General features: G+C 42.1%; 6 protein-coding genes across 17 annotated transcripts; 3 read left to right on the top strand and 3 right to left on the bottom strand.

Annotated features, from left to right (window-relative positions):
• Positions 1-3,796: 3,796 nt before the first annotated feature.
• LOC100552578 (zinc finger protein 11) lies at positions 3,797-16,916 on the top strand. Its single transcript, XM_062969619.1, has 6 exons — positions 3,797-4,061; positions 7,264-7,407; positions 7,722-7,783; positions 7,939-8,020; positions 11,881-12,129; positions 12,612-16,916. Exons 3-6 carry the CDS (start codon positions 7,760-7,762, stop codon positions 15,770-15,772), a joined length of 3,516 nt encoding a protein of 1,171 aa, XP_062825689.1. The 5' UTR covers positions 3,797-4,061; positions 7,264-7,407; positions 7,722-7,759; the 3' UTR covers positions 15,773-16,916.
• Positions 16,917-26,466: 9,550 nt separating this feature from the next.
• LOC103278006 (zinc finger protein 420) lies at positions 26,467-55,550 on the top strand. Of its 5 annotated transcripts, none has more exons than XM_008105523.3 (5): positions 26,467-28,196; positions 30,429-30,523; positions 47,326-47,452; positions 47,777-47,992; positions 51,366-55,550. In XM_008105523.3, the coding sequence occupies exons 2-5, from the start codon at positions 30,500-30,502 to the stop codon at positions 54,671-54,673; spliced, it is 3,675 nt and encodes a 1,224-aa protein (XP_008103730.2). In that variant the 5' UTR covers positions 26,467-28,196; positions 30,429-30,499; the 3' UTR covers positions 54,674-55,550. The 5 variants fall into 5 exon arrangements, with proteins under 5 accessions (XP_008103730.2, XP_016847192.2, XP_062825687.1 ...); XM_016991703.2 differs by having other exon boundaries at positions 26,467-28,391; XM_062969617.1 differs by lacking the exons at positions 26,467-28,196; positions 30,429-30,523 and adding an exon at positions 37,153-37,297.
• A 7,853-nt stretch (positions 55,551-63,403) lies between these two features.
• On the top strand, positions 63,404-76,974 carry LOC100552381 (zinc finger protein 567). 2 transcript variants are annotated; one of them, XM_016991701.2, is made up of 10 exons: positions 63,404-63,899; positions 67,114-67,197; positions 68,038-68,262; positions 68,828-68,850; positions 68,941-69,053; positions 70,255-70,287; positions 71,318-71,403; positions 72,418-72,465; positions 73,129-73,243; positions 75,122-76,974. In XM_016991701.2, exons 1-10 carry the CDS (start codon positions 63,576-63,578, stop codon positions 75,715-75,717), a joined length of 1,647 nt encoding a protein of 548 aa, XP_016847190.2. In that variant the 5' UTR covers positions 63,404-63,575; the 3' UTR covers positions 75,718-76,974. The 2 variants fall into 2 exon arrangements, with proteins under 2 accessions (XP_016847190.2, XP_008103727.2); XM_008105520.3 differs by having other exon boundaries at positions 63,405-63,899; positions 71,312-71,403.
• A 2,081-nt stretch (positions 76,975-79,055) lies between these two features.
• LOC103278005 (E3 ubiquitin-protein ligase TRIM39) lies at positions 79,056-99,493 on the bottom strand. The gene is made up of 6 exons (XM_062969616.1): positions 96,682-99,493; positions 85,955-86,050; positions 83,256-83,486; positions 81,908-81,930; positions 80,984-81,090; positions 79,056-79,914 (listed from the first exon to the last, which is right to left on the bottom strand). The coding sequence occupies exons 1-6, from the start codon at positions 97,069-97,071 to the stop codon at positions 79,325-79,327; spliced, it is 1,437 nt and encodes a 478-aa protein (XP_062825686.1). The 5' UTR covers positions 97,072-99,493; the 3' UTR covers positions 79,056-79,324.
• Positions 99,494-101,056: 1,563 nt separating this feature from the next.
• LOC103278004 (zinc finger protein 629) lies at positions 101,057-110,239 on the bottom strand. 5 transcript variants are annotated; one of them, XM_062969612.1, is made up of 3 exons: positions 109,861-110,003; positions 108,243-108,306; positions 101,057-103,323 (listed from the first exon to the last, which is right to left on the bottom strand). In XM_062969612.1, the coding sequence occupies exon 3, from the start codon at positions 103,307-103,309 to the stop codon at positions 101,732-101,734; it is 1,578 nt and encodes a 525-aa protein (XP_062825682.1). In that variant the 5' UTR covers positions 103,310-103,323; positions 108,243-108,306; positions 109,861-110,003; the 3' UTR covers positions 101,057-101,731. The 5 variants fall into 5 exon arrangements, with proteins under 5 accessions (XP_062825682.1, XP_062825684.1, XP_062825681.1 ...); XM_062969614.1 differs by having other exon boundaries at positions 101,057-103,320; XM_062969611.1 differs by having other exon boundaries at positions 108,243-108,327; positions 109,861-110,000.
• A 2,769-nt stretch (positions 110,240-113,008) lies between these two features.
• LOC103278003 (zinc finger protein 629-like) lies at positions 113,009-120,328 on the bottom strand. 3 transcript variants are annotated; one of them, XR_010002497.1, is made up of 3 exons: positions 119,133-120,328; positions 115,018-115,108; positions 113,009-114,458 (listed from the first exon to the last, which is right to left on the bottom strand). XR_010002497.1 is itself a non-coding variant. In XM_062969615.1 (2 exons), the coding sequence occupies exon 1, from the start codon at positions 120,190-120,192 to the stop codon at positions 119,146-119,148; it is 1,047 nt and encodes a 348-aa protein (XP_062825685.1). In that variant the 5' UTR covers positions 120,193-120,317; the 3' UTR covers positions 113,009-114,458; positions 119,133-119,145. The 3 variants fall into 3 exon arrangements, 1 of the variants encoding a protein (XP_062825685.1); XR_010002498.1 differs by having other exon boundaries at positions 115,018-115,089; XM_062969615.1 differs by lacking the exon at positions 115,018-115,108 and having other exon boundaries at positions 119,133-120,317.
• Positions 120,329-143,522: the final 23,194 nt, after the last annotated feature.

Here is a 143,522-nt window from a genome sequence, read left to right as displayed (position 1 = left end):
GCAAGGCTGGAGAGCAAACTAGATTCTTTGCAAACAAGGCTTGATTCAAGGCAACAAGAAGCGAGGAACAAGAACAGGGTCCGTGGTGAAATCCGTGGCGAGGTCCAGGGAACTAGGCAGGGCTGGAACGAGAGTAAGGTCCTGGAAACTGGAGTAGCGTAGTCCACACACAATCTACTCCCGAAGCTGACGAATTGACTCCGCAAGGATTCCTTTGCGGGCAAACACCTAAATAGGATCTTGTTTTCCCGCCAAAGAACACTTTCTCTGGGGAACAAGAAACGAAACCTATACTGTGTCCAGATGCATGACTCCTTAAAGTTTCCCAAGGGAAGCAGACTTAATCAGCTAATTGTCTGGCAGCTATCCTGGCGCTCCGGCGAGTCGCCTCTCGAGCGCTTCTATCTTGATTATAATAAACCCGGCGAGAAAATGGGGGAGATTTCTGCTCAAGGCTTGTTTGGCTGTCTTCTTGTGGGCAAACATCTTGCAGGTGCAAGGGCTCCAAATCTGGCAGAAACGGTGGGAAACCCAAGTTTTCCTCTTCATCTGCCACAATAGTACTTGGAACGGGACTACATGGCCCATGAATCATCACAGTTGGACTAAATGGCCCAAGGGGTCTCTTCCAACCCTCTTTTATTATTATTATTATTATTATTATTATTATTATTATTATTATTAACATTGAGGCTGGGTGGCCATTTGTCAGGGATGCTTTGCTTGTGCTTTTGGTGCACAGAGGCAGAAGGGGGTTGGACTAAATGGCCCAAAGGGTCTCTGCCAACCCTCTTTTTTATTATTATTGTTATTATTATTATTATTATTATTATTATTATTATTTATTATTGCTTGGTGGCCAGCCATAGTCCGGCCCTCCAACGGTCTGAAGGATTGTGAACTGGCCCCCTGTTTAAAAAGTTTGGGGACCCCTGCTCTAGACCAATCGCAGTCTGGTTTCAGGCCCGGGTTCAGTACCAAGACGGCTTTGGTCGCCTTGGTCAATGACCTCTGCAGAGAACTAGACAGGGGGAGTGTGACCCTGCTGTTTCTCTTGGACATCTCAGTGGCTTTCGATACCATCGACCATAGTATCCTTCTGGGTCGGCTCTCCGGGTTGGGTCTTGGGGGCACAGCATTGCTGTGGCTCCAGTCCTTCTTGGAGGGCCATTCCCAGTCGGTGAAGCTGGGGGACACCTTCTCGGACCCCTGGCCATTGACCTGTGGGGTCCTGCAAGGTTCCATTCTGTCCCCCATGCTGTTTAACATCTACATGAAACCGCTGGGAGAGGTCATCAGGAGTTTTGGGGTTTGGTGCCATCTCTACGCAGATGACACTTAACTCTACTACTCTTTTCCACCAAATTCCAAGGAAGCGCCGCTGAATACTAGACCAGTGCCTGGCCACTGTGATGGGCTGGATGAGGGCGAACAAACTGAAGCTCAATCCCGACAAAACAGAAGTCCTCCAAGTCAGTTGCACGGCGGATCGGGGTATAGGGTGGCAACTTGTGCTCGACGGGGTCGCACTCTCCTTGAAGACACAGGTCCGCAGTCTGGGGGTCCTTCTGGACTCAGTGCTGACACTTGATGCTCAGGTGTCGGTGGTGGCTGGGAGGGCCTTTGTACAATTAAAACTTCTGTGCCAGCTGTGACCGTATTTCGTGAAGTCTGACTTGGCCAGGGTGGTCCATGCCTTAGTTACCTCTAGATTGGACTATTGCAACACGCTCTACGTGGGGCTTCACTTGAAGATTGCCCAGAAACTTCAACTGGTCCAACTATTGGCTGCCAGATTACTAACTGGAGAGATTTACAGAGAGCGGTCAACTCTCCTGTTTAAGGAACTCCATTGACTACCGATAATTTTCCGGTCCCAATTCAAGGTGCAGGTTATCACCTACAAAGCCCTAAACAGTTTGGGACCCACCTACCTTTGTGATCATGTTTCTCCCTACGAACGTGTGCGGTCTCTCAGATCGCTGGGTGGGGCCCTCCTCTCACTCCCACCCCCATCGCAAGTGCGGCTTGTGGGGATGAGCAAGGGGGCCTTCTCCGTGGTGGCCCTGGTGCTTTCAACAACTGAACACAAGAATAACCTCCTCAGTATGGACTATTACTGGGCCTATTACTAATGTATTGTTTTCTTGCCCTTATTTTGTAATTACTCTTCTCGTTTATCCTACCCCGCATTCCCTTCTTATACTACAGAACTTTATCTACCTCATCAGGTTTTATTCATGCAGTCCTAGTACCACTGCCCAGCTTTCTACTATTTTAACCGTGGTATTGTTTTTATTTGGCGGTTTTATTTGCCATTATATTATTGTTTAAAATTGTGGTTTAATTTGTGTTAAATGTCAATGATGTTTGTTTTTATTGTGAATTGTATTTTGTCTTGTTTAATGTGGAAATTTGGGTATGGCCCCATATTAGCCGCCCCGAGTCCCTGCGGGAAGATGGAGGCGGGGTACAAAAATAACATTATTATTATTATTACTTCCATAATTCTATGCAGAATTATGGAGAAAAAATTATCCAAGATGAAGAGGAAGCATTGGTAAGCACCCTCTGGGTTCGTTCACTTAACCCATTACAGATCCACCTAACTGTAGTTTTGCCTAGCACACATTTGACTAGTTTGTTTGCCAGAAGGTTATGGGGGATCTTGTCCAAGACGTTACTGAAATCCAGATACGCTACATCAGGGGTCCCCAAACTAAGGCCCGGGGGCCACATGCGGCCCATCGAAGCCATTTATCCGCCCCCCGTGATGGCGGCTCCCTCCTCCACCTTTCCCGCCTCCTCCCTCACCTGTTGTGTGCCTTCTAAAGATTTGCTTGTTTATAATGGTATTTTAATTATTATTTAATTAATAATTTACTAAGGGGTGCTTTGCCAGTGCTTTTGGTGCACAAAGGCAAAAGGGGGTTGGACTAAATGGCCCTTTTCCAATTCTTCTTCTTATTATTATTATTATTATTGGCACAAAGACACAGCATAACACAGCAAACGATATCTGCTGGATTTCGTATCACATAATCACAAGTTGAACACTTCCCCGGCATTTAGGACTGTGTGATGTATGATGATGATGATGATGATGATAACAACATTGAGGCTGGGTGGCCATCTGTCAGGGGTGCTTTGCTTGTGCTTTTGGTGCACAAAGGTAGAAGAGGGTTGGACAAGATGGTCCAAGGTGTCACTTCCAACCCTCTTTATTATTTTTATTATGATTATGATTATTATTAACATTGAGGCTGTATTTCTTCCCGTTTGGTTTTTTTTATTTACTTCAAAATAAAAGATGTACAGTGTGCATAGGAATTTGTTTATAGAGTTTTTTTTTCAACTATAGTCCGGCCCTCCAACGGTCTGAGGGACCGTGAACTGGCCCCCGGTTTAAAAAGTTTGGGGACCCCTGCGCTACATGCACAGTGATCCCTGCAATGGCTGCATCCCTATTATAGAACAAATACAGTTTGGAACATTACCTGTCATGGGTCAATGCTATGCAATCACGGGAGCTGCAGTTTTCCAATGTCTTTAGCCTTCCTTGGCAAAGAGTGTTGGTACCTCTCCAAGCTACAAATCCTGATTCCACAGTATTAGACCATGGCAGTAAAAGTGGTGTCAACTAGCTGCATTTTTGAGTGCTGCCTCTTCCTCTACCGCCAGAGGGCGCTGCTGCCACCCGTTTCCCTGCGAGGGAGGGGCGCCTGGCTGGCTTGGCTAGCTGCCTGTCGCTGGCCTTGTCTTCCTCGGCGCCCCATTTTTGCAAAGGTGGGGGGTGAGCCTTTTTTGAGCCCAGATGCTGGGGACTCCATTGTGAGCTGGGATCCGCCTCCTCCTTTTGCAATCTCTATTTTTGTGTGAAATCATTGTTATTATTTTTGTTATATTTTTAAAAACAGGAGCAGCAAGAGAAGGAAGGAGAGAGAGAGAGAGAGAGAGAGCTGCTTTCTTTTGTCTGCTGCAGAAGTTGGAACCGTGCGGGTCTGACTCCGGTTCGAACCGGACTCTGGTGCTGCCATTGATTTTGGAACTCGAGATCGGAGGTAAAAGAAATCAAATAAAATATGCATCAGGGGAGGGAGGAAAGAAAGCGGTCTTTCTTTGCCATATGAAGGGATGGGGGTCTGTGAGGAAGGCTGGGAGGCAAGCAAAGATGGGGAAAAGAGAAAAAGAAAGGGGAGGGACAGCTTCCATTTAAAAAGGGAGTCGTGCAAAGGGGGGCAAGCCATTAAAAAGAGGTCTCATGAAGGAGGACAGTTCATGAAAAAGAGGCCTTGTTAAAGGGGGGTATTCTATATACACGAGATCTTTAAAGGGGTACAATGCATTAAAAAGAAATCTTGTAAAGGGGGCAAACCTGCATTTCCCTTTCTCTGGTAAGAGTACCCTTCTTTTTTCCTTAATTCCCTTCCCTTAGGATACATTAGCAATTCCTTTCATATTTTTTAAATTAATTTATATAAAATGTTCAAAAATGCTACTTAAATCCAAATATTAAAAATGAAAAACACATTTGAAGGTGAAACATAACGGGGTTTTACATGGCAGGAGGCTGGGATTGGATGGCCCTGGTAGTCTATTCCAACCTTGAGATTCTTTTAGGATTGCTCCCTTAAAAAAGGACATGCAACCCTCCTCCTCCATAGATAATCTCTTCTCTGTGATATATATTATTTTTGAGATAGAATGGCTTCCTTTATTTAAATGGGTTTCCACTGCATATTCCAAAAATACATTGACGTAGGCCTTGTGCTCTCATTTGGAAATATTGTCCCACCTTCCCCAAAAGCCACATCTGTGGGGATAAGCCATGGCTACCAAGAGAAGAGAGAGAGAAATTAGCACATGCTCAGAGAAAACATTTGCCTGTATCAATACAGATAGAGGTTATTAAAGCTTGCTCAGTGTGGGAGATAATGGATCCATGGTGCCCATGATGATTAAACATGTGTTGTTACTGATTGCAGACGTCTCTCCATATCCATGGATTCTACATCCATAGATTCAGTCATCATTGGCTTGAAATATTTTTAAGGAAACCTTGATTTTGCTATTTTATATAAGGGGCACCATTTTACTATGCCATTGTCTATGATGGAATCTGAGTGTCCATGGATTTTGGTATCCACAGGGGTGCTGGAACAAAACTGCAGCAGATACCAAGGTCTCAGTTTCATTAACACTACTATACACATATTTTACAAGTCACCTAAATAAAAGGCAGGTTTCTCTCCCAAAAACCAACTGAAATTTAGACAGGAGGATGGGAAAGCCCAGGGTAGTAGCCTGCATCCATTGTAGGACAATGCTTCCGCTGCTATTGTTGCAAAATAATGTATTTGTTTATTTGTCATATTTATACCCAGCCCTTCTCACTCCGAAGGGGACTCAGAGCAGCTCATATGTATATCAGCCACAATTTGATACCATACAAACATACATCAGCAAATAACTCTATACATTAAAAGCAAGTGTTCAATTTTTTTTCAGAATTCATCATCAGGGTAGAAATTAAGCAAAAATAAAAATGCTGGAATGGGGGAAGTTGGTTCCTCTGTGCATTTAAGTCACAAAATGTAGAATGAGATATGAGACATAATGAGATTAGGTTCTGCATGAGGTACCTATGAGTATTGAGGCCAAAATTCCATCTACACTGTAGAATCAATGTAGTTTGATACCACTTTAACTGCCTTTACTCAATGCTAAGGAATCCTGGGATTTGTAGTTTGGTAGGACACCTGATTTTGTGGCAGAGAAGTGAAAGACTTGGTAAAAACGCAACTTCCAGAATTCCAGATGCTTTAGCCGAGGGAGTTAAATTAATTCTATAGTGTAGAAGTACCCTAAGAAAGAAAAAAAATGGCAAATTTTAAAAACATGAAATCAGAGTATTTAAAATGTCCAATCTTATGTTCAATATGGTGGCACAACACCTAGTAAACCAGAGTCTGATTTATTAATTCATGATATTTACTTTCCCCTTTTTGAAAAAGTAGCACATATCTATTTCCACTCCTTTTCATCCTCACAACATCCCTGCAAGGCACCTGTTTCAGTTCTATCCTGTGCTGAAGGGCTAAGATGACAGTTAAGTTAAGAAACCGTGATCCATGGAGCTTCATGGATGATTGGTAGGGCATGAAATTGGGTTTCCTTGTCTTTTGTTGAATACTCTGACCAAAGAGTGGAAAAATATAACCTTGCTGCACCCCCCAGCTGTATTTTGGACCCAAATCACTAGTTAACACCAAAATAACGACAATTTATTTTCAAAATCATTAGCTTTTAGCTACTTGTAGTTTGTCCTCTTATTGATTAGCATTTTGAGGAATCTCGTCCCCTTTGAAGAAAACTGATATCCAGATCCATTAAATTTGCTCAGTTCCAGTCTAATACCTACATCAAAGTGGGTTCCCAGTTCAGGTTGCAGTCTTACATACCCTTCGATATAGTTCACCTAAACATAGAAAGGGTGTACCAAAGCTGGAGAATGAATGCAGTTTGACACCATTTTCATTATCATGGCTCAAATCTATGGAATCATGGGAGTTGTAGTTTGGTGAAGCATCAGCATTCTGTGGTAGAGAAGGGGAAATATTTTGTAAAGCAACAACTCCCATGACCCCATAATATTGAGTCATGGCAATTAAAGTGATGCCAAGCTGCATTAATTCTACAGTTTAGATGCATCTAAAGCTGACTTTGAATTGCAATAACACTTTTTCATCTTTTCCAGCACACCATCCCAAGAATGTAACCAAAATACATTTTTTTCACATTTTTTCTCTCTCTCCCAATTCCACCCACCATTGTCAGATTGGTTTAGGATCTGTTTTGATAAAGAATTCTAGAGAACCTGAAAACTTGCTCATGATTTTGCATCTCAATCAAGAGAAAAGGGGATATAAATAAATAAATATTATAGTAACCATAGGAATGAAAATGATGATGATGATTTTGTGACATTTTGATTGGATCTCAAAAGAGTATTTGCTGCTTGACTGGAATTACAGCCTTTCCCCATTGGATCGTCACAGTCTGCTTTACTTTTTTATTTATGCGTTTAGGGAAGCATGATAATCAAAATGATAAACTAAAATTTCATAAAAAACATATTTGGAAAGAGGAAACAGAGCAGGGAGCGAGCCGTAGTCTATGGACAGGAGAAATGGGGTGATCTAGAGGTTGTATCCATGCTTTGATAGTGCTTCTAACTGCCATGCCTCCATCTTAACAATCCAGGGATTTGTAGCTTGCCCAGGTGCTTGGAATTCAATGCTAGGACGCTTTCCCCGAACGACAAGACTAGAGTTTTCTGTCAGAGAATGTCTTCTGCTCCTCACCAAACTACAAATTCCAGGACTCCATAGGATGGAACCGTCACAGGTAAAATGGGATGGAAATGCTACAATGGTGTATTTTGGGTGCTGTTAGACTGCCACTGCCATTACCCCTCACCACTGGCTATGCTGGGAGTTGCAATCCAACATATGAAGGGCCACGTGTTCTCTGAGCCTTTCAGAAAAAGAAGGTGATCGGATGATCCCTCTGAGGGCAAGCCGCGGTGGTATATAGTGAATTTCAGCATCTTCAGTGGGTTGGAGTGCCAACCGATAGAAAAGAGGTAAATGCTTAACCCCCCAAAGCCTTTTCTGAAATCTTTTGCTCTGTTCCTTCTCAACCACCACTCTTACATACAGAGACTTTCCATGCGAAGACACGCTGTTTGTGACAGAAAATGGCCAAAACAGTGTCAGCTCAGGTAAATAAGTCTCATCCTTCTCCATGCCCTGCCCTGTGGGGTTGTGTTGAAGGGCTAGAATGGTGGTGGGTGGGTCGGCATTCCTTGATACTATTCCTTTTAGGCCTAAGGCTTTTGTCAGTGAACTGGGTGGGCTTTTTTTTTTCTTCTTTCAGATAGAGCAGGATCTTCTGGCCTCTGATCAAGGAAGCCTCTACAGGGAAGTAATGCAAGAGAGCTACAACACCATCTTTATGGGTGAGATGGCTCCCACCCATTTTGTTCTTTTTCTTCCCCCTTTTTATTAAAAATATATATATATTTCTTTAGCACTGTGAGTTTTAATGGGTTGTGAGTTTATCTACACTGTAGAAATAATGCAGCTTGATACCACTTTACCTGCCATGGCTCAATGCTGTAGAATCATGGGAGTTGGAGTTTTACAAAGTCTTCAGCCTTCTCTGTCAAAAACTACTGGTGTCTCACCAACACCCAGAATTCCACAGCATTGAGCCATGGCAGTTGAAGTTATGTCAAACTGCATTATTTCTACACTGTAGATGCACCCTATGACATGTGTGGGATTCTTACACACTACAACAATTACAGGAAGGACCCCTGTAACCACAGGGGGAAATGGTCTCTAGAAATTTACTAGGTTCTCTAGGCCATTCTATGGTTCATGGGGTTGTTTTGGATGATGTAGCAAATTCCTAGAAAGAATACCTCTTTAGTGATGCATCTGCACTGTGGAATTAATGCCACTATAACTGCTGTGGCTCAATGCTATAGCATCCTCGGATTTGTTATTTGATGATACACCATCACTCTGACATAAAGGGCTTGGAAAACGACATTCATGATTCCACTGCATTAAGCCATAATTGTTAAAGTGGTGTCAGACTGCATTAATTCTACAGTATAAACACCCCTAGGTCCTCTAATGCAGCTCTTTGGTATGCTGGGACTGGAAGAAAAATAATTTAATGGCCTTGGATCATATTCCCAGTTTCAGATATCCACAGTCTGGCCAGGGATATATCCCTGTGGATACAGGGATCTCACTATGTAGTGCAGTACTCCTACTTTAATGCCATGGTTACAGGGTTTGTAGTTTGCTGAACTGCTAGAGCTCCCTGGCTGAGAATTCTCAATGCCTCTTCCCTAACCTGCAAACCCCAAAATTATTTAGGATTGAAGCACAGAAGTTAAAATGGAATCATATGTATAATTGTGTAGTGTGGAATGATCCCTAGTTTCATTTGAAACTTTCCCCAGGAAAGCCAATTAGGTTGCTTCTGAGAATGGGAGAGCTAAACCAGGGGTAGGAATGAGATAGCCTTCCAGATGTTGTGGAACTGCAGCTCCCACCGGCCACAGCCAGCACAGCCAGTGGTGAACAAGATTGGCAGCTGTAGTTTGACAACATCTGGGGAAGGAAGCATATGGCCCCCTCTCTGGTTCTTTTCCAGAGATCAAGATAGACATTTTGCAAATATTTTGGATTTCATCTTCCTTCTAGTTAGGAATTATGGGACCTGTCATTTAAAAGTCTCGAGGCATTAGATTGCCTGCCTTACATACTATTTGTTTAGATTTAAACCCCCTTTGGGTTCAGCCAGCCATATTCCTAGATATGTGTATATACAGTAGAGTCTCACATATCCAACATTCACTTATCAAACGTTCTGGATTATCCAATGCATTTTTGTAGTCAATGTTTTCAATACATCGTGATATTTTGGTGCTAAATTCGTAAATATAGTAATTACTACGTAGCATTACTGCGTATTGAACTACTTTTTCTGTCAAATTTGTTGTATAACATGATGTTTTGGTGCTTAATTTGTAAAATCATAACCTAATTTGGTGTTTAATAGGCTTCTCCTTAATCTCTCCTTATTATCCAACATATTCGCTTATCCAACGTTCTGCCGGCCCGTTTGTGTTGGATAAGTGAGACTACTGTAGTAGCTTTCGTCAATCCATTACCCTTCATTTGGATTACAATTTCTGCCACTCCCAGATATCCTACAAGATTTCATCCAACATGTTTGGAAAGTACCAGGATATGTTAATTTGGCGAATTATATTTCTCCGGGGTATTTGAGTAGAGATAGGGTCATTTTCAGCACCTCGTTATATTACAGTTTCCTAAAATATCAAGTGATTTCAAAAATATACTAGGCAATATATACCTCTTCTCTGAAAGAGGGAAAGGAATGCTGCTTCTTGTGTTTTATTAATGTCAGTTGCTTTGACAATATTTTTTATAGTTAAAGGCAACAGGCCTATTTGGTCATTATAAATACATGTTGAGCATTCCTTATCTGGAATTCCACAATCTGAAATACAAAATGGTTCACATGGGTGGCTGAGATAACAACACATTTACCTTCTGATGGTTCAATGCACACAAACTTTGTTTCACACACAATACTATTAACAATGTATTTAATTATCTTCAGGTTAGATATACAGTGCATATGAAGTGCAAATGAATTTCACATTTTGATTTGACTCCTATCTTCATATCTTAATGATGTGTATATAAACAAATATAGGCATTCCAAAATTGGGGAGAAAATCCAAAACACTTCTGGTCCCAAACATTTCATATAACAAATATTTCACCTATATTTTGTATCATAAGTTTCAAAAGCCACGGTCCTGTTGGTGACAATGCCAATACAGTCATCCCTCCTCGTTAGCAGTTTTGACTTTTTCAGATTTGATTATTCATAGATTTGATTTAAAAACTTCCAGCAGAAGTTGACTATAGAGTCATGCTGGAAGCCTAGAAGTTCCCAAGAGCCGTTCTCTTAGGTTAATAAAGTAGCATTTATTTTGTGATTTTTCACTTTCATGGTGGTCCTCTGCCCCCAATCCCTGTTAATGTGGAGAGCAGGCTATATAAGTCTGTTATAAGAGGTCGTGATTTTTACAAGCTTGCACAAGGAGGTATTCAATATCTAATTATGAAGTTCCCTTTTCACCTGCACCACAACAGAGCAGCTTACTGACTTGCCATTGCTGACATAGCTATGCCCCACTCCTATGATTAATTTGACTTTGGGGTGTACTGGGGAGCCATGGCCCAAACTGTCTGAACTACTCTGGGATTAATATAACTTCATCATTTGCATATAAGTTTTTTGATGGAGCTTTTATGCTCTGCCAGCCTTAAACAGGGTCGTGCTGAAAATACATAAAGTGGTTGATATAAAAAAATCTGGTGCCAAATCCAGGAGAAAGGTAACACACCTAACCAAAACAAACTGAGCTATATTAAGGTGAGATGGGTGGAACATTCTCTCTTTAAAAGGGGTAGGTAGGTTCCAGGAATGGTGAGGACATTTTATTCTCTTAGATGCCACCAGCCCTCCAGATATTTTGGACTTCAGCTCCCAGAGTTCCTGACCATTGAACAAGCTGGTTAGTGCTTCTGGGAATGTGAGGCTCTAACACCTGGAGGGTTGCAGCTTTTAGCGGCCTGCTCTCGAGCAGTGGTTCTCAACCTATGGGTCCCCAGATGTTTTGGCCTTCAACTCCCAGAAATCCTAACAGCTCGTAAATTTGCTGGGATTTCTGGGAGTTGTAGGCCAAAATGCCTGGGGACCCACAGGTTGAAAACCACTGCTCTAGAGGAAAGTTGCTGTTCCCAAACTTCCTGGTTTCAGTACTTCTCATTTTTTTCTCTTCTGTTTCTGGGCAGGTGGGTAATTTGAAAGGGCCCAAGTTTGTAAAACTAGTCTTAGATGCCATGTGATTTCCATCCCTGGGGTGCATCTTCACTGTAAAATTAATATGGGCGGACACCGCTGTGGCTCAATGCTATGGAGCCCTGATATTGGTAATTTAGTGAGGCACTAGCATTCTTTAGCACGGAAGAAGTTAAAAGATCTTGTAAAACTACAACTTCTATGATTTTATAGCCTTCAGTCACAGCAGTTGAAGAGATGTCAAACTGCATTAATTCTACAATGTGGCTAGAACATACATAAACTGAATCGAGAAAGGGCAATCTTTTTTATTTTCTCTGGTTAAACATGGAAATATATCCATAACTCATCCTCTCCATTCTCCTTCCTCTCTTTCTCTTTATTTCTTTGTCTCAGCCTCTCCACTTCAAACCTCTGAACTGCTAGCTCATCTGGAACGAAGGCAAGAATCCTGGGACCCAGATCTTCAGAGCCCTGAAAGTGCCACTGCTGCCGCTGAAGCTGATGCCGCTGCCACCACCACTGAAGCTACTCCTGAACAAGGGCTGGATAAACAAGTTCTAACAAAATGGCAAGAGAGTGGAAATTGGTGGAATTCTTACCGGAGTCCTGTGAGCGTGCCCAGTTCAGATTCATCTAGTTCAGGTAAGAGTTGTCACTTGAGGATCTCTACACATCCGGTTTTTCTATGCCCGTTTTAGTTTGTTGCTCTATTGGCAACAATCCATAAGTTAACTATGCGTTTGTAAGGAAATAAATTCGTAATCCAACGACAATCTATATTGTTGGATCTTCATTTCTATCATTATGAAAAAGGGGAGAAAACATGTCAGTGGCATATTTCCCCCTTGGCCCACTGCATGCCACATGAAGTCAGTGAACTTTGTGCCTTCCCAAAGCATCATTGAGACCTTGGCCAAAATGTCAGAGCTGCTTCCCTTCTTCTATCAAGGGGGATTTTTCACACATGACTAATTTTATAAACCTTGATCATGTTCCCCATTCTTTCCTAAACTAAAAAGCCCCAAACCTTTCCTTGAAAAGAAGATGCATCAACCCCTGGTCGTTGTGTTAACCTTTACCTAGCCAGTTCCCAGAATGATTCCCAGTTTTCTCTATTCCAACAGATGACGATTCAACAAGTGAAAAAGAAGAGGAAGGCAGTGTTCAGCGGGAGGGCCCCAGGGTCACAAAGCCACGAGCTCCTTTGTTGGGGAAATGTGACTCTGGCTGCCGGAAAGAAGAAGTCTACAAGAGTTGGCATGGTCCACTACAGGGCAGTATCCATAGAGCTGATAAAAATGACAGGGACTATCTTCGGAAGCAAAATGGTCAGCAAGGAATAGATGCAGAAGAGGGCCAGAACGAATGCTCTGAATGTGGGAAGTGCTTCAGTAGGAGATCATCCCTGAAGAGGCACATCAAAATCCACAGTGGAGTGAAGCCCTTTAAATGTTCCATCTGTGGCAAATGCTTCCTTGAGAAATCAAGGCTCTCTATACATATAAGAAAAGTGCATAAAAGAAAGTCCCATTCAGAAATAGAACTCTGTGAATGCCCTGAGTGTGGAGAGAGTTTTGTTACAAGAGCCATTCTCACTGAACATCAGAAATCGCATACTAGTCAAGCAACCTATCCGTGTCCTGCCTGTGAGAAAACCTATACAGAAGAGAGATACCTTATTAGGCATCTGATGGCGGTCCACTCAGGAGCACATCTCTTTAAATGCTCTAACTGTGGAAGAGGTTTCATAAAACAGAAAGATCTCATTAGCCACCAAATGACAATCCATATGGAGAACAACTGCTATGTGTGTCCTGACAGTGGGACAAGCGACGGGGAGAAATTGTCTGAAATCAAACATGAGAGACTACACACAGGAGAATGTTCTTGTAAGAACCTAAAATGCACAAATAGTTTTGAAGACAACAGATTATTTGCCAGTCATTGTAGGATGGATGAAAAAGAACAGCCACTTCAACACTTGAATCATCAAATGAATTTTCTGGAGAGTTTGTCCCACTCTACAGATAAGAGCAGTAACCCAGAAGGATATGTCGGGATGTGCCCTGAATGTGGAAAATGTTTCAAGAATGAAAGATGTTTTATTAATCATCAGAGAAGCCACATGCAAGAGCAACCATATAAGCAAACAGGTGAAGGAGACATCTTCAAGCAAGAAGAGCAATTCCCTGCAAATCAGACAAACCAGCTAAATTTGAAACAAGACATGTGCTTTGATTGTGGAAAACCAGCCTGTGCCAATTTAATACTGGCTCAACAGCCCAATACTGAAATGGAACAGAACCTCCACACATGTCCTGATTGTGGGAAAACTTTCAGGGACAGCCGATGTTTTGCTAACCATCAGAGAACCCATGGAAAAGAACAATATAAAAATGAAGCCTCCAGGGAAGAAGTGCTGCCTGCTGGTGAAAAGGGTTATCAATGCCCTAACTGCAAGAGAACATATGCAACCCACTATAATCTCAGGAGGCACCAGCAAGTCCACCCAGAATGCAGAACGAACAAAAGCTCCAGCCAGGGAAAAGCATCTTCCTATAAATGGTCCTTCAGTGACGCACAACATGTCCAAGTCAAAGGAGAACATCAGCACAAATGCTCTTACTGTGGAAAAGCCTTTAAAGCAAAAAGTGTTCTCTACAGACATCAGCAAATCCACATAAAAGGCAAGCCCTATAAATGTAATGTCTGTGGTAAAGCCTTTGCCTACAGATATACTCTTGCCCATCATCAGGAATCTCATATTGAAGAACAGATGTATCAGCATAAATGCTCTTACTGTGGGAAAGCCTTCAGGACGCAGTCGTCCCTCCGTCGACACCACCAGCTACACATGGGGAGCAAACCTTATTCCTGTGGCATTTGTGGGAAAGCCTTTGCTTACAGGTATGCCCTCACTCATCATCAGGAAATACATGTGGAAGGACCATCCCATAAATGCTCTTTCTGCTGGAAAGTCTTCCGAACCAACTATTCTCTCAGTAGGCATAAGCGCATCCACATGGACACAAGATCATATCAGTGCTCTGTTTGTGGGAAAGTTTTTGGAACAAAATATTCCCTCTTTCGGCACCAGGACATGCATGAAAAAGGAAAGCCTGATAACGTGTCCACTGCTGGGAAGGATCCTGGTAACAGTTTGAACGTAATTAAAGAAGAAGCCTGTACCATGGAAAACATTTCTAACAACTGGTCAGACAGTTCAACCTCCGCTGCATGTCAGGGTGTCCAAATGGATGGGAAAATCCCTGAATGCCCTGGGGGCATTGGTAGTTCTGAAAACCAGAGCACCTATTTGGAAGAAAAACATTCTCAAGGATTTTTATCTGATAGACTATCCAGAGATAACTCGGTCCTTCCTAAAAATCCAGTTAGCCATGCCAATGACAATGTTAATAAATGGTTTGAATATTCAATCTCCTCTAGGTATCAGGCTATCTGTGTGAAAGAAGACACTCCTGAATCTTCTGGGAACGTGAACAGCTCGCAGCTCACTCAGAGTACCCACAGTGAAGAAAATTGTATGAAAGGATTGGAAAGTGAAAATAAAATGAGGGATGGATCAATGTTCACTCAAGAACAAGATAGTCACAGAGAAGAAAATGTCAGTAAATGGACCGATAATTCATTCTACTCAGGATATCAGGATGTCCCTGTAGAAGAAAATCGTCCCGAGTGCTCTAAGGATGGAGATACCTTCATGGCTAGCTTAACCCTTACTAAACATCAAGGCAACTCAGAAGAAAATACCTTTAAAAGGTTAGAAGGCAAGAAATCCTTGAAGAGCAGCTCAAGTCATCAGAGAACAACTAAGGACAAAAAAAGACACATCTGTTCTACTTGTGGAAGAACTTGCCGAGACAAATATTCTCTCACTAGACATCAGAGAGTTCATACATCAGAGAGACCATACCATTGCCAAACCTGCAGCAAAAGCTTCTGCCACTCCAAAGACCTTGCAAGGCACCAGGCAACCCACTCAGATATCAGACCATATCTGTGCACTGAGTGTGGGAAACGCTTCAAAACAAAATCGGCCATTGCCAAACACCAGAATGCCCACAAAGGTCTGAAGCCTTATTGTTGCTCCTACTGTGGCAAAAGAGTCACAACAAGTTCGATTCTTCGTTGTCACGTGAGAATTCACACCGGAGAGAGGCCATACAAGTGTACAGTGTGTGAGAAAGGTTATATGACAAAGTCATCGCTTAAAAAACATTTGGAGACACATTTAAAAAATGAACTCCTCAAAGGTTCCCTGTGATGGAAACCAGACTCATCCAATTTTTAATACGTTTTCCTGTGATTATTGGGTGAGGAATTGGGACAATCCTAGATGGTCTAAGAGCAATGTTGTCGGATTCTGCTTAGGATCTGTGGAACTGAAATACATATTATATCTGCAGAAGGCCCAGGTCCTTTATGTAAGCAATGGTGATAAACTACCTCAGAAAAAAAAACTTGAAGCCTCAAAACATTCAGATGTCTTAGGTCAAATAATGGACATCCAAGCAACCTGTGATACAGGGGTTGTTTTGGACCAGTCTGTTTTGAATTATTGAACCTGACTGGAGAGGCAGGGGTGCTGGATGGTAAAGAAGAAAAATGTTGATGGAAACTATGAAATGATTGGTTGACTTTGCAGCAACTACGAGAGTGGGATGGAGGTACTAGGCCAATGGACATCCATAATTCCTCCTAAACTTCGCCTCAAGTTTTAAAAAAAAGTACAAAATACTGTTAAATTAGACAAGCTTGGTTTCATGGTGCAATGGTCTGAGTTCTATTGTAGAGCTCTGCTTTCATCCTCTGGTCACCATCTTAAGTAGTTACTTTCTGTTCTTGTAAATTAAGGGATTGGGAACATTTGCCTTCTAGAAGTTACATCCTACAGCTCCCACATCCTTTAACTTGGGCCTTGCTAGGTAGAAGTGATTAAATTTGTAGGCCAAAACATCTACAGAGCCAGAATTTTCCCATACATACTGTATGTAAAGAGTATTTTTTGTTGTTCTTGTTACTATTCCTCTTCTAATCTTTTTGTGTGGTTAATCATTCAGTAGTATGCCTGATTGGACCTACTTAGATAGGCTTCACAAAAATATCAAAGGCATATTTTGTTATTTATTCAGTCACAATAGGATCATTGCCAACCTTCCTTGATTGGCGTGACTATCATTTCCAGGTGAAGCCTCCAAGAAATAAATAGAAAACAAGTGATTTCCTCATTACTGATAGAAACTTCTAGTACCCTGTCATCAAGCCCAAATGTCTTGTGTGTATTTTAGAACCTACAAACGGTTGCTGTGAAAAGCAGAAGCTGAACAAGAAGTTATTTTTAAGTGCATAATCTTTTACCTACCTATAATGAACATCTTGAAATAAACACCTTGTGCAGAAAATAAAAATGAACTATAGAGTCAGTGTATGCAGGCTCAGTGAAGTCAAAAGAAAGCAAATTTGTAAAGACCTTGAGCTAAATGAAGGGGAGCATTAGCAGCTTCAAAATATTGCATAAACTTAAGCCATTTGCCACTTATTCACTGTGCTCCATCCAAAAAGGAAAATACAAACTATGAACAATACTCTGTCCATAATTTCCCCGAACTTCTCATCCACCTTGCAAAAAAACAAAAACAACTATACTACTGCTGACACTGCAGGAGGTAAACCGTGCCTTCAATTTTATAGAATGTTTAAGAATTCAAAAACATCTTACTGTATCAGACTACAGAACGATTATGTCCAGCATCCTGTTTCCCATGCTGGCCATCCAAATGCCTCAAATAAGAGAATAAGATCTTACCATGCCCTATTGGTTCCCAGCAACTGGTATTAAGTGACATATTATTAAGAGATACGGTAAGCAGAAGCGTCAGACTCTTTCATTAAGGGCCATATCAGGCTTATGGTTGTCTTCAAAGGGCCATAGAATCCAGGGATGGAGAACCCGTAAATAGGGAGCGCCAACTATGAATGTTTATTTAGTGGTTGGTGCTCCTTAGTTTTGCCCAATTTGTGTCCCCAGTTCTAAGAACTAAGCTCACATCACTTATCTGTCATGCAGGCTGGGGATAATGGGAATTGCAACCCAACAGCACTTGTGACTTTGAGGTTGGGGAAAGGTTAATTGACATTTTAAAATCTGAGACATCGTAGTCACAAGCCTTGTATCTAACTTCAAACCCCACTATCTTGACTAAATAACAAACTGCAACCTTCCAGATGTTTCTGTATCCTAATTCCCATTAGCTCTAGTCATGTCTAATGATGAGGAATATCGCAGTTGTAGTTCAGCATCTGGAGGGCCACCTAAAATGACACGTCCTAAGGCAAGTCTGGCATGATTTAATCAGATTGGCTAGATTTAATCACAGGGGGGTTGCCTTTGCCTGGATACCAGAGGGAACATGTATTCACTTTGATAGCCATCTCATTTATTTAGTTGTCTGTTTTTAACAATACTCTGGTTGGTAACCATCGCTGCATTTTGCTGCAAATAAGAGCTATGTTAAAAACTTACTTCTTTTTAACAGTAAAGTATCTCCCATTTATTTTCAGTAGATAATCTCCAGTTGTAATATGAGCCAGGATGAGGAAAGCACTTGATCCATATTATAAGGAATTACATTTACTTCTGTAATATGTCTTCTTACCATGTATCTAAGGCTTCAAACTTCACAGGTGTTTATTTGTAATCTTTATTATTTCGATTGTCCTCTTCTGTGCTGTTCTAGCTCTATGGGGGATTGGATTGGATTACCCTTGTGGTCTCTTCAAACTATATCCTTTCAGAGATGCAACAGACAAAACTTTACAGAACTTGAAGTGTTTTCACAGATTTGGGATATGCTTTCATTCAGGCATTAGCATTCTGCCATCTTCTCTATGCAGTTGGCCTGACATTTCTGTGTTATTTTTGTTTGTTAGTTTTGGGGATAATTTTTAAAGCCTCTTGTTGTTTTAATGTATCTAGCAAGCCCGAGCTCATTCTATACTTTGGCTTTTCTGATTTACCCCCTACACATGATGGTTGATTTCTGCCTGGGGGAATCCTGTTGGGAGGTGTTAGCCAGTCCTGATCGTTTCATATCTGAAATTCCCCTGTTTTCAGAGTGTTTTCCCCAGGCAGGAATCAGCCAGACTTTGAAGTTGCAAGGCTTTTCAATGCTAATCAAGGTGATTAATTGAAACAGTCACACTTGCCTCCATCATACAAGAGTCCTTTCTCCCACCCTGGACCTTCCACAGGTATATAAACCTCACTTACCTAGTTTCCAACAGACCTCAACAACATCTGAGGATACCTGCCATAGATGTGGGCATAATGTCAGGAGAGAATGCTTCTGAAACATGGCCATACAGTCTGGAGAACTCACAGAATTCAGTGCTTTTAGAAAACAAAAGGAGAGAATGGAATCTCAAGCAAGGAAATATACTGTGCCAATGTCATAAGTGACACAAGCCGGAGACAACCAGTCCTTGCTTTAAGAAGTACAGAATTTTTTTTTATTTCTTCTGTTTTATTGCTGAATAATTCAGCTCTCCAGAAATAACACAGATATGGGAAAATTGCTTCAATTAATGCACAAAACACCATAAATGAGTATAACATCTGAAAGGTTTATGCACTGTGTAATACAAAAACAACAAGGTGTTTTGGTCCTACCTTTTTAACAGCAGCAGTGATAGATTAATGTTCTCTGTCCTGAGATTTTGAATTTCCGGACAATCAACTCGGCCAATTTATCCAAAGTTCTTTCAATTCTATCTGCAATAAGTCATTAATTGATTAAAATAAATCAATCTTTTTAATAACGTAAAGTTAATATTATTTGACAACTGTAATCTGACAAGGCATAACTTCACATAGCAGTAATGTTCAAGTTATTGTTAGTTATGCAGATACGGATTTCTGCCACGTCTCACTCTGCTGAATGAGAAAGAGTCTGGTTTCCCACTTCCCCCACAAAAGTAACTTTTAACTACCTTTATGAAAAACGAATGTAAATAATTATTCTACGAAGTGTAAATACCTTTTGGCAGTATTGGAACAATAACTACTTTGTATAAGTAATTTTTGGAGCTCTGATTAAGATGGAGGTGGGAAACCTGGTTCTTCAGATGCTGTTGGAGTGCAGCTCCCATTATCCTTCACCAATTATTACACCCAACAGTATGTGGAGGGCCATGCGGTCTATTAAGATATATCAGAAGACGCTTCCAGTTATACTTGAACCAATTGTAGACTGTTTCAGTTATTTGAAACCAATTGTAGAATATACTCTCCATCAGGGATGTTTGGATAATAGGTAAAGGTTTTCCCCTGGTGTTAGGTTTAGTTCTGTCCAACTCTGGGGGGTTGGTGCTCATCTCCATTTCTAAGCCGAAGAGCCGGCGTTGTCCATAGACACCTCCTAGGTTATGTGGCTGGCATGACGACCGCCATTACCTTTATGCTGGAGCTGTACCTATTGATCTGCTCACATTTGCATGTTTTCAAATTGCTAGGTTGGCAGAAGCTGGGGCTAACAGCAGGAGCTCACCCTGTTCCCCGGATTTGAACCGCCAACCTTTCGGTCCGCAAGTCAGCGGTTTAATCCGCTGTGCCACCGGGAGCTCCTGGTTTGGATTATATCAACTTATTATTTTTTTTAGTATTGATTGAAAACATTTCTGTTCTGGCCTTTTAATAGAACTTCATTTTTTTTTTGCTGAGTGTTGCTTTTATCTGATTCAATTCTGCTAGTACAGTAGAGTCTCACTTATCCAACATAAACGGACCAGCAGAACGTTGGATAAGCAAAAAATGTTGGGTAATAAGGAGGGATTAAAGAAATGCCTATTACATGTCAAATTACATTATGAATTTACAAATTAAGCACCAAAACATGTATTACAACAAATCGACAGAAAAAGCAGTTCAGTACATGGTAATATTTTGTAATAATTACTGTATTTACGAATTTAACACCAAAACATTGCAATGTATTGAAAACCTTGACTACAAAAACATTGGCTAGCTACTAATAACTACAAATAAATATAGAATTACAGAAAATGAACTTACAGTAACATCATTTTTGGAAATTAATCAATAAAAAGTTCAGTCCTTGCTGCCTAGAGCAACTGCTGTGGATATGAATGGGAGGCAGACTGCGTTGGATAATCTAGAATGTTGGATAAGCAAATGTTGGATAAGTGAGATTCTACTGCTGTAATTGGATGTATTCATGCTACGACAGATTGGTTTGTTTTGATGCTTATGAATAGGACCTTTCAAAACCTATCTAGGTGATGGCTCAGATGTTGACAAGCTGGAATGTGTCCAAGGGAGGGTGACTAAAATGATCAAGGGTCTGGAGAATCTCCTACGAGGATTGACTTAAAGAGCAGAGCATGTTTAGCCTGCAGAAGTGAAGGCTGAGAGGAGACATAGTATAAATATGTGAGGGGAAGTCATAGGGAGGAGGGAGCAGGCTTGTTTTCTGATGCCCTGAAGACTAGGACGTGGAACGATGGCTTCAAATACAGGAAAGGAGATTCCACCTGAACATAAGGAAGACCTTCCTCACTGTGAGAGCTGTTCAGCAGTGGAACTCTGCCCCAAAGAGTGGTGGAGGCTCTTTCTTTGGAGGCTTTTAAGCAGAGGCTGGATGACCATCTGTCAGGTGGTTTGGATACATCTTTCCTGCTTCTTGGCAGGGGGTTGGACTGGATGGCCCACGAGGTCTCGTCCAACTCTAGGATTCTATGATTCTTTAAACTGAAATTACTTAACACGTTTAATCAGAAAAACGTCCACTTAGAACTATGGGAACCTTTTGCCCTGCACTAGTGGTTTCCAATATTTGGTCCTCCAGATGTTTTAGATTTCAGCTTCCAACTTTGGGGCAAGTTGGCTGGGGCTTGAAGTCCAAAACACCTGGAGCATCAGAGTATGGGAGCCACTGGTGCATCCACATGGTAGAAATAATGCAGTTTTATACCACTTTAACTGCCATTGCTCAGTGCTGTGGGATCCTGGGAGGTGTAGTTGTGTGAGGCAGTCTTATGAAACTACAATTCCCACAATTCCATCGCATTAATCCATGGCAGTTAAAGTGTTGTCAAACTGGATTAATTCTACTGTGTAGATGCATCCTAGAGCAGTTGGATCGTGTTATAATTCTGTCACGTGAAAGGACCCATTTTCCAAAGCATATGTGCACACTGTTGAAGCAAAATAATTAAAAATAGTGATTTACAGTAGAGTCTCACTTATCCAAGCTAAACAGGCCGGCAGAAGCTTGGATAAGCAAATATCTTGGATAATAAGGAGGGATTAAGGAAAAGTCTATTAAACATCAAATTAGGTTATGATTTTACAAATTAAGCACCAAAACATCATGTTATACAACAAATTTGACAGAAAAAGTAGTTCAATACGCAGTAATGTTATGTTGTAATTACTGTATTTACGAATTTAGCACCAAAATATCACGATATATTGAAAACATTAACTACAAAAATGGCTTGGATAATCCAGAGGCTTGGATAAGTGATGCTTGTATAAGTGAGACTCTACTGTATTAGTATTAGTATTGTTTCACCCTGGTATGGGGACTCAACAAGAAATACAATGCAAATAACAGCAAGGCACCAAAATATAAAAATATAAAAAAACCATCCACCCACATCATTAAACCATCAAACACCAATGCATGAATGTAGCATTTGAAACTCCTTCCATGTTTGTATATCACCCATAAAGGCACATTCTGTGGGTTGCAGGGAGCAGTGGTGGCGCAATGGGTTAAACCCTTGTACCAGCTGAACTGCTGATCTGACGGTTGCCATTTTGAATCTGAGACATGGTGAGCTTCTGTCCGTCAGCTCTAGCTTGTGGCGACATGAGAGAAGCTTCCCAGCAGGATGGTAACACATCCCCTGGGCAACGTTTCTGTAGATGGCCAATTTTCTCACACCAGAAGCGACTTGCAGTATGTTCTCAAGTTGCTTCTGACACAATAAATCTGTGGGTTTTCATACCACAATTTCTGCTACATACAAATTCCATCATACATAATCCTTTCTTTGATATCAAATATTCTTGGCCTCTCTTTTCTCTGCAAATTCTCTGAGAAAGCAATCGAAAATCTCATTCTATATCCCTGGATGCCTGTAGATCTGATTTCAAGCAGTTGCAGATAATATTAAGAGAGCTCACAAAATGGAGGCTTCGAAGCAATGCCTCAAAATGGCTGCCGCATGAAGGAACAGTCAGGCCCCTTCCACACAGCTGTATAAAATCCACATTGAACTGGATTATATGGCAGTGTGGACTCAGATAATCCAGTTCAAAGCAGATACTGTCGATTATCTGGCTTGATATTCTGGGTTATATGGCTGTGTGAAAGGGCCCGCAAACAAAAATAGAAAATGCAAGCGTTGCTTCCACCATTTTACACAAGGGACACCATTTTATATCATGGAACTTTTGGTATCCATGATACCAAACCTTGGTGGATAAATATCCCTGTACTTTGAATAAGCCAAATGCCAGGTTTTGTGTTTCATTTTGGCCCCTTCCACACAGCTGAATAAAATCCCACATTATCTGCTTTGAACTGGGATATATGGGCAGTGTGGCCTCAGATAACCCAGTTCAAAGCAGATATTGCGGGATTTTCTGCCTTGATATTCTGGGTTATATGGCTGTGTGGAAGGGCCCTTATTTTCTCCCTTCAGCTTTGGGTACAAGAAGGAAAGATTGTTCTTACTGAAAGATTTATTGCTTGTTTCAAAGTAGCCCGTTTTATTTTCTTCTGCAGAATGGTGGTACAAAATCACCTCAAGGCCTTTCCGCACAACCCTATAACCCGGAATATCAAGGCAGAAAATCCCACAATATCTGCTTTGAACTGGCTTATCTGACTCCACACTGCCATATACATATTCCAGTTCAAAGCAGAAAATGTGGGATTTTATTCAGCTGTGTGGGAGGGGCCTAAGATTGCCAAAGTTGAAATCAGAGGGTCACTTTAAGGGCTGTGTAAAGACATGGGATTTCTGCAGGTGTTGCTTATTACCTGGGGAAAACATTTCAGAGATCCCTTCTCTGAAATGTTTTCCCCAATAAAGGAATATCTGTGACAAAAATGAGGTGGCATTCATAGTGAGGAGAGATGACACAAAAGCAGTCTAAGGGCCCTTCCACACAGCCATATAACCCAGATTATCAAGGCAGAATAACCCGCAATATCTGCTTTGAACTGGGATATCTGAGTCCACACTGCCATATATCCCAGGTCAAAGCATATAATGTGGGATTTTATTCAGCTGTGTCGAAGGGGCCTAAGAGTATCATGCAAAGTCTGATTGGATACTATTGATAAGATGTCAAATGTAACCATAACGTAAGTCTTATACTCCAACTTGAACTTGATCTTAGGCGATCGATCCCTCGTAGCCCGAGGATGATGGCTCTCCAAGTGTAGTGTCTTGGTGGTGGGTACATAGGTGGTCCCGGTCAGGGTTGCCTTAATTTATTTATTTATTTATTTATTTACAGCATTTATATTCCGCCCTTCTCACCCCGAAGGGGACTCAGGGCAGATCACATTACACATATAGGCAAACATTCAATGCCTTTTAACATAGAACAAAGACAAACAAACATAGGCTCCGAGCGGGCCTCGAACTCATGACCTCCTGGTCAAAGTGATTCATTGCAGTTAATTGCAGCTGGCTTGCTCTCCCACCTGCGCCACAGTCCAGGCCTTCCTCTTGGCATGTTTCTCCCTTTCGCCCTCCATTCGTGCCTCTTCAAATTCTGCAGCACTGCTGGTCACAGCTGACCTCCAGTTAGAGCACTCAAGGGCCAGGGTTTCCCAGTTCTCGATGTCTGCCACAGTTTTTAAGGTTGGCTTTAAGCCCATCTTTAAATCTCTTTTCCTGTCCACTAACATTATGTTGGAACCCCAGTGGCACAGCAGGTTAAACCACTGAGCTGCTGAACTTGCTGACCAAAAGGTCGCTGGGGAAGCAGGGTGAGCTCCCTCTGTTAGCCCCAGCTTCTACCAACCTAGCAGTTCGAAAACATGCAAATATGAATAGATCAATAGGTACCGCTCCGGCTGGAAGGTAACATGTCCCCAGAGTCACGAATAGACTTAATGTCCGGTGAAAATCTTTACCTTTACCTAACATTACATTTCCCTTCTTGATTTGGGAGTATAGCAACTGCTTTGGGAGATGGTGATGTGGATGATCCAGCAGAGTTGATGGCGAATGAGCATCGCTTCAATGCTGGTGGTCTTTGCTTCTTCCAGCACGCTGACATTTGTCCGCCCGTCTTCCCAAGAGATTTGCAAGATTTTTCGGTGGCAATGCTGATGGAATCTTTCTAGGAGTTGAGCGTGATGTCTGTAGACAGTCCATGTTTCATAGGCATATAACAGGGATGGGAGGCCAATAGCTTTACAAGGAAACATCTTGGTATCCCTATGGATGTCCTCAGACACTCTCTGCTTCATTTGGAAGAATGCTGCACTCGCAGAGCTCAGGCGGTGTTGCATTTCAGTGTCTATGTTGACTTTTGTGGAGAGGTGGTTGCTAAAGTAGCGGAAATGGTCAACATTTTCTAATGTTACACCATTAAGCTGAATTCCTGGCTTTGCAGAGGGATTGGCTGGTGATTGCTGGAAGAGCACTTTGGTTTTCTCCATGTTCAATGAGAGGCCAAGCTTCTCGTATGCTTCTGTAAAGGTGTTTAGAGTGGCTTGTAGGGTTTCTTCTGAATGCGCACAGATTCTAACTACAGAGGCAGAAGAAGAAATTGAAAGATCTTATGTTGGAGTTTAGGAAGAAGCTGATTGCACATCAAAATAAGGCTTGTAATTACTGTAATTGTAGGTGATAGGAATGTAGTGGTTATCCCTGGCTGTTTAAGGCCCATCTACACTGCTGTATAATGCAGTTTGAAACTGCATTATATGGTCATTATAGACTCATACAGTGCAGTTTAACTGCTGTCAATGAATCTATCCTGACCACACATAATGCAACGTGGAGTTTAGTGCAATAACACTATGTAACAAAATTTTAAACATTTTCTGTTCCTGGTTTTAAAGTGTTATTTCCTGTTTGACTGTGCAATACTTACTTTGAAAACAGTTGTTATACTCCAGGAACTTCGTTTTTGTGGCTGTTACAAATTTTGTTGAATTGGTGTAGACTCTTATGAGATATTAATTGAAAAGCTATAGCAAGATGTGCTGCAGGATATCCCACAGAAATAAAGTTTTTGCAGTTTAATAAACCTTTCCCCATGTTTTTATGATAGAACCAATTAGGAAATGACATTTATAACCCAGGAACAAAAATCGTGTTACACAGTGTAATTCAGTGATAGGGGGAGCATTCAAAAGCTGAGAATCCCAAATACCTTTCCCGAAATCAAATAGCCATAGATATTCATAGGATTGGAAGAAGCCCCATAGAGACACCCCCCTATGCAATACAGGAAATCCAGCTAAGCATTCCTTATTTTTCAGCAACTAAGTAGGCAAAAACTGAGACATTTTACTGTTACTTACCACTTTCTCTTACTTACGCTATTGAGAGCTGATGTCATGTAGTACTTTGTCAGAATGTGCTCCGAAAACCAGGATTCAAAACCCCACTTGGCCATTAAACCCACTCGGTGACCTTCGCCAAGTCATGGTCTTTCAGCCTCAGGGTCATTATAAGTTTCTAATTATGAGTTATTAGTAATTAGAATTCTAATTTTTGTACATATGCATATATATATGTAGAGAGAGAAAGAAGGGTAGCATGGTGTAGTGTAGGCATGGGCCAACTTTGGCCTTCCAGGTGTTTTGGACTTCAACTCCCACAATGCCTAACAGTCACCAGGCTGTTAGGAACTGTGGGAGTTAAAATCCAAAACACCTAGAGAGCCAAAGTTGGCCCATGCCCGGTACAGTGGCTTGGGTATTGTACTATGACATTGGAGATCAGGGTTCAAATCCCTGCTTGATTATGGAAATCCACTGGGTGAACTTGGGCAAGTCACACTATCTCAGCCTCAGAGGAGGGCAAAGATAATCCTCTTTTGAATATATCTCGTCACAACAACCAGGGCTACCATTAATTGGAACTGACTTGATGGCAGAGAACAATAATATATTTGTGTATATAGATCTACCTCTTTTTTCTTCCAGAACCTCCATGTAAGTATTATATTGTCCTCCTTCTCTACTCCTCTAAACACCTTTGTGGAGTTGTTTATGTCGGGATAGATATAAAATAGCTCACAATCAACAATTGATCTCTCATGGGAAACAGTTGAGTATCTTTAGAAAACAACAGAACAAAATAGTTTGGGAGTGCCTAGAATTACTTCTGCAGTCAAGCATTGCATCCTCCTAGAATCAAAGAGTTAGAAGAGACCTCGTGGGCAATCCAGTCCAACCTCCTGCCAAGAAGCAGGAAAATCGCATTCAAAGCACCCCTTACAGATGGCTATCCAGCCTCTGTTTAAAAGCCTTCAAAGAAGGAGCCTCCACCACACTCCTAGGCAGAGAGTTCCACTGCTGAACAGCTTTCACAATTGGGAAGTTCTTCCTAATGTTCAGGTGGAATTTCCTTTCCTGTAGTTTGAAGCCATTGGTCTGCATCCTAATCTCCAGGGCAGCAGAAAACGAGCTTGCTCCCTCCTCTCTATGACTTCCCCTCACATCTTTATTCATGTCTCCTCTCAGCCTTCTCTTCTGCAGGCTAAACATGCCCAGCTCATTAAGCCACTCCTCAAAGAACTTGTTCTCTAAAGTTTTGCACAGATTTACGGATGCCTTTTTTTTTTGCAGTTTGCAAATGCTCAGATAAAAAAATAGCAAAAAAATACCCTGGATTTTGTCATTTAGTAGCAAGGGCAGAAGAGACTGATCATCTCTGAATTTTCATTCTTAAATTACATTGATTGAAAGGAAAGGGGCGCATCTATACTTGGAATGGCTATAGCTCAATGCTTTGGAACCATGCGAGTTTTAGTTCTGCAAGGCCTTTAGCCTTTGCTGACAAAAAGTGTCTCATCAAACTGTATCCCCCAAGATTCCACAGCATTGAGCCCTGGCTGTTAAAGTGATATCAAACTGCATTAAATATACAATGTAGATGCACTGACGGTGTATTGAGTTGCCAGGTCTCTCTCTATGGAAGGCATGGGCAAACCTTGGCCCTCCAGGTGTTTTGGATTTCAACTCCCACAATTCCTAACAGCCTGCAGGCTGTCCAAAACACCTGGAGGGCCCAGGTTTGCCCATGCCTGCTCTATAGTCTCCTGGGGGCGAAAAATTAAGGGAAAAAACACCACTTTTGAAAGGTGGGTCCCTTTCCCCCCCTGCATTATTCTTTTCCTCCTGATTGGATTCCTAGAGCAAGTGTATAAGCGAGAGAAACCCTTCTCTTGTTGATTTCCCGCCCACTGGAAAGCACAGGAGCCTTTCAGGTAGAAAAGATGGCCCTATAAGGTGGCCACCAGGGGAGCTCAGGTGGTAAGGAAGACGATTTTTGGCCTCCGGGGTCAGATGCTGCTCTTTGCAAAGCCTGGCTGGTGAGTGGAGAGGTGGACTTGGAAGCAAAGCGCCTTCTCTGTAGCTCTGTCTGATTAGAAACGAAAGTGGAAGCCCATCCCTCTCTCTCAGGTAAGGAAAAAATTCAGGAGTAGGAAAGGCTAACAGTCCTTCTTCCCACAGTTGAAAATACTGAAGGCAGAGCTCGTTCCCAAATCCATCCAATTCCCCTTTGGGTGTAAGGAAGGAAATGTCTCTGAAGAACCTTTGGAAGAACTTCGATCTCTCTTGAAGCGGGCATTTGTGGGATATAGAAGTCCTCCCAGGGTATGTCTTTGGTTTGATTAAGTACTACAGTAGAGTCTCACTTATCCAAGACTCGCTTATCCAACGTTCTGGATTATCCAATGCATTTTTGTAAATGTAGATTGGCTCCCTCTCTACCTTCCTTTATGTGTTTTAAATGCAATTTTTTATCCTGTATTTTTGTTTTAATTGATATATTGTATTACTGTTTTATCTTTTTATAGTGTGATTTGTATTATGTTGCCTATATTTTGTCCTATGGTCTTTGGGCCTCTGCCCCATGTAAGCCGCCCCGAGTCCCCGCGGGGAGATGGTGGTGGGGTATAAATAAAGGTTTTTTAATTATTATTATTATTATTATTATTAATGTTTTCAATATATCGTGATATTTTGGTGCTAAATTCGTAAATACAGCAATTACAACATAACATTACTGTGTATTGAACTACTTTTTCTGTCAAATTTGTTGTATAACATGTTTTGGTGCTTAGTTTGTAAAATCATAACCTAATTTGATGTTTAATAGGCTTTTCCTTAATCCCTACTTATTATCCAAGATATTCACTTATCTAAGGTTCTGCCGGCCCGTTCAGCTTGGATAAGTGAGACTCTTATTATTATTACTGTATTTGTAAGGTGGAGAAGCATGGTTTTAATAATTAAATATAATGGTACAACTAATAATAATTGTATGTGTTACTTGCTTCTTCTTCACAAGGCCCCTTCCACAGAGCTGAATGGAATCCCACATTATCTGCTTTGAACTAGAATATATGGCAGTGTGGACTCCGATAACCCAGTTAAAAGCAGATATTGTGAGATTTTCTGCTTTGATACTCTGGGTTATATGACTGTAGAAGAACCCTAAATTCTATTATATACAATGGTGTAGTGAAATAGCAAAATCAAGATGTTTAAAAAAAAAAGAGAGCAAGAAACCTCATGCTGGGCCAGGAAATGCTGGGTAAAAACCACCTATGTAACGGAGGCCTAGGGGTTAAACATGAGTCAAGGAAATACCAATGATAAGGGGGAACTCAAAATTATGACTTATATGAGATAAGACAAAATGAATTAAATTATAAATCTCAGACTTTATAGGATCCTGATTTGCCATTGTGCCTTAAGACTGTGATAAGCTAACAAAGCAACTTCTGCTGGAAGACACACCTTGGTCCCTTCCACAGATCTGAAAAAAAAATCCACATCTGAAAAAAAAAATCCCACATCTGCTTTGAACTGAGATATATGGCAGTGTGGACTCAGATAACTCAGGACCCTTCCACACAGCCATATAACCCAGAATATCAAGGCAGAAAATCCCACAATATCTGCTTTGAACTGGATTATCGGAGTCCACACTGCCATATATTCCAGTTCAAAGCAGAACATGTTAGATTTTATTCAACTGTGTGGAAAGGGCCCAAGTTCAAAGCAGATATTGTGAGATTTTCTGCCTTGATATTCTGGGTTATATGGCTGTGTGGAAGGGCAACTAGTTGTCCAATTGTGCCAGGTGTGAGCCTGCAGGCCTAGCCACAAGGTATAACACATTTTTAAATACATATTTTCAAACCATTGATAGTTGAATCTGGATAAACAGGACTGGCTGTATGTCAGTTTGTCAGCGACCTTACATGATGTTTGTTGCCCATGAAATAAATACATCGATATACGGTAAATTTTGTTACCTGCCTCTTCTCAGTAGTCGAGGCAGGGTACAACATCATTAGAATACATAGAGAAAATAAAAGATGATAAAATACATATATTCCAAAACATAAAAATACTAATACTGTGAGAAAACCAGGTTTTTACCAGGAGAGGTTCTTGTTGAACTAGAAAAAAAGGAGGGGATTCTGAGTGTTGTCCAAAAGAGTACTTTTTCCAAGCTAGATACCCTTCGGAAACTATGATGTGAATCTGCTTCAAGGCTTGTGATTATGATAGCGATAGTTGAATGTGAGTGATAGATAATAAACATGAATAAACTTTAATTGCTTGGAAGGAAGTCTGAAGCCTAAATTCTGAAATGTTGCCTTTCTTGCTCCTCAACAGGTTGCAGAACACGTATCCTCTACGTCTTGTTTGACTCGGAATCTTCCTAAATTACTTCTGGAAGATGGGAGATGGCTGTTGTAGATCTGGCTCAAGTAAGGGTGGTGTAGGGAGGGTGGCTGGGAGTGATTTCCTATGGTGGTAGGTGTGATGTAGGACAAAAAAAAGAGATAGAGTTCAGAAAGGTTACTTTTTGGGCAAGAACTCTTAGAATTGCCTGTTGGCTGGAGATCTCTGCGAATAGTAGTCCAGGAAAGTAACAAACTCAAGGAAATGTAGAGGGAAAATTACCAGCTGCCCTCACCACTTTTAATTGCAGTGTGTGGTGGTCTTCTTGTGAAAGGCACATATTTCTTAGCGTGGTCCAAATACAGTAGACTCTCAGGGCCCTTCCACACAGACATATAACCCAGAATATCAAGGCTGAAAATCAGTATCTGCTTTGAACTGTGTTATCTGAGTCCATATTTCCATATATTCCAGTTCAAAGCAGAAAATGTAGGATTTTATTCAGCTGTGTGGAAGGGGCCTCAATAGACCAGAATCAAGCAACCAAAACTCTCAAGCAACCAGCAGAAAAGCAAAGAAATGATACTTTTACATTCAAATTAAAATAAAATCTATTTTAATAATACAAGAAAATTAGTTTTTATACAGTAAAACTGTTACATTAAATTTGTCCTTATTTGACTTAATTTGCTTTTAATTACTGTATTTCAGTAATGCTGTCAAGTCAGTACAGAGTTTATAGTCAGTTCGGCCTATTTTAATAGTAACTCTCAAGCAACCAGCAATCTAGCATCTGCAAATACTCATGGTACTGGTTAACGGAGAGTCTACAATACATAAAAAAGTTTGATCCCCATATCTGCAGGAATGGTGCAGAGACATTTTCATTTATCCACTTCTGACAAAATATGGCTTTTCTAGGTTCTACTGCACAACATTATCGTATACTTGGGCCAGAGGTCCTTCAGTTCAATAGGGTTCACTATCACTGTAACCACATGATATCTAGGGACACATAGGTCATATTGTATGTCCATCATTTTGGGGGCATAAAATAAAAGTAGCAGTTGTATAAAGTAATGTTCTCAAGGTATCATTGGATCTTTGCCTTTGTTGTAGCTGCCTAATGAATTTATTTTATTATCACATTTTAATTAACCCAGGAACAGGAATCATATTGCCCTTTGTAAGTTGTTGGGCTGTACATCCCAGGGGCCTTCAAGCCAAGCAGCTTCTAGAGAACCCGGAGATTCCCAACCTACTTTTTAAGGAGGTCTGCCTCCTCCTAGCCATTCTGTTTTCATAATAAATCCATACTGGCACAACTAAGCTTTCTGGGTTTTGTAGCTGCATCTTGCAGCTCAGGTGGCATTTGAAAATGGGGATTTCCTAGCACTAGTGAAATGTTTCCCAAACTTTAGTCTTCCAGGTGTTTTTGACTCCCAATGCCTAATTATTGACAAATGCCGCTGAGGCCTCTGGAAATTGAAATCAAAAATATCTGGAGGACTAGAGTTTGGGAATCACTGCTTAATGTGTAAAGTATATTCATCACATCTATATGCCATTATTGGATTCCTGCGAACTTGGGGACACAGCATAGGTCTATTTCTGTTCCTGCAAGACCCTGAAAATGTGTAAATTTCCTATTAACAGGCCATCAGTGGGCTGTTATGGAGTCTGTCACATTCCAGGGATTGCAAATTATCTGGACTTGCTTTTTCAGACCTTTGGCTAGGCATATTTATGGGGTATTGTTTGGGAGCCACTACTGCAATCTTCCTTTCCCTCCCCCAAAACCACTGTTCTCAGCTTCATATAAGACATCCACTTTTGGACATCAGATGAGTGCAGAAAAGGGATAAGAAATTAGCTTGGAGAAGTGTGTTTATGGCACATTCATAATTTTTGAATCTTTAACTATCAAGCATCTCATAATGAAAATCAAAAATTCGAACATAATACAATGAATAAATTGTAATTTTCTCCTATATTTTTGCAAGCAGCCTAAAGTACCTCTCACAACCCACTATGTGACCCTGGATCCAGTCACACACTCTCAGCCTGACCTACTACATGGGGTTGTTGTGAGGATAAAGCAAGGAACAACAGTTGTCTTGTAAATACTACCTTGGGATCATTGGGTGAAAGATTGGGTGTAGTAAATGCAAGAAATGAATTTCTGGCGGTTCACCCTCCTGTAGCCATTTGCCTCATCACCCAGCACACTGGCCTTGAGCTGTCTCTTTGGTAAGCTAGAGAATTTGGTAATATCCCTGCCTTTATTAGCTGATTGTTGACAAACCACAACCTTGAAATTAGGCAGTTGTTTCTCTTGGCATGCCCCACGCTTTGTTTTTAATAGTAGTTTAGTGATGTCCTTGAGAAACGTTCTAGAAAATGTGCAAGGATCTAGTCAAGCTAATATCTTTTCTGTCTGCTAACTGGCAACTTAAAATGGTCTTGTACATTTTATATTACCACACAATTTGTTATCCAACTCCCCACCCCAATTTTTCCAAGGGAGAGGAGAACAAAACCATTCTGGGAAATAGTTTATAAAATGTGATTGAGGTAAAATAGTGATCAGTCCTGGAGAGTCTGCAGGCAATTGCAGTATATTGGCAAGTATTTCTTGGATGTCTAGCTAGTTGTGGAAGGAATGTGCAGTTTACCAAATGATTTTGGACTGCGATTCCTAATATTCCTCATAATTGCAGGAGCTGTGGCTTCTGGAATTTGCAGTTAAACATCTGGATGACTACATTATTGCTGTCCCTAATTTATAGCAGCAACAGGCTGACGGACCCTCCTCATTACTACTGAAATGAACACAATTGAGAGGTGATAGGTAAACAGAAATGCATTTTTGTGACAAGACTATGACTGTGCAGGACAGGAGTTTGGATTAGATGGCTCATGTGGTCTCTTTCAACTGTGATTCTATGGTTTTGCTTAATTTTTGGCACTTTACAAATGAAACAAATGCTTTAATGCTACAGGTATGTCTTTTTTCTAAACGCTGACGGATGGATTTTAAGGTTCTTGTTTTAAAAAACCCAAATGGAAGTAGACCCTGCAAGCTCCAAGCATGTTGAGAGTTTTAAATGTTACTTTGGGGAATTACACCTCCCAAAATCCCCATCTTGTATGGCATGTATTGGCTTGAGGATTCTACAACTTGTATGCTTAAAAGTAACTTTCCCATTTTCCGATTTTTGCCTTCCCCATACAAAGAATATCCATCTGCTGAATAATTCTAATAATCTAATTTTAATCTGAAGCAATTAGCATAAATGTAAATGTAAATAGCATGAAAAAAATATCATATGAATTCTGAAGATCCAATATCAGTTGATGCTTATTAGTTAAAAGGATCTAGTCAAGCTCCTCTTTGCCTGCCTACTAACAGGTAACCTACAAATGGGCTTGCAAATTTTATGTTACCACAATATTTGTTATCTAGAATTCTGAAATTCCTTGAGACAGAACCAAACCTAAAATAAGACAATCATGTTGAGTTATTATATGGAGAGTTATCTCTCTCTCTCACACACACACACACACACACACACACACACACACACACACGCATACTCACTTGAATTACTCATTTTGTCTTTGTGGCATGGATGTGTGTGCACACACAAATAACTCAAACAGAATAAACAGAATAAAAGAGAATTCCTTTTGCAGTAGAACCTCCATTTTTGTGGCAATTAGGGGCACAGGATTCCCATAAAATGGGAAAATGTGAATAAAACAGTATTTTTTAATCTGAGAAAACACCTCTCAGAATGTCTGGATCCTCTGGTGCAAATCTATAGTCAACTTCCAGTAGAATTTAATGATAGACTCGTGTTAGATATCATCAATGAAATCTTTCAATTGGGAAATGTACAGCCTGACCTCTGCATCTCGCTTTCCCCTTGTGAAGCAAAGTTAATAGAAAAGAAGAGTCTTGGAGATGCAGAAGATCGCAAATCACCAAGTGTCTCAGAACCTCTCCAGAATCCAAGGTTGCTGGACTGAAGCAATATAGCCAATGATGAAAAAATGTGATGGGGCTGCTACCCACAAATATTTGAAGAACTACAAATTCCATTTCCCTGGTCTTATACATGGAAGATAGGGTGAATTTCTTGCCTCACCAGGGGGTTGGATTACATTATCTCTGTTATCCAGGAATTCAATCATCCATAGGTTGAAAAATGTTTTGTTTAAATCCCAAAAGTGTGCCTTGATTTTGTATATAATGGAACTTGAGCATCCATGGATTTTGGTATCCACAAGAGTCCTGGAACCAAACTTCAACAAATACCAAGGGTCCAATTCCCCCCATCCTTTCCCAAAAAAATTTCTAGTTTCCTTGAGAAGCACAGAGCGGTTAGCATAATCTCCACATATTAATACATCTTTAATGCTACTCCTTCATTATGTCTTGAGAGCTGGGATTTTAAAGTAGGTGTGAAGTTTTAGGTAGAGTTCCTGCATGTTGTGGGTACTATTGAAACCTCAGCAGCAGTGTCTCGAAAATTGGCAAGTCTGCAGGTGAGTATTGTGCCAGATAGGAAAGAAAAATACAGATCACAAGTGGGATTTGCTACTTTGCCACTGAAGGTTTTTCATTGTACATCAAAGAATAGATGATGTCTAGGCAGTTATTATTATTTACATATTAAGCATAAGATTAGAGGGAAGTCATAGTCCCACTTTATTGTGCCTTTGTCAGACCTCACCTGGAATGCTTTGTCCAGTTCCGGGCACTCCAATTCAAGATGGATTCGGAGAAGCTGGAACATGTCCAAAAAAGGACAACCAAAATTATAAAAAACTTTGAAGCCAAGCTCTATGAGAAGCAATTTGGGAAGCTAGATATGTTTATGAAAGCTGGAAAAAAGCAGGCTGAGAGGTGACAAGTGTCAACCTAGAAGCTTTTCGGAATTAAGCCACACAATAAAGTTCACTGGAAACAAAGTCTTTATTTTCCCTTCTCGCCAGAGTCCAAAAGTCAGTTCTAACTAACTTCCCCCTCCCCTCCCCTGGTCAGAATGTGCTCCTACAGTTTCTACTTTCAATTCCCAAAATTCAGACTACATTTTCAATTCTCAAAACACCACCAGATGCTCTTACTTAGGTAACATCCCCCATCTCTCCCAAGCTCCCCCCTTTTGCCAACATGGCCTTCATGGCAGGATGAACGGAGCCCAAGGCTCCGTGACAACGAGAGAGCAGTGTTTTAAATATTTGAAAGGATGTAACATTGAGGAGGGGGCTAGCTTGTTTTCTGCTGCTGTAGATACCAGGTCATGGAGCAATGGATTCAAATTGCAGGCAAAGAGATTCCACCTAAACATTAGGAAGAGTTTTCTGACAGTAAAAGCTGTTCGGCACTTGAATATGCTTCCTTGGGGTGCTGTGGAGTGTTTTTCTCTAGAGGTTTTTAAGCAGAAGCTAGATGGCTACCTGTCAGGAGTGCTTTGATTATGTGTTCTTGCATGGTAGAAGGGATGGACTGTATGGTCTTTGTGGTCTCTTCCAGCTCTATGATTCTATAATACACAAAGTACTTTGAAACCAGAACCCCAGTGGCGCAGCAGGTTAAACCGCTGAGCTGCTGCACTTGCTGAGCAGAAGGTTGGCGGTTCGAATCCAGGAAGTGGAATGAACTCCCTCTATTAGCCCCAGCTTCTGCTAACCTAGCAGTTTGAAAACATTCAAATGTGAGTAGATCAATAGGTACCGCTTCTGTGAGAAGGTAACGGTGCTCCATGCAGTCATGCCGGCCACATGATCTAGGAGGTGTCTACAGACAGTGCCGGCTCTTCGGCTTAGAAATGGAGATGAGCATCAACCCCCAGAGTTGGCACAACTAGACTTAATGTCAGGTGAAACCTTTACCTAATTTTGAAACAACTTTGAACGCTTCAGAAATTAAAGGGAGAAAGGATATATAAACATCTTTCTTATATCAATTTTAATACTGTATATGTCTTGAGACAGAAGTTGTAATTAGTCCTGTTTTATAGATTCATTGATCTAATTTCAGTCCTCTTAAATCAACTGACACCTGGTAAAGCAGTACTCATGTAAGTTGAATGGATACAAAAGTTGTGACAGTGGTTCTCAACCGGGGGTCCCCAGATGTTTTTGGCCTTCAACTCCCAGAAATCCTAACAGCTCTTAAAGTGGCTGGAATTTCTGGGAGTTGTAGGCCAAAAACATCTGGGGACCTCAGGTTGAGAACCACTGTTGTAGGACTTTAAATTTATATTTAGACCATAACTGTAGTATTGAAGACATTAAGGTTGGATCCTTAGATCTGCAACTTAGTTCACTAGCCATGATGTATTAGTTTGAGCATTGGTCTATGATTTTGAAGATGAGGATTTCATTCCCTGTGGAATCCCACTGGCTTACCTTGGGCAAGCACATGCTCAGCAAGAAAAACCTGTGAAAGGTTTGTTTTAGGGTCACCTTAAGTTGGAAACTGACCTGAAATTCAAAAGAATTCCTAGCAGTAAGAGATTGTAGGTGTGAATCCCCTTTAGCTGTGTGCTATTATGCAGCAATTAGGATGCAGTGACTAAAGACATGGAGCCACTTATCTGTAAAGAAAGGGAGACATCTCTCAAGCATATAGATTCTACTTGGGCAATTTCCTGTTGTTTTCTTTTCTTTTTGCCTCAAGGTATACTGTTACACCTGTTTTTATTGAAAACCACCCCCCACTTGGAGCTTTTTAACACATTTCTTTTTTGTAGATCTTTGAAGATAAGGCCACATTTGGGCTCTTTGGCTTACAGAACATGGGATGAGTTTAATTTCTCTGAAGAAAGGAGGAAAATTGGTATTTCTAAGTATGTTTACTCATTAATGTTCATATCCAGTGTGTGGCTTCCTTAGTAAGGGACAGAGGTTTATATACTTGGCTACATACTGATACTCCTCCAATTTCTCATTGTGTTCTATAAAGATAGAACACAATAGTGCATGCACTGTTATAATAGTGAGCATTATTGGGTTTATTACTTATTGCCAAATGCGAAATATTGAACTGAAGGTTATTTGTCTTGCAAACCAAAAGACCAACAGATGTGTACACATGAACACCGTGTTACTCATTTATTACATTACTGAATTGTTGATTCCCACCTCTGTCGTGTATGTTTGAGTACTAGCAATGTAGTTTCCATAACCCAATGTTCAGGAAGAGGAGGAACTGATATTCTAGAGAAAAAAAATGAATATATAATATTAATTAGAAAACTCGCATTTATCTCTTGAACAACCATGGTTTATATTGTAGCATATGAAATTGTACTGTTTGAGATATTTACTAACTTTTCCACAAATCATGGCAATACCCATTCCCCTTGAGTGGACCTAGCCTCAGATGATGTGCAGGAAAAAAATGATAAGGAAGTCAATACTGTAGTTGATACCATATATTAAAGACTTGTAGCATATTTGGATTTCCAGTTAAGGGTTTATAGCAACATTGAATCTAATTGAAAAGTTCATTTTAGTAATAAAGCTTTTAATACCAAGAGTTCCAGTGTAGATTAAAAAGTAACTTTTCAAAATCTCTGAACTGAATTCTAGGTGTATATATAATCTGTAATAGAGTGCTTGTATTACTGCAATTGACAGAAAAAATGTCAAGCACAATGTGAATTACCAGTAATTACTTTAAAAAAAATCAGGAATGTCCATGGGTACCATAAAGCAAAATCTTTATAAAGCCAAGCAGAAATTAAAAAAAAATTGCACTGGCTTTAGAAAGTTGCAGGCTTCTTCATCATTTTAAAAGACATAGAGGCAACAAAAGAAATGCTGTTGGGATCACAGAAAGCATCTGATTTGCCTCTTATAGCTTTGTCTTTTACAATAAGAGAATCATCATTCAGTCAGAAAGCTGAGGTAACTAACAAAGCTAGTTAAGTTATAAGCAACTAAAGATGCATCTGCACTGTGGAATTAATTCACTTTGTTGTAACTTTACCTGCCATTGCTCAATGCTGTGGAATCATGGGAGTTCTAGTTTGGTGAGGCACCAGCACTCTGGCAGTCAAGGCTAAAGACTTGATAAAACTGCATGCCAATAATTCTGTAGCATTGAGCTAGGGCAAAGTGGTGTCAAGCTGCATTCATTCAGTTCTAGGAAGCTCAAGAGCGGTGGCTTCCTTGACTGAATCCATTCAGCTGTGGTGCAGTGTTCTCTTTTCATATTTCTTCCCTTTTAGTTAGCACTAGCTGTGCCCGGCCACGCGTTGCTGTGGCGAAGTCTGGTGGTATGGGAGATAAAGTATTGAGGAATTGGTGGTAGTTAAGGTCAAGGGTAAAGGTTTCCCTGACATTAAGCCCAGTCATGTCTGACTCTGGCTGTTGGTGCTCATCTCCATTTCTAAGCCGAAGAGCCGGTGTTGTCCATAGACTCCTCCAAGGTCATGTGGGATGACTGCATGGAGGGGCGTTACCCTCCCGCCGGAGCAGTACCTATTGATGCACTCACATTTGCATGTTTTTGAACTTCTGGGTTGGCAGAAGCTGGGGCTAACAGTGGGGGCTCTCTCCGCTCCCCCAATTCAAACCTGCGGCCTTTCGGTCCAGAAGTTCAGCAGCTCAGCACTTTAACACGCTGCGCCATCAGGGGATATTGTTTCCTAAAGGTTGTGAATATACAATATTTCTGATTGGTTTTTTTTTGTCTGTTGGAGGCAAGTATGAATGCTGCAATTAGGCAAAATGATTAGGATGTAATGGCCTTGCAGCTTTAAAACCTTGCTGTTTCCTCCCTGAGTGAAGTTTTTGTTGGGAGGTGTTAGCTGGCCCTGATTGTTTCTTGTCTGGAATTCCCTTGTTTTCAGAGTGGCGTTGTTTGCGATATTTTATGTGCTTCTACTGTCTGTGGCCCTGAGAAAACAGAGGATTTTCAAGACTTTGATGATGGGAATCCTTTGTTGGGAGGTGTTAGCTGGCCCTGATTGTTTCCTGTGTGGAATTCCCCTGTTTATTTACTGTCCTGGTTTTAGAGATTATATTGTTTTGCATTATTCTATCCCAGTAATTATTTCATATTAAAGTAGAATCTCACTTATCCAAGATTCGCTTATACAATGTTCTGGATTATCCAACGCAGTCTGCCTTTTCATAATAAATGTTTTTGTAGTCAGTGTTTTAAATTCATTGTGATATTTTAGTGGTAAATTTGTAAATACAGTACAGTAGAGTCTCACTTATCCAACATAAACGGGCCGGCAGAACGTTGGATAAGCGAATATGTTGGATAATAAGGAGGGATTAAGGATAACCCTATTAAACATCAAATTAAGTTATGATTTTACAAATTAAGCACAAAACATCATGTTAGACAACAAATTTGGCAGAAAAAGTAGTTCAATACACAGTAATGCTATGTAGTAATTGCTGTATTTATGAATTTAGCACCAAAATATCAATGAAAGCATTGACTACAAAAATGCGTTGGATAATCCAGATCGTTGGATAAGCGAGTGTTGGATAAGTGAGACTCTACTGTAATGACTACATAGCATTACTGCGCATGGAACTACTTTTTCTGTCAAATTTGTTGTATAATATGATGTTTTGGTGCTTAATTTGTTTAATCGGCTTTTCCTGAATCCCTTCTTTTTATCCAACATATTCACTTATCCTGCCGGCCTGTTTATGTTGGATAAGTGAGAGTCTACTGTATATTGATAATCTTATATTATCTGTTTAAAAGTGGATTATATGAGGCTCCTTCTTCACAGCTGTATAAAATGCACACTGAAGTGGATTACATGGCAGTGTGGAGTCAGGATAATCCAGTGCAAAGCAGATAATATAAGATTCTAAATGGGTAATATAGCTGTGTGGAAGGGCCTTGAGTCTACACTGCCATATAATCCAGTGCAAATTAGATAATCTGTGGAAGAAGCCTAAATTAGGCCTAAATCTGCCTGTCCCCTAACTGAACCCTGGCTGTCCCTTTGCTGACAGGCTGGTTGCTAGGCGACCAAGTGGGCAGAGATTAGCCCTCTAAACTGGCAGCAATTGGATAAAAAACAATTATTGCTCTCCCTCTAATTAGGACTTTATTTTTCTTTTCTTTTTGTTGTATCAACCTTGAGGCATGGATGATGGGTTGTGTTGTCAAATTTTGAGGTTGGGGGGCCTGTACTTTTGTTGTTTTGTGAATTGCCGTGATGCCATCACTCTTTTATATATATAGATTGTTTTTTCCAATGAATCATGTCATAACTTGATACACCTGAAATATAACTCTGTTTAGTCACCTTTGGCTTTTAGGAACAGTTTATGCTTGATTTGCTTTAGGATTCATTTTTTTTTTTAAATTGGACAGTCCCCAGTATCTATAGAACTCTTCCAGCAAAGTTTTTGAAATTAGTTGATCTTCCTATCAGCTTTCTTCACTGTTCTACTTTCACAACTATCCAAAGAAAGTCGAAATATTGGGTATTATAATCTTCATAATGTATAAACTATGCTGGAGTTGGCTGTTTGTTTCTTCTAAGGTGGTTTGTCCATGTCCCTGTGTTTGAGAAGCACACTCCTAATTATAAGTAGGAGTTAACTTGTTTAATCAGGAACCCATCCAGGTACCAATTATATTTCTGTGCCTTTTTTCAAATACCACCACCTTGGACTTGTCCTTATTAATAGCTAGAGAGTTGAGGGAACATTAAGCAGTTGAGTTCTGTAATAACTGCCTCAGGCTCACCTGTGAGTGAGCAATCAGCACCATGTCATTAGCATAGAGAAGGACATTGAGAAATCTATCTTTGGCACATGGGCTGTTGGTGAGAAGAGGAAACCTGGGATGTCCTTAACATATTTATTAAATAAGGTGGGGGCCAAGACACATCCCTGACTCCTTTATGCACATTGACTTTCTTGGACAGAGCACCGTTGGCTCCAGTGTATACTTTAAGGCAGGTATCTTTATAGAGAACCTTAAGCAGATAAAGGAGTCTTGGTAATGAGCTTATCTAAGTTCTCCGACCAATTCTTATACACTTGCCACTCTACTCCCCTTGCTTTCAATTTATAACTTAATCCCATTTTACCAAACCTATTATTTAATCCAAGTCTTATAGTGTTTTAATTTATTTTAGTAAACTATTACAGGAGCTTTAGGATAGTGATTTGTGTTTATTTGTTTGTGTATCCTTGTCTTTTGTCATTTATTGTTGATTATGGTCAGTAGACTTATCAATATGCAAATTTATCTACCTATCTTTATAATTGATAATCCTATCAGGTTCCTTCACAGCCATCTTTCCAGATCACAATTTACTTTCTTCATTATGTTCTTTTTTGTTAAAGACTGAACCAAGGTATAAGAAATCTTTTAATTTCCGTAGCTCAGTGTCTTTGTTACGCACTTTAAAGTTATGTAATCCATAAGCTGCTTTTTTCAAAGACGATGAGAAAGGAGCCATATTAGTGCGACTGGGATGTTTCAAAGGACTACCACAGTATAGAAGACTAAAAAAATAAAGTGTTTGAAACAACTGGACCTTAGAAAAATGGGTAAAAATTTAAAGGCAGATTGAAATTTATACTTAGTTTCTGCTAATTGATGGACCGATGGTACTGAACCTATCTGAACTAACAAAAATATATAAAGGATGCAGTAATGTATGCTGAAAATGTAAAAAAACAAGAAGGCTAATTCTATCATCTCTGGGAGACATGTGGCAAAGCATAAGTATTGGAAACAAATATGGGATATGGTGAAGAAAATATTTTAAATCTATATATATAAAATGATAAAGTTGTTTGCGCAGTGACTATAACAACAAAACTAAACATCCCAGAAATACGAAATTTGGCAACACAATGCAAAAGGCTTGCCTCCAGGTTACAACAACACAACCACACCACAAAACCACAATCCAGACCCACAAAACTCACAACAACGCATCATGCGATAACAACACAACTAAACGCCCCAGAAATACAAAACTTGGCAACACAATGCAAAAGCCTTGCCTCCCAGTTGTAACAACACAACCACACCACAAAACCACACAGGGCCCACAAAACTCACAACAACGCATCGTGACTATAACAATGCAACTAAACGCCCCAGAAATACGAAACTTGGCAACACAACGCAAAAGCCTTCCCTCCAGGTTGTAACAACACAACCACACCACAAAACCACAATCCGGACCCATAAAACTCACAACAACTCATCGTGACTATAACAACACAACTAAACGCCCCAGAAATACGAAACTTGGCACACAACTAAACGCCCCAGAAATATAAAACTTGACAACACAACGCAAAAGCCTTGCCTCCCGGTTGTAACAACACAACCACACCACAAAACTACAATCCGGACCCACAAAACTCACAACAATGCATTGTGACTATAACACAACTAAACGCCCCAGAAATACAAAATTTGACAACACAATGCAAAAGCCTTGCCTCCCAGTTGTAAGAACACAACAACACAAAACCACAATCCGGACCCACAAAACTCACAACAACGCATCATGACTATAACAACACAACTAAACGCCCCAGAAATACAAAACTTGGCAAAACAATGCAAAAGCCTTGCCTCTCAGTTGTAACAATACAACCACACCACAAAACCACAATCCGGACCCACAAAACTGACAACGCATTGTGACTATAACAAATACAAAATTTGACAACACAACTCATCCACCTCCCCAATCCCTACATTCACACTTGACCTCCAAAAAAACAATTACAATAATAACTATGACAACAACAACAACAAGAATCAACACCATCACAGGCAAGAAACAGCCAGGCACTGAGGCTGAGAGGCCAGTCAGTGCTACACTGGGCCTCCAAAAAACAATACAGTAGCATCTAACTTATCCAACCTTCATGACCACTACAACAATAATAATAAACACCTACACAGGCAAAACAAAAAAAGACTATTGTACCACAATAAAAATATAAACCGCACTCAGCAGAATCAGACATTACAACTAACAACAAACCTAAGACAACAGGGATCTCAAGCAATTATCAATCAACACAAAAATTGAAGAAGGTAACAGACTTCAAATACTATTACTAATGTGAGTATAAAGAAGGTGGAGGTCACAGCATAAATACAACCTAATGTAGACTGACCAACACCACCAGACTAAGCCACAGCAACGCATGGCCGGGCACAGCTAGTACTGTATAAAATACCTCTCAGCCCAGAACTCTTCATGAGAAATGTCTGACAAGTCAACACAAAAGATGTCAATGGCAGCAAGACTTACTATGAGAAAAGGAGGAAATTCTAAGAATGGAAAATGGGATAGCTAAAATGTACAAGATGGTAGAAAGAAATGGGTAAGCTAACTATGTTGCTGCAGGAAATAACAATCATTGACTTTAAAAGAGTAGGAAGTTTTCATTAAATTTGTGTCTGAGAATGGGGAAAATACAGCATTTGCAGTCTAATACATGGGAATATGTAACTATAGCAAGTTATCACATTCATAATAGGTAGGAGTGGGGATTTAGCTTATACAAGCATATATCCTTCTAGTAAGAAAGGATAGTAAGAAGTCACCTATTCCTTTTTTAAAAATTATGTTTAAGTTAACATGTTAGTTTTTGTGTTACTTCGTTAAATGTGCATTTGTATATATTTTGTAAATTGCCTCTATATTCCAAGGAATGTTTTATGTTTGCCATGTAAACAAAATAAAAATAATGTAAAAATATTGGTAAATAAGATATTCAAATCTTGCAAAACTGATAGTCAAATTCCTAGCAAGCAGAGCAAGCACCTAAAGGCTAAGAGAGTTAAAATTCTATTCTCCAGCTCTGCTGAGAAAACACAGAAATAATAAGATCTTTGGGAAAATGTAAACTTAAAACAATACAGTATAGTGTATTTTTATTCTGTTTAAACAGCTCCACTGGCTGCCACTAAGTTTCCGGTCCCAATTCAAAGTGCAGGTGCTTACCTATAAAGCCCTAAACGGTTTGGGACCGGCCTATCTTCACGACCACTCTCACGATCTCTCTCTACAAACCTGTGTCATCTCTTAAATCTTCTGGGGAGGCCCTTCTCTTCGCTTCCTCCCCCTTCGCAAAAGCAATTGGTGGGGACGCGGGAGAGAGCCTTCTCTATGATTGCACCCCGGCTCTGGAACTCCCTCCCCAGGGAGATTAGGTTAGCACCTGTCAGAGTTTTATATCATGTCTTAAGTGAAAATTGGTAATTGATTGTAAGGATCATGACCAATTACTGTATGGCCAGCAACAATCAAGCCACCTGCTAGAGATGGAGTACTACTAATGGAGACTAAGTAGATTATGTTACTCAAGGTTGGAGGTTGGTGCTCAAGGTTGGAGGTTGGTGCTCAAGGTTGGAGGTTGGTGCTTGAGGTTGGAGATTGGAACCTGAGGTTGAATGCTGAGCTGGAGTTGCTGAAGCTGATTTGTCCAAGTTGGAGTTGCCAGAGGTGTATTGCTGCAATGTCTGAAGAACAAGACCGTAGCATCTTGCTGAAGATAAGGACTTTATTGTTTACTATTCATCGCGTGGAAGCAGCTGAAAAATCCAAGGACTCTGCTGTATTTGTAATTACCTATATATATATATATATTTGTTAAAGAGACAGTTTGTGTTGGGTATTCTCCTTAACCAGAGGGCAAAGCTTCCGAAGAAAGGGGGTTGCAAATTTAGAACCCCAATTGACAGGCGCGACAGCACCAACCCTCGCTATCTTTCAGAAACAGTTAAAGACATGGCTGTGTTGTCGAAGGCTTTCATGGCCGGGATCTCAGGGTTGTTGTACGTCTTTCGGGCTGTGTGGCCATGTTCCAGAAGTATTCTCTCCTGACGTTTCGTCCACATCTATGGCAGGCATCCTCAGAGGTTGTGAGGATGCCTGCCATAGATGTGGGCGAAACGTCAGGAGAGAATACTTCTGGAGCATGACCACACAGCCCGAAAGACATACAACAACCCAAAGACATGGATGTTTGGATGTGCATTCAACTAGACAACTCCGATATACCTGGCCCTTACGAATATGGAAACCTTCTGATTATTTATATCTGATTTCCACCTCAGTATCGCCTACCCTTTCTGTATGCTTTTTATGTATGTTCTATTTCAATTTAGTCACTTTTTATCAGTTTTTGTTTGCTGCCCATTCATGTCCTATATTGGACTTTTACTGGCATACTATGATTGTTACTGTTTTGTGCTTTGATGATATTGATTTAATTTTATGCTTGTTTAAATTGTTTTTATTATGATGGTTGTTGTTTAATTGATGATTTTATGATGTTTTAAATGTGATTACTAGGGCTTGGTTCCCATGTGAGCTGCTCCTAGTCCCCGTTGCTCTAAGTAAAGAGCAAATAAAATGCATGCAGTGGACAATGATCAGTGTATATGTTAACAGTGAAGGTTTAAAAAAAAAAGATGGTGTAAAAACATTTTTATCCTCCCAGTAACTCTGTAAGGTGAATTAGGTGCCAAGAAAATGAATGGCCAATGTGCTTCACAGATAGATGCCAATTTGAAACCACTTTTCCCTGATTGCAGTCTAACACTGTAAGCTTTATACAGTATTAGCTGTGCCTGGCCATGCGTTGCTGTGGCTTATGGGAATCATTTGTTGGCCAGGTGGAATAGCAGTGAATAGCCTTGCAGCCTCAAAGCCTAGCCATTTTCTTCTTATGCAAATCATTGTTTGGTGAGCTGGAATACAATGGAAAAGGCTTGCTGCTTGGAAGGCTGGGTACTTGCATTCTAGGGGAATGGTTTTTTGGCCAAATTGAATTGCACTGAATAGCCTCGCTGCTTCAAAGCCTGGCCGCTTTCTACATAGGGGCATCCTTCCTTGGGCAGGTTGAATGGGACAGAGTAGCCTCGTGGCTTCCTGGGGGGTTTTCTACCTAGGGGAAATCTTGGTTGGCCAGGTTGAACAGCACTGAATGGCCTTGCTGTTTGCAAGCCTGGCCGCTTTCTACCTTGCGGAATCCTTGGTTGGCCAGGTTGAATGGCAATGAATAGTCTCAGTGCGGCAAGTATGAATGCTGAAATTAATCACCTTGATTAACATTTAATGGCTTTACAGCTTCAAAGCCTGGCTGCTTCCTGCCTGGGGGAATCCTTTTCTGGGAGGTGTTAGCTGGCCCTGGTTGTTTCCTGTCTGGAATTTCCCTGTTTTCAGAGTGTTGCTCTTTATTTACTGTCCTTATTTTAGAGATTATGTTGTTCTGTATTATACCACAGTAATTATTATATATTATATTTATAATCTTATATCATCTGCTTAGAACTGGATTATATGAGGCTCCTTCTACACAACTGTATAAAATCCACACTGAACTGGATTTTATGGCAGTGTGGACTCAAGATAATCCAGTTCAAAGCAGATACTGTGGATTATCCTGCCTTGGCATTCTGGGTTATATAGGTGTGTGCCATATAATCCAGTTCAAATCAGATAATCTGTATTTTATAGGCAGTGTGGAAGAGGCCTGAGTGAGGAGACCCTGAGCGCCATAGTGGCTGAGTGGGTTGCTAGGAGACAAAGTGGTTGGAGCCTGTCCTTCTAACTCGCAGCTGGCGGCGGGGTGGGGGTGGGGGTGGCGGCTCTTTCTCATCCTCTAATTTGGACTTTATTTTTCTAGGGTTTTTTTTGTTTGAAAGACATAGATTGGATGACTATGTCTTTTGTGGCCAAATTTGGTGTGATTTGGTTCAGTGGTTTTGTTGTTTACTCCATAGTAAAACACACATTACATTTATATATATAAGATTGCCTCCTACACCATTGAATGAGTAGCACTGAAAAATCCAAGTAATAGGGCTTCTTTTTTGTTGTTGTTGCTCTTCTAGGTTCCTGAAGCTTTTGTGGAGGTGACTGTACGTTCAAATGAGTTGCACTGTTCACTGGTTGGCCGTTGTCGGAGAGCATTGTGCAAGAAAGCCATGCAAGAGAAATACAGGAACATGACCTCTTTTGGTAAAGTTTCCCTAATAATTAATATTTGTTGCCACTCCCGGGAAGGTCTAGACTAACTTAAGAGGAATTCACCATGATGTGATTGCTGTGTTTGGCGCTAATAGATCATCAACAAAATCTGAATCCAGAAAACATGGGACAAATAAGGTTGCTGTTTTTTCTATGTGTAAACAGATATGAAAGACACGCTTGTCTAAGAAGATGTCAAAGTGAATTCATGGCAGAAGTAAATGCAACCCAGAAACTTTCTGATTATAGCAGAGTTTCCGATTACTATACCATACCATGTTCCTTCCATAGCTCTCCTTTCCTCTCCCACTTTAGGAGGGTTTCCTGTTCACACCTCTGACCTGCTGAGCCGCCTAAAGCGCCTAAACCGAGGGGAAGAGGCCTGGGTCCCAGATCTCCAAAGCTCTGATGAGAGTGCAGATGAAGGGCCAGTGAAGCCAACACTGAAACGATGGCCAAAGGGAGGAGTGTGGTGGGATCGGTACAGAAGTCCTACAGCGTACCCTAGTAGTTCAGAGTCTACACTCACAGGTGGGAATTGTTTTCAGAGGGTTTATATGAAAACAGTGATGAATGGGTGATTTCTTGGGGTGATGTAGATACTATACACAAATACTATAAAAATTTTACAAACACACATATTAAAATGCAGTTTCATAAAATATACATATCAAACCATTTCTATAAAATATCCATTAATCACACAGGATAGAGACCAAAACAAGGACGTGAGTTTAAAATTCATGCTTTCAACTGACTTGCCAATTTTTTGTGACCCCAACATTGAGATCCCATTTGGAATCAGGACCAACAGTTTAAGAAGCACTGGTTAGAGTGCATGGGGGGTGGTGGTTTAGTATGCTATCATGTTACTGAATGCTTAAAAAGAAAACAACGAATTGTGTAAAGGGCACAGTCCTTGATCTTCAGCTGGCTTACACTTTTTTAAAGCTCTTGCAAGTGCAGTTTGGTTGGGGAACATAGTTGGAAATTTCTGTGAGAGGTTTGGGTCTTCCTGCCACTACACTGTAGAAATGTGTGGTATACAGGCAGATTTGCTCTAAATCACTGGGCTACAAAGATCTGTAGATTAAATCACTGGCTGGCAAAGTGCTGCCAGCTGCATGTGTCCTCTAAACCCTCCCAGAGCTTTTCAATGCCAGAATGTTCCCCAATGCACTCCAGAGGATATAGAGGGCTCTTTCCCGATATTTGTAGCCCCTCCCCCAGGGTGAAAAACAATTTTTTTGTAGAACTTTATTGAACAAAGTTTTGCACTGACACTCTAAACTTTCTTCTAGATAACTTTGGTACGTTCCCACCACATTTTCTGGGCCACTTGGACCAATTTAGACTCAGGAGAGGCCTTTTTTGTGGGGGCAGTTGCAATCCTCCCAAGTCTCCTAGTAGGTTAATGTGGCTCTGGGCTCCTATGATTAAATGTTTCCATGGAACACTTTGTCCTTGCTGAAAATCCCACCTGGTTTGTCAGAATCCTAGTCCAGGACTCTAACCAGTACACAGCATTGGATCATTAATTCAGATACTGCATAGTGAACCAAAAAAAGTTTCACATCATGGAAATATCTTTCTGGCTGAATGTTATTTTATGTATACCTCTGGTCCAATTGAATATGCAGTGATTGGGTTCTGTTTTGAAGTGTAGTGTAAGAAAGAGAAAGAGAAATTTGGCTGGATCAGACTATCCATTTCTCATAGCAGTCTTCATAGTTCTCAGTTATTATAATTATATAGTTGATGATGTTGTTGCAATCTTTGTTTATATATCTCCTTTTCCACAAGGTTGAGACTCATGGTGGCGTACAAATTAAAATTATTTCTAGATTTAAAAAAAAAATATTGTAGAATTAAACCACAGTCATTATTCGGTATTTACAGATTCAATCATCTATAGCTTGAAAATATTACACACACACACACACACCCAGAAAGCAAAGTTTGATTTTGCTGTTTTATACAAGGGCATAGATGTTGGACAAGAATCCATAGATTTTGGTATCAAATCCTTGAACCAGACTCCAGCAGATACCAAGGGCCCACTGTATTAATAACATTAAATCAATTTAAAAATGATAAAAAGCAATAATGAAATAATTCAATTGTAAACAATATAGCAACATTTTTAAAGCATTTTCTTTCACAATTACAGATGCAGTCAGCCTCCCACGCTTGCAGGTTTCGCTTTTACAGATTTGATTATTTGAAGATTTGATTAAAATGGTTTCTCTAGGAATCTCCCAAGTCCTCCAGCAGGACTCTGTAGTCAACTTTTGGTGGAAGTTAAGCATAGAATTGAACTGAAGGACCTAGATATTAGTAGCAAGGTGTTTTCTCAGGTTAAAAAAAAGAATTTTTAATTTGCATTTTCCCCATTTTTGTGGGGTCCTTCACCCCTTATCCTATCAAATGTGGAGAGCCAATTCTGCTTCCCAGAGTAATTTCTCATAATAATATTTTCTTACTAGATTGTGCTTTATATGTTGTGGATGGACAGTGGCATCAGGACTCATAGGTGGGAAGTACCCAAGCCCAGATGAATGGCTGAAAGAGTGACATCTTTGCTTTGTGATGCTTTAATGTCCACAAACTTTCATGCCAAAAATATTTAAAATACTGTATAGAACAGGGGTCCCCAAACTAAGGCCCGGGGGCCGGATGCGGCCCTCCAAGGTCATTTACCTGGCCCCCGCCCTCATTTATAATATAATATTTTTATATCAGTTTTAATAATATAATATATTGTATATACATATGATATTGATAATATTATCATTTTATACAATATAATACTAATAATAATACCATATAATAATATTTATATGTTATATATTACATATAATATTACAGTATAGTGGTATTGTTCAGTATAGTAATATATAATGCTAATATTGTGCTATGCTAATAATATATATTGTATGTACATACAGCTGCTCTGAGTTCCCTTCGGAGTGAGAAGGGTGGGATATAAATGTAGTAAATAAATGTAGTAAATGAATAAATAAATAAATAATTTTGGACTTAGGCTCACCCAAAGTCTGAATTGACTTGAAGACACACAACAACAACAACAATCCTAATTAACCTGACTATCTCATTGGCCAGAAGCAGGCCCACACTTCCTATTGAAATCCTGATAGGTTTATGTTGGTTAAAATTATTTTCATTTTTAAATATTGTATTGGTCTTTCATTGTTGTTGTCGTTGTTTTGCACTACAAATAAGATATGTGCAGTGTGCATAGGAATTTGTTCGGTTTTTTTTTCCAAATGATAATTTGGCCCCTCAACAGTCTGAAGGATTGTGGACCGGCCCTCTGCTTTAAAAGTTTGAGGACCCCTGGTATAGAATAACCTTTAGGCTACATGTTTATATCTGGGTTTCATCTCCAAGATTTCTCATTGTATTCATACATGCAAATACAAGTATTTCAAAATCTGAAAAATTCAAAACACTTCTGATCCCTTACATTTTAGATAAGTCATACCATAATATGATGGTAGCAATAGCACTGTTAGACTTCTACTAATGGGCATTAATGTGATCATTTGGGGTTTTTTCCTCTGTAACTCCCTGTTTCCATTTAATATATTTTATTGAGGTCTATTTTCTGGTTTTTGCCCCTTGTATGTGTGTCTGTGTATGTATACGCGCGTGAGCACACACCTATCCAGTGAGGATATATATCTTGTTATTGTGTTTTGATTTGTTGATTCTTGGGCATGGTCCCCATGTGAACCTCTCCAAATCCTCTTAGGGAGATAGAGGCGGGTTATAAATAAAGCATTATTATTATTATTAATCTAGGTTGTCTCCTCTTACTATTTTCTTTTACTACTCTAATAATTACCTACCTTTGAATATTTTCCTCTTCTGTCTCCTTTAGGCGACGAACAGGGAAGTGAGGCTGAAGATGAGAAACTTCAGCATGCAAGTTACAGACAGGCAATACTTTGTGGAAATTTAGTGGACATTTCTAAGGAGAACAGGTCAAATAGTCTCAAGGAAAAAGAGGCCTGTAGGAATGGGTCTCAGTTGAAGAAACCTCCTCAAAGCCATCTAGGAAAGTTAATGGTAAATTTAGCAGATGCCAGTGACAAGGAGAAGGCTGTGGGAGAAGAGCCGCAAAATACTTGCCTTAGCTGTAACACGGCCTTCAAATCAAAACTATCCCTTTCCAATCATCTGAGAATACATGCTAACGAGAATCCCTACGAATGTTCTTCCTGTGGAGAAACATTCACCGCAAAAAAGAAGCTTGTTAAACATTTAAGAAGCCATGAAGAAAAAAAAAGTTCTAAATCTCCAAGCAGCTCTACGAAGCATCAGAATAATCCCTCAGAAAAAATGCCTTATAAATGCCTGGAGTGCAGTATGCGTTTTATGACAAAGGACCAGCTTTTGGTACACCAAAAGAAACATGGGGCAAAACGGCCCCATATCTGTCCTGAGTGTGGGACAGCTTTCATTCAAAAGCCACATCTTAACAGGCATCTAAAAACCCATCAACGTCAAAAAATGGATAACCCTCCCGAGGATGAGAAAGAAGCAAAAGGAGAAGATTCTCCTGAAACACCTGAAAAGGAATCCTCAGCAGACCCAGTTTGTGAGCCAACAGTTTCACCAGAGAGCCCCACCAAAGACCAGGAAGATCAGACTGATCTCTATAAATGCCAGATTTGTGGGAGATGTCTAAGGTCCAAAAGTTTGCTGGTTGATCATGAGAGAATCCACAGCGAAAAGAAACCTTATCCGTGTTCCTACTGTAACAAAAGCTTCCATTTGAAACATGTATGGTTGCAGCACGAAACAATCCACAAAAGACCAACAAATGGCTACAAGAAGGGAAGACGACGTCCTTCCTCTGGTTCCAAAATGCTCCAGAAGGAGTCAGAAGACCCCATTGGTGGGAAAATAGCTGCTCATAGCAGTGAGGTGGTCCCGCACTCAAGGAGAAACGTGCCCAGGTTGCTCTATCAGTGCCAGTATTGTGGCAAATCCTTGAGCACAATTGTTACACTTGCTGATCATGAGAAACTTCACATAGAAGAGAAACCCTATAAATGCCATGAGTGTGCAGAAAGTTTTGTTCGAAAGTGCAACCTTATTCAGCATCAAAAGATTCACTCACAACAAGGGCCTTTAAATCCTAGCAAGTATTTGACAAGATGGAGGCTGAAGAGTCATCATACAGAACAGAAACATTATACAAGTCTTGGACATGGCATCACTCACAACATGTGCCATTTTAGGGACCCCAAAACCTTTATGGAGGGCAAGTACTACAAGTGTCAGCATTGTAAGAAATATTTAAAAACGAAAAGCTCACTTGTAAACCATAAAATAATCCATAAGAGAAAAACATATCAGTGTGTAGAGTGCAAGAAAAGCTCTCAGAAGCAGCATCTTTTTTCCCACCATAAAAAACACAAAAGGAAGAAATTGTCCGTGTGCTCAGTTTCTAAGCAAAAACTTAGCAAAAAATGTTTGCCTACATCCCTCAAACATGGGAAGTGGTGCAGAAGAAAGCTGACATGCTGTTGTCATCATTGTGAGAGGAGTTTTAATTGTAACTATACCCTCTGTAGGCATAAAAGTGGCCACTCAGGCCACAGATTTGTTGCCTGTCGGAAAGGCTTTTTCCAGACCTCGCATCAGAAGAAACATGAAATGATTCACCTGAAAAAAGAGACCTCATCTATAACAGGAGAAAACAATGTTTTGCAGGACTCTGGGGAGGAAAAAATAAAGCCACAGGAAGTATTAAGAGCAAGATCCAAGGTGGGAACTTTGGAGGATTCTGAACGGGGGAAAAGACATGTTCAGGTGCAAGCAAAATTATCTAGAACACCAACCAACAATGTTCTCCACAGCCACGGGGAAGCAGAGGTTCTTGTCAAGAAGGTTGTGAAACCAGAAAGGAATCTAAGAAGACAAAACATTGCCATTCTACATTATAGACAGAACAAATGCTACACCCACCAGCAGCTTCAGCCAAAAAAACATTCCAAAAAGAAACATCTCCAAACTTGCAAGAAAGAAAAAATCTGTTCTGATTTGCAGTTGAGGTCACAGGCACCACCACAAAGAAAATCAAAGAGGGAGAAACATTTGCCTAGCTGGTGGGCCAGATTTGGCTTCTGTCAGCAGGAGGAGATAACGCCAAGAACGAAATCCCCAAAGGCCAAGGTCTGTAATGATGTAAAAGACTGCAGTAGTCCCCAAAAGAGCCCAAGTGCAACAGTTCCCTTCGGGTTATTGAAAAATACCACCAAAAGCTGCAGGCCAGAAAATCTCTGTTTCAGTTTATCACCCTACAGAACATTTTCTAGAGAATCAAAAATGGAGACTAGTGAAAGAATTGTTCAAGGGAGTTCAGTCTATCTTGAACAGCAAAAAGGTCTACAGAAAGTTCTGGAGAGGAAACGAGGAGATCCTCAGAGATGTAACTCAGATGTATATGAGCCATTGCTCTCCAAAAGCAATGCTCCTCAAAACTGTGAAGGAATCAACCCCACAGAGGCAGTCCAAAATACAGTTTCTCAAAAGCAGGAGAAATTGTCCAGGCAGCAACCAGAAGTTCAGTTAATGCCATCAGAAGCAGTTGGAAACCCCACTCCACAAAGTCACAGGGAAGGAAGAAGTTGCTCTGAACCAGTAAGAACAACATTGTGTGAAGTGCAGAGTAGAGCTCCTGCGAAGGAAATGGTTACTCAGCATCAGCCCGAAGAAACACCAACTAAACATGTGTGTACTCAGTGTATGAAATCATTTTGGAGTGAAAAAAACCTTCTCCTACATGAGGCAATCCACAAAGGAAACAACAGGCCCTTTGGTTGTACTCGGTGTGATAAAAGTTTCTATGCTATACACAGTCTTTATGTTCACATGCGTGTCCACACAGTAGAAAAGCCATTCAAGTGCTCCAAGTGTGACTTTCGCTGCAATGTGAGTTCCAACCTCAGGAGGCACAAGAAAACCCACGTCCTAGAGAAACCCTTTCCTTGCCTGCAGTGTGAGGAGAGCTTCTGGTTCAGCCACAGCCTTTTTGCCCATTTGAAAATCCATAGTGTGAAGGAACCTTACAAATGCCCTGAATGCGAGCAGATGTTTTCAAGGAAAAGCTTACTCAAACAGCATAGGAAATCCAAACACCATTCAGGAGCCATATCTGCCTGTTCAGATACAAGATAGTGCCTCTCTTCTGTTATGGTGCATGTATTGTGTGCATGTATTCTTCTGCCATGTATTTGTTGTGGCAGAGAAGCATTATATCCCACCTCACTATGCTGAAGCTGAGACTTTTTACAGGAGAGCCAGGACTTTCTTCCACACTAATGGAGCATCAAGGGGCAAAGGAGGCCTCCTTAACATTGTGCAATTGGTTATTCATATGCCTTGCTCTCAAGCAAACTCTTGTTGCATCCACAGAGCAATGCCTGTTCCCTTCCTGTGAACTGCATGGGGAGAACCCTTTAGAACAGTGGTTCTCAACCTGGAGTCCCCAGATGTTTTGGCCTTCCAATTCCCAGAAATCCTAACAGCTGGCAAATTGGCTGGGATTCTGGGAGTTATAGGCCAAGAAGCAGGTTGAGAACCACTACTTTAGAAAGTGAAAGAGTTGAAGTACAAGATAAGGTTAACAAAATGTCAGGTTCTGTAAGTTGTGTGATGACAATAGGATTTTGAATGCTGTCTGGATCTCATTCTGGGAAAGGCTTCCTTTATTCTTTTAACCTTGTATCTTTTGGGGTTGATCAATAGCTTTGACAAAAATATATGAACCGACTCAGTGTTAGCCATTATAATGAAGCTGTGGTTTGTTGCAGATTTCTTAGGCATTCGAGCCCTACTGTGGTCTGTTTATTATAGAAAGATATATATATATATATATATATATATATATATATATATATATATATATATATATATATATATCCTCTTGAAAATTGTCTGCCTTTTACTAGATAGTTCATAGGATTCTCCCCTCTTAACTAAATACCATTTTCTGTATTATAAATATCCGTGTGTGTAATAAAAATTCAGTTAGACTCAATTTACTGTCTTAATTCAAATTTCTCTCTTGCTTCTACCATACAGAATTACGTATTATCAGTTTGTATCGTTGGTTGACTGTCTGGCATTCCATTTACTGTACTGTCAATGAGCGGCTAAATTTCTTAGAAGTGTTCATTGTCCATTACAAAGGAACCCTTTTCTTCCAGCACAGAAGATTTTAATGGCCAAAGGTAAGCAAACTGTCAACATGAAGAATGTTCTGCTAGCATTTTAAATTCAGAGAGATTTGAAGCCACAAATCCCACAAAGATAGCAACTGAATAAGAGGGAAGAACGCTTTCTTCATAGAGGCCAGTTCTGTGTTTCTTACACTTTTATGAGATGAGTAGAAAACGTGTTGTCGAAGGCTTTCATGGCCGGGATCACAGGGTTGTTGTATGTTTTCCGGGCTGTATGGCCGTGTTCTAGAAGTATTCTCTCCTGACGTTTCGCCCACATCTATGGCAAGCATCCTCAGAGGTTGTGAGGCATGGAGAAACTCAGAAAGGAAGGTTTAGATATATCTGTGGGAAATCCAGGGTGAGGCAAGAACTCTTGTCAATTGGAGGCCAGCGTAAATGGTGCAGTTAATCACCCTGATTTGCATTGAATGACTTATTCTACTGGTTACTTTCTGCCTGGGGGCATCCTTTGTTAGCTGCCCCTAGTTCCCATGTCTCAGACTGTTTCTTCTTATTTACAGTTCTGATTTTTGAGTTTTTTAATACTGGTAGCCAGATTTTGTTCATTTTCATGGTTTCCTCCTTTCTGTTAAAGTTGTCCACATGCTTGTGAATTTCAATGGCTCCTGTGTAGTCTGACATGATAGTTATTGGAGTGGTCAAGCATTTCTGTGTTCTCTAATATACTGTGTCCAGGTTGGTTCATCAGGTGCTCTGTTATGGCTGATTTCTCTGGTTGATTTCCTTGCTGAGTTTCTCCATACCTCACAACCTCTGAGGATGCCTGCCATAGATGTGGGCGAAACGTCAGGAGAGAATACTTCTAGAACATGGCCATACAGCCCGGAAAACATACAACAACCCAGAGTAGAAAACCTTTGGCTTTCCTGAGGTTTTGGATCATGGTTCACCAAATTGTGAGAGGCGAAGAGTATGTAACTTCATCTTCACTAGCAGAAATTAAAGGTTTAGATTTTAAAGATTCACACATACCAAATGTTGATTTGAATATGTAAATTGGGTTTTTATGTTTTTGAGTACAAAATCTATTTCGGCGATTGTTGAATCCTGCCTTCTGGGCACTAAATTATAATGATTCAGATAAAACCATAATAAAAACCAAACAAAAATGATTACATTATTACCTAACACTTGATCAAACAGGAACAATCCAATACAATTTCAAAAAATGTATTAAGACCCATTAAAACCGCAGTGGGAAAGGAGTTTAAAATGGCAAAGAAGAGCAATGAGCCGATGTAGTGTAATGGTTTGGGTGTTGGTCTACTCTCTGGGCACTAGGGTTCAGATTCCTGCTGACCTATAGATATCCATTGATAGGGTCACCTTAGGGTCCCCGTTAGCTGGAAAATATTTGAAGGCCAACAACAGTCTCATCTTCATATGTTTTTGTAGAAAGGCACAAATCATAACTATGTACCAAACTAGCATCCCTGGGCAGTGAGTTATAAAACAGGCCCCAGTAGTTATAGGTGGCACTCTAAGGATCAGAAATTTGGAGCAGATACAGACCCCTTATAGTATAATGGTTTGGGTGTTGGACTAGGACTCTGGCAAATCATAGATCACATCTCTATTCAGCCACAGAAACCTGCTGGGTGAACATGAGTGAGTAACAATCTCTCCGCCTCAGAGGAAAGCAAGGGCAAACCCTCTCTGAATAAATCTTACCAGGAAACGCCTGCAATAGGCTCGCTGAGGGTTGCCATTTGTCAGAAATGACTTGAAGGCACACTACAACTATAGAAACTAGGCGCCATCTTGATTGACAAAGGTTTACGTCCACCTTGTGTCCCTTCAAGTTTCTTTATTACAGTAACCCTAAGGTGAACATACGGGTTTTTCTTCACAAAATTTGTTCAGAAGACATTTGCCATCGTCTTTCTCTGAGACTGAGAGAATGTGACATGCCCAAGCTTACCCAATGGATTTGGTATCTGCGCGGGGCTACAAATCCTGGTCTCCAGAGTCATAAACACTCAAATCATTATATCACACTGGTATGTTATTTCTGCGTCCCTCTGTAAATCACTTTTTGGTTAAGGTGAGAATTCTTTATTGATTGCAAAGGTAAAGCTCCCCACCTTTTAAAGTTGGTGCAGTTCCTCCAGTGCATCTGGTGCAGTTCCTCCAGGTGTAGAGTGCGTAGCAGTGGGCAAAGCAGTATTATGTGCCATAATTTGCATTTCTGGAATCGTATTAGCAGTTAGTGTAATGGTCTGAGTTATTAGTCTGATTTCATAGTAATTAATTTGAAGCTGTATGTACAGCATAGCCATTGCAGAGAATTAAGTTCTTTGCCCATTACTGTCAAAAGCTGCATATGATTGTGTTGTGTAATATACATGCTTGTATATTTTCTATAATATTAATAGTTCAGTATGAACTTCAGTACTTTTATTAAGGAGTGCAGTGCTTACAATAACAGCCATGGTGTAGTAGCATAGTCATTGCACAATAGTAGAAACTCACTGAGTGTCACTGAGTGACACTCTCAATCCTACAAAACCTATGATAGGTTCACTTTAAGGTTTCCATAAGTTGGAAATGACTTGATGGGTCACAAGAACAAAAATGTTAACAATCTGCTGATGAGTGTTCAAACTCCTTAGGAAGAGGATTTGAGTTTCCAGAAACAAATCTGAACAAAATTTTGAATGCATCTCCCAAATGAAAACTTGAGGCATGTATATTTACCACCAAGAGGGAAAAGAGTAAAATTTATCTTTGATACATAAGGGACCACTGGACCAAACAGGCACCCATACTTGCTTCCAGAACTTGAATATTTCCTGTAGATACCAAAAGGAGCCTTCACAGTAAAATAAACTAGGTGCAAAATAATGTGTTTTCAAATGCATATAATTGTTATCCCTGAGACTGGATTTTTTTTTAAATTAAACCAAACAGTAGAGGAAACACTGTTCCTTTATGCCTTCCTGGCTTCAATTGTGTTTCTGAGCTGCCATTCAGCCACCCTTTTGTTATTTAAGTAATCCCTAAAACCTGGATAGTTAGTTCATAACTACTTTCCAGGGGTCTGCAATGGTTTGAAGGTCTGGGATTTTCACTTCCCCCAATTCATAGCCATGGGTTTTAGCCATAGATAGATTCAGAACAATAAATGTTGAAATAGGCTTCTAAATACATGGAGACACCCCTGCTGGGAGACAGGACTCTGGTACTGAAACATTTATTTCCACACTTAATTATTTCACAATAGAGATAACCTGTAAGGAAAAAGAAATGGCGGTAAGGCCACCTGATTTCAGAGATAAGAGAATGCCTAGAAAGTGTCACATTGAGGAAGGGGCAAACTTTTTTTCTGCTGCTCTAGAGACTAGGGCACGGAGCAGTGGATTCAAATGGCAGGAAAAGATATTCCAGCTAAACTTTAGAACTTGCGTATGAACTACTTGGCAGTGGAATATGCTATCTGGGGACTGGAGGAGTCTCCTCTGGGGTTTATAAAACAGGCTTGGATGACCAGCTGTGGAGGTTGTTTTTATGATGTCTTTCTGCCTGGCAGAATGGGGTTGGATTGGATGGCCAACTTCATGGTTTGATGACGTTTATGTGCATTTTGCAGACTAGGATTTTGAAAGTCCTCTATAAAACCTGTGAAGAAAATGTGAAAGAAAACACCTTCTGGAAAAACAAGTCTACATAAAGAAATCTTGGCTAGATGAGATCAATGTTGTCTATAGCCCAGCCTTCTGTTCTCACATAGGCCAACTAGATGCCTCTGAGAAACACAGTGAAATAATAAGGTGCCCCCGGTGGTGCAGTGGATTAAAACGCTGAGCTGCTGAACTTGCTGACCGAAAGGTCGCCAATTTGAATCCGGGGAACAGGGTGAGCTCCCCCTATTAGCCTGAGCTTCTGCCAACCTAGCAGTTAGAAAACACAAAATATGAGTAGATCAATAGGTACAGCTCCAGCGGGAATGTAACTGCTCCATGCAGTCATGCCGGCCACATGACCTTGGAGGTGTCTACGGACAATGGCGGCTCTTCAGATTAGAAATGGAGATGAGCACCAACCCCCAGAGTTGGACTCAACTGGACTTAATGTCAGGGAAAAACCTTTACCTTACCTTCTGGCTTTCAAAGTTCCCTAGCATTCAGAAACATATTGCTTCTAACCCTAAAAAGTGTATTTAGCTATTAGAGCTGTAGATAGCCTTATTTTCCATTAAAGGAGTGAACCTTAAGTGGGCAATAACATTGCAGGAGAGAGAGAGTACGTTACTTTTGATATCCTTCCCAAGTCTTTGACTTGGCACCCAAGGCAAGCAAATAGGGCATCTAAGGTTTGCCTATGAGTGACTCACTGAAGCAGCAGAACGCAAGCTTGCTCAACCTTCAACATAACATCCTTTCAAATATTTAAACATTGCTATCCTGTCCCCTCTTAACCTTCTCTTCTCTTCTCCTTTATCACATGTCCAGGAAATATTTGGAGGACTATTCTTGAGGCCTAAATACTCTAAAGCAGACATGGGCAAACTCTGGCCCTTGGGTATTTTGAACTTCAACTCCCACAATTCTTAACAGCCAGTAGGATGTTAAGAATTGTGGTAGTTGAAGTCCAAAACACCCGGAGGGCCAAAGTTTGCCCATGCCTGCTCTAAAGAAATGATCCTTCATCTGATCTGGAAAGCCAAGGAGGATCAGCCTGGATTGGTACTTGAATGGGAGACTGCTAAGGAATACGAAATGCTGTTGGCTAGATGTCAGAAATCACTGGGAAAAATCACTGAATGTGAAATGCTGAAAGCTATGGATCTGTCACTCCTAAGTTTATTGGGTGTCAAACGCATTGCAGAAATAAGTATAAATCTGATAAAATAGAGGGAGCACAAGGAGGTAAATAATTTTAGACCAAAAACGAGCAACAGTGACTGCATTGTCAGTGCCTTTAAACAATTCTTCCTCTGTGCATGAGACAAGGCATTGTGGGCAAGCATACAGATGCTGAGTTGTTTGTTCTGTGCCTCAACCACACAAGGTGGAGGATTCTTCTAGGTAGTGCCATTTTGCCAGGTTGTCTTTTGATCTGTCAACTCCTCTTCTGAGTGTTCAGGGGCTTCCAAGTTGCCCATTCTTGGTTTGCCTCTGGAGGAAGACCCTTGTGGGGGGCCATCCAGTTGGAATTGATTTTGTTGCCCACAGGAATATTCATGCTGTTGCTGGAGGAACCTTTAGAGAAGCGGTGGTTGTCGAGAAGCTTTTCCTTGATTTCAGTCTACTGGGAGTAAGCTGGTAGCCAAGCAGTGGATGGCTTTCACAGTGATCAATCTTACTTCTCTCGAAATTGGCCATAACTACCCATCACACATCGGGGGTGGGGAATGCCAGCTAGCTTATAGAATCTATCAACAGGTGTAGGTTTAAGACATCCTATGATTATCCTACATGTTTTATTCAGTGCTATATTCACCAAGATTTATGCCAGATGGAGCAGGCATATTCAGCAGTTGAGTAAGCCAAAAGCATTACCATTCCTAAGTGGCCTTTGCTTACAGCCTCTTCCTGACTTGTTTGGACCACAGGACTGTTCCTTTCAATGAGGGACATCCACAGTCCTCTAGATCACTGCCATTTAATCTGTGGGTTCTGACTTGAAAAATTTGGCAGCAGAAAAGGGTTTCTGAATGCCATCTAGTGGCTATTTTTCACATTTATACAAATCTGTTGTGCAGTGTTTACAGCGGACTCTGCAGAAAATGCCTCAGCTGTACTTTATAAAAAGGAAAATCAGCCTATTTTGCAAATGTTGGTTTATTATCAGTAAATATTTGGTTTTTATACCTATTTTATATATCGGGTCACGTAAAAAAAAATCTCAGGCTAAAGGGGATCTTGAGTGGAAAGGTTTAATAAGCCCTATTATAAATATTATTTTGGCAATAGTATCTTCCACTCTTTCCTGACCTAGCCAGCAGAGCAAATAGCGAGGAATTATGCTATCTTTAGGCATCAAATCCTAATTGATCTTGGAAACTAAGCAGCAGGTTGATTGGTAATTGGATGAAAGATCAATAGATGCCATATTTCAGAAGAGCTATTTCAGTATAAACTGCCCAACTTTTGTGTATTCCTTGGCTAAGAAAACCATATGAACTGCTCTGAGTTGCAATAAGTAAATAATCTGAACTACACACACAAGGCACCAGATCTATAAGATGTTGGAAGTTGAGCAGGATCATCTTTGGTTGAAAACTGGATGGGAGACCACCAATGAATGCCATATTTAATATATTTCAAAGGAAGAAATGGGCAAAAGTCCCTCTGAGGATTCTTTGGCTAAGAAAATGTTAGGATTTTCATTGGGTGGCCATACATCAGCTGGACTTGAAGACACAGGCACCAGGGTCTCTCATCCTGCCTGAACTTGGAAACTAAGCAGGGCCACCTTTGATTAGTCTTTGAATGGGAGACTGCCAACAAATCTGGGGTGCTTTCAGTTATACTGCAGAGGAAGGAAGTGGCAAAACGTAACTTGCCTAAGGATGAACCTATATTGCAGAATTAGTGCAGTTTGACACCACATTTATTGTTGTGGCTCAACGATATGGAATCCTGGGTTACAGTTTTAAAAGGTCTCGGGAGTGTCTACAACTCCCATGTTTCCCTAGCATTGAGCCATGGCAGATATGATCCGTTAATGACCCATATAATAAGCCCCGCCCCTCTGCCCTAAGCCCGCCCATTCCCTGGATCTATTTGTGTTCCACATAAACTCCGCCCCTCCTCCCTAGGTTCCGCCTTAAGCCCCGCCCTCTCCAGCGGATGAATCCTTGTAGACCAGAAGCCGCTGTGGTCATGGAGGTGGGCGCTTCGTAGATGCTCAGTTCAAGCCACGCCCACCGCATTTTGCCACGCCCCTTATTCGGATAAATCCTTGCGGACAAATGCCGCAGGACTCCTGCCTAATAAGCCACGCCCATCACTACAAGCCCCGCCCTCTTTTTTAGGCTAGATTCTTTTGTACTCCGCTTGCTGCCCGCTGGAACAGAAGCCACGAAGGATTAGGGTGCTCCACATAAACTCCGCCTCAAGCCACGCCCCTTCTATCGGATTGACCTCTTTCTGCTTGTGCGGATCAAAACCTACGGGAGCCCTGCCTGGTAAGCCCCGCCCACTGCTCCAGGCCCCGCCCTTCATTCTAAACCCCGCCTACTAGCCGAAGCCACGCCCCCTTCCTTCGGATTGATCTTTTCTGCTCTTGCGTCTGCCTGCGGGAGAAGAAGCTTTGCCTGACAGGCCCCGCCCACCGCCCTCTCCCTAAGCCACGCCCTCTTAGGATTGATCCGTTTGTACTCCGCTCGCTGCCCGCTGGACCAGAAGTCATGAAGGATGAGGGTGTCTCACATAAGCTCCGCCTCCAGCCACACCCACCATCCTTAGCCACGCCCCTTAAGAATGATCCTTTTCTGTCCTGCCTGATAAGCCACGCCCACCGCGCTAGGCCCCGCCTTCTTTAGATGGATCCTTTGTGCTCTTCTTGCTGACAGGCCCCGCCCACCGCTCCTGCACCATAAGCCCCGCCCCCTCCGAATTGTTCTTAAAGCCATGAAAGATGCGGGAGCGCCATATAAGCTCCGCCTCAAGCCACACCCACCGCCTTTGCCACGCCTTTCCTTAGGATTGATCCTGATAGGCCCCGCCTACCGGTCCAGGCCCCGCCTTCTTTGGATGATCCTTTTGTGCTCTGCTGCCAGCTTTGCCTGAAAGGCTCCGCCCACCGCTCCAGGCCCTGCCCTCTCCCTAAGCCCCGCCCTCTCTTGGGCTTTTGTGCTCCGCTGGACCAGGAGCCGCGGCGGCGGTGCCATGGAGGAGGCGGAGGCGGGTCTCCTGCGGGAGTCGCTGCGCTGCCCGCTGTGCCGGGACCTCTTCCGCGACCCGGTGCTGCTCTCGGGCTGCGGGCACAGCCTGTGCCGGGCCTGCGTGGCCCAGTGCTGGGCTCCCTTCGCCAGGCGCCTGCGCTGCCCGCACTGCCGGGAGCCCCTCCCGCTCCAAGGGCTGCTCCAGCCCAACCCGCTCCTGGGCAGCCTCGCCCAGCGCCTCCGGGGGATGCGAGCAGGAGGACCCGCCCCCACCATGGCCCCCAAGAGCGCAGCAGCAGCGGCCACGGGGGTCTTTGGGGGAAAGTCTGTGAGCAAGAGAATGGGGAAATATATGTATATCTAAAGGGGGGCTGGGAGGAGGAGGTGGGTTGGCTGTAGGCTGGGGATGATGGGAGTTGTCCACCACATTTGGGGCGTGGCTTCCTATGACAGTTGCTCCTCCCTCTCTCTCTTAAGTATGTTTTGTAGAATGGCGCTCAGGAGGTCCTTCCTTCAGTCCAACTCCTGTTCTCAATCCCAATGTTATTGTTCTTTCATCCTCTCCCTCTTCTCATTCTTCTTCTTTCTCTCCTCATCCTCTCCTTATATAATAATAATAACGAATGGGACCCTGAAGAAGGAGACAGAAGGCCTGATCCTTGCAGCCCAGGAGCAAGCCATCAGAACAAATGCAATTAAGGCCAAGATCGAAAAATCAGCTGATGACCCAAAATGCAGACTGTGCAAGGAAACCGACGAAACCATTGATCATATCCTCAGCTGCTGTAAGAAAATCGCAGACAGACTACAAACAGAGGCACAACTATGTGGCCCAAATGATTCATTGGAACGTATGCCTCAAGTACCACCTGCCAGCAGCAAAGAACTGGTGGGATCACAAACCTGCAAAAGTATTGGAAAATGAGCACGCAAAGATACTGTGAGACTTCCGAATCCAGACTGACAAAGTTCTGGAACACAACACACCAGACATCACAGTTATGGAAAAGAAAAGGGTTTGGATCATTGATGTTGCCATCCCAGGTGACAGTCGCATAGAAGAAAAACAACAGGAAAAACTCAGCCGCTATCAGGACCTCAAAATTGAACTTCAAAGACTCTGGCAGAAACCAGTGCAGGTGGTCCCAGTTGTGATGGGCACATTGGGTGCCGTGCCAAAAGATCTCAGCCGGCATTTGGAAACAATGGGCATTGACAAAATCACGATCTGCCAACTGCAAAAGGCCACCCTACTGGGATCTGCGCGCATCATCCGAAAATTCATCACACAGTCCTAGACACTTGGGAAGTGTTCGACTTGTGATTTTGTGCTATGAAATCCAGCATATTTATCTTGTTTGCTGTGTCATAAAATAAATAATAATAGAGCTGGATGATCTGGACAGAAAAACAAAAAAACTGATGACAATACACTACTCATTACACCCGCGTAGTGATGTCGACAGACTACCTGCCCAGAAAATCTGGAAGCAGAGGGCTTCTGCAAGTGAAACAAACGGTAGAAGAAGAGAAACATGCCCTGGCAGACTATGTGAAAGGCAGTCTTCTTCTGTCACTTTCTCCACTCCTTTCCATCTTCTCCTTTGCATGTCCTCCACCTCTTTTTCTCCTTCTTCTCTTATCCTTTTCTCATCCTCTCCTTCTCCACTTCCTCCTCACTCTCTCCTCTATTTATACCCAGTTTTCACTTTTTCTCTAAATTGAGACCCAAAGCCGCCCACAATATTAAAAGCAATGCAACTTAAAACCTACCAAATAAAGTTCAAGAAGTAAACACAGCTTCTCCTATACATAAAAAAACAAGTATATTGTATATCTTTAGTGAATGTATTCAATTTAATTTACCCTTCTGGGGTTGAGAATGACAGGATATAAATATGGTAAATAAATTAATATTATTAAAAGCATGTTTAAATAGTTAAAATGTTGTAAACATATTTTAAGACTGGGTTGCTGTGAGTTTTCCAGGCTGTATGTATCTGTGGTATGTTCAGGGTGGGAGAAATATATATTAACCTCAAGTACCTAGTTTCCAACAGACCTCACAACCTCTGAGGATGCCTGCCATAGATGTGGGTGAAACATCAGGAGTGAATGCTTCTGGAACATGGCCATACAGCCCGGAAAACTCACAGCAACCCAGTGATTTTGGCCATGAAAGTCTTTGACAACACATTTTTTAAGGCAGTAAGATCAAAACATTAAAAACAGCACACCACTTATGCACACAGATGCTACAATATAGTGTCAGTTTTATCTCTTGTGAATGGGTACAGGACTACAATTCCTAGCATTCATCACCAGGGCTGCTGGAAGCTGCAGTCCAGCAAAATCTGGAGGGTCATACATAGTCTTCACCCTTTATCTTAAAAAGAATTTTGAAGTTTAAACATACCTCTCCTGCATTCGAGTTGTAGAATGGGCCGGGCTGTGGCGCAGGATGGTGAGCAGCTGCTGCAATAAATCACTCTGACCATGAGGTCATGAGTTCGAGGCCAGCCCATGGCGGGGTGAGCACCCGTCAATTAAAAATAAAATATAGCCCCTGCTCGTTGCTGACCTAGCAACCCGAAAGATAGTTGCATCTATCAAGTAGGAAATAAGGTACCACTTATAAAGGTGGGGAGGCAAGTTTAACTAATTTACAACATTGGAATGAGGAAGTGCCATCAGAGTGGATGATGAAGCAACTGCTCCCCCCGTGGCCAGAATCGAACATCCCCTCAGGAGAAGGTTAAATTGCCTCTGCGTCTGTCTCTGTCTCTGTTCGATGTGTTTATGGGCATTGAATGTTTGCCCTGCATGTGTATAATGTGATCCGCCCTGAGTTCCCTTTGGGGTGAGAAGGGCGGAATATAAATGCTGTAAATAAATAAATAAATAGAATGCATCTGTGAAGTATAATTAATGCAGTTTGATGCCACTTCCACTGCCATAGCTCTGTGTTCTGGAACCCTGGGATTTTTAGTTTTGTGAGACCAGCAGTATTTGATAGACAAGGTGAATTGCCTTGTGAAACAACAACTCCCAGGATTCCAGGGCGTTAGCTGTGGCAATTAAAGTAGCATCAAACTGCATTCAATATACTTCACAGATGCACCCAGGGCCTCCATTGTTAAATGCACTGGTATGCATTTATATTGCTTCACTTAATGCATTTCCACTTCTAATGGCATCTTGGGGCATGTAATTAACTTCTCTCTAGGGATCACTGAAATGGAAGAGATGTGAAATTTCTTCCAGGTGATGGGATCACCATCTGACCAGAAAAATTGCAGGGCAAGCTGACTGGCTCTTGTGCTTTTGTCAACAGCTTGAACGATAGAAATCAGTAGGTGAGGTTTTTTGGAGGCCAAAATGAACATGATCAGCTACCAAATGCACAGCAGCAACTTACTTATTTACTATATTTATATCCTGCTTTCTCTCACCCCTGAAGGGGACTCAAAGCAAGGCTTGGTAACAAAGTCTGCCAGCCTTCTTTGCTACTGTTTACAAAAATAGCCATGTCTTTCTTTCAGGGAGAATTTCTGGAAAATCAGGCTCTTTTGGGAAAAGAGAGAGAAACCCAAATTAGTAAAGGGAAGCAAAGAGAGGAACTGCTGGTAAGTATTATTATAATGTTTCCAACAACCTCTTACCATTATCCTTACATCAACCTTATGGAGTAGACTAACTTATGAGACTATGGGTGCATCTACACTGTAAAACCAATGCAGTTTAACACAAGTTTAATTGCCATGGCTCAGTGCTATGGAGTCCTGGGATTTGTGCTTTGGTGGGGAACCAGCACTCATTGGCATAGAATGCTAAAGACCTTGTCAACTTAGAACCTCCAGGATCCCATAGCATTGAGCCATGGCAGTTAAAGAGGTATCAAACTGCATTAATTCTAGTGTAGATCACCCTGTGATTAGCTGAAGGTCCGCCAGTGATTTCCCATGTTCGAATGTTTAGAGGAGACATGATAGCCATGTATAAATATGTGAAAAAGTGTCATAAGGAAGAGGGCGTGGACTTGCTTCCTGCTGCCCTTGAAACTAGGACTAGGAGCAATGGGTTCAAATTACAGGAAAGGATATTCCACCTGAACATTAGGAAGAACTTCCTGACCATACGAGCTGTTCAGCAGTGAAACTCTCTGCCTCAGAGTGTGGTAGAAGCTCCTTCCTTGGAAACTTTTAAACAGAGGCTGGATGGCCATCTGTCATGGGTGCTTTGATTGTGTTTTTCCTGCATGGCCGGGGTTTGGACTAGATGGCTCAGGAGGTCTCTTCCAACTCTATGATTCTGAATGGAGATTTAGTAGGTGAAGTTCCTCTGCACATTAGGTCTTTGTTGGACAAAGTTTCATCTGCTGGATTTCTGCTTAACTGGGGATTGGGAGGGCAAAATGCAGGTTTGGGGATTTTTCAGGTTTCTCTTTCTTAATTCTGTGGCTGCAGAAACAGATGGAGATGGAAGAGCAGCATGTTATCTGGGAATGGAAGGAACTGCGAGGGTTCTTGGAAGAGTGGGAAAAGCACTGGCTGAATCATTTGGAAGAGCTCAAGAGAGACGTTGTCCATGGCGGCTACGAGCAAGACTCCAAAGTGGCCAGTGAAGATTCACTGCTACAGGAACTTCTGGGCAAGCAAGAAAGAGACACATCACTGACACAGTCTTTGCAGGTAGGTCAAGTAGCTCAATAATAACACTATGTAACACGATTTTTGTTCCTGGGTTATAAATGTAATTTCCTAATTGGTTCTGTAATAAAAACACAGAAACAGCAAAAGATTTGTTTTTGCGGGACATTCTGCATCACATTTTGCTATAATTTTTCAATGACTATCTCATAGAGTCTCAACCAATTTAACATAGTTTGCGGCAGTCACAAAGACATAGTTTCTGGGGTATAACAATTACTTTCAAAATAAGTTCTGCATAGTTAAACAAGAATAACAGATTTTTTTTTCAAATTTTGCTATGTAATATAATGGACTTAAGGGACTGAAAACCTCGCCTGTTCTCAGTAGATCTATTTTGCTAATGCTTTTGTTGATGCTGATGGGTAATCCTATAGGAGCAGCCTAGAACTGATCACAGAAATAGATTGTGACAAAAGACTGAACATGCTCAGTCACTGTGTTTAACCAACATCAGAGATTTGTGGCTTTGTGGTCTTGCTTCCTCTTTTGGCATGCACCCACTACAGTATATCTCTCTCCTTTTTTGCTTCTACTCTCCTTGCAGGGTGTTGAAAGCACCGAGAACAGGTACATTTTGAGCTCGTCCTTCTTCTCCTGGGTCTGTAAAATGCATAGGATGATACACTTCGGGACCCACTGTTTCCTTTCCTTCCCCAGCATGGAGGATGGAGTGTTAAAGGTAGACTCCGCTGTAGCAGAGCTCAAACAGAGGCTCCACAGGTTCTCCTGGAAGCGAGCCCTCCTACAGGAAACATTGCTGCAATTTAAAGGTAAGGACGCTATTGCCATAATAGAGCACTGTGATGTGTTTTTATGCACACCACAACCATATGCTGAGGTGGGAGAGGGGATTTTTATGTTGAACCAAACCCTTGTCTATTTTCTGGTTATGGTTCTCCAAGAAGATAGCCTTTTAAATTGTAGAAAACACAACTAAAAGCTCTATCAGATATCAACCGCATTATTGTATATCTCAGTGGCCTTGTTCCTTGGTCCACTAGAATTGTATTGCTTCATAAATAGTAGCTTTAATAATGATAACACTATGTAACTCAATGTTTGTTCCTGGGTTATAAATGTCATTTCCTAATTAGTTCTATCATAAAAAAATGTTGAAAGTTTATTAATGTTTTGTCGAATTCCAGGGGAATTCCAGGCATGAAGCAATCAGGGCCAGGTTATACCTCCCAACAAAAGAATTTCCCTAGGCAGAAAGCAGCCAGGCTTTGAAGCTGAAAGACCATTCAATGCTAATCAAGGTGGCCAGTTGCAACATTTACACTTGCCTCAGACAGACAAAAGTTCTTTCTCCCACCCTGGACATTATTCCACAGATATATAAAACCCCACCCGCCTAGTTTCCAACAGACCTCAAAATCTCTGAGGATGCTTGCCATAGATGTGGGTGAAACGTCAGAAGAGAATGCTTCTGGAACATGGCCATACAACTTGGAAAACTCACAGCAACCCAAAGTTTATTAAACTGCAAAAATGTTGTTTTTGAGGGACATCCTGCAGCACATTTTGCTCTAGTTTTTCAATGACTATCTCACCGAGTCTCAACCAATTCAACATAGATTGTGACAATCCCAAAAATGAAGTTTCTAGAGTATAACAACTACTTTCAAAGTAAGTCCTGCACAATTAAACAGAAATAACACTTTCAAACCAGGAACAGATTATTTCTTTTCCAAATGTAGTTATAGTGTAATAACTAGGACAAGGGTTGGGAAAATGTGGCTTCTAGGACCAGCCCACAGAGTCCCCATTACGCACATTTTCCCCCAAGCAAAAAAATCCACCCATCTTGAAAACACCCTGGAGAACTTTTGAAACACCCAAAATGGATAGCAAAATCTGACCAGCTTTGAATTGAGACAGTTTGAGTTGGGGTTGATCACTTGGCCCCTGCCTTCATATCCTCTATAATCTGTCCTCTTGTTTCCCTGACCTTTTTCTTTTCCTCCCCAGAACAACTCCAGTTGGAAATGAATGGCGATACAGGTATGTGACATTCTGTGAAGCAATGACAAGATCACCATGCCCCAGTATTCCTTTTGATCTCTTTTGCGCTTCTTCTTTATATAAATGTAGCAAAGTAACCTGGGGGTTCTTTCTGGGGAAGGAGGATTATTCCAATCAGGTTCAAGGTATTTTGGCAGTTGCTCTCTAAGCTTTCAGACAACTCCTGTCCTGGACAAACAGAGCATTAAACATGAAACTATCTGTATGCAAAACATTGGCTCTCAGCTACGAGGTCTTCTCCATGCCTTTGGATAGGTATATCTATATCTATATATAATACTAATGATTAAACAATATAATAATTATATATATCACATGTAATACTACTGATAATATTGCAGTATGTTGGTATAGTGCAAGATAGTAATATATGATGTTTATATTGTGCTATGCTAATAATATAATATATTGTATGTACATATAACTTGTAAGCTGCTCTGAGTCCCCTTCAGGGTAAGGATATAAATGTGAATAAATAAATAATAATAAATAAATAGGTATCAGATGGATTTATGACCCTTGTATATTAGAAATCTCATGCAGGCCAACCTGCATGACTACATAAGGAGCAAGCCTACATTGCAGAACAGAATAGCCTTTTAAAGTCTTATTTGTAATTTTGAGTAGAGTAGATTCAGTGGAATTAATAGGGTTTGCACAAGTGTTGGCATATGTCAGCTTCCATTTTTTGATAGTCACAAGACAAACTTGTTTGGTGGTTTTCTTCAGAAGGAGTTTGCCTTTGCCATCTTCTGAAGCTGAAAGTGAATGATTTGCCAAATGTCAGTCAGTGCATTTCCATGGCCAAACATGGATTTGAACTCTGGTCTCTGGAGTCATAGTCCAATGCTCAAACCATAATACTCTGCTAGGACTGCAGTGGTCTGTTTGAACTGGGATAGGAGTTTGACATAAGGCATGTGTCATTCTATCTACTACTTTCTCTATGCACACATTCCTTATCAACTAAATCATGTCTTTCTTATAATGACCCCTTCTTAACCTCCAGGTTACAGGATAGAATCCTCATTTCAGTCTAAAGTGACCAGTCATCCCCAAGAAGACAGAGAAGAAACATCTGCAAAAGAGATCCAGGTACCTGATTTTTCAGCGAGCACCGGTAGTTCTTAATTCACTGTTTACAGTGCGTAACATGAAGTTTTATGTATACGAAATGTTTCCATTCCTGTTATGAGGCAAGATACTGTCAAGCTTGGGGGAACTCAAATTAATAGAAAAGAAAAAGTCAAGTCTTTGGGACACCAAATAGCCCAATGTACACAACATCTCCTTAGTGGCAGTGGAATGCTTGGTGATTTTTTGGGATAGAGAAAATGCAGTGGAATGTACTGGAGGAAATTTTGGCTGAGTCGCAGGAATACTGTATTGAGGCAGTGAAACATAAATCCCTTGGACTAAATATGACATGCCAAAGTCATTTAGTTTAGTTCCCATGACACAGCCAAGAATGTTAAAATTGAAGTTGGGGATGGGTTGGAGTTAAAGAATCTTTTTGCTTTCTTTCAACTAGTGTCACATTTGGCATTTGATGGGACCACATTTGGCAACACATAGGGAAAACCCATTTGAAAGTAGGAAATGCTTCTTAAATGTTGCAACCTCCAATACATCCTTAGGAAACAAAATTGGCCCTATTGGGATTGCAGGAACACTCTTTTCCTGTAATATTTTGTTACAGGCAACATTGTATTAACTATTTTATATTAATAGAGTAGGTGTTGCACATAATGAGAAATGATAGTAAGGGGTGAAATAAGGGGTGAAACCGAATGAATGTGTGATCTTGCTTGATAGGAGCATAGGCGTTTAATGCAGGTCAAGATGCATTGGCTTTTTTTCGTGTCAGGAGTGACTTGAGAAACTGTAAGTTGCTTCTGGTGTGAGAGAATTGGCCATCTGCAAGAACGTTGCCCAGGGGACACCCGGATGTTTTACCATCCTGTGGGAGGCTTCTCTCATGTCCCCGCATGGGAAGCTGGAGCTGACAGACAGGAGCTCACCCACATTGTGGGATTTGTGTGCACTAAAACAAATGCAGTTTTCTCTTTTTCTTGTCAATATTATGTTCCTTTATTTTTATGACTACAGAAAAATGCTTCTGAAAAACTTCTGACTGATGAAAAAATAATCAAAGAGGTAGGTTGTAGCAGCATTGAACACTTTCTGATGTCGGTGTAGATTGTTTTGTCTGACAGTTATTGAGAAATGCTTGGAAAAACCACTTTATTAGACCAGCTCCCAGAGTGTCCTAGATAGCATGGCTAGGATCTGTTCTGATAGTTGGATTCTGGGATTTCTGGTTCAGGAAAAAAGAATATTTCTATACCCTGGCTCTTGAGCATTCCTTATCCAAAATTCAAAGTACTCCAAAATCCCAAAATATCCACATCTGTGGTTGGTATATTGACACCTAGCTCTCTGGTGGCTCCATATACATAAATTTTGTTCCATGCACAAAATGATATAATAAAAATATTATATAAAATTATCTTCTTACTGTGTGTATAAGTTGTATATGAAACATCAATGAATGTTGTGTCCCAAGCATTTTGAGTAAGGGGTAGCCAACTTCTGTATGATGAAGTCAAAGACTGTGGCCATTCTCCACCATAGTGATGAACTTCTGTTTTTCCTATGAACGGAAAGCCTAGTGAACATTCATCCTTTAATCTCCATGTTAGTTTTGTAACATTGCACTCTTCGTGGTAGGATATGTTTTCCTATGCAAAGAAGAGAGAGATTTTGTTTTGTATTTTCCTGTGAACAATTGATGCCGACTGAAAGCTTTTGATGTTTCAGGAACTGACACCCTTCAAGGGACATTCAGAAGAGCCGTGGTTGGGATTGCCACACATTACAGCTGCCCTCCCTAAGAAGATCAAGGAAGAAGAGGAGGAAACTGGCATCTCTGCCGGTAGGACCCTCCCCGACCCACTTGTCCCACAGCTGTGGGGACAGCATGTCAGGCCTCATTATGCTGGCTGGGAAGATAATGGAAATTGTAGCTCCCTCCACCCAGAGATTCCTTCTCTGTGTCTTTATTATGTAGGGCACCAAAGTCAGAAAATAATATTAATAATAACTTTATTCTTATATCCCACCCTATCTCCCCGGAGGGACTCTGGGAGGCTCACATAGGGACCAAGGCCAAAATACAACATAAAATACAACAGCAAAATGTATTTAAAACATATAAACATATAAAAACTAGGCATCTTCAAGAAATATTCATGAAAATATCTACGGAAATATTCATAAAATATACATTAAAATATTCTTAAAAGTATTCTAAAATACTCATTAAAATATTCATAAAATATCTGCAGAAATAATCATAACAATATCAACAGAAATACAGGTTTCAATGGCTTCTCTGTGCAGTCAGACATGATGGCTGTCAGAAAAGACACATAAGTTGTTTATTATAGACCAAGACTCTACGTCAGTGGTTCTCAACCTGTGGATCCCCAGATGTTTTGGCCTTCAACTCTCAGAAATCCTAACAGCTGGTAAACTGGCTGGGATTTCTGGGAGTTGTAGGCCAAAACACCTGGGGACCCACAGGTTGAGAACCACTGTTCTACATCAAACAGACAGAACCAAAAGTTCCATGTCCATTTTCCCATTGCTCAACAGTTGATCCAGCTTTCCATGAAGGACCACCCCCATTGAACCTCCTTAACCAGTAGTTCTCAGACTCTAGTCCTCCAGGTGTTTTGGACTTCAACTCCCAGAGGCCTTAGCTGCCTTGGCTAAAGATTCTGGGAACTGAAGTGTGAAACACCTGATAAAACAAAGTTTGGGAAACATTGTCCTAGATAGTGCCACTACTGATACATTGGCTTACACTGGGACTTATGTAAGTCTGAACAAGATATCTCCTCTTGTGCAACCTTGAAGAAAGTGAAACTGCTTGCATAATGACATTTATGTAGTGCAAAGACACAACAATTTGTTTGTTTGTTTGTTTAATTTACATACCGCTCTTCTCCCCCAGGGAGACCCAGAGCGGTCAAACAATTGTTTTGGCCATTTGCTAAAAATTTGCAGAACACCTGGAGGACCAGAGTTTTTTAATCACTGCGCTAGTCTAGACCACTGCTTCTTAAACTGTGAGTCCCATCCCTACATTGGGTCCCCTGGGCTCCATGTTGGGATTCCCCAAAACTTTGGCAACAGTAAATGTTTTCTGAATGCAACCTAGTAGCTGTTTTAGACATGTACATGATTCCGTTGGCAACTACATGCAGTTTTACAGAGGACTCTGCAGAAAATGCTTCAGATGCACCTCATAAAAATGAAAATCAGTTTTGATGTGGGTGAAACGTCAGAAGAGAATGCTTCTGGAACATGGTCATACAGCCCGGAAAACTTACATCAAACCAGAAAATCAGTTTGCTTGGAATGCCTTTCAAGTGCTGGTTTGTTATTCATAAATGTTAGACCTTAATGCCTATTTTATATACCTATATACCCAAAGTCATGTAAACATTTCTTGGACCAACAAGGTTCCCAAATAGAAAAGTTTAAGAAGCCCTGATCTTGACCCTTTGTAAACGTAATAATAATGATTAATAATAATGATAATAATAGTAATGTTTATTTATATCCTGCCCCCTCTACCCTGGGGACTCGGGGTAACTTGCAATATAGATATACAATAAGTGCAATACAGCAAGATACATAAAATGGAATAAACAATTAATAACATCCTTTCCTATACGAGGTAACCATTTCTGTCTCTTGCTATTTCCTCACCTTTCTTTCCATTCTTTTTTTTAAAAAATTCCAGAACACATTACACTGTTACATGGAATTAAAGAAGAAGATCCTCGCCAAAGTGGTCCTGAGATGGTGGAGCGGACGGCCATAAGATTGCAAAGATCAGAAGGCAATGTATCCCAGAGTAACCAGCAGACTGATGGAGATGGCCTCCGTGGAAATAGTGTGGCAAAGATAAGTGGTCAGTCTGCTTGTACCAGAAGAAACTATGGAGAAGCAGCTGCTCGGAAACGGAAAGACAAATGTTACCCCTGTCCTGAATGTGGGAAGATCTTCCGTCAGTTTGGGGTCTTGATCACACACCACCGGCTCCACACAGGAGAGAAGCCCTACAGTTGCGCTTACTGCGCAAAAGGATTCAGTGATTATTCCAATCTGATTGCGCACCAAAGAACCCACACTGGGGAAAAGCCCTACCGGTGCGCTGACTGTGGGAAGAGCTTCACGCGTAGCACAACCCTCACCATTCACCAGAGAGGCCACACGCGGGAGAAGCCCTACCCTTGTCTCCAGTGTGGGAAACGCTTCAGCCGGGCCTCGAACCTCACCATCCACCAGAGAACTCATGCAGGGGAAAGAAACATGCCATATTGTGATCCAGAATAAAATAAAATGGGGGGGGGATTAAACACACAGCTCGGACCTTACAGTGTGGGAAATGCACACAGCTTTGCTGATACAAGGCCCCTTTCCCAATGGAGCAATCAATTCAAGCTGCAGGAAAAGAAATTTTACCTAAACATTAGGAGAGGCTTCCTAAGAGTAAGAGATGTTCAAAGGTGGAGTATGCTTCCTGGGAGTGGGAGTGGCAGATGCTGGATGGCTATCTGTTGGGAGCGGTTTGATTGTGTGTTCCTGCATGACAGGATGGGGTTGGATTAGATAGCCCTTGAGGTCTCTTCTGACTATGTTTCTGTGACTTACAATCTGCAGGGAGGATTCTGGAAGTCAAAGTTCGACTTTTCTGTGTTCTCACTCAACCTATGCAAGGAGGGAAAATGTGCCCAATGGTGGGAAGGCTAAGATATAGCATTTTCTTTATCTTAAATTATGTTAAATGTTGCAATCTGCCTGAATCATACTGGAACAGCATATTAAGAGAAGAATCATTGTGCAAGTAGTTGCACTTGGTTTGTGTAAGTGCAGCTGATTATTGTGCAGACACACACATAGCTACCTCCCTTGCTTTTGACTTGGTGGATACGGAACGGGTTGGCTATTTCACAAGGGATGTGCTTTAGCCTGTGGTGCCCACTGTGCAACTGGCTGAGGAACTGTAGAATCCATCAGAAGGATGCTGGCATACATTTATGTTTTGCTAAAAGTGTATGGGAGATCCAGTGTGGTGTAGCGATCAATGGTTTGATTATGACTCCAGAGACCACAGTTAAATTCCCCATTCAGCCATGGAAACCACCTGAGGACCCTTCCAGACAGGCCCTATATCCCAGGATCTGATCCCAGATTTTCAATTTTTCCCAGATTATCTGGCAATACGGACTCATATAATCCACTCATATATCCCAGGATCAGATCCTGGGATATAGGGCCTGTCTGGAAGGGCCCTGAGTGACCATAGGCAAGTCACATTCTCATCCCCAGAAAATCTTGTGATAGGGTTGCTAGAAGTCAGAAATGACCTCAAAACATACAACAGCCAAAATGTATGAGGATCTCAAGCTGGGTATGCAGTTGCTGGTCAGGGGTTTAAGAAGCCAGGACTAACTGGATCCCCTCCATGAAGGCACATTCCTCTTTATCCTGGAAATATGTGAATAAATGAGATTTTACACAACTGTTCTATAATGATGTTTCTTCCTACCTCTTTCATCCCAAACCCCAAATAAAAGAGGCTGAACTGAAGTGTACATATTCTCCTACATTCCCAATGCTGTGGCGTTTGGATGCCTTGCAGTATGACTCCCCTATCCATGCAGAATATGTATCTGAGCTTACTGTGGACACTGGACAATAGCAAACTATTGAAATATTTGCTAGGTTCTCTGGTATAGATTCTGCCAACCTAGCAGTTCAAAAACATGCAAATGTGAGTAGATCAATAGGTACCGCTCTGGCAGGAAGGTAACGGCGCTCCATGCAGTCATGCCAGCCACATGACCTTGGAGGTGTCTGGAGGACAATGCTGGCTCTTCAACTTAGAAATGCAGATGAGCAGCAACCCCCAGAGTCGGACATGACTAGACTTAACGTCAGGGGAAACCTTTACCTTTACCTACCTGGTATAGAAATGCCTGGAGGACCTGGAAAATTCCAAGAGAAGAGATATTTTGTTAGATGTGTGTCAGCAAGACTCCCCCCTCGATGGGTTGTCACTTTGTCATGGTGAGAGGGCTTGCATGTTCCAGTGGACTTATGGGCGTAACCGTCAGAGTCACGCACTCCCAGGAGGGGCTGCAGAAGAGGTTCCAGATCAAGCACAATCCAAAGACCTCAATGGTGGATCAGGCAGAAGACCACATGGCACATGTTACAATGGCTGTGAAGGCGGAAGAAGGCTGCAGCAGATTGAGAAGCCACTGTCGTCGTGTTAAGCATGCCACTGGAAGTGCACCTCACTCTGTGAAGACAGAGTTGATCAGCTGTGCACTGATCTCTACACATAAAAAACCTCATGCACAGGCGTCTTCCAGGAAAAATACCTCATGGGCCATCCAGACCTCATGGGCCATCCAGTCCAACCCCCTGCCAAGAAGCAGGAAATCACATTCAAAGCACCCCCGACAGATGGCCATCCAGCCTCTGCTTAAAAGCCTCCAAAGAAGGAGCCTCCACCACAGTCCGGGGCAGAGAGTTCCACTGCCAAACAGCTCTTACTGTGAGGAAGTTCTTCCTAATGTTCAGGTGGAATCTCCTTTCCTGTAGTTTGAAGCCATTGTTCCGTGTCCTAGTCTGCAGGGCAGTAGAAAACAAGCTTGCTCCCTCCTCCCTATGACTTCCCCTCACATATTTGTACATGGCTATCATGTCTCCTCTTAGCCTTCTGTTCTGCAGGCTAAACATGCCCAGTTCTTTAAGCTGCTCCTCATAGGGCTTGTTCCCCAGTCCTTTGATCATTTTAGTCGCCCTCCTCTGGACACATTCCAGCTTGTCAACATCTCCCTTCAACTGTGGTGCCCAGAATTGGACACAGTATTCCAGGTGTGGCCTGACCAAGGCAGAATAGAGGGGGAGCATGACTTCCCTGGATCTAGACGCTATTCCCCTATTGATGCAGGCCAGAATCCCTATCTGGACTGCCACATCCAAAGAGTCACCACCCTTCGGCCAAAAAAGAAAAATGAACTTTGGAACATAGAACACTGTTGGACAACACAGACAGTGAATGCCCCGAATGCAGGGCTGCTATTATTGCAAGGGGGCTGAGGTGCTTTAACATCGACATGGCAGCACTTCCGGAGAGCAGGAGAGGGACAGCTGAAGGAAGAAAAAGGAGGCTACACCTTCTGGAAGGGACTGCCTGAAGAAGAGCGAAGAATACACCGAGTTGGCTTTGCTATCAGAAATGACCTGAGGAAGCACCTACCGGCATTGATGAATGACTCTCATCCCTACAAATTAACCTTGCAAAAACCAACAGGCAATCATCATAAGTGCCTATGCACCAACACTAGTTGCTGGTAAAGACATCAAGGATTTTTTTTTACTGTCAGCTGGACACCATCCTATCAGAGATACCTAAAGAGGACAAAATCATCCTCCTGAGGGAATTTAATGCAAGAGTCGGACAAAACTTCGACCTATGGACAGGGACCATAGGAAACGATGGGGCTGGAAACAGCAACTCGAATGGCATCCTGCTTCTCCAAATGTGCAGAACACAACCTTGTCAGTAAAACTGAGTGCCCAGTCCGCAGGAATAGGGGCTGTGTTGTATGTCATGAGAAAATCTGTCTTGCTTGTTTTTTTAAAGAAATAGGCTCCTCTGTTGTAGATGGCAATGCCAGGCCTCCAAACAAATTTATTAAGTAAAATGTAAGTCAGGCAAAGATCTGTTTGTCATGTAAAGAGAAAACCCATTATCGTACGCAGATACATTTTTTGAAAATGTCTCTTCGGTAGGCAGGATTTTGGATTGGCCCGTGTGGTCTCTTCCAACTCTAGGATTCTGTGACTCATGTGAAGTGTCTTCATGGTATCTTCCTGCCTGGCAGAATGGGGTTGGACTAGGTGGCCCTTGGGTTCTCTTCCAGCCCTATGCTTCTAGGTTTGCCTTTCTCCCAGTAGTATCATTCCTTGGACCTGGACAGATAGCTAAGGGATGTGCTTTCTCCCCTTTCTGATAATGGCTGGGACTAAAGAAAGGCCGCAAGGGGGTGTAAAAGGTCCCCACATATGTGTAAATGTGGGTCTTGTCTGTCACATTGTAAAAAGAAACCTCACCTTCTGAATAGTCCAGGAAAATCCCCACCCGTGTTGGCTTCACCTTCATAGGGAGCAATGTTGGACGGGAGATCACAGCTTTGTACTGGTCTCTGTTCCGAAGCCAAAGTCTCCAGAACCCGCTCAAGGGGGACATTATGCTCACTTGCCCTTTCCTGGTCACAGTTTCCCTACAGACTCCCAAATCCCACTCTGTACTCTCCCCCACTTCCACTTCCCAGTAGTGCCTCCCTGAAGTGAATCTCTCAGAGCCAAGAACGATGAAGTAAGTGTCAAATCTCTCTGCATTATTCTCTTTGGCAAGCAGTTCTGGCTGTTGTCGTCCTCCATGTTTCACACTCTTCTTGTTCTCTGAGATGACAAGGCTGGGATGAGCAGTGGCAAGGTCCAGAGTTATGTCCACTAGAAGATGGAGATGAAACAGGTGAGAAAAACAGTGATGGGAAGGTGGGAGCAGGCTTCTAATAAAACCCTAGAAACATTTGTGATGGCTCATAAAGGGTTACTCAGGCTGCATCCTCTCCAACTGTCCCCTTTGGTAGCCACAGGTCCAGTCAATCCTCTGCTGTCTCACTTTCTCATCTACTTTTAAAATGTCCCAGTTTCTCCTCCTAACTTCCTCTTCATCCCCAGCTTACTTCAATTGCGATAAACTAATTCAAAGTGCAAAAGTAGTTTAACTCTGTACTCAATTCATCAAGAAGGAGGAATTTTACTTTTCCTAAATGCAGAATTCCACAATTTCTTTACTTAAAACACTACCCTGTTTCCCTGAAAATAAGACATTTCCTGAAAATAAGACCTAGTAGAGGTTTTGCTGAATTGCTAAATATAAGGCCTCCCGCAAAAGTAAGACCTAGCAAAGTTTTTGTTTGCAAGCATGCCCATCGAACAGAACACCAGAACACGCCAGATCGGTAAATGTATCTACCATAGATTGTTGTACATGGAAATAATGGTAGTAACAAGAAATTCTTGATAGGATTCACCGTTTGTCTGGTTATGCTGGTTTGTGATGACAACTTCTGTACAGTATATAATAAAAGTTCATTTTTTTGTTCAACAATAAATGTGAATACTTCTTCATGGAAAAATAAGACATCCCCTGAAAATTAAACCTAGCGCATCTTTGGGAGCAAAAATTAATATAAGACACTGTCTTATTTTCAGGGAAACACGGTAGATACTCGTATGATTCCTCATTAATAGCTTTTGCTTTTTTGATACCTGGTAAAACATTATTTTGACCACTCCCTCATTTGGCTCAGACACATCTCCCTTGCATTTTCTTCATGAAATGGAAGGCATGAAAAGTCTTCTCTTTCATTAAGGAAACATTGCAAAATGAAGCCATTTGGTTTCCGGACCTGTTTCAGGTTTCTAATCAATTCATGATGGTTGCATGCTTCTGCCCTTGGCCCACTGAAATGTATGTTGACTGAAAATTCAGATCCCCCTGTATGCTGCTTACCTTTGAATTTTGTCAGAAGTTCAATAACATCAATGCAAGGAATATTATATACATTCTTCAGCTCTACAGAAACTGTTTCTGTTTCCACTCGGGTCACATTTCGAGTTCTGCAAAGAACCACAGCATAGAAGGATGTTGACATTGAGTTTTTCATTGACAATATTGAGAAAGACTAGAAGAATGGCTCACATGAAGTCAAAATGGCTTCGTGCCACTGAACCCTGAAATGCTTGAACCATTGCTTCAACCTGATTTCCATGCTGAATTCTTAAATGCTAGAAAGGATTGGGGGAATTGTTCCCTCGTTCCCAGTGGCACAGCAGGTTAAACCGCTGAGCGAAAGGTTGGTGGTTCGAATCTGGGGAGTGGGGTGAGCTCCTGCTATTAGCCCCAGCTTCTGCCAACCTAGCAGTTCGAAAACACGCAAATGTGAGTTGATCAATAGGTTCCGCTCCAGTGGGAAGGTAACAGCACTCCATGCAGTCATGCCGGCCACATGATGTTGGAGGTGTCTATGGACCTTGCCGACTCTTTGGCTTAGAAATGGAGATGAGCACCAACCCCCAGAGTCAGACATGACTAAACTTAATGTCAGGGGGAAACCTTTCCCTTTCCCTGTGTAAACACAAAGAAAGGATTTAACATGTTCTTATGCTGCTGGGATCCTAAAGAAAACCTGCCCGTTGAAACTTGTGTTTACTTTGTAAACAAGCATTTAAGATATTTAAGTCAGAGATGGGAATTATATGGCCCTCTAGATTTTGATGGATTGCAATCCCCAGGAATTTTAACAAGCACAGCCAGTAGGGAGGAATGCTGAGCACTGCAGTCCTAAATCTGGAGGGCTGCACTATTTAACTTAGGATGATAATATTTTTGTCTGGCATCTTTGCTTTAAGGAGGGAAAGGAACTGCAAACCTCACCTGCTTAAGATGTTTTCGACATCCTTGCAAAAAGAAAACGGAAACATGGTTATTTTCTGAATTAAGAAAGGAATTATTAAACATTTTTAATAACATTAACCTTTTTATCCATGCCTTGCTATCAACTGTACTTCGGTATTTTGGCAGTTTTTAAATATCTAAACTTTACAAAAACCCGGTGAAATTAATGAGGATTCCATAAGCTGAGAGAGGACTTAAAGGCACATACATACACACGCTTCTTTGTACGACTGCTGCATGGCACTGGTTATGAGATTTTGGAGGTTGTAGGCCAAAGAAGTAATTTTCTCAAACTTTGGATTAACCAGAGATGGGAAAAGTTGTCTTTCTGGACTATGCAGCACAGAATTCCACAGGTTCAATGACCAATGAAAAGGAAATTCTGGGTCCTACAACGGGCCCTTAGTGCTTGCTGTGGTTTCAGGATCCCCCTGAAGTTACAAAAACCATGGATGCTCAAGTTCCATTATATGCAATGGTAAAAAAAAAAATGGTATTCCTTATATAAAATGGTAGAATCAAGCCTTAAAATATTTTCAAGCCATAGATGACTGAATTCATGAATATAAAGGACTGACTGTACTACTGAATTGTGATCCTTCCCTTAACATTAAGGGGTGCATCTCCACTGTTGAATTAATATAGTTTAATGCCACTTAAAATTTGGAAAATGGCATTCATAACTTTTTGGAAAACACCATTTGGAGATCATAACTTTTTTTAAGAAAAGCGTGACCTTTCAGAGAAGAGCCAAAAACCCTTTAGAGAAGAATCTTCTCCTGTGGCATATAACCAGATATTATTATGCAAAGCAATTGTTTCAGTTGTTAGACTGGATAACCTATTATCTCTGATCTGTTAGGAAAACAGAGATTTGCCAGTGCATAAAATCAGCAGAGCTTTAGAAATGTTTTTAGTGACACACACATATACACACACACATATATCCACTCTCCCATAAAAGAACCTGTTTTATATCATGCACCCAAGAGACAAAAATGAAGTATGTTACGTCATTTGATAAAAGTAATATATTTGCTTTACTCACAACCTTCATGTGTTCAGCATACACAAGTACAAAACTTATCAGTCCAGTTTCAGATATGTTTGAGATAGTTCTTACTAAAGAAGGCTTGAAGAAGATTGTCATTTCCAACATTAAACTAACGTGACTCAATATTATGGAATCCTGGGAGCTGTAATTTGGTCAGGCATCAGCACTCTTGGGCAGAGAGGGCTAAAAACCTGGTAAAACTACAACTCCCAGCACTAGGCATACTCCAGACATGTTCCCAAATTACTGTGGCAACCTTAAGCATGATCTCACCTTGACGAGTTCTGTGTCTGGCTGCTGGTTTTTCCTCTTGACTTCTGCAACCAGCTGCTTCAGGGAGGATCTTTGCACTGAGAGCTGTTCCAAATTCTTATGCAGCTTCTTCAGGGTCTGCCTTTTCTCCTCCTTCAACTCTTTCAAGAGCTTGTCTTCTTCATCAACCAGGAACGCATGCAGCTTGTAAAACTCACTCATGATCCTCTCTTTCTGGCTGTGCACTGCATCCTTCATCACCATATCATCATCGTCATCAACATCATCATCAGAAAGAAAGAAAGGTCAAAGGAGTTTGGCATGGGTGTCTTACACTACAGGGCTCATCTTAGATATTTTGCAATAGAATACCTCATTTTGTATCCAAGAGCAGAGGAATCTTCCATCAACATCAGCAATGACAATGCCAATTTTCATCACAACTGATGAGGGAAGACAAGCTACAAGGGTTACAGGGCAGACAGTGAAGTTGTGTGCCCTCAAACCACTTCCAACTTATGCTGACCCTAAGGCAAATTTATCATGGGTTTTTCACATTACCCAATAAGCTTGCATGGTTGAATAGGGATTCTCAACCTGTCCTCAGAGTCATAGTTCACCACTCAGAATTAATGCAGTTTGAAACATTTTAACCGGCATGGCTCAATGTTATGTAATAATGGAAATTGTTGATTTGCAAGGTCTTTAGTCTCGTGATTCTTGCCATGAAAGCCTTCGACAAGACGTCTTTAGTCTTTCCTCCCAAAGAGTGTTGGTGCCTCACCAAACTACAACTCCTAGCAGTGGTCAGTAGATTACCTCTAGCAAAGGTCGACTGGAACATCTAGATCATGAATTTTACACTCACTATAGACTTCATCAGATTAAGCTGGGAAGTGTTCAGAAGTGTTCAGAAGAAGATAATTCAGTCTAACTCCATTTTGTAATAAAATGGAGTTTTCCCCTACCTTTTAATCACACTGTTTAGTGCACTCAGTTGTCTTGCGTATTTCTCAATGAAGAGGTTTCCACGCTGCAGACATTTAGCCCTGCCCACCATCCCTTTTTGGTACTTCAACTCCCACAATTCCCAACAGCAGGGAGGGAGAGAGAGAAAAGGGATGGGAGAGAAACCCATTTGGAAAGGCAACAGCACTGGCCCTCCCAACACAAGACACAGACAAATCAAGGAAGGAAGGAATAAAGGAACCCTAAAAGGCTTTTTTTTTGCAAAGTAGAAGCGTTATGAAGTAGTTTAAAACCAAACCTTTCTGCTTGAGGAGTAAAAGGAAATTGCACAAAAAAATTATTTTGACTCTTCCCCCAATTTCTCCTCCTATAAATTGGATGATCCTAACCTGAGAACAATGAGTGCTACTTCATTAGAAATTTGGCAAACACCCGGAGTTTTGAGAAAAATCAATTTCCTCACCTCTTCCTGATACGTTGGGAAAAAATGTTGCCCTCAATGTTTAAAAGACTCAAAAACTGCACTTTAACTAAAACGAATGGAGTGAACCCAGTGGAATACCAGTTTTTAAGTGTAGAACTCAGTGGAATTTAAGTTATGTAATGACGTGGCAAATTTTAATCTTTGTTCTGTGTATTTTCATATATGTATTTTGTAGAAATACGTTTTAATATGTGTATTTTATATAAGTATTTTTAGTTATGTTGTAACCCACCTTGAACAGCGAGGAGAGGCGGATAGGAAATAAAATTATTATTATTATTTTAGAAGGACATATCACTTTCTGGAAATTTTAGCAAAAATTGTGCAGAAGAGAAAATTTCAGTAGCTGACAAAGCTTTTTATGCCCTGCATGGCAAACCGCATCTATGTATCCTACCTGCCAGAGTGTAATGATAATTATTATTGGGTTGCTATTTGCTTTCTGGGCTGTATGGCCATGTTCCAGAAGCATTCCCTCCTGATGTTTTGCCCACATCTATGGCAGGCATCCTCAGAGGTTGTGAGTTCTGTTGGAAACAAGGCAAATGGGGGTTGATATATCTGTGGAATGTCCAGGGTGGGAGAAAGAACTCTGTTTGAGGCAAGTGTGAATGTTGCAATTGGCCACCTTGATTAGCATTGAATGGCCTCGCAGCTTCAAAGCCTGGCTGCTACCTGAGGGAATCCTTTGTTGGGAGATGATCTGGCCCTGATTGTTTCCTGTCTGAAATTGTAGGAGTTGAAGTCCAAGTGTGAATGTTTCAATTAGCCAGCTTGATTAGCATTGAATGTCCTTGCAACTTCAAAGCCTGGCTGCTTCCTGCCTGGGGAAATGCCAGGAAAGACTGCTTCTTGAACATGACCATACAGCCTAGAAAACTCAGAGCAACCCAGTGATTCTGGCCATGAAAGCCTTTGACAACACATAATTATTATTACCATTGCATTTGCATTATTGTTTGTACTCGTATCTAATTTTTCTTTTATTGTGAAGTAGGTACAATAAGTGGCTGAGGGGAAAAGGAAGGGGCCTGAGGCTGTTAGGAATGGTGGGAGTTGAAGTCCAAAACACCTGGAGGGCCCAAGTTTGCCAATGCCTGAACTATGCTGTTCCCAGTCTTAAATAATTCCACATCAGGACCTCACACCAATTTCCTGCCAAAATCTCCACTCTCTGGTTCCGACGTTCTCCTCTCAATAATATGCTGTTTGCAGCAAACTAGGGTTTGCCTGTATCCTCCATACAAAGAAGTCACTAGAGACTTGCCTTCCAAATAGCTGTTTTCTTTCCTTCTTGGTATGTCTGCTTCTCAGACTCTTCGAGATGCTGCTTGAGCAAATCTACAGCATGCTTCAGTTTCCCCTGGCAAAAATAAAATAAAATGCATTTTTATTTATTGAATTGAAAGCCATCCTTTCTTTCCCCAGATCAATACTGGATGTTGTTTATCAAGTCTAATGCACAGTCTTGAAATGAACTCTAGTAGTTCATGGTCTAACTCTGGAGAAATTCTGCTCAAATGGCTCACTTGAGAGCAATTTATATCCTCTTTACTATGAGATTCCTGACGAGTTGGAATAAAACAAGCAGGGTCAGTGTCACCCTGCTTGTTTACAAGGCAACAGAATCAGGTGGCAAATACTAAGGGAAATTAGGGGAAGTGCTCTTCTCTCATGGATGTCAGAGCTGGGTATGTTACATAGCCTGTCTTGTATTGATGTGCCCTAAACAGAGGCTGGGTGGCCACCTGTCAGTAGTGCTTTGATTGTGTGTTCTTGTACAGCAGAAAGGGGTTGGACTGGATGGCCTTTAGGGTCTCTTCCAGCTCTACAGGTTCATGATTTTGTTTTGGAAAATGGCATTTATAACCTTTTGGAAAAACACCTTTTGAAGATCATAACTATTTAGAAAAGCATGACCTTTCAGAGCCAAAAACCCTTTAGAGTAGAATCTTCTTTTGTGATATACAAACAGATATTATGTAAGGCAATGTTTTCCGTTTTTAGACTGAATAACCTGTTATCTCTGATCTGCTAAGAAAACAAAGTTTTGCCAGTGCTTAAAAACAGCAGTTTTAGGTGTTTTTCAAAGCTACACACACACTTGCTTTATATCATGCACTCAAGAGACAAAAATGAAAACAGACTTAGATAAAAATAACGTATTTGGTTGACTCACAACCTTCATATGTTCAACATACACAGATACAAAAATTATCAGTCCAATTTCAGATTTGTTTGAGATACATTTCTGGGCCATCCGGCCAGGATATCTCTTACAGTAAAACAGCAAGCAAGTGTGTGATCTGAGGTCTGAAGTAGTCTGCCTGTCTGCAGTATGCAGTGATTATGTGGTCTGCAGCCCTTTTTATAACTTCTCAGGAATCATAAAGGAAACTTTATACCAGAACATACATACAGGAAACAGCAAGCAACAGGGTCATAGATAAAAATTACTAGAGAAGGCTTGAAGAGGGTTGACATTTCCAACATCTTGCAGCAATACAAGTTCATGATTTTATTATCGAACACCACTACCCCCATTTCTAATAAAAAAGGATTTATAGTTAGGGATGTATAGTTTTCCAAGGGCAACAAGCCAGAATAAGTTACAGCGGCATCCTCTCTTTTGCATGAAACTCCCAAATCTCCCCAACACCCCCAGATCTCCCTCTCTATGCTATAAACTATATTTTATTCCACGTTCATTCTTATAACTCTACTAAAACATGTTCCATTTTACTTCTGGGACAGAAAGCCTTAATCTTTACTTGACCTAGGCCAGGAAAGCCAGCTATTGTTTCACAATGAGAAATGGCCCCAAGGTGTGGCTTCGAACAAAGAAAACCTTTTATGTCATTGCAACATCCTTTATCTGGCTGGTCTGGAAATAAGACATCATGCTTAGACATCCAAAGCCAGAACTTATACTTATCCCTTGCTGTATAATTTTTATCCTTTTATATAATGTATCTATTTCCCAAGTCTGAAATGTATACACTGTATTTTTATTCTTAAATGTACTAAAATAAGAAACTAAATTGTCTTATTCAAGCCAGTTAAGAATTATTCCCAGCTCCAGGCAACAGCTCCACTGCAACCTCAGATAATGGACTTAAGACTTGGAAAAACGTATTTGTCTGCTTCCTGGAGCAAAGGCCTGACATGCACTTCTTGTTGTTTACCCAGCTCAGCCAAGACTACAGAGATCAGCTTCTATTGTTCTCCAGGGTTTCATAATCCCATCATCCCCACATTGGACCCCTGCTGCTGGCCTAAGGATGCCAACACTCCTTGGAAACTCCTCTCTGTCCAGAGAGCTTTCCCCACCTGACTGGGAGGAGATTTCCAGCCACATCATTGGAGCTCAGCCAAACAGAACAGAAAAGGGAGGGTTCACACTGGAACAATGAACCCAGTTGTATAAAAACTGTTGTGCAGAGCACATCATAGAATCATGGAGTTGGAAGAGACCGCATGGCCATCCTATCCAACCCCCTGCTAAGAAGCAGGAAACATGCTGTCAATAGGGTTGTCGTATGTTTTCTGGGCTGTATGGCCATGTTCTAGAAGTATTCTCTCCTGACGTTTCGCCCACATCAGATGTGGGCGAAACGTCAAGAGAGAATACTTCTAGAACATGGCCATACAGCCTGGAAAATATACAACAACCCTGTGATCCCAGCCATGAAAGCCTTCGACAACACATGCTGTTAATACTTGTGCTTTTTGATCAGGAGCCCTACTTGCATTCATTTTGAACAAAATAGATTAAAACGTCTCTGTCCTTTGTCTTTGTTTCACTGGTGAGTTTTTAATCTGGAACTTTGGGGTTTTTAAAATATGGTTGGCATGGCTCACCAGGCCGAACTCTCTCATTTACCTGTGGTCTAAATTCCAAATCAATTTTATAATTTAAGGAAGCTAGCTAGCCTTAGGTGTGGCGTAGAACCATATGCCATTACGAGAGGAAGATTCAGGAAGGAAGAAATGTGTTATTTGTTTGGAGCAGAAGAGAGGTCTTTTGACTTCCCTTCAACCATGGCAAGGAAAAGGCCAATTCCATCACAACTGAGGGAGGTAAAATATCTGTGGGACAGGTAATGGACTGTCCTTGAAGCTGAGCAACTGTTTTTCTCTGAAATTATATTTTACATCGACAGACTGCTCAAGGGCACCTTACGACAGGAAAAGAGACACACTATATTGTTAACTATACATAAATCTATCTATACACATAATAAAAGTGAAAGTGTGTGTGTGTGTGTGTGTGGTGGGGTGTCACTTACACGACAAGCTCCTGCCTCCACAAACTGCTATAGCTCCCACTATACAGAAGACACCAATGGCCCTCCCTCCAATGACATTGCAGGTTACAGTGAGCACCATGAACATATCCAAAAGCCCTGCCAATGTCCTCCACAAACACCATACTGCCCACCACCCAAGTGAAGGCTTTCATACGTGGACAATTTCATCCTAGATTTTATGTGTTTCTTCTACCACCGACATCCCAGTGTTTTTTCCTCTCTTAATTTGCATGACCCCACCCAATGCCTCTCCCTTAACCCTTTTCTATTCTTGTTTATGGCAAACAGCAAACAGAGGAATTGTCACGACCCAGGCTACAGAGCACCAATAACCATACGCAGAGGCCAGATTCTATCTAATATCTTTATTAAGGAAATATATAAAGTTAGTAAAAGCAAATGTAAAAGTTAGTCCAGAAGCAGACCTTTCAGGAAAGGTCAAAATTAGTCCAAAGAAACAATGTCCAATATGAAATATTAAGGTCCAAAGTTGTAATCCAATAACCGAAACACTCACTTTGCCAGGCAAAGTGAGGGGAGATGACAAGGTCCTTTAGTCCATGAACTTGAGCAAGGCTAGGAAATAACTTGATACTTGAAACAAGGCTTGAAACGTGGAACAAGGTAACGAGGAACAAGAACAAGGTCCGTGGAATAACTTGGTAAAATCCGTGAAACAAGGCAAGGTTTAGTCCTGGGAAACAAGGCAAGGTCCGTAGGTAAACAAAGGCTGGGAAACAGGAGCGAAGGCTGGAAACAAGGCAGGGCTTGAGCAGGAACGAGGCTTGAATCGGAGCGCGCTGTCCAAACACAACTCGCTCCGGAGGCTGACGAATTGACTCCGCGAAGTTACTACGCGGGTAAAACACCTATATAGAGTCTAACTTTCCCGCCGAAGCAGATCTCTGGGAACCAGAAACGAAAGCTAAACTCTGAGACCAGATGTTTGACTCCTTAAAGATTCTCACGAAAAGCAGACTTAATTGGGTACATTCTTAGCTGCTATTCTCGCACTCCTGCGCGAAGCTGCTTCCAAACCCCTCTGTTGTTTACAAAACTCATGGCGAGAGAACACGGGAGATGTAGGCTCAGGGTTTGTTTGACATACTTCTGGGACACAACTTTCTTGCAGGTGCAAGGTTCCCAGATCTGCCTGGGAAAGATCTGGCTGAGAAGATTCCAGTTCTGACTGGGAAGGTAAAAAACCCAAGTTTTCTTCTTCATCAGGCATTACAATGTCATGAGCAGGACTACAAGGCCCATGAGTCATCACACTATCCCCCTCCTCAAGGCCCCTCCCAAACTGGGACTCTCTCCCCGAGGCGCGAGGTCGTGGCTTGGCGGGATAGGTCTGATGAAAGCGACGGGTTAGATCAGGAGCATGGACTGTGGAGGCGTCTTCCCAAGAGCGTTCCTCAGGGCCAAAACCCACCCAGTCAATGAGATATTGCAGGCGGCGGCGGTGAAAGCGAGAATCCAAAATGTCCTGAACCTCGAACTCGTCCTCCCCATCCACCAAAATAGGGACAGGGGCCGGCCGGTCTACATCTGGCCGCACACCATCCGCCGGAAGGAGCAGGGAGCGGTGAAACACTGGGTGAATGCGCATTGAACGCGGAAGTTGGAGTTTGAAAGTCACGGGGTTTAATTGCGCCACCACTGGATAGGGGCCAATGAAACGGGCATCTAACTTCCGGCAAGGGCGATGGGAGGGCAAAAAGCGAGTGGACAGAAAAACCCGATCTCCTACCTTGATTTCGGGGCCCGGCTGGCGATGTTTGTCCGCGTGACGTTTATAGTCCTCCTTGGCTTGTTCCAGTTGCTGGAGCAAAAGTTGTTGCACCGCTGTGAGTTCCTGCAGCCAATCTTCTGCTGCGGGAACTTCTGAAGTTTCAATGACAGGGGGAAAGAAACGTGGATGGAAGCCGTAGTTTGCAAAGAACGGCGTTTCTTTTGTAGAAGCCTGGACTCCATTGTTGTAGGCAAATTCCGACAGTGGTAACAGAGAAGCCCAATTGTCCTGTTGGTAGTTTACATAACAGCGAAGGTACTGTTCCAAAGTGGCATTGGTGCGCTCCGTTTGCCCATCCGTTTGGGGATGATGAGCTGAAGATAAACGAGAGTCTATGCCCAATAGTTTTTGTAGTGCCTTCCAGAAACGAGAGGTGAATTGGGATCCACGGTCTGTGACCAAACTCTTGGGCAATCCATGTAGTCTGAAAACATGTTGGAGGAATAAATCTGCAGTCTCTTGGGCCGTGGTAAGACCTTCACAGGGAATGAAATGGGCTAACTTGGTGAAAAGGTCCACCACCACTAGGATCGTGGTGAATCCACAGGAAGGTGGTAAGTCAGTGATAAAATCCGCAGAAATTATTTCCCATGGGCGAGATGGGTTAGGAAGGGGGTGTAGAAGCCCTGAGGGCTTCTCCCTTCTTATCTTGGAGCGCTGGCATACTGGGCAGGTGTTAACATATTTTTCCACATCCTTGCGGATCTTGGGCCACCAGAAATCTCTTAGGATCAAATGCATGGTTTTAAATAGTCCGAAATGCCCTGCTGGTTTGCAGTCATGACACAGACGAAGTGCTTTTTCCCTGCCCGGTCCGGGTGGGATATAAACATGATTTCTATAGCAAAGCAGTCCATCTTTAAGCGAAAAGGGAAAATGCAGACCTTGACGAAGTTGGTCCTGCGCCCAGGCATCTGCTTGCTGACTAGCCCTGATTTCTTGAGCACAGATGGGCCCTGGAGTAGAGGGAGTTGAATCAATGGGAGTGGATTTGGTGTTCCCCACTGTGAGCGTGGCAAAGTTCTCGGGTTGTAGTAGTTGGGATTCAAAGGTCTCCTTGTGTCCTGCAGCGTATTCCGGTTTACGTGACAGGGCGTCTGCTTGCTTGGTTTGGGCTGGGGTCACATAATGAATCTGGAAGTTGAAACGTTCAAAGAATAAAGCCCAACGTTGCTGCCTTTGATTTAGCTTGCGGGCAGTTCTTAGATGTTCTAGATTCCGATGATCAGTGTGGACTTCAATGGGAAATTTGGCCCCTTCTAGCCAATGTCTCCAAGTTTCAAAAGCTGCCTTTATGGCTAATAGTTCTTTTTCCCAAATGGTATAGTTCCTCTCTGGTGCGGTTAGTTGACGAGAATAATAGGCACAAGGATGAAGGTGATCTCCCACCGGTTGTAGGAGCACAGCCCCAATTGCCACATCAGAGGCGTCCGCTTGCACCACAAAAAGGGTTTCAGGATCTGGATGCTGAAGGATTGGCTGGGATGTGAATAATTTCTTTAGTTGCTGGAACCCTTCCTCTGCTTGAACAGTCCAGCGGAAGGGCTGTTTTCCACAGATGCAGCTAGTGATTGGGTCAGACCAGCGGGCAAAATCTGGAATGAACTTGCGGTAATAGTTCGCGAACCCCAAGAATCGCTGCACCTCCTTCTTGTTAGTTGGCGCCCGCCAATCCAATACTGCTGAAACCTTGGCTGGATCCATGGAGAGCCCTAGAGGCGAGATACGGTATCCAAGGAAATCTACCTCTTGTAGATCAAAAGCGCATTTTTCCAGCTTGGCATAAAGTCCATGATCCCGCAATCGTTGTAACACCATTTTGACGTGGTTCTCATGTTCTGATTGTGATCTAGAAAACACCAAAAAATCGTCCAGGTAGATTATCAAGAACCTATCTAGATAGTCCTGGAAAATGTCATTGACAAAATGCTGGAACGTTGCGGGAGCTCCGCATAATCCATAATTCATAACTCGGGACTCGAATAATCCGAATTTGGTCTGGAAGGCGGTCTTCCACTCGTCCCCTTCTCTGATGCGAACTAAGTTGTAAGCTCCCCGAAGATCCAGCTTGGTGTAAACCTTGGCTCCTCGAAGTCGGTCTAGTAGATCCGAGATTAAGGGCAGGGGATAGCTGTTCCGCTTGGTGATATTATTCAATGCTCTGTAGTCCACCACCAAGCGTAATTCCCCTGACTTCTTCTTCACAAACATCACTGGGGAGGCGGCTGGGGATTGAGAGGGTCTGATGAATCCCTTGCGAAGGTTTGTCTCTATGAATTCCCTGAGAGCTTCTTGCTCTGGTTCAGTCAGGGAGTAGAGATGCCCTCGCGGGATCGGGGCCCCCTCCACCAAGTCAATGGCACAGTCATAAGGCCTATGTGGGGGTAACTTTTCGGCTTCTTTTTCATTGAATACATCCCAATACTCGGAGTACTTCTTTGGCAAGGTGATAATGGGCTCGGTGTCTGTGGCATGGCAGACCTTGGCTACGAGGCAATGGTTTTGGCAGTACTTTGAAGCAAACTGCAGTTCTCTGTTGGACCAGGAGATGCTTGGGTCGTGAAGCGTCAGCCATGGAATCCCCAAAATCACAGGGAAATGGGGAACCTCAGTAACAAAGAAGGAAATCTCTTCCATATGTTCCCTTATCCACATCCTGGTGGGTTCCGACCACTGGCTTACGGGGCCCGTCTTGAGAGGGCGGCCATCGATGGCTTGCACCACACGGGCATTCTTGAAGTCATGATATTGTAATCCCAGAGAGTCGGCATACTCTCTATCAATGAAATTGTTGGTCGCTCCTGAGTCTATCATGGCGTGGATCATGACGGGTCCCTTTTTTGCTGACCATAAGGTGACCACTAGAAGGAACAGGACCCCGGTTGGCGGCTCTTGAACGGGTTTCTTGACCGGGTTGGCGAGCCTCTCTACGCCCGGTCGTTGGCTTCCCCCGCCGGCTGTGTGCCAGCCGCCTCAGACGCCTTCGTCTCCGTGGAGGACGCCGCCGCAAGACGGGCGGCGGGCTTCCCTTTGGCTGGGCACTCTCTGGCGAAGTGGCCCCCATTCCCGCAATACCAGCAGAGATTTAGGCGTTGGCGGCGGGCCTTCTCGGCGGCATCTAATCTGGGACGCACATTGCCCAACTGCATCGGCACCTCCTCGCTCCCTCTGGGGTATGGGGATGGTGGTGGGGGTCTCCACACTGGACGCGGCTGAACGCTGGCGGGAGCGGGGGGTTTTGCCCCAGCTCTACCGCTCTGGCCTCGTACCCACTGTTTTCTGTTGGCAATCATGACTTCAGCCCGTAAACATTGATCGATGAGTGCTTCCAGCGTTTGGGGAGGATCCACCTTGGAGATTTCCTCCAGCATTTCAATGTTGAGACCCTCCCGAAATTGTCCTCTGAGGGCAACATCGTTCCAGCCGGTGTTGTGGGCCAGCACTCGGAACTCGGCTATGTACTGAGACATGGGTCTGTCTCCTTGGAAGAGGCGGCGGAGTTTGTGCCCGGCGGCCTCCAAATTGTCCTCGATTCCCCAGGTCGCCTTAAGGTGGTCCAAGAAATGTTGCGCTGACCTTAGATGTGGGGAGGCTTGGTCGAACAGAGCCGTCGCCCAGTTAGCCGCTGGCCCGTCTAAGAGACTGTAAATCCACGCCACCTTGATGTCTTCCTGGGGAAACTCGGCATCACGGGCCTCTAGATAAGCTTGGCATTGGCGACGGAAAACATGAACCTTAGAAGCTTCTCCAGTAAACTTGGTTGGCAACGCCATGGCCGGAAGACGGATTCCGCGTTCCTTCAAACCCTTTATTTCCCCATCCTGTGCATTGAGCTTATCACGGATTCGGTCCACCTCATCCTTGTCGATGGTGTAGGTAATCGGCTGGCCGCTCGGCCCAGGTACGGCTCCGGTAGACATTCTGGCCGAGGTTAATTGGTGCTTAGGGTTGGCGGAGTCAAACTGTCACGACCCAGGCTACAGAGCACCAATAACCATACGCAGAGGCCAGATTCTATCTAATATCTTTATTAAGGAAATATATAAAGTTAGTAAAAGCAAATGTAAAAGTTAGTCCAGAAGCAGACCTTTCAGGAAAGGTCAAAATTAGTCCAAAGAAACAATGTCCAATATGAAATATTAAGGTCCAAAGTTGTAATCCAATAACCGAAACACTCACTTTGCCAGGCAAAGTGAGGGGAGATGACAAGGTCCTTTAGTCCATGAACTTGAGCAAGGCTAGGAAATAACTTGATACTTGAAACAAGGCTTGAAACGTGGAACAAGGTAACGAGGAACAAGAACAAGGTCCGTGGAATAACTTGGTAAAATCCGTGAAACAAGGCAAGGTTTAGTCCTGGGAAACAAGGCAAGGTCCGTAGGTAAACAAAGGCTGGGAAACAGGAGCGAAGGCTGGAAACAAGGCAGGGCTTGAGCAGGAACGAGGCTTGAATCGGAGCGCGCTGTCCAAACACAACTCGCTCCGGAGGCTGACGAATTGACTCCGCGAAGTTACTACGCGGGTAAAACACCTATATAGAGTCTAACTTTCCCGCCGAAGCAGATCTCTGGGAACCAGAAACGAAAGCTAAACTCTGAGACCAGATGTTTGACTCCTTAAAGATTCTCACGAAAAGCAGACTTAATTGGGTACATTCTTAGCTGCTATTCTCGCACTCCTGCGCGAAGCTGCTTCCAAACCCCTCTGTTGTTTACAAAACTCATGGCGAGAGAACACGGGAGATGTAGGCTCAGGGTTTGTTTGACATACTTCTGGGACACAACTTTCTTGCAGGTGCAAGGTTCCCAGATCTGCCTGGGAAAGATCTGGCTGAGAAGATTCCAGTTCTGACTGGGAAGGTAAAAAACCCAAGTTTTCTTCTTCATCAGGCATTACAATGTCATGAGCAGGACTACAAGGCCCATGAGTCATCACAGGAATTGATCAGCAACTGAACATACTAATGACAGACCTGGACCAAACTTGGCACACAGACTCCCCCGTCTTGGTGCAGTTTGGGGAGAGGATGGAACATGGATGATGGGATTTTCAGTACCTTCACCCCATACAGTTTCCACTGACCACTGCAACCCTCACTAATGATGGACCTGGACCATATTTGGCACACAGACACCCTATGGCCCACTTTACATCCTGGTTTGGATTGGGTGAGAGTGGACCACAGATGATGGGATCTGCAGTACTTTCATCCAATTCAGCCCCAACTTCAACAGACCAATGAGACCCTCACGAATGATGGACCTGGACAAAACTTGGCACACAGACTCCACAAGACCAACAGAACATACTGGAGAAGTTTGGAGGACATTTACCTTGATTTACAGAAGTTATAGTTCACCTGCATCCAGAGAAACTGTGACCCCCATCGCCAATGGACTGGGACCCAACTTGGCACAGAGAAGCCCCATGATCAACTGAACATACTGCAGGGGTTTGTGGGAATTGACCTTGATTTTGAGAGTTGAAGTTCACACTTATCCAGAGAGCACTGAACCCAGCCAATGTCGGATTTGGACCAAACATGGCACACAGGCTCAACATGGTCAACTGTGCATTCAGGCAGTTGGGTGAGATTGATCTTGGCTCTGGGAGTTATAGTTATCCAGAAAAAAATGGGGAGGAGGCTGTGAGATTAATAGAAAATGAAAAATTATGTCTGCATCTCTCCTCTCCCTCCTGCTTAATTGAGTGCAAACTACGTTTGTGCTTTGAACTCAATTTGCAGCAATTGAAATAAAATGTGGAGGGAGGAAGTAGTAAGAGAGAGAAACTAGGTCATTTTAAAGCCAATTTAGAAAGTAGGATAGAAGAGGATCAAATTAGTCCATCCTTATCAAAGACATGAAATAGATGATTAATAAATGTTCCCACCTTATATTCCTGGGCAGCATCTTCCACAGGTACCACAGTGTGAGGCGCGTGGTCTCCTGATGCCTTGCAAACTTCACAGAGGAGCATGGTTTCCTGAACACAGAACCAAATCAGGTTCTCGCCATGTTCAGAGCACTGACTACATACTTCTTTCTCCTTGGTGTCCTTCTCTTCCTTTCCAACCTCCTCTCTCTTCACCTTGCTATCATCCTCAAGGGACGGCTGGTTAATCGCTCCCTCGTTCTTCAAGTGATCAAAACAGAAACGGCAGAATTTCTGTCCCTTGAAGACCACAGGGATTCTGTAGGGCCCTTGGCAAAGGGCACAGACAGCGGGTCTGGTGCGGCCTTTTGATCTGGAGGATGGCTTCGATGCAGGACGGGCGGCCATGGCTCATTAGGAAGCAAAGGTACATTTCAGTTTCACTTTCCCCATATCTCCTTTATTGCTACAGGAGGGTGACTGTCACTCCCCAAGGAAAACAGGTCTTATGTAAATTCACTGGCAAATCTATTTAACTACTGTTGTGCTTGGTTTTAAAAACCCTGATAAACCCAGTACTGTAGTTTTGTTGGGAGTAGCTCTGACACCCTCAGAGATCCAAGATGCATCTGCACTTTTAAATTAATGCAATTTGACATGATTTTGACTGCCATGGCTTAATGCTATGGAATGCTAGGAGTTGTAATTTCACGTCTTTAGCTTTTCTTGCTAAAGAGCAGTGCTGTTTCATCAAACTACAACTCTCATGACTCCTTAGCATTGAGCCATGAAGTTACATAGGCACCAAACTGCATTAATTCTACAGTATAGATTTTTTTTCGTGTTAGGAGCGACTTGAGAAACTCCAAGTTGCTTCTGGTGTGAGAGAATTGGCTGTCTGAAAGGACGTTGCCCAGGGGTCACCTGGATGTTTTTTATGTTTTACCATCCTTGTGGGAGGCTTCTCTCATGTCCCCACATGGGGAGCTGGGGCTGACAGAGGGAGCTCATCCACTCTCCCTGGATTTGAACCAGCAACCTTAAGATCAGCAACCCAGCCTTCAAGTAAGCAGTCCTGTTGGCGGAAAGGTTTAATCCATTGTGGCTCTGGGGGCTCCTACAGTGTAGATGCACCCCCAAAGTAAGATATCTTGGAGCAGTAAGCACAAAAACAGGGATCCACAAGAACAGGTTAGTGTGGAGGATAGCTGGAGAAATCCAGAATACTCTATTACACACAATCTGCCTTTCTCAAAACCAGTTATGGGCTGAAGAAGGAATGTTGCCAGTTTCAACTTCTCAGCAGTTCTGGCAAGAGAGGAATCAGGGCCGGCATGTGGTCATTTTAAAAGGTCTTTAGCTTCTCCTGCCAAAGTCCTGTTGACTACAACTCCCACAATTTCATTGCATGACCCATGACAGTTAGCTGACATGCTTCATTAATTTTACATTGTAGATGCACTCTAAATTCAAGAAAAAGGTGGGATATAAGGAAAGTGGTTTTTTTCTTGCTTCAATTAAGAAGTGTAGGAATTGTATGCTTCCACTGGAAGTTGAACATTGAGACAACCGCAGGACCTAGAATTCTGTAACCATTTTTCAGTGTGTTAGCTATCTCTCCTATTTCTTATCAAATTGGCATCTGCCAATTTGATAAGTATTCTCTCCACTCTGTTATCTAAGACACTGAGAAAAATGTTGAAGAGTAGTGGCCCTAGAATAGAACCATGAGGCAATCCACATGAGGCCTCCTTCCAAACACATCTATAGAGAACAACTCTTTGAGGACAGCTTTCCAACCAATTATTATGGAGCCATCTGCAAAGATCCATCTTCTAAATGAAACAGCTGGGAGACATCATCTGGAGTTCTGTGGTTTGGTGCCAACAATATATGAATGACACTCAACTCTACTATTAATTCAAATTCCAATATGAGGAGGAAATCCTGGTTCTAAACCAGTGCTTGCCATCAGTAATAGACTGGATGAAGTAAAACAGAAAACCCTAACATTTAATCTAGAAACAGCCCCCATAGGACCGGTGCTGCTGTCAATTCTGTAGCCAAAATCTAGCATTTGCTTTGTGCCAAGTTTATGAGTAGATATTACGCTTGATTATAATCAACCAAAATGGCATCCTTCATAACAGAAATAAACAAGCAGTGGCAGATTTGAGGGGAGAGAAACCCAGACACTTGCAGAAGTACGAAAATAAAAATTACATAGGAGGTGGAACTCCAAGAGGGGGACAAAGCACAATTCACAGACACTAGAAACTAGTATGGATCTGTTCTGTGTCGTAAAAGCAGTTTGATCCTAGTTTAACTGCCAAAACTCCATTCCATGCTCTCATGGGATGTATGTTTTGGTGATAGAAATCCCTCTAGTAATCTCACCTTAATTAGAACAGAGACCTCAAAGGAAACCATAAATCCCAAAAATCCATATAAAGGAGTCATGATAGTATCATGATATGACTATCATTTGGTATCATGTGGCACCCTTAATTGACTGGTAGGAGAGAAAAACAGGATGGACATAGTTGAGAAGCTGGATGTGGGAAGAGGCATAGCTACTGGGAGGCATACTGAACAGGAGAACTCACCATTGCCACCTTATACTACTGCAGGACTTCTACTTCTGAATGCAGTATGATCCCCTGTATCAATGAGACTGGTATCCACAATTTCACTTAGTGGTGTCCAAAAAAATATGTTCTCTCTAGGCATTATATAAGTCTTCTAGTGCAATTCTGTGGCATGCTTCCACTGGAAGTTGAAAACAAAGTCTGCAGCAGGCATCTCCTAGATCATGCATGGGCAAACTTTGGCCCTCCAGGTGTTTTGGACTCCAACTCCCACAATTCCTAACAGCCTCAGGTCCCTTCCTTTCCCCCCTCAGCCGCTTGGCTGAGGGGGGAAAGGAAGGGACCTGAGGTTGTTAGGAATTGTGGGAGTTGGAATCCAAAACACCTGGAAGGCCAAAGTTTGCCCATGCCTTTTCTAGATTCTCCAGAACAATTCTATGATATCTTTCTGCTGGAAGTCATTCATTTCAATAATATTTGCTATTATATGTGGTTTCACATTTCCATGGTAAGCCCAGGAACATATGCCCCAGGGCTACAGGGATGTACTGTGTTAGTTTCTGGGTGACAATAAAAAGAATAGAAAAGGGATATGTTAAAGGGCTTCTCAAAAACATCCAGCAGGCACCACAGGGATGGGCAACTTATGGTCTTCCAGATGTTGCTGGATTGTAGTGCTCATCAGATCGAGTTAATAATCCTCACAGTAAGACATTTGGATATTATAACCCAGCAACAATTGGCTCTGATGGATTTTTGAGCTCCATCAGCATAGTTCATGTCTTATCAGGGTGGGAAACTGTAACAGAATGGACAACTACATGCTTTGTATGTAGAAGTCCCAGATCATGCTTTTGGTTGCGTGGGATAGGGCATCTTTGGCCCTCTAGTTGTGTTTTGGCCTATGAATAGCATCAGTTCTGCTAGGCAAGGCCAATGAAAAGGGTTGTGTGAGTTGCGAAACATCTAGTGGCAAAGGTTCCTTTCCCCACAGACAGTAAGATACTTCCACCTGATAAAGGTAGAAAAGCTTAAGAGTATATGGGAGCATATATACCTTGAAAAAGACTGTATTTGACACAGAACTCAATTGTACTGTGCAAAAAGTTTCTTTAACATGCCTAAAATGTACTTGAAATGTACCGTATCTGTACAGTCAGATCTCCACATTTGTGGGTTTGACATATGCAGATGTGATTATTTGAGCTTGATTAAAATGTTCTCTCTAGGAATCTCTTAAGTCATCCAGCTTGTTTCTATGGCCAATTTCTGGAGGAAATGTATTCCAAGAAAAGTATTATCCAATGAAAAAAATAGTATGTTTTTGCCCCTAACCCCAGTGAATGTGGAGGGCTGAGTGTATTCCACAGAGACGTAAAATGTGCTGGATAAGGTAGTTTCTTAAATCTACTTAAAATGTACTTGAAATATACCTGGGAAAAGTTGATTCTCTATAGAGTATATGCCTTAAATACATTAAAGACTGCTTAAGCCTAATTTTTTTGACCTCGGAAGAATCTTGTCTCTGAATTTTTCATTCTCTGGGTTGCTTTGAGTTTTCTGGGCTATATGGCCATGTTCCAGAAGCATTTTCTCCTGATGTTTCACCCACATTTATGGCAGGCATCTTCAGAGGTTGTGAGGCTTCTGGGACATTGCCATATAGCCCGGAAAATTCACAGCAACCCAATGATTCCGGCCATGAAAGCTTTCGACAACACATTTTTCATTCTGTTCTCATTGATGAAGTGTTTCTAATTAAAAGTTTGCCATTTGTGCATAGAAGAACACTTCACAGAAGTAAATACTTTTTTCCCATTTCCATATTTTACTGGGAATGTTTCCCAAGAGTTCAGCCATTACTAAAAACATAAAAGTGATAAAACAAGGCATAGATTTGCTTTAAGGATAATGAAATCCCTTTGCCACCAACCCCCCACCCCCAAACTCCAAAGAAACCCCCAGATTCCTATGCTTGATAATTTTGCTATAGACCATTCATGAGTGCATAAATGTCTGTTGTCCGATTACAAGGGACACACTGCTTCTGTCCTATGAAGCAGTTTGAGAAGTTGTCCTCTACCATGAGGAGGTAGATTTTCTACTACAGAATGTAGGCCTCTTAGCACTTCTGACGCTAGAAATACCTCCCGTGCACCACAAGGCAGGGCAAGCATAGCCCAAAACAGTGTTGTCTCTGTAGATCTGGAAGTGGCCTTGGGCTCAAGTTATTGCTGTCCTAAGAGCTAGCAAGGCAAGGAAGGAAACTTGGCACAAAGACTGTCCATAATAAAACCAACCTTTGGTTTTCGCCATACAATATTCTGCATTAAGGTCCAATCTCCAAGAACTGAAGTAGCCTAGCACTTAGAGGAGACTTCAGACAGAACAAAAGAGGCTCAAGACCAAAGTGTTTCCCTCCAAGAGCAGAGGAGGTTGCACACTTAGGTCCAGGTTAGTGTTAGCCCCCTATCCTTTCATCAGTCTGCGCCCGAGTAGATCAGTTGAGTAGGAACCGGCTCAGAGGTGGTGTCCGTCTCCTCATCCCCCCAGAAATAGGTGACTAAGTTATCAGAATCCAGGATGGTGGCGGGCATACTCTTCGCTTTGACAGGGTTAAAGGGCACCTCAGGGTGGGCTTTGTGGTGATGCCTGGCCAGGTGGCTCCTCTGAACGTAGCCCTTCTCGCAGTGAGAACACATGTAGGGACGCTCTGCCTGGTGGAGCATCTGGTGCCGGGTCAGGGTGGACTTGACAGCAAAGCTTTTCCCACAGATGTCACAATGGTAGGGTTTGTCCACCATGTGGATTCGCTCGTGCTTGTAGAGCTTGGACATGGAATAGAAGCCCTCCCCGCACACTACGCACTTGTAAGGCCGTTCCCCCTGGTGCATCCGCATGTGCCTGCTGAGGCTCCCGCTGTGCACAAAAGCCTCTCCACAATCGGGGCACACAAAGGATTTCTCCTCCACTGGAGGGATGGGGAAGGGAAAAGGGACCGGGCACGGGTAAAGAAAGCTCTCTTCCCACGATTCATTTGTACATGGGCCCTCCTCTTGGTGGCTTCTCTGATGCCTGGTGACGCTGGTGCTACGGGTGAAGCTCTGCCCACAGTCAGGGCACTTGTAGGGTTTCTCCCCTGTGTGGGTCATCTGGTGGGTGAGGAGGTTCAGGTTGAGGCTGAAACTCCGCCCACAGTCCACACAGGAGTAGGGCTTCTCCCCAGTGTGGGTCCGCCAGTGTCGCGTCAGGGTCGACTTCCTGTTGAAAATCCGGCCGCACTCTGAGCAGGGGTACACCTGGCCCCCCGAGTAGAACTGCTCCTGGAAAGATCCTTCAAAGACTTCCCCCAGACTGTCGACGGAGGCATCCCAATCCTCTTTCGGATATTCATCTTGATACCCCGCTGGTCTAAAGGGGCTCTCCCACATGGGGTAATCCTCAGGCCCTTGGGGAATGTTGACTTCATTGGGGTCATCGAAAATGGTAAAATGGAGCTCCACCTGCTGGTCTGAACTGTCTTGCTGGGGGGCTTCCCCTTTTGATTCTTCGTGTAACCTGCCCTCCACTGGTGGGGAATCTTTCTCTACCGCTGGCGGCTGCATGGGTTTCTTATTCAAGTTAACAGGCCCATCCCAATGGTGTGCTTGGTAGTCTATCTCCAGTGGCTCATCCAATCTAGAGTCACTCGCACAGAGCTTGCCCTCAGAAATCCCCCCTTCTGACTCCTCCAGTATGGTGAAGTGCAGCTCAACTTGTCCTGAATTTGGCAGAGGGTATGAATCAGCCCTCGGCCCTTCATCTCTCTCATCATCATCAGGTTCTGGAATGACGTCTTCAAGTTCAGGGGAAGGAGACCGTGAAGGGTCAGAGTACATGGATTCATCATCTGGGGGAGAGGAGCTCTCGGGCTGGAGCTCTGCATTGATCTCACAGTGCCAAAGTTTCCCTTGAGAAATGCCTCCTTCCGATTCTTCCAAGATGGTGAAATGCAATTCAACTTGGGGCTCGAAGTCTTCTTCTTCCTCCTGTAGAGTCTTCCCTTTTGTGTCCTTCATTGTTCCATGCCCTGCTGGGAGAGACAAGACAGCATTCAGAAATCACACAGGGACAATGATTCACATGCACCATGACTGACCTATATGGAAACCTTGACTACAGAAGTGGGGAATCTTAAACTTTGGGATCAAATTAGACTCTAAATAATTAATTCCATTTTCTTGTGGCACAATCATTTGGAGGTTTCCCACAGTACTGAGGGTTGAAATGTTGGTAGTAAGTGTTTTAAATAACACATGCTAGTATTTTTCACCCTACCATTTATCTTTTAAGGCTTGTCCACCACTAGAATATAACTCATGAAAACTTCAGTGGATTTAATTCTGACTTGAGCTGAAAGGAGCTCCTCAACCTTGCACTGGTAATGTCATTGGCTTACCCAAATCCAAAGGTCATGAACATGAGGACAGGGCCTTGTCCACGAACTCACCAAATATGTACCTCATCTGCAAAATGCCTTATTGCACACCAATCAGGGTATGTAAAATTTTCTTTGCCTTGACATTTGCAGAATCTGGCACAAGATTGTAAGACGATTATCAAACATAGCAAACACATATCTAGCCTTATGGTTATACAGAGGTAACTAATCTATATCTCAAAAATGCTGGAGTCGTGCCACAGCCTTTTCAAGATTGATTGCTGCACAAAAGTTTAAACTCTAGATGGTATCACATTAAAAAAACCCAATGTGAATCGATGACTGCTGGATATTCTAAACCTACACATTCTCACTATATAATGGTATTGAACCACAACATGCCCTTGTTCTGACACACAAAAGAGCTGGACTTCCATTCTTGTAGTGACTTGATCAGCATTTGATTTTATCAAGGAGATCTTAATAACCTAATTCATGCGGATGTTGGTTTGGATGCGTACAGGCCAAACCCAAGACGATTTGCTGCCTCAAGCAAAGCAGCAAATAGCACCCGACTCTACAAAGTCATAGTGTATATAATATGAAACCAAAACAATTTATTTTGACACTTGATTCAAAAGAAAAATCCCACAAATACCTGTCTCTATATCACCTACCGTGTTTTCCCGAAAATAAGACAGTGTCTTATATTAATTTTTGCTCCCAAAGATGTGCTAGGTCTTATTTTCAGGGCATGTCTTATTTTTCCATGAAGAAGAATTCACATTTATTGTTGAAAAAAAAATGAACATTTATTCTATACTGTACAGTAGTTGTCATCACAAACCAGCATAACCAGACAAACTGAATCCTATCAAGAATTTCTTGTTACTACCATTATTTCCATGTACAACTGGTATGTACATTTACCAATCCTGCATGGTCTGGTGTTCTGTTTGGCAGGTGCTGGGCATGCTTCCAAACAAAAACTTTGCTAGGTCTTACTTTCGGGGGAGGCCTTATATTTAGCAATTCAGCAAAAATTTTACTAGGTCTTATCTTTTGGGGATGTCTTATTTTCGGGGAAACAGGGTAGCAGTAAAAATGCAACAACAATAAAACTAACAGATAGCAACTTGCTGCCTTTTTGTCATACTCAAAATCTACAGCCAGACCACTATCACATATGGTTTATTTGTCCATACAAAGTGTATTAAGGATTTGGAAAGGAAAGGTTTTGGAACCCTGGGAGGACAGCTGAAATGAAACATCCGCATGGATGTCCTAACAGAGAGGAAAATAGTGTTAAATGTAAAAGGTTGGGGGAACTGTATCATTTAGTGAGCCACTTTTGCTCCTGTGCCATCTTCTAAGTGCTGCATGACAATAACAGGTACAGTAGAGTTCCGGTTAGCCAACTTCCGGTTAACCGACACTCCGTATTATCCGACGTCCCAGGCCCCTTGGGAGGCGCTCATGCACATTGCTAGGTAGCTTGCTATCTACCTAGCAACGTGCACAGGCACCTCCCAAGAGGCAGGGCGGCGAGCAGAGAAGCGCCCGTGCGTGTTGCTAGGTAGATAGCAAGCTACCTAGCAACGAGCACGGGCGCTTCGCTAAGCCGAGTGCTCGCTGCTCTGCCCCTTGGGAGGTGCCTGTGCGCATTGCTAGGTAGATAGCAAACTACCTAGCAACACGCACGGGCGCTTCCCAAGGGGCGGAGCGGTGAGCACTCGGCTTAAGAAGCACCCCTGAGTGTTGTTAGGTAGCTTGTTATCTACCTAGCAACGCGCACAGGCGCCTCCCAAGAGGCAGGGCAGAAGCGCCCCTGCACGTTGCTAGGTAGCTTTCTATCTACCTAGCAATGTGTACGGGGCACTTCCTTCAACCGGCTTGCTGGATAATAGGGCCTCCCTATTATCTGTCAGATCCAGTTATTCGACATTCGGCCCGCCCGTTTACGTCGAATAACCGGAACTCTACTGTATGTCCAAAGCCACTTCTTTCTCCCCTTCTCTTTCTCTGATTTTCTTCTGAACATCTGTTCAAGGGATCCCACTGTACAATTACCCCAAGACCCCACTCCTTGGATGCATCTGTACTCTAGAATTAATGCACTTTGACATCACTTTAATAATAATAATAATAATAATAATAATAATTTTATTTCTGACCCACCTCTCCTCATGGCTTGAGGCGGGTTACAGAATAATTAAAACACAAACATTGTAAAAATACACTTATTAAAATGTATTTCTATAAAAGATACATATTAAACATTTTTCTATAAAATACGTAAAACAGATTAAACAAAGGACATGAGTAAAATTCATGCTTAAACACTGGCTTTAACTACCATGGTTCAGTGATTTTGATCCTGGGATTTGTAGTTTGGTGAGGTACCAGTACTCTTTGGCAGAGAGGGATAAAAACTTTGTAAGGACCTCCTCATACTAGAGTTTGGATCCACTTTAAATCCACTTTAGGGAGGGGCCTTTAAACAGCTCAGACAGATCCTGGGCCTCACCAAACTACAAACCCTAGAATTCTGCAGGAAGCAGAAACCAAATTTAAAGTGGATCCATGCTCTGGTGTGATGAGGCAGTAAGACCACAACTCCCATGATTTTACAGCACTGAACCATGGCAGTTGAACTACTGTCAAACTACATTCATTCTGCAGTGTAAGTGCAATCTAAGACATTCAAACTTTCAATTGATCAATATGCATTACAACATTGTTTTAAATGTTGTATAAAATTACCTTCAGCTTATATGTATATAGTACATAAAAATGCCTCTAATAGTCATAGAATCATAGAGCTGAAAGAGAACGCATGAGTCATCTAGTCCAACCCCCTGCCATGTAGGAAAAGCACAATCAAAAGCACCTTAAAACTAACACTAACTGGAAATCATTACCCAATACAGTCACTTCAATTTTTCTTGCTGTTTTGCTTTTGTAAAGTAGCAAAAGCAGCAAGCAAAGGTGGTGTTCACGTTATTATACTGGGTAATATATACATAGTTAAGGTAATTCCAGTTCACTATATTACTTGCAACATGTTACTTCCGAGTTCTGTATCCCTTTTTATAGACTAGAGTACAAAATAATTCCACCACTTTATTCTAAAGCTGCTCCTTTTGGATCTCTGGAGTACAGTAGAGTCTTGCTTATCCAAAATAAATGGGCCGGTAGAACATTGGATAAGCAAAAGTGTTGGATAATAAGGAGGGATTAAGGAAAAGCCTATTAAACATCAAATTACATTATGACTAAGCACCAAATTTGTTTTACAACAAATCGACAGAAAAAGCATTTAATACACAGTAACATTATGTAGTAATTACTGTATTTATGAATTTAGCACCAAAATATCGCAATGTATTGAAAACATTGACTACAAAAACATTGAGCACTAAAAGGCAAACTGTGTTAGATAATACAGAACTTTGGATAAGCGAGACTCTATTGTAGTTCCGATATCTAGGGTGATACTTAAAGGGAAAATTCTATTTCATCACAGAATTGCTGCCACTGCATATAAATCTCACCCCCATTTTTGGGGTGCCAAAATGTATTTATTTACAGTATTTATATTCCGCCCTTCTCACCGCGAAGGGGACTCAGGGCGGATCACATCACACATATAAGGCAAACATTCAATGCCTTAACATAGAACAAAGACAGAGACAAACGCAGCTTCAAGCTGGCCTCGAACTCATTACCTCTTGGTCTCACCCACCCGCCTGCATACCTGCCCCTCGGAGCTATGGGGTCTTTAAGATAGATCGATTTTATCAATGTGTGCTACAGGACCTCACTTGGGGTGCAAGTATTATGTGGTGGTGAGTTGGAGCTATACTGTTTCACTCAGCTGCAAAAAGATTTCACTGCATAATAGTTGCCATGGCATAATAGTCTCAACCTTTTTCTCTCCCAAAAATAGGAGGAAAGTACAACTGTTATGTGGTGAAATATGGTATCTTTTGGCTGAGACCCTTCTTCAGAGAATTTCTCTCCAAATATAATACAGTTGGTCCTGCAAAAGATAGCAATGGAGTCTTTGCTTTGGACCTCATCCATCTTCTTTTGGAAGGAAGACATCTGGTATTGCAACTGTCACAAATTTCATGACAATCTCAAGTTTCACACCCACACAACAGCAGAAATGGCTAATTCGCCATTGGAAAAACAATTTTTCTCACCAGGTGTTAATCAGACCATACAACTTCCAAGCATATCAACTAGCTTACTTTACCTAACCACTGATCTCCTTTAGTGTATTTGCAGTAATCATCTAGTCAAGAAAATGTGTCCAAAGCCTCGTGCCAATATCTACTGTGGCAATGCCACTGAAAGTGATGGTCTCTAGATTGGCATACACCCACCTTTTTGACTTATGACAAGCCTATCACAGGGGTTTCTTGGCAAGATTTGTTCAGGTTTTGCCTTCCTCTGAGGCTGAGAGTGAATTGTCTAAAGAGCCCCAGTAGGTAGCCATGGCTGGGTGGGGATTTCTAACCTTGGTCTCCGGAGTCATAGTTCAATGCTCAAACCATGCAACCTACCTATTTTTCTCTATAGTTTTGTCAGCACAGCAACAGGGATGTTACAGTCAGTCCTCCATATTTCCTGGGGTTAGGGGAACAGGGCCTGTAAAAGTGAAAAAAACGTGAATAAAGATATCTCTCTTTTTGTCTCAGAGAACATCTTTCTGGGAATTTCCAGGTCTTCCAGCATGGTTGACATCTGTTAGAAGGCAATCACAGAATCACACTGGAAAACCCAAAGAGTCCTAGAAATGTGTTCTCTTTAAATATTTTGAGGTCCTCCAGCATGACCAAAGAAAGTTGCCCGCAGTCATGCTGGAGGATCTAGAAATATTTAGAAAGAACATTTTAAATAAGATCTGTCAATAAACAAATCTTGAAAACTAGGTTGCTGCAAGCTTTCCGGACTGTATGGCCATGTTCCCTAAGCATTTTCTCCTGATGTTTCGCCTGCATCCATGGCAGGCAAGGTTGTGAGGCATGCTGGAAACTATGCAGGTGGGGTTTATCTATTTGTGGAAGGTCCAGGGTGGGAGAAAGAACTCTTTGTGTGTTTGAGGCAGGTATGAATGTTTCAATTGGCCACCTTGATTAGCATTGAATGGCCTTGCAGCTTCAAAGCCTGGCTGCTTCCTACCTGGGGGAAACCTTTGTTGGGAGGTGTTAGATGGCCCTGATTGATTCATGTCTGGAATTCCTCTGTTTTCTGTATGTTGTTCTTTATTCACTGTCCTGATGTCACAGTTTTTAAATACTGGTAGCCAGATTTGGTTCATTTTCATGGTTTTCTCCTTTCTGTTGAAATTGTGGATTTCAATGGCTTCTCTGTGTAGTCTGACATGGAGGATGTTAGAGTGATCCAGCATTTCTGTGTTCTCAAAAATATACTGTGCCTAGGTTGGTTCCTCAAGTGCTCTGCTATGGTTGACTTCTCTGGTTGAGTGAGTCTGCAGTGCCTTTCATGTTCCTTGGTTCGTGTCTAGCTTTGTTCTATGTTAAAAGGCATTGAATGTTTTGTGTAACGTGATCCGCCCTGAGTCCCCTTCGGGGTGAGAAGGGCAGAATATAAATGCTGTAAATAAATAATAAATACATATGCGGAGTTGTTTGTTCAGCTCCACAGTCACACAAGGTGGAGGATTCCTCCAGGTAGTGCCATCTTGCCAGGTTGTCTTTAGATCTGCCCACTCCTCTTCTGAGTCTGTTCAGGGACTTCCAAGTTGCCCATTCTTGGTTTGCCTCTGGAGGAGGACCCTGAAGACCTCTGAGGGTGCCTGCCATAGATGTGGGCGAAACGTCAGGAGAGAATGCTTCTGGAACAAGGCCACACAGCCCGGAAAACTCAACAGCAACCCAATGAAGGCCCTGAAAGCCTCCGAGAAGACAATATTTTGATTTGGTAGAGCTGCGCGTAATCATCACCGCGATGAACTTGGCAAGCCAAGCCAGAACTGAATGCGCAAAAGGAGGCGGCATGGGACGCACCTGGGCGCCCCTTTTGGCGCCCTCCCAGAGCCTGATCTTTCCCCCCATTTCCCCCCTGCTGTGTCCCCCTTCTTTCCCCGCAATGTGGGCGAAGGAAAGGCTTCCTCTCCCCCTGGATGCCCGGCCCACGCCCTCGTTCTCTTTTGCGCACCTCGCCGGCCGCGCCGGGAAAGCAAAACACGCGGTGCCAAGGCAAGCTTCTCTCGGGCAGATCTCTCGGGCCCGCCGCTGCAGCCTCTCCCCGGGCCTCTCTCTTCTCCGGCTTCTCCTCCTGCCTCTCCCTCTGCCCGCCTTCGCTCCGGATGCAGCAAGCGGCGCAGACAGGAAACCCATCCCGACCCCCGGCTGGCCGCAGACGGCAGACAAAGAGAGAGCGCAGCCTCCCGGTCCTTGGCGAAGTGGCCAGGGCCCTCTTGCGGCGGGAGAGCGAGGCAGAGGCAGGCTCCCGATAGACTGGCAGGCAGCGGCAAACTTGGGCCCTCTCTCCGGGGGTTTTGGACTCCAACTCCCACCATTGCTCACAGCCTCAGGCCCCTTCCTTTTCCCCCTCAGCCGCTTATGGCCATACCGCTTGGAAAACTCACAGCAACCCAATGGTTCAAGCCATGAAAGCCTTCGACAACACATTGGATTTTAATGTATTATATTATTTTGTGTATCGTTGAATTGTTTTGTCAAATATGTTGTGTCGCTATTCGGGCTTGTCCCTGTTGTGAGACGCCCTGAGTCCCTTCGGGTAGATGGGGCGGGATATAAAAATAAAGTTTATTATTATTTTATTGTATGACACAGAAAACAAGATAGATATGCTGGATTTCGTATCGCAAAATCAGTCAAACACTTCCCAAGTCTCTAGGACTGCGTCATGTATTTTCGGATGATGCATGCAGATCCCAGTAGGGTGGCCTTTTGCAGTTGGCAGATCGTGATTTTGTCAAGGTCTATTGTTTCCAAATGCCGGCTGAGATCTTTTGGCACGGCACCCCATGTGCCCATCACCACCGGGACCACCTGCACTGGTTTCTGCCAGAGTCTTTGAAGTTCAATCTTGAGGTCCTGATAGTGGCTGAGTTTTTCCTGTTGTTTTTCGTCAATGCGACTGTCACCTGGGATGGCAACATCAATGATCCAAACCTTTTTCTTTTCCATAACTGTGATGTCTGGTGTGTTGTGTTCCAGAACTTTGTCAGTCTGGATTCAAAAGAACCACAGTATCTTTGCGTGCTCATTTTCCAGTAATTTTGCAGGTTTGTGATCCCACCAGTTCTTTACTGCAGGGAGGTGGTGCTTGAGGCATAAGTTCCAATGAATCATTTGGGCCACATAGTTGTGCCTCTGTTTGTCTGTGCGATTTTCTTACAGCAGCTGAGGATATTATCAATAGTTTTGTCAGTTTCCTGCACAGTCTGCATCTTGAGTCATCAGCTGATTTTTCGATCTTGGCCTTAATTGCATTTGCTCTGATGGCTTGCTACTGGGCTGCAAGAATCAGGCCTTCTGTCGCTTTCTTCAGGGTCCCATTCGTGAGCCATGGCCAAAAGTAAAGTTTATTATTATTATAGTATTTGAACTGACGAGTTCCCACAACTATTGTAATTTATAAATGATTTCAAAATGTTTATGTTTTATTTTATAATGTATGGTTTTATTGTTATATGTATGGTTGATTTGTATTGTTTTTAAAATGTTGTGAGCCGCTTTGGGTCCTGTTTAGGAAGAAAAGCAGGATATAAATAAAGATTTATTGGGTTGTTGCATGTTTTCCGGGCCTTATGGCCATGTTCCAGAAGTATTCTCTCCTGACGTTTCGCCCTCATCTATGGCAGGCATCCTCAGAGGTTGTGAGGTACAGTAGAGTCTCACTTATCCAACATAAACGGGCCAGCAGACTGTTGGATAAGCGAAAATGTTGGATAATAAGGAGGGATTAAGGATGAGCCTATTGAACGTCAAATTAAATTATGATTTTACAAATTAAGCACCAAAAACACTATGCTTTACAACAAATTGACAGAAAAAGCAGTCCCAAACACGATAATGTTATGTAGTAATATTTACCACCAAAACATTACAATATATTGAAACCATTGACTAAAAAAATTGGCTACGAAGAAATTGACTACAAATAAAGATAAAACTGCATAAAATGAACTTACAATAGTGACATTGTCAGAAATTAAATCCATGAAAAGTTCAAATCTTGCTGCCTAGAGAAACAGCTGTGGATCAGGGTGGGAGGCAAACTTGATTGGATAATCCCGAACGTTGGATAAGTGAATGTTGGATAAGTGAGATTCGACTGTATCTCACAACCTCTGAGGATGCCTGCCATAGATGTGGGCAAAACGTGAGGAGAGAATACTTCTGGAACATGGCCATACAGCCCGGAAAACATACAACAACCCTGTAATCCCGGCCATGAAAGCCTTCGACAACACATTAAAGATTTATTATTATATAATTATTATTATGACTTCAATGTTGTCAAATTTATTTGTACATGAATCTAAGCTGGAATGCATAGTTGTATTTCTTGCATTGCATTGCTCTCTGCCGTAATCGTTTTGTTAGATCCCGGATATATTGTTCTTCTTTGGTGACTTAGGCTGAAAGAAAGCACTTGACCCCAAGTCACCCACTTACCTTTTTAGCTGAAATCAGGCTGCCTCCACACAACTGTATAAAATCCACATTGAACTGGATTATAGGGCTATGAGGACTCAGATAACTCAGTTCAAAGCAGATATTGTAGATTATCTGCCTTGATCTTCTGGGTTATGTGGCTGTGTGGAAGGGCCTTCAGAAGGATTTGAACCCAGGTCTTCCTGTCTTTAGATGGAGTCTACAACCACTTCTACAATTGTTTTCAATAAAATAAGACATATGTATACTTAGAATTACAACTTTAAAATACCAGATAGTTATTTTGTATTTTTCACATTTTTGTCCCACCTTACCTCTTCAGAACTTGGGTGGGAGACACATTTCTCTTCCCTGTCCCTCATTTTTATCTGTCTTAGGCTAGGCTGATAGTAACTGGCCCACAATAACAATGGGTTTTGTATCTCTCTGGACACAAATCGCTTCATCATTTTGGTGCTTAAAATAATTACCTTCAATTTTTTTTATGTTTAGGCCATATCAGATATGCTATACAGCGGGCCCTTGGTGTCTGTTGACATTTGGTTCCTTGTGGAACCCCAAATCTGTGGATGGTCAAGCCCCATTATATACAATGGCATAGTAAAATGGTGCCCCTTATATAAGATGTTGTTTGTAGCTTTCAATAATGTCTCCCATTACTAGATAATTTTTAATATTTTAAATTGTACATTTTTTTAAAAAGGAACATATTTATAACACATTGCTAAAACAATAAAAAGAGAAAGTGTACTGCCAGCACAAACTACTTTTTGAAGTAACACCATTGTGATATAGCTTTAAGGCAATATCCCTGGCTGGGTGAAATATTGTGTGTGAGAGAGAAAACGTGCTCTGTTCTCTTTGGTATAAGATTTGTTTAAGAGGGAACAAGAAAGTCGAACTTGTAAAGGACCAGACGGTGCCACAAAGAGACATGAATCAAGTAGTGCTCCATCAGCTGAAAACATATAGGCGCACTATGTCTTACATAACAAATGCCCTCCTAAGATGTACTGCACAACTCCCATCATCCCCAGGCAACACATTTTAAAAAAATAATGCGATCACTGTGATATACAGTATATGTAAAGGCAATATAACGTTCAGTAGTTTTAAAAACCCTTCTCAAAGTTTTCACAGATAAAAGAGACGAACAATCAAGATAAAACGAATTTAAAGTAAACGTAATTTCTTATTAAGCCTTGTGGTGAAGACTGAGAAATTTCCAACTTTCAAGTAAAGACGAAGTTCTAATGGCTTAGATAACCATGGCATCCCTACTGCAGTACTGGAAAATAACACATATTTTTGGTGATCATATCAAATTTGTTACCACAAACAGAACAATTGTGATTAATAGTGGGTATCCAAAGGGTCTCACTGCCATAGAGAAACCACTTGAAACTGGTTCCATTTGAAATTCAGCTTTCAGTAGATTCAGGAACAGGTCTGGCTGATCGATGAAAACAAAGCTAAGGGTGTGTGCCTTTGGATCCAGACATGTAGTAACATTTATTGTAATGTCTCAAACCCTTTAGTCCAGGGCTAAGACCTGTATATACACCCTCCTCCACTAGACATTACAGAAAGGCAACCCCCAAGTAAAACGTAGCCAACATGGCCAATGGGGAGGAATATTGGAAGCTGCCATTCAATATTTAGAGAACTGCAAAAACCAACCCCTTTTAACCTATAAGGCATTTTTCAAAATTATTTTGGATTGGCAGCTTTTCAGACCATTGTGGTTCATAAAAGAGCACTGTCAAGCTTTGGTCATTCAAGTATCTGCTATGGCGTTCATGCAACTTGCAGAGAAAGGAGGAAGGTTTCTCTCTCAAGGAACAGCTGAGTACTGGAGAGGGACACAAGAGAGGCTGCTTTGAATCTGTATAGTGTCCCAGCCAAGTTCCTGCTATACACAAATCCACCCACAGTCTGTGCTTGGTTTACCCCAAATTCTTGTGCCATGGATTGATCACCTTGTTGTGCATTGACAGAATAAATTCTTGCAAAAGTTTCCTGTGCTGCTGTGCTGGAATTACAGCTTGAGACTAAACAAAAATTGAACAGCTTCTCTGTGCTTGTTTTGACAGCTGCCTTGCCTTCCTGCAGAAGAAAAAAAAATCAAAAAGAAAATAGGAGAATGGGAAGAAAACTGCAGCTGCTAAAGCCCTATTCAGCAACAGGGGGAGCTCCGGTACAATCAGAGTGCATCTACACTGTAGAAGTAATGCAGTTTGAGTCCTGTTTATCTGGCATGGCTCAATGCTATGGAATCACAGGAGTTTTACAAGATCCAACATTTCACAAATGAAAACTGGGACAAATGTGTCCAAGCAACATTAGATACTAATGAGGAAGAACACCCAAGCTAAGGGAGACTGTAGGTAGGGAAAGGTAAAGGTTTTCCCCGACATTAAGTCCAGTCGTGGCTGACTCTGGGAGTTGCTACTTATCTCCATTTCTAAGCCGAAGAGCCAGTATTGTCCATAGACGCCTCCAAGGTCATGTGGCCATAGGCATGACTGCATGGAGCATTGTTACCTTCCCGCCAGAGCGGTACCTATTTATCTACTCACATTTGACTGTTTTCAAACTACTAGATTGGCAGAAGCTGGGGCTAACAGCAGGAGCTCACCCCGCTCCCCGGATTCGAACTACAGACCTTTCGGACAGCAAGTTCAGCAGCTCAGCAGTTTAATCCACTGCGCCATTGGGGGCTCCAAGTTTGCAGCAGCTGAGGACAAAAGAGGAGACTGGGGAAAAATGGGACATTTTAAAAGCAGGTGAAAGTGGAATGACAAAGGGCTGCCTTCAGGACAATTGGAGAGTACACAGAACATATTTTCCAGACATTTCCAGGTTATCAAGGTAGGATTTTTGGAATGGAAGGCACATAGATTTAGGAATGAGAATGGTTCTTTTGGGGGACAAGCCTCTATTTGGCAAAATTCCTTGCCCTCCACAAAATATTATTCCCATCCTCATCCTCTTTATTTATATTCTACCTTTTTCTCTAGAACTGGGACTCACCGACAATAACATTATCATAAGTTTTCGCCCAATAAGGATGGACCTCCTGACACATCTTAGTAGGTGAAGGCGCTTGGAATATTTCTGAGGGTTATTGCCAAGCATAGTCCCTTCATTCTTAAATGGGAAAAAATAGCTTTTAACCGAGACATACAGAACATAATGGAACCATGTAAAAATCCTCTGAACATTACTAGAGGCTTTCTAATGTGAAGTCGGTCTTTGATGCGAGGAAGATTTAATAAAAAGGGAATTTCAAGCTCAGTTTTCCGCACATGAAGGACTGACTGCAGATTTAGAAAGCTAGTGATTGTGTTCTTAGAATTTAACATTTTAAAACAATGCTGCCAAATGTCCTAATATAAGAGGACCCTACTTTAGATGGCACATGGAAGGAGAGAAAAGAAGGAAGCCAGAAATTAAACACAGAGATGTAAAAAGTCCACCTAATTGAGCTAAAGTTTTATTACTAATTTAACCAAAATCCTTAGTTTAGACCACATGCAGAGACAATACCTGGAGGAAGAGGATTTAGCTCCAATTAAATGTAATTACAACAGTGAACAAGCAAAATCTTGTTATCTTAAAGCTATTTCTGACCTATAGGCATCCTAAGTGGTTTCCTTGGCCTATTTTTTCAGTGGGCTTTCATGGTTGAGTGGGAACTTGAACCTTGGTCGGCTCCAGGGTCATACTTAGGGCTTAATCATGAAGCAAAATAAGCATCAAGGGAAATGGGGTGGGGGGAAAGGAAAGACCACAGACATTTCCCATTGCCGGATTTGCCATGGACCATGTGGTGCAAAACTGGAAACAGTGCATCTGAACCAGATTCCACGAAGAGGGGCTCCCACAATAAAAGACTTAGCAATTAAAAAAAGTATTATAAAACATTTTGAATATAAATAAAGTGCACAAAAATAAATGTTATTTTCCAATTTACTGTACATTTTGTTTCATTTCAAAACATAACATTTTATTTTACGATTTATTATTGTTTCTATTTTGAATTATACATACATGAGGACACCAAAACCCTTTGAGTGCCTAGGAACTCTTAAAAGGTCTTAATCCATCCCTGGTTATAATTCAGTGCTCAATCCATAGCAGGCTGGCTCTGTGATTATTGTCTAACTTGAGTTACAATAACAACAAGAAGAACAAGTATCGAGTTACGAGTTGGGTCGATACAGGGAATGCCGTGGATGTAACATATCTAGATTTCAGTAAGGCCTTCGACAAAGTCCCCCACGACCTTCTGGCAAACAAACTAGTAAAATGTGGGCTAGACAAAACTACGGTTAGGTGGATCTGTAATTGGCTAAGTGAACGAACCCAAAGGGTGCTCACCAATGCGTCGTCTTCATCATGGAAAGAAGTGACAAGTGGAGTGCCGCAGGGCTCCGTCCTGGGCCCGGTTCTGTTCAACATCTTTATTAACGACTTAGACGAAGGGTTAGAAGGCACGATCATCAAGTTTGCAGATGACACCAAACTCGGAGGGATAGCTAACACTCCAGAAGACAGGAGCAGAATTCAAAACGATCTTGACAGACTAGAGAGATGGGCCGAAACTAACAAAATGAAGTTCAACAGGGACAAATGCAAGATACTTCACTTCGGCAGAAAAAATGGAAATCAAAGATACAGAATGGGGGACGCCTGGCTTGACAGCAGTGTGTGCGAAAAAGATCTTGGAGTCCTCGTGGACAACAAGTTAAACATGAGCCTACAATGTGATGCGGCAGCTAAAAAAGCCAATGGGATTTTGGCCTGCATCAATAGGGGAATAACGTCTAGATCCAGGGAAGTCATGCTCCCCCTCTATTCTGCCTTGGTCAGACCACACCTGGAATACTGTGTCCAGTTTTGGGCACCGCAGATGAAGGGAGATGCTGACAAGCTGGAAAGTGTCCAGAGGAGGGCAACTAAAATGATTAAGGGTCTGGAGAACAAGCCCTATGAGGAGCGGCTTAAAGAGCTGGGCATGTTTAGCCTGCAGAAGAGAAGGCTGAGAGGAGACATGATAGCCATGTACAAATATGTGAGGGGAAGTCATAGGGAGGAGGGAGCAAGCTTATTTTCTGCTGCCCTGCAGACTAGGACACGGAACAATGTCTTCAAACTACAGGAAAGGAGATTCCACCTGAACATCAGGAAGAACTTCCTCACTGTGAGGGCTGTTCGGCAGTGGAACTCTCTCCCCCGGGCCGTGGTGGAGGCTCCTTCTTTGGAGGCTTTTAAGCAGAGGCTGGATGGCCATCTGTCGGGGGTGCTTTGAATGCGATTTCCTGCTTCTTAGCGGGGGGTTGGACTAGATGGCCCTTGAGGTCTCTTCCAACTCTACTATTCTATGATTCTATGATTCTAACAACAACAACAATTTTAAAATATTATAATACACTGCACTTTGGGTTGCATTTGTTCATTGCTGATTACTACTACTACTACTACTACTACTACTACTACAGTAGTCTCGCTTATCCAACGTAAACGGGCCGGCAGAACGTTGGATAATAAAGAGGGATTAAGGAAAAGCCTATTAAACATCAAATTAGGTTATGATTTTACAAATTAAGCACCAAAACATCATGTTATACAACAAATTTGACAGAAAAAGTAGTTCAATACACAGTAATGTTATGTAGTAATTACTGTATTTACAAATTTAGCACCAAAATATCACGTTGTATTGAAAATATTGACTACAAAAATGCGTTGGATAAGCGAGTGTTGGATAAGTGAGACTCTACTGTACTACTATACTGTCCCCAGTGGCGCAGCAGGTTAACTGAGCTGATGAACCAAAAGGACCATGGTTTGAATCCGGGGAGCGGGGTGAGTTCTCACTGTTAGCCCCAGCTTCTGCCAACCTAGCAGTTTGAAAACATTCCCGGTGGCAAAGTGCGTTAAAGCACTGAGCTGGAGACCGAAAGGTCCCAGGTTCAAACCCCGGGAGCAGAGTGAGCAGCTGCTGTTAGCTCCAGCTCCTGCCAACCTAGCAGTTCGAAAACATGCCAATGTGAGTAGATCAATAGGTAGCGTTCCGGCGGGAAGGTAACGGCGCTCCATGCAGTCATGCTGGCCACATGACCTTGGAGGTGTCTACGGACAATGCCGGCTCTTTGGCTTAGAAATGGAGATGAGCACCAACGCCCAGAGTCGGTCACGACTGGACTTAACGTCAGGGGAAACCTTTACCTTTACCTAAGGCAAATCTATAACAGGGCAAGGTTTGTTTGTGGGGGAGGGGAATCCCCATTGCCTTTCTTTGAAGCTGAAAAGTGTGACTTGCCCAAGTTAAATGCTATGGAATCAGAGGAGTTGCATTTAAGAAAATCCTTAGCCGTCTCTGCCAAAGAGTATTGGTATCTCACCAAACCATAAATCCATGGATTTCACAGCATTGAACCATGATAGTTAAAGTGATGTCAAACTGCATTAATTCTAGAGTGTAGATGAACCCCCTGACTCAGCCCCCTGGTTCCCAAGGTTCTAAGCCAGTGGTTCTCAACCTAGGGCCCTCAGATGTTTTTGGCCTACAACTCCCAGAAATCCCAGCCAGTTTACCAGCTGTGAGTACTTCTGGGAGTTGAAGGCCAAAAACATCTGGGGACCCTAGGTTGAGGACCACTGTTCTAAGCCAACACTCAAACCAATAGATAATCTTGGCTCTCGGGACGAATACAAGATATAAATGCAAATGAACAAATAGGGAGAGACCCAGCTGGAAGAGACAGTCCTTACCTCTTTTCCTGGATCAAGGTGACTCTTTTTGGATCAAATGGTTGCTGTGTTTTTGCTGGTAGTGCCTCTTCAGGTGGCCCTTCTGACCATAGCTTTTGTCGCAAAGGGGGCACTTGAAGGGCCGCTCTCCCAGATGCAGCTTCTGGTGTCGTATCATTGTACTCTTCAGGTTGAAACTCCTCCCACACTCAGAGCAGGGGAAGGGCTTTTCCACACCTGCTTGCTTTGTACAAGGCTCTGAAGACGGAGAGTCAGTCTCTACACAAACACTACTCAGAGTAGAAGCACCTTGACAGCTGAGGTTACTTTGATTCTTTGCCTTTTCTGTACTATTAACAGGATGGTAAGTGGGTTTCTCCTTTCCAGAGAGGAGCTTTGGATGGGAAAGAGGCTTCAAGTCCAGGTTGGGGCTTCTTTCCTGCCCAAATGTTGGAGAAAATGTTTCTTTCCTGTGTAGTTTCTGATGCCTAGGGATACTCGATTGGTGAACAAAGGCTCTCCCACAATCTGGGCAATTATAGGGCTTCTCTAATGGGACAGCCTTCGAATTGAGATAGTGGGCAAGGTTAAACTTCAAAAGGCGCTTTTCCCATCCCTTTGCAAGAATCTCGTCTTCAGTGGGTTCTGCTGGGCCCCCACTATGAGAGTGGCAACAATCTGGGCCCCCACAGGACTCCTTTTCAGAAGGGGACGGTTGAAAAGGAGTGGGGTTTAAGCTCGGCTGGTGCTTTCTGGAGGTAGGTCCCAACTCAGATGGCGCTGTGCTTTGAGCTTCCTCATAAACCAAAGAAGGTTGTGAATCATTAAGAGGATGTTTTCGTTCCATGACTGGCTGAGGAGACCCTTCCTGTGGCAGAACTGTGGCACTAAAATCTCCCAATCGTCTTTTGCAGGCTGGTTGGGCTTTCGATGGCTTAGAAGGCTTACTGAAACTGCTTTCGGCAGAAACCAACTCACTCTTTCTTTCTGTTCCCAGTTGGAGCTCTGAAGCAGTCAAGGAGCCAGGAAGGTTTCCCTGGAGAACACCTTCTTCCGATACTGGTGCAAAATCATACTGCATCTTTATCACTGGGAAAACGTCGCTTCCTTGTGGCAGAGATTCAAGCAGTTTTGTTGGCGCAGTGTCATCATCACCTGGTAGGAAAACAAGAGAAGACAGGTGTGAGTCATGGCCTAGTTTTAAAAATTGATTTGGAATTCAGTCTCTAGCCTGAAATATGCAAAAGGGACAGATTGAACTATTGAATGCTCATTTTGAAAACAATGTCAAAGGTTTGAATCTGACAGTGATGTAGAGCATGAGCTGTGGGTTCAACATCGGTAATCCAGAAACTCAGTCAATCTTAGCCGAAAGACAGGCAAACTACAGCATGTGGAGCTCGTGTTGTGACTGCGCCTTCGGGGATTATGGTTGATGGTGATGGAATTCGAAGAGGAAGAAAAAACCCTCGTGATGAAGGTTCACTGGAGGAGTTGCGCAGGAAGCGACTTAGAGAGCTATATGGGGGATCTTCTGAGGAAGATTCAGATGGGGAGATGGATGCTGAGGAACAGGTGGTGGCTGGGGAAGCGGGCACTGAATGGGCACAGCCACCGGCGATGTCTGGGGATTTGGGGCCTATGGATACTTCTGAACCTGGGGTTTCTGCAGGAGCTGATCCCAATTGGGATGCTTGGAGAAGGGAGGATGGTTCTTTAAGTGTTCATGGGGCTAAGTGTGGGCAGGATGATTGGGACTCCGACAAATTGCTAGGTACTCCAGATCCACGAGCTCTAGCTGTGTGGAGTTCAGACTCTGAGTAGATTTGGGACACCTGGTGTTTGGGTGTGAGTGTTTGGTCACCCAGGAGGAATGGGAATAAAATGGGAATGTTTGGCCACTGCACTTTGCGTGTGGCAAGGTGTTGCTGAGGCGCCATTGGGATCTCTGTGTTTCCATGAAGACTGGACTTGGACTATGATTTGAATCTGCTGATATCACCTAGCGTGGCTCTCGCTGTGTCTTATCGTGGACCTGTTTTGGATGACTGCACCCTCTTCGGACTTTGGATTGAATTTGACCTGGCTTCTGTCTACACCCTCTGACTGACGGCTACTCCCGGCTTCTGACTATTGGTTTGTCTTTCGGAATTTCTGCTGCCTCCTGACCTGACCTTGGATTCTTCGGACGACGGCTATTCATCATCCCTTTGAGGCTTTCGGCTTATCTGCACCGTGGAAGCAGCTTTGTTGCTTTTCTAGTTTGTTTATTTTCCAGCAATTAACTCTATTTGTTTTCCAAAGCTGAATTGAAGCGTTATTTAGTTTTTTATTGAATGCCAGCATGGGAAATTAGCGTGACTCGTTTTTGAGTTATTATTGTCCAATCTACTCTCGAAACACTGAAAAGTGAAGTGTTTCAAGGATATTCCCTGTGTTTATGTTATTTTCTGGCTTATCTTCGGAATAAACTCTGTTTTGTATGTTAACTGGCGTCTGACTCTTGACAGCTCGGGTTTCTTTTATGAGTCTGAAGTTTCCCACCAGCTCCCAAAAGCCCTAACTCCGCCCTGATTTTGGTTTATATATCTAATATCTGTATCTATCTATCTGTAACTCGGGCCTTACCAATGTCAGCCTTTTCTTGCTTCTTCTGAGGTTGAACATGGTTATGAGACCAAGCTTTTGGCCAGTAAAGTAATGCAGTGCAAGAAATAAATATGGCTTTTGAATAATAATTTGCAGCATTAATTATTATGATGTATGCTGGAACTCAATCGACAGGCCCAATTTTTTGAACTGAACATGCCTACCTGTATTTTATAATGTATTTTATGAATACTGATTAAGTTAATAATAATTTTTAACTGATTTATATTGCACTGTATAATTTTTATATATGCGTTTTATTGTAAGCCGCCCTGAGTCCCCTGTTGGGTGAGAAGGGCGAGATACAAATATTGTAATAAATAAATAAATAATTTATGCAATTGACAATTGGAATGGCCCCAAAATCTATGAATTTGGATATGATTTTAATGTTTATATTAGGTGTTTTAATTCTATATTTTCATATCTAAATGCTGTTTATATTTTATGTTTAATGGTCTTATTGATTTTAATGCATAGTTATATGTTTTTGTTGAGATTTTATGCTTTAGTTTTATATGTATGTCAGGCATTGAATTTTGCCATTATTATGTTTTAAGTTGCTTTGAGTATCCCTGGGGTGAGAAAAGCAGTATATAAATACATTAAATAATACATAATAAATAAATGTGCTGTTTCTCACCTTGGCACAAGCCTCGCAAAAGTTCAAATTCTTCAGCAACTTGGACCAGAGCGAGTGGCACCGAGATGCCTTGTGGTGTCTCCAAGAACATTTCAGGCTTGCATTTTTCCTGTTCTGCTCAGACAGACAGAGAGAAAGATGTTAAGGAAGACCATATCTGCAAGTGACTGAAGGGTTACAGCCCAAAGTTAGGACACATGCTTTTCATACAAGAGCTCCTAAACTCAGTTACTCCATCAAAGGCAAAGTGGGCAACAAGATTTATCTATCTAACAAATTCCCATTAGTCCTGCCCATCATAGGCAATACTGAAGGATTATGAGGATTGTAATTCAACTGTACTCTGTACAGAGTTTCCAAACGATAAACCACTTAAATTATAGGTAGATGGGAGCTTTAATCTGATATTCTAAGTACAGCGTAGGGTAGATAATGGGTGTATCTACACTGTAGAATGAATAAAGTTTGACACCACTTTACCTGCCATGACTCAATACTATGGGATCCTGGTATTTGCAATTTGGTGAAGCACTAAAGACCTTGTAAAACTACAGCTCCCATATTTCATAGCACCGAGCCATGGCAGTAAAAGGGGTAGTAAATTCAATTACTTGTACAGCACAGATATGGCCACCATCTCTCTGTGTGTCTGAACACACTTCACTTTGCTTTTTAAATTTGAATAGCCAATCACAATGCCCTAAATTCACCTGTTTTGACCCAGAGCTCATCTGGGTAGACCTGGCCTATGGCTATTAAGCCAGGAGGCATCAGCTTGTAACTACAAATCTCAGGGGCCATGGAAGTAAAATGGTATCAAATGGGTACAACTAAGCAGTGAACATACATTCTATGACTGTTTCTGGTCATATAGGACACGTATTCTCTGTTCAGGAGAATAACTCTTGGATCCTTATTCCTTTTATCATCTTTTGTCATCCCCAAAGATTTCAAGGTAGCAGCAGTGGAAAGAAGGAAATCTTTACAACGACTGTCTTAGAATTATAGAGTTAGAAGAGACCGCATAAGCCATCCAGTCTCTGTTTAAAAGCCTCCAAGGAAGGAGTTTCCACCACACTGAGGCAGAAAGTTCCACTGCTGAACAGCTGTTATGGTAAGGAAGTTCTTCCTAATGTTCAGGTGGAATCTCCTTTCCTGTAATTTGAACCCATTGTTCCGAGACTTAGTCTCCAAGGCATCAGAAAACAAGCCTGCTCCCTCTTCCTTATGATTGCCTTTCAAATACTTAAACATGGTGATCATCATGTTTCCTCTCACTCTTCTCTTCTGCAGACAGTGGCTCTGAATTGACTTATAGTAGATGCTTCAATACTCTTGGATGTCATCTCTTCTTTTTGGATTCCATAACAAACGAAGAAAGTAATATGTTCATATGGAGATAAGTGATTGCTTATTTTATCTATTGTTATTTTAACTGAACTGCTCTGTCTTGTTTTAATGATGTGTTTTATTGTATCAAGTTATTGTATATTGTATGTTGTTTTGCACTCGTTAGAAACCGCCCTGAGTCCCTTTGAAGAGATAGAGCGGTATATAAATAAAGTAGTAGTAGTAGTAGTAGTTGTTGTTGTTGTTGTTGTTATTATTATTTTATTATATGACACAGCAAACTAGACAGATATGCTGGATTTCGTTTCACAAAACCACAAGTCGAACACTTCCCAAGTGTCTAGGACTGTGTGATATATTTTCGGATGATGCGTGCAGATCCCAGCAGGGTGGCCTTTTGCAGTTGACAGATCGTAATTTTGTCAATGTCTATAGTTTCCAAATGCCGGCTGAGATCTTTTGGCACGGCACCCAGTGTGCCCATCAACCACCGGGACCACCTGCACTGGTTTCTGCCAGTCTTTGAAGTTCAATCTTGAGGTCCTGATAGCGGCCGAGTTTTTCCTGTTGTTTTTCATCAATGCGACTGTCACCTGGGATGGCAACATCAATGATCCAAACCTTTTTCTTTTCCACAACTGTGATGTCTGGTGTGTTGTGTTCCAGAACTTTGTCAGTCTGGATTCGGAAGTCCCACAGTATCTTTGCGTGCTCATTTTCCACGACCTTTGATGGTTTGTGATCCCACCAGTTCTTTGCTGCTGGCAGGTGGTACTTGAGGCATAAGTTCCAATGGATCATTTGGGCCACACAGTTGTGCCTCTGTTTGTAGTCTGTCTGTGCAATTTTCTTACAGCAGCTGAGGATATGATCAATGGTTTCGTCGGTTTCCTTGCACAGTCTGCATTTTGGGTCATCAGCTGATTTTTCGATCTTGGCCTTAATTGCATTTGTTCTGATGGCTTGCTCCTGGGCTGCAAGGATCAGGCCTTCTGTCTCCTTCTTCAGGGTCCCATTCGTGAGCCAGAGCCAGGTCTTCTCCTTATCAGCTTTTCCTTCAATTTTGTCAAGGAACTTTCCATGCAATGTTTTGTTGTGCCAGCTGTCAGCTCAAGTTTGTAGTGTGGCTTTCTTGTACTGTTTTTTTTGTCTGCTGTGCTTTGAGGAGTTTCTGATTTTTGACTTCAATCAAAGCAGGTTCTTCACTTTGCTTTACATATTCTGCCAGGGCATGTTCTTCTTCTTTGACTGCTTGTTTTACTTGTAAGAGTCCTCTGCCCCCTGATCTTCTAGGCAGATATAGCCGGTCAACATCACTGCGAGGGTGCAGTGAATGATGAATGGTCATGAGTTTTCTTGTTTTTCTGTCCATATTGTCCAGTTCCATCTGTGTCCAGTTTATGATGCCAGCAGTATATCTTATGACAGGTATGGCCCAGGTGTTTATGGCCTTGATGGTGTTGCCTCCATTGAGCTTGCTTTTGAGAATTTTTCTGACCCTTTGTGTGTATTCTTTGCTGACCACAGTCTTCACATGTTCATGCTTGATGTTGTCCAGCTGTAATATGCCCAGATATTTATAGGACTCTGGCTGGTGACAGTTTATTGTTTGGCCATTAGGCATATTTATGCCCTCACTTTTAATGATTTTTCCCTTCTTCAATGCCACTGTTGAACATTTGTCCAAGCCAAACTCCATGCTGATATCAGTGCTAAAAATTCGGACAGTGTTAGTCAGAGACTGGATTTCAGTTTCCGTTTTCCCATACAGCTTCAGGTCATCCATGTATATCAGATGTGAAATTTTGTGAGAATTCTTAGATGTTTGGTAGCCGAGATTCGTTTTTTGTAAGATTGTTGACAGAGGGATCATGGCAATAATGAAAAGCAGAGGGGACAATGATGTTGACAAGTCCATAGCTTTCATTTCCAACAAACAGTTCAGTTTTCCAGTGTTCCATCATGTTTTCAATGAAGGTGCCAACGTTTTTACTAATCCCAATGGCGTCCAGGCACTTGATGATCCAGCTGTGTGGGAGTGAGTCAAAGGCCTTTTTGTAGTCAATCCATGTCATGTGAAGATTAGCTTTTCGGCTCTTACAGTTCTCCAGAATCATTTTGTCAATCAATAACTGGTCTTCTGTGCCCCTGCTTTTCCGTTTGTTGCCTTTCTGTTCATCTGGCAAGATGTTTTTTCTTCAAGATAGTCTTGAATTCTGTCAGCTATGATGCTAGTCAGTAGTTTAAACATAGTGGGCAGACACGTTATTGGCCTGTAGTTTCCTGGTTCTGCTCCTTTTGTTGGATCCTTTTGTATCAGGTATGTTCTTCCAGTTGTTAGCCATTCACTGATACTTCCTTTCTGCAGCATCTCACTGAATTGTTGGGCCATTTTTTCCATGTAAACTAATAAGATGTTTGAGCCAAAATCCATGAAGTTGATCACTACCAGGCGATGTCCAGTTCTTGACTTATTATTATTATTATTAAGACTCCACCTAGGAAGAGTTCTGGCACTAAAGCTTGAGAAGGATGTTAACAAAGTGAAATATGTTCAAAGGAGACCAAGATGGTAAACGTTCTTGAAGCTAAGATCTGCGATTTAACAAGCAAGGTTTGCTTAGCTTGGAAAGAACTGAGGCCCGGGCTGTGGCGCAGGCTGGTGAGCAGCCAGCCAGCTGCAACAAATTACTCTGACCAAGAGGTCATGGGTTCGAGGCCAGCTCAGAGCCTATGTTTGTCTTGTCTTTGTTCTATGTTAAAGGCATTGAATGTTTGCCTTATATGTGTAATGTGATCCACCCTGAGTCCCCTTCGGGGTGAGAAGGGCGGAATATAAATACTGTAAATAAATAAATAAATAAATATGTAATATGATATCCTTCTTTAAATACTTAAAACAGTGGTTCTCAACCTGAGGTCCAGATGTTTTTGGCCTACAACTCCCAGAAATCCCAGCTAGTTTACCAGCTGTTAGGATTTCTGGGATTTGAAGGCCAAAAACATCTGGGGACCCAGGTTGAGAACCACTGATGTAAAGGAATGTTGTGTAGAAGACAGAACCGGCTTGTTTGCTGAAGCTCCAGAGTAGGACATGAACCAATGGATTCAAATTACAAGGAACTATATCCCATCAAAATATAATTGTAAGGGTTGTTTAACAGTGGAACAGACTCCACTCAAGTGTGGTAGGCTCTCTTTATATGATGGCCCTTTAAACAATGGTTGGATGGTTATGTCTCAGGAGTGCTTTAGTTGTCTATTCCGACATGGCAGAAGTTAGACTCAATGGCCCTTGTAGTCCCATCTATGGTTCTTTGAAATGCATCTCCCTGCCCACTTCATTTTCTTTCCAAGAATTTCTTTTTCTTTTGCCTACCCAAAACATCTCCAGCTTTTTATTCCTTCTTCATTCCAATCATATTGGGACTTTGAAAACATCTCTTTTTTTTACTTTCTCCATAACTCACTAGAAATATAGGCAGCTGTAGATTCATGGTATTTTGGGCTGGCATTTCTCTTCTTTTTTAAGAGTTAGTTATGCACACATATTTCACTAGGTGTTTCTCTCTAATCCACTACACCATTGATTTTTAATTCTACACTGTCTTTTTACCTTCTCGAGATTTATGCTGTTGGATAGGCAATTCTAAATCCTCTGATGCATGGCTGAAATAATATGCAATGATTCATTACAAAACATTGTAATGATTGGTAAAACTAAAATGCAACAGGGAAAGATAACGCCTACATTACAGGAGGATTGACTTAGCCCCCCTATCTACCATATAGTGCAGTTTCAAAGTTCAATAGAAGTTGAACTGCATGATATGAGTGTATTCTACACTGACCATATAATGCAATTTCAAACTGCATAATGGAGCCTCCAGTGGTGTAGTGGACTAAAGCCTCGTGACTTGAAGGTTGGGTTGCTGACCTGAAGGCTGCCAGGTTCAAATCCCACCTGGGGAGAGCCTGGATGAGCTCCCTCTATGAGCTCCAGCTCCATGTGGGGACATGAGAAAAGCCTCCCACAAGGAAGGTAAAAACATTTAAAAAAACAAAACAAAAAAAAAACATCTGGGTGTCCCCTGGGCAACGTCCTTGCAGACAGCCAATTCTCTCAATCCAGAAGCGACTCAAGTTGCTCCTGACACGAAAAAAAAACAACCAAAAATTGCTTAATATGACAGCACAAATGGGGCCTTCATCAAGGAAGGCACAGACCTGAGTTTGCAAGACCTTTGTGGTGCTGTTCGTAATATAGTCCTTTGGAGGGCTCTCTGTCCACATAAACTGAGTTGACAAGACAATACATAACATAGAAATTCATTGTAAATCCTTCGCCATAAACAAATAATTACGTTCAAAGCTGTTGTCTGTGGTCTTTGGTTTAATTCTGGGAGTGTCAGATTTCAACCTTGCCCTACGGTTCATACCAAAAGATCCAGCCCTAAAAGTGGGCTGAACATTCAGGTACAAATATTAATGATGGGTGATTGCTCATACCAATGGGTTGTTGACTCAACTCCAGATTTTACTGTGAGATTTAAAGGAAATATCCAAGTTACTGAATTTATTTGAGGGTTGGAGTAGAATTTTTTACTTGTCAGGGCTCAATGCTGTGGAACTGTGGGATTTGTAGTTTGGTGAGGTTCAAAAATTTTTGGGGGAAGAAGGCTAAAGAGCTTGTAAAATGACAACTCTCATGATTCCATAGCATTGAGCCATGGCAGTTAAAATGGTGTCAAGCTGCATTAAGTCTGCAGTGTAGATGCACCTTTGGATAGCTTCCTTAACTTCAGAACAGTTGGCCCTTTATAACCATGGATTTTGTATTCATGCATTCAATCATATACAGCTTGAAAATATCCCCCCCCCCCAAACTGCAAAAACTGATTTGGCATTTTATATAAGGGACATCATTTAACTATGTCATTGCATATAATGGGACTTGAGCATCTATGGATCTGGGTATCTATGGAGGTTCTGGAACCAAACCCCAACAAATACTAAGGTTCTGGTGAAAAATTCAAAGCAGATCCAACACTCCAGTGACTTGAAAGACACCATCTGTCACCAATAACAGGAGCATTTTTTGGAAAAGGGCATTGGGACAGTAGGCCTTTTCTAATGTTCTTCTGTACTCAGCAGGATGCACTGGGACTTGAACTGGGTTATCTTGAGCTAGACATCCTCTGTCAACCTGCGCTACCTCTCAGAGATGTCAAATAATAAATTGAAAGGAGGAGAGCCATGTACACTGCCTCAAGCTTGAAAAAGGAACACCTGAAAATAATTACAAAAATAAGGATTTTATTTTAGAAGACTCAAATCTTACCCAGCAGGGACAGAATGCTGCAATACTGTTGGATGTCATTCCCGCTGAGAGCAAACAGGTAGGGATCCAAAATGTATTCCTTTTCCTCAGTGAAAGTCACAGATACTTCTTGAAAAGTTGTTGGCTCCTAAAGCAACAAGAGGGAGAAACAAATCAACATGTGCCAGACTCGAAAAGGAAAAAAGGAAATGCCCACAGTCCACCTCTCTTTTATCACTCTGCTATTTTGCTCCATGTGTGAACTCAGTTCAGAAACAAAGGCTTCCATATTCCCTCCACTGTGCATTATCGTTTCATCCAGAATGGATTCCTACAGTGGATCAGCCCAAGGCATATTTTTGTCAGAAAGACAAGATAACATTTCCCTCCTACAGCTCCACAACACTTCACAAAGAGAATTTGATGGGCCTGAATTAATTGCATCACTAAGGTTGGTGTCACCCAGCGCAGTAACCCATGGTGCCAATCCCATGTACTTTTTCCCATGCCAGACCATGCAGTAGTTTTTGTACTACTGTTACTCATAAATCATAATTTCCATATATCATTGAATGCAATGACAAAATTTGTAATTCATTTTTTAAAACCCAGCAGCAATGAAAACAATAGTGCATGCTTATGGTTACTGCATGTAGAGGAAGCCACATGATTCAAAGCACCATTGTAACTGGGTAATAATGACAGTTGACCATCATTAGAAGATTCAAAAAGTAAATTAGCCTAGAATTTTTAGACTTGGAGATATATTGATACAGCACATGCACACTGGGCTTAGGAAAAATGTTTTTGTAGTTATAACTAACCACAAGGATTTAAAATACAGTATCATTACTACAATATATGATAACTGCTGTAATATTTGTATATACAGTAGAGTCTCACTTATCCAACATTCACTTATCCAACTTTCTGGATTATCCAACGCAGTCTGCCTCCAGCATGGATCCATAGCTGTTTCTCTAGGCAGCAAGGATTGAACTTTTTATGGATTTAATTTCCGACAATGTTGTTACTATAAGTTCATTTTATGGAATTCTATCTTTATTTGTAGTCAATTTGTTAGTAGCCAATGTTTTTGTCGTCAATGTTTTCAATACATTGCGATGTTTTGGTGCCAAATCCATAAATCCAGTAATTACATACATAACGTTACTGTGTATTGAATGGCTTTTTCTGTCGATTTGTTGTAAAACATAATGTTTTGGTGCTTAATTTGTAAAATCATAACGTAATTTGACATTTAATAAGCTTTTCCTTAATCCCTTCTTATTATCCAACATTTTTACTTACCCAACGTTCTGCCAGCCCATTTATGTTGGGAAAGTGAGACTCTACTGTATATGTATTTGAAAAATGCTTTAATAAAAATTATAAACAATGTGGGTGTCTCCTTCTCTAATAGTGTCACCTGGGGCTTTCTGCACACCATGCACCACCATAGTGAACTTGAAGGCAATTGCACTTGAAGACAGAAGGCTAGGTGCTGAATTGGATACTAGTAACTCTGTTCTCCAAGCACCACTTTGTTATGCTTCCCCCATCTGCTGCCTGAAGCGGCTGCCTCACCCTGGCTAATGGTATATTCATCCCTCCGGGGAGATGGGGCGGGATATAAGAATAAAATTATTATTATTATTATTATCCCTAACTCCTGTCAAAGGGATTCAGGACTCAGCTCAGAACTGCCCTTTTTTTGCAGGACGCAATTGGAGAAGACAGTTTTCCAACGCTCTGCATTTCTGATTGTGCAGAAATGATCGGCTTAAACAAATATGTGTACTTAGGCTAGTATTAGAGCTCTAGATAAACACATAGCGCTCAGGGACAGCGCACATAATCCTGCTTCCCCACCTTCATGTTTGCTGAACAGCTCAAAAAATACTCTTGAGGTCATTTTCCTATAATTCTTAGGAATTCCCTCCTGAATAAACACTGTTGTGTAATTTTACTTTTCAGGTTTGTCTATGCAGAGCTCTTCAGAGGCACGTCCTACTGCAATCACTGCAGAATGAATGCAGTTTAATACCATTTTACTGCCATGGCTCAATGCTATGGAATTATGAAAGTTGCAATTTTACAAGGTCTTGAGCCTTCTCTGCCAAAGAGGCTAGTGCTTCATCAAAGTACAACTCACATGGTTCCATAACATTCAGCCGTAGCCATTAAAGTGGTTTCAAGCTGCAGTAATTTGACAGTGTAGAGATGCACATTCCACTTGTCCTGTTTATGACCTCTTTCTCCTACTCCAGAGACAAAATATAGAAATCCTAGAACCCCTTCCCCTTTTACACATCTCTTTTTCTCACCTGTAAACATTCTTCAGCAGACATCACTTCTGCTTCTTGGAAGCTGGAATCAGTCGAAGGTAATCTGCAAAAACGAGACATTATTCAACTCTTGCATTCATCCTTTTTAAAAATCTACCATACCAGACCTATATTTCCTCCATTCTTACACCTACACCCAGTCCCTTAGTTCCTTTTAGTTTCTGTTTCAGTTTGGTGGAGAAGGATTTCAGGTGTATAAAAAAGTAGCTGAATGGATAACTGGGTCTATGGTGGTTCCAGTTAACTGTTCAAATATGTCCTTCTTTCCAGACTTCTGGAGATGGATCTCATGGAGAGGTCTCCCAGCCCCATCCTTATTGTCATGGCTTTTGGCATATAATGTCACAGAGACATGGCATTATATAAAACAATAGAAGGGTAAAACCAAGACATTCCTTCAGCAAGAACTCCATAAAAGCCTACTCAGAGGTAAGTCTTGAGGTCAATGGGGGCCCTTCCATACAGCCATATAACCCAGAATATCAAGGCAGATAATCCACAATATCTGCTTTGAATTGGGTTATCTTGAGTCAGCACTGCCATATATAACCCAGTTCAAAGCAGATAATGTGGGATTTTATACAGCTGTGTGGAAAGGGCCTTGTTCTTGCTCCCAACTAATCGGGTATACAAAGAATCCGCAGACTCTTAAGGGTGGATCTACAGTACAGAATTGTACTATTTTAGCTGCCATGGCCCAGTGCTATTGAATCCTGGGATTTGCAGTTTGGTGAAACACCAGCACTCTTTGGTAGAGAAGGCAAGCAACCTGGTAGAACTGCAGCTCCCAGGATTCCATAGCATTGAGCAATAGAAGTTAAAGTGGGCTCAAACTGCATGAATTCTACAGTGTAGGTGCTCCCCTAGATACAATTGCTAGGAGGCAAATGGGTCAAAGATGGTAGCAATGCAATCCTATCAGTTTCAACTGAATGTAGTAGAATCCACTGAGCTGAGTGGCTCTGTGTGTGTATGGATATTGACTCTTGGGTAGTATTTCAAATGCCCCTTTAGATCAAATAAAATCTACATTAGCTTCTGCAGAACAATTCATCAACAGGGAGTCCTGTTGATGAAACTGCATGCCTTTGAACATTGCCCATTTAAAATGTTGGCTTACCATCTATTTCCGCTTGGAAGAAGTCAGAAAATTGCAGCTTTTATCTTTGTCAGAATATTTGTAAGTTGCGAGTCATTCCCCAAATATTCGTGGGTAATGATTTTGTTTTTATCATCTCCCCCAACTAAGGCTTTCTTTGGCACCATCTACACTGCCATATTATGCAGTTTGAAGCTGCATTATATGGTCAGTATAAGGTAGTTGAACTACGTTGAACTGCATTATATTACACTGACTATACAATGCAGTCTCAGATTACATTATATTGCAGTATAGATGGGTGTTTTCTTTTAGGAATTTGCCCTTGACACTGCCTACCTGCTTTCCTGGCCACCAACTACACAGGACCTCCCAAACAAGCTGAACAATTATGTCCCCAATTCCCCACTGCAACGCACATTGTCCACTGACAATGGATACTATGGTTCTACAACACAATATATTCTTATTGCTGTAATTGTTTTTATTGATATTCCACTCCTTTCCCCACTACTGAGGCACAAGGCAGTTTACAAGAATTAAGTGTAAAGACTCTTTTTTCCGTGTCAGGAGCGACTTGAGAAACTATGAGTCGCTTCTGGTGTGAGAGAATTGGCCGTCTGCAAGGACATTGTCCAAGGGACACCTGGATGTTTTGATGTTTTTACTATTCTTGTGGGAGGCTTCTCTCATTTCCCTGCATGGGGAGCTGATAAAGGGAGCTCATCCACACTCTCCATGGGTTGGATTTGAACTGACAACCTTCAGCTCAGCAATCCAACCTTTAAGTCAGCAGTCCTACCAGCACAAGGGTTTAATCTACTGCGCCATCGGGGGCTTTATCAGAGTAAAGATTGATACAAGCTAAGGCAAGACCTACAGGAAGCTATGGTAAAATCCAGGAATTAAAACAAACCCATTCAAATGGGTAAAGGCAGGACATCATTAGGAACCTCATCATAATAGAGCAGGCACGGGCAAACTTGGGCCCTCCAGGTGTTTGGTTGGACTTCAACTCCCATAATTTCTAATAGCCTACTGACTGTGAGGAGTTGTGAAAGTTGAAGTCCAAAACACCTGGAGGGCCAAAGTTTGCCCGTGCCTGCATTAGAGCATGGATCCACTTTAAATCCAGTTTCTGCCTCCTGCAGAATTCTGGGACTTGTAGATTAGGGAGAGGCTTTTTAACTGCTCAGCCAGACAGGACCTGGGCCTCACTAAACTAGAAACACCAGAATTCTGCAGGAGGCACAAACAGATAGATCAATGGTCTAGTGCAGACATGGGCAAACTTGGCTCTCCAGGTGTTTTGGACTTCAACTTCCACAATTCCTAACTGCTGGCAAGCTGTTAGGAATTGTGGGAGTTCATAGAATCATAGAATAGTAGAGTTGGAAGAGACCTCATGGACCATCCAGTCCAACCCCCTGCCAAGAAGCAGGAAATCGCATTCAAAGCACCCCCGACAGATGGCCATCCAGCCTCTGCTTAAAAGCCTCCAAAGAAGGAGCCTCCACCACAGTCCGGGGGAGAGAGTTCCACTGCCGAACAGCCCTCACTGTGAGGAAGTTCTTCCTGATATTCAGGTGGAATCTCCTTTCCTGTAGTTTGAAGCCATTGTTCTGTGTCCTAGTATCCAGGGCAGCAGAAAACAAGCTTGTTCCCTCCTCCCTATGACTTCCCCTCACATATTTGTACATGGCTATCATGTCTCCTCTTAGCCTTCTCTTCTGTAGGCTAAACATGCCCAGTTCTTTAAGCCGCTCCTCATAGGGCTTATTCTCCAGACCTTTGATCATTTTAGTTGCCCTCCTCTGGACACATTCCAGCTTGTCAAGTTGAAGTTCAAAACACCTGGAGGACCAAGGTTTGCCCATGCCTGGTCTAGTGTGGTGAGGCTGTTAGTCCATTTCAGTCAGTAAAAAGGCCTGATGGAACAAAGAGGTTTCCACTGGTGGAAATACGTAAAGAAGGAATTCCTAAGTTGAGAAGCAGCCACAAAGGAGGCCCAATGACTTGCAATGGGAGATCTGAAAAATCTGGGCCAGCCATCAAGATCTGATCTCCCAAAGCCAATGTCCTCCTTTCTACTTGTCCTGCTCACTCTTTCCTCAAAAACAAGGTTATAAAAAGTTCAACACTGGAGTTCCGATTATTTTCAGTCCACCAAAGAAACAATCCTTTGCTTCTACACTATAGAGTCAGTGCAGTTTGACACTACTTTCTCTGCCAGGGCTCAATGCTATGGAAGACTTGGGATTAGTAGTTTGGTGGATCACCAGCACTCTTTGACAGAGAAAGCCAAAGTACAGCTCCCGTGATCTTATAGCACTGAGTCATGGCAGTTACAGTGGTGTCAAGGTGCATTAATTCAACAATTCCACCCATATCTCCACCCCACTCCACAGCCTTGGTATCAGTCACCTGAGTATTTCTGCTTGGTGGAGGCTCCCTTCAGTCGCAGGAGAGAAAGCAGGCAGAAAGAGACCAACCAGACCAAGTATTGGGGATACTCAACAAACCCCCTCCTTCAGTCATTATCACCATCCTTTGCAATAAAAGGAAAGGAAGATGAGCAACAATTGGCAAGACAATGTTGGGGAGGGGATAGACTCAACTTGCTTGCAAGAGGACCTGACAAGTTTTCTTCCTCCCCAGGAATAAACTTAATAGGAAAAAAAATCTATTCTAGTGAAAAACAAGTAATTTCTGTGTTTCCTCCATTGGGCAAAAGTAGCACAAACTCATGCTCCTTGTTGGGTTTTTTTTTAATCAGGAAGGCTTTTGAAACAAAACAGTTTTGAAAGAAGGGCCTAAGGGGTGCTGTGCTGTTTGAACTGAACTGTTTTCAAGAGCTTTTTATCTTTGATAATTGCATTTTATTCTTTCATTGAGGGGATGAGTTGCTTTCATGCTGTAAATAGTTTGAATTCTATTTTCTATGTTCCTTTTCAGTATGTTTTTAATTGTACAGTCAGCCTGTCATATCCAAGGACTCTACAATCTAGATCAGGCATGTGCAAACTTCAGCCCTCCAGGTGTTTTGGATTTCAACTCTCACAATTCCTAACAGTCTACCGGCTGTTAGGAATGGTGGGAGTTGAAGCCCAAACATCTGGAGGGCTGAAGTTTGCACATGCCTGATCTAGTGGAAGATTGAAATAAATTACACCCCAAAAAATGAACCTTGATTTGCCATTTTATATAAGGGACACTGTTTTAGTATATCAAGAACAGAGACATTTAGATAACAGGCAAGCAGAAGGTGCATCAAGATCAGCTGGTAAATCTCTGGATGAACTGCAGTGGACCATCAGGAACCTCTAATACTCTGATCATTTTCTCAAGCTGATGCTGCTGAAAAGATAAAAGCTTTAGAATAATGACATTAAGACTTGTTTTGAGGGGGAAAATCAGCACAGTATATATTAGGTTTGGTTTTGTGCGCCTTCAGGTCATGCCAATCCTAAGGTGAACCTATCATGGGGTTTTCTGAGATTTGGAGTACAGTATGTGGCTTAATCAAAGTCACCCAGCAGGCTTTGTGGCCCTGGTCTCCAGAGCTATAGTCCAATGCCCAAGCCTGTAAGCCCCACTGGCCCAAATCCTAGGCTCAGAGGCACCCTATGAAGTGTATCCCTGTTTGCTTCTGTCTCTGGTTGTTGGATTTGGGAGATTTTGTGGACACCCTCCATCTTGTCAATATCCCTCTTAAACTGGGGTGGACAGAAGTGGACACAACATTCCAGGTGAGGTCTGATCAAAAACAGATTAGAGTGGGATTTCCTACACTACATCCTATTGCATTGGCTTTTTCAGCTGCTGCATCACACTGTTGGCTCATGTTCAGCTTGTTGTCTACTAAGACTCCTAGATCCTTCTCAAATGGGACTGTTTTCAAGCCAGGTGCCACCCATGATCTGTGGATTATTGCCAAAGTGCAGTACCATACGTTTCTCCCAGTTGAAATTCATTTTGTTATTGTTGGTCTTGCTTCACATCCATACCACACAAGATTCTGGAAAAGAACATCAAGGAAGTCATCTGCAAACATTTAGGAATGAATGTGGTCATTGCTAATAGTCAACATGGATTTTAAAAAAAAAACAAGTCATTTCAGACTACTCTGATCTCTTTTTTTGATAGAGTTACAAGCTGGGTAGATGTAGGGAATGCCATGGATGTAGCGTATCTGGATTTCAGTAAGGCCTTTGACATTGCCTTCTGGCAAACAAACTAGTCAAATGTGGGTTAGGCAAAACTACTGTTTTGGTTCCTCTTCATCCTGGAAAGAAGTGATGAGTTGAGTGCCGCAGAGTTTCATCCTGGGCCCAGTTCTGTTCAATATCTTTATGAATGACTTAGATCAGTGGTTCTCAACCCATGAGGCCCCAGGTGTTTACCAGCTGTTAGGATTTCTGGGAGTTGAAGGCTAAAACATCTGGGATCCACAGATTGAGAACCACTGACTTAGATGAAGGGCTAGAAGGCATGTTCATCAAGTTTGCAGATGACACCAAACTGGGAGGGATAGTGAATACTCCAGAAGACAGGAGCAGAATTCAAAACGATCTTAACAGATTAGAGAGATGGGCAAAACTAACAAAATGAAGTTCAACAAGGACAAATGCAAGATACTTCCTTTAGGCAGAAAAAATGAAATTCAAAGATACAAAATGGAAGACGCCTGGTTCGACAGCAGAACATGTGAAAAAGATCTTGGAGTCCTCATGGAAAACACATTAAACAGGAGCCAACAATGTCATTTGGTGGCTAAAAAGCCAATGGGATTTTGGCCTGCATAAATAGGAGGATAGTGTCTACATCCATGGAAGTCATGCTACCCCTCTATTCTGCCTTGATCAGACCACACCTGGAATACTGTGTCCAATTCTGGGCACCACAATTAAAGGGAGATGTTGACAAGCTGGAATGTGTCCAGAGGAGGGTGACTAAAATGATAAAGGGTCTGGAGAACAAGCCCTTTGAGGAGCGGCTTAAAGAGCTGGGCCTATATCTACTGGGGGTGCTTTGAATGTGGTTTTCCTGCTTCTTGACAGGGGGTTGGACTGGATGGCCCACAAGGTCTCTGCCAACTCTATGATTCTATGTTTAGCCTGCAGTAGAGAAGGCTGAGATGACACATGATGAGGGCCATGTATAAAGATGTGAGGGAAAGTCATAGGGAGGAAAGAGCAAGGCTGTTTTCTGCTGCCCTGGAGACTAGGACATGGAACAATGGTTTCAAACAACAGGAAAGGAGATTCCACCTGAACATGAGGAAGAACTTCCTTACTGTGAGAGCTGTTCAGCAGTGGAACTCTTTGCCTCGGAGTGTGGTGGAGGCTTTTAAGCAGAGGTTAGATGGCCATCTATCAGGGGTGATTTGAATGCGATTTTCCTGCTCTTTGGCAGGGGGTTGGACTGGATGGCCCATGAGGTCTCCTCCATCTCTATGATTCTATGGTCCAGCTTTCCAATCTGTTATGGTCCTTTTGGGTTTTTGAGTATTAGCTATCCCTCCCAATTTGGTGTCACCTGCAAGTTTGATAAGCATGCCATCTCTTCCATCATGTTGAATAGCACTGGGCCCAGGACGGATCCCTGTGGCTCCCCACTGGTCACCTCTCTCCCCCAAGGATAGTTCCATCAAGTATCAGGTTTCTTCTGACCTAAATATCTAGATGGTGCCTTTTTCTTTATGTGCCAGGAGATGGAGCCATTACCACTGACGAAAGTACTTGCACTATAAAAAATATATATGAAATGGCCTGTTTCTTCTGCAGGATTGAAGAAAAATGCAGTTGAGGTTTGACCTTGACAGGAAAGGAAGTGAGAAGATACTATAAAAGCAGGCTTCACCCATCCATTACCACCTGTTTTCTGGGTTGAATAAGAGCCATCCAGTGCCTGGTAGCAGGCAGAAGTTCAATAGTGCAGATTTCCTTTGGAGAGTTGTGGCAGCATGAATCAAAATGTACCTGTTGTCATGCTGTTTGGTATCTTTTATGGGCAATGACTCCATCGAAAATCTCCAGTACCGCATACAGGCGAAGGGAAAATGAGTTCAGACAGAAATATTGGACTTTTAAAAAGGTTAAGCATTCTTCTTCCTCTCCCAAACCCATCCACATATCAGTACAACTTACCTTTAACAGAGATTTCCCATTCAGAAGGCAAAATGTGAAAATTTACATGGCTAAAGCAACACATTAACACATGCTTACTACAGTTGTTAAGGGAACACTGGGCAATTCAAATGCTGGCCCTTCGAAGCTCAGTGGAACAAAGACCATTCAATGCTTCTTTTTAAAACAATGCAAATAAACTGATTAAAATGTACATTTCATTTTTTTAAATGAAACAATGAAGAGACATGTTAAACCAACCAAAGTGGTGCACGCATATGTTAAATCGCATCTACAGATGCAGAACTGTGAATCTTAAGGCATATTTCTTATGCAATTACTTTGTTAATAGGTTGTACAATTAGTATGCCTATTATATAATCTTTGTTTCAAGTTGAGTTACATTGTGGGCTTACATCCTAAATGGTATCCATAAAAAATCTGTTTGAATAAAATATGCCCATTCGTATGCTGTTTGTCTCTTTGAATTAGAGGGATAAGCCTAACTCTTTCTTTTCCGTCTGCAATAACTACTTATTTTGCCATTCATCTGCAGAGAGAGATTGTTTTTCTTCCATTAGCTTGCTATTAATATATGAGCAGTAATTAACATCTTTTTAATCTACTCATAATACTTTCTGCTCACAACTTCTTTTATGTAACCCAGCCAAACTATGATTAAAAAGGAATATTGTGTCCACTTATCTTTTGAAGGTCATAGACAGCCTATCCCAATGAAAAAAACTTAATTAATGATTTTTTTTTCTAGCTATAAAAGAGGGCACTCTTTTTTATTATGTTCCCATCCTTCCAAAGAGCTGAAGGAAGGGGGGAAAGTTCTCTTTTCTCCCATTTTATCATCAAAACACCTTAAGGTTGGCTCTGCACCTCGTGGTGCCAGAGCGCAGTCTGTTCAGCACCTTCCAAATTCTGTGTGCCCAGGAGGGAGTTTCTCATCCAGTATCAGCCATGGCCTGAGGTTCCGGGTTTTAGCCTGCCACTTTTGGACTCTTGCTTGCTGAGGTGTTCCTGCAAGTATCTCTGTAGATCTTAGAAAACTGTTTCTTGACTTAAGACATTGGCGTGCTGATTGATATCTGAACAGAGGATGGGCTGGAGATGTCACTGCCTTGGTCCTTTCATTACAGGCTACCACTTCCCAGCAGATGTCAGGTGGTGCAATACCGGCTAAACAGTATAATTTCTCCAATGGTGCAAGGCATAGACATCCTGTGATAATGCAGCATGTCTCATTAAGAGCCACATCCACTGTTTTAACGTGGTGAGATGCGTTCCACACTGGGCATGCATATTCAGCAGCAGAGTAGCAAAGCGCAAGGGCAGATATCTTCACTGTGTCTGGTTGTGATCCCCAGGTTGTGCCAGTCAGCTTTCGTATGATATTATTTCTAGCACCCACTTTTTTCTTTATAGTCGAGCAATGCTTCTTGTAAGTCAGAGCACAGTCCCAAGTATTTTGGTGTGCTGCAATGCTCCAGTAGGATTCTTTCCCAGGTAATCCTAAGAGCTCTGTTCATAAGATGAAAAATATACATCTGTGTTTTAGATGGGCTAGGAATCAGATAGTTTCACCTGTTGTAGGCAGTAAGAGCACCTAAAGCTTTGGAGAACTTCTGTTCAACCATTTCAAACCTCCCTGTTTGGGTGGTGATGGCACGATCATCAGCATAGATGAAACTCTCTGTCCCTTCTGGCAGTGGCTGATCATTTTGTGTAAATTCAAATGCTGGGTAACTTCAAATGCTGAGTGGAACTCTCTCCCCCGGGCTGTGGTGGAGGCTCCTTCTTTGGAGGCTTTTAAGCGAGGCTGGATGGCCATCTGTCGGGGATGCTTTGAATGCGATTTCCTGCTTCTTAGTGGGGGGTTGGACTGGATGGCCCATGAGGTCTCTTCCAACTCTACTATTCTATGATTCTATGATTCTATGAAATGTTGAACATTGATGGAGCCATCCTTAAGAAATGGGGCCACAAACTGGAGTCCATGACATTCAAGTGTGGAGATGAGAAAACCACAGACCACTTATTACAATGCAGTCTGAGCCCTGCTACATGTACAATGGAGGACCTTCTTATAGCAACACCAGAGGCACTCCAAGTGGCCAGCTACTGGTCAAAGGACATTTAGTATAATGCTAAGAATTTTAAAATTTGTTTGTGTTTTAAAATATGGTTAAAATGGCATCAAACTGCATTTATTCTAGTGTATATTCACCCTGCATGTCACTGTGAAGAATTTTCCTCAATCTTACGTTGACTCTAACCAGTAGACCAGGCTGAAATCTAAATTTGCAAACTTATTTTTCTTTAATTATGTGTCATATTTTATCAGCTCATTTTATTTCAACGGGGCTTAGTTGCTGATGATTTAGCATTTCATAATAATCCTTCTTACTCAAGCATTTTGCTTTCTTTTGCATTTTAGTGTGTTTTTAAATTAGAACACAGATCAGCAAGGGCAGAAATGTTAGAAATGGATGTAATTATTTATAATGTGGGGAAAGCAGTTAGACGTTTTTCTTTACATGTCATGATATTACCGCTCAGGACAACCCAATGCATGCTAAATAGTGGAAGATTCAGAAAAGATAAAAATAACTTCTTTACTCAGCACTTGAATTATGGAACCCGTTGCCACTGGTTGGAAGAGTGGCCATCAATGTGAATAGTTTAAATGCAGGTTGGACAAATTCATGGAGAATAAAGCTATCAGTGGCTACCAGTCTGCATGACTATGTATCATTTTTGGGGTCCTGAGTTGTTTGCTTCTCAAGATAACTTTTCCTTATGGTTTGTTTGTAGGAGCCCCCAGATGGTGTAGTGGACTAAGTGACTTGAAGGTTGGGTTGCTGACCTGAAAGCTGCCAGGTTCGAATCCCACCTGGGGAGAGTGTGGATGAGCTCCCTCTATCAGCTCCAGCTCCATGCGTGGACATGAGAGAAGCCTCCCACAAGGATGGTAAAAACATCAAAAACATCCGGGCGTCCCCTGGGCAACGTCCTTGCAGACAGCCAATTCTCTCACTCCAGAAGCGACTCAGGTTGCTCCTGACACGAAAAAAAATGGTTTGTTTGTGAGTTTCCCAACCAATTTGGTAGGCTACTATGGAAAGAGACTGTTGGACTAGGAGTGCATTTATTTACAGCAGGCATGGGCAAACTTGGGCCCTCCAGGTGTTTTGGACTTCAACTCCCACCATTCCTAACAGCTTCAGGCTGAGGGGGGAAAGGAAGGGGCCTGAGGCTGTTAGGAATGGTGGGAGTTGAAGTCCAAAACACCCGGAGGGCCCAAGTTTGCCCATGCCTGATCTACAGTTGCTTAGAGTTGATGGGAGTCTTTCGCATGGTCACTTTGCCCACCCTCCAGTAAAAAATCACAGAATCATAGAGTTGGAAGAGACCACAAGGGTCATCTAGTCCTGCCATACAGGAAAAGCACAATCAAAGCACCCCCAACAGATGGCCATTCAGCCTCTGCTTAAAAACCTCCTGAGAAGCAGACTCCATCACACTCCCAGGCAGCATATTCCACTGCTGAACATTTATTATTGTCTTCCTAATTTTTTCAGTGGAATCTTTATTCCTGCTGTCTGAATCAATTGCTCCATTTGCTAGTCAAGAAGCTTGTCCCCTCCTCAATGGGACATCCTTTCAAGTATTTAAATATGGCTATTATCTCCCCTCTCAGCCTTCTTTTCAGAACTGCTTTCCATAGGCACAGTGGACTTGGATGAGGAGGTAAATACCTTGCCTGTCCCATTTCAATGGACATCAATAATCACATATTTAACCCACTGTGTTGTCATCCTTGTTTGATGATTTGCATAGCCATCTCTTCAGATCCTTGTCGGAGCTGAAAGGTGGGATATAAATGCCCTGAACAATGGGGCCAGGTGTCATTTTGGCTGGAACCCTTTTGATACTGCACTCCCTAGCGCTAAATTGCTTCAGGGCGAAAACAGCAAAGACATCCTTCTTTGCTTGTTGCTTGGCCTAGATAGTCAGCGAAGTGGATGACTTCTTCCAAAGCTGCGATATTCAAAGGGAAGACGCAGACAGGCGTGCGTTCCATCCTATTGTCCCAGATTCTTGGGAGAGTGTTCTTTCTCCTCTCCTTTTTCCTCCTATTCCCAATCAATATGATATTTTTAAATGTATTTTTCCATTTGTGCAGCACAGGAAGAGTACTCACAGCACTTTGCATAGGGTGTGTGAGAGAGAGCGAAAGAGAGAGCATGCAAGAGAGTGAAGCGAGCATGAAAGCCTTCTTCAAAGTGTTCCCAAAGGACTGACACATAGAAAAGAGCCAGCTCTCTATTGTTGCTCCAGCGGGACAAGGCTAAAACTAGCTCTAAATGCCTTAAATTAAAGGAGAACAGTTTTCATATGAGAGCCTAAATACTCTTAAGGCAGTGGTTCTCAACCTGTGAAATTCACCCAGCAACCCAATAAGGCAGGCTATGTCCTATCAATGTATGCAGAGGCTGGAGTGGCATTTTATATTGGTTAAGAAAAGGGTACACTTGAATCCAGTGATGTACTGATTTACAAGCTGGGGTGCACCTACACCACTTTGACTGCAATGTCTCCATGGTTTTGGAAGCATAGAAGCTGTAGTTTTACTAGCTCTTATAGCAGTGGTACTCAACTTGTGGGTCCCCAGATGTTTTGGCCTTCAACTCCCAGAAATCCCAATAGCTGGTAAACTAGCTGGGATTTCTGGGAGTTGTAGGCCAAAACACATGGGGACCTACAGGTTGAGAACCACTGTCTTGTAGCCCTCTCTGGCTGCCTGACCAGACTCCAAATGCCATGATTCCATAGCATTGAGCCATGGCAATTAAAGTGGTATC

Source organism: Anolis carolinensis, chromosome 2, assembly GCF_035594765.1.
Source record: "Anolis carolinensis isolate JA03-04 chromosome 2, rAnoCar3.1.pri, whole genome shotgun sequence".
In the NCBI taxonomy this organism is placed as follows: Eukaryota; Metazoa; Chordata; class Lepidosauria; order Squamata; family Dactyloidae; genus Anolis; species Anolis carolinensis.
The sequence above is the reverse complement of the archived record's forward strand: the minus strand, read 5'-3'. Positions and strand labels throughout refer to the sequence as shown.

Bases quoted from the DNA above. Each gene is read 5' to 3' on its own strand.
- LOC103278003 (XM_062969615.1), bottom strand. From the start codon at position 120,192: ATGCAGTATGATTTTGCACCAGTATCGGAAGAAGGTGTTCTCCAGGGA.
- LOC100552381 (XM_008105520.3), top strand. From the start codon at position 63,576: ATGGAGGAGGCGGAGGCGGGTCTCCTGCGGGAGTCGCTGCGCTGCCCG. The intron at 67,198-68,037 runs GTAAGTATTATT...CTGTGGCTGCAG, and splicing joins AGCAAAGAGAGGAACTGCTG to AAACAGATGGAGATGGAAGA. The intron at 69,054-70,254 runs GTAAGGACGCTA...TTTCCTCCCCAG, and splicing joins AACATTGCTGCAATTTAAAG to AACAACTCCAGTTGGAAATG.
- LOC103278006 (XM_008105522.3), top strand. From the start codon at position 44,781: ATGTTACTCAAGGTTGGAGGTTGGTGCTCAAGGTTGGAGGTTGGTGCT. The intron at 47,453-47,776 runs GTAAAGTTTCCC...CTCCCACTTTAG, and splicing joins CAGGAACATGACCTCTTTTG to GAGGGTTTCCTGTTCACACC. The intron at 47,993-51,365 runs GTGGGAATTGTT...TGTCTCCTTTAG, and splicing joins TTCAGAGTCTACACTCACAG to GCGACGAACAGGGAAGTGAG.
- LOC103278005 (XM_062969616.1), bottom strand. From the start codon at position 97,071: ATGGCCGCCCGTCCTGCATCGAAGCCATCCTCCAGATCAAAAGGCCGC. The intron at 86,051-96,681 runs GTGGGAACATTT...TATTTTTGCCAG, and splicing joins ATGCTGCCCAGGAATATAAG to GGGAAACTGAAGCATGCTGT. The intron at 79,915-80,983 runs GTAAGCAGCATA...TCCATCTTCTAG, and splicing joins ACTTCTGACAAAATTCAAAG to TGGACATAACTCTGGACCTT.
- LOC100552578 (XM_062969619.1), top strand. From the start codon at position 7,760: ATGGCCAAAACAGTGTCAGCTCAG. The intron at 8,021-11,880 runs GTGAGATGGCTC...TCTTTGTCTCAG, and splicing joins CTACAACACCATCTTTATGG to CCTCTCCACTTCAAACCTCT. The intron at 12,130-12,611 runs GTAAGAGTTGTC...CTATTCCAACAG, and splicing joins TTCAGATTCATCTAGTTCAG to ATGACGATTCAACAAGTGAA.
- LOC103278004 (XM_008105518.3), bottom strand. From the start codon at position 110,224: ATGGTGGGAGTTGGAGTCCAAAACCCCCGGAGAGAGGGCCCAAGTTTG. The intron at 103,321-109,860 runs GTGCGCAAAAGA...CTCTCCCAGCAG, and splicing joins TTCCCGGCGCGGCCGGCGAG to GGCATGGAACAATGAAGGAC.